The following is a 144179-nucleotide window of genomic DNA, read 5'->3' on the forward strand; positions in this document are numbered from 1 at the left end:
CGTGGACCCATTCATTTGAATGGGGTCCGCGATCCGCCCGTTCCACAAAAAGATAGAGCAAGTTCTATCTTTTTGCGGTGCGGAGGCACGGAACAGAACCCCACGGAAGCACTCCGTAATGCTTCCGTGGGGTTCCATTCCGTGCTTCTGTTCCACACCGCAACTCCAGATTTGCGGACCCATTCAAGTGAATGGGTCCGCATCCGTGATGTGGAATGCACACGGCCGTGTTAATGAGCCCTAAATGTCAATTTATTTGTTCGGGAAAGTAGAAGTGTTAGAAGTAGAGATGAGCGAATTTCATATTTTGAAGTTCGTTCACACTTCGTTTGGTGGTAAAAGGTGAATTGCGTTATGTATTCCGTTACCAAAGACCATAACGCAATTCTATGATGGAATGTATAAATGAATGCCTTTAGAGGCACTCCGTTATCCATTCCGTCATAATAGAAGTCTATGGGCTGCAAAACGTTTTGTTTCCATTATGCATGGTTACCATGGCAACCGTGTGCCTTAAAAATGCGTACATGGTAACCACTGAGCCGCTGCCATTGCAGTGCAGCAGCCCAATGGGGAGAGAAGGAGCCCCCTATTAACCACATGGATGTCTTGGCTGCCTACTGGGGTAAAAGCGGTCAAAAAAACTGTAATTCAGGCAACTTGATTTTTTTCAGTTTCCTATGCATGTTTAGCGTTGATCACGAATATTCAAATTGCTAATTTTTATCACGAATATAGGTACTTCTAAAATTTGCGAATATTTAGAATATAGTGATATATATTCGTAATTTCGAATATTCGAGATTTTTTTATTGCAAATTTTTCAATTGCCGAGTAAAAACATGATTCCTTCTTGCTTGTGGGCCAATGACTCATTGGCCCACAAGCCAGAAGCAGGGAGGAATCATGACTTTAAATGGGAAAAATGATGAATATTCTAAAAAACAAATACAGTATATATAGCAGTATATCGAATATATTTGTTTTTTTTGAATATTCGTAATATTCTAAAACAAAAATATATATATAGCAATATAGCGAATATTAAAAAAAATGGATATAGAGCAATTTAGCTAATATATTGCTATAATCTTCTTTGTCTAATAGTTGTAATTTTTTTCTCATCTGAAGTTCAGATTGAAAAAAAATGTCAACTATTGAAAAAAAAAGATTACAGCACTATATTAACTAAATTGCTCTATATTCTTTTTTTCAAATATTCGCTATATTGCCGTATATTCTTGTTTTAGAATATGACGAATATTTGAAAAAACAAATATATTCGATATAGTGCTATGACTCATTGGCCCACAAGGAAGAAGCAGGGAGGAATCATGTTTTTGCTCGGCAATTACGAAAATTTGCATATTACACGATCATTACCTTGTCGATTTTTTTTTTTTGAGTAAAAAAAATCGTAGAATATACTGAATATACAAATTCGCGACTATTCGCCAAATATTCTACAAAATATTAGCGAAATATCGAGAATTCGAATATGACCCCTGCCGCTCATCACTATGCATTTTTATATATTTTTAATTTTCTCAATTTTTTGTACAATGCAAGGGAAAATATACTGGGATGCAGCCCAATTAGTAACAAAAGAATAGAATAACAGGTCTGTGGTTCACAAGGGAATTTTTTGCGAATATGAACAAAAACATATGTCCTGGTACAAGACGTATCACAGTCAAGGGAAGTAAGTATTATCTGAGCGAAGTAGAAAAGCAAAATTTCGCCTTGTAATTCAATATTGAGGACGGAACCATCAATAATATAGTAATTAAAGGGAGGGTGAAGCGGATCCGTAGAGATCAGGAGGAGGGGCGAAGGGAAGAAGGGAGGGGAAAGAGAGGAGGACACAGAAAGGAAAGAGGGTGAAAGAGGAAGGGAAAGTCATTAACTAGGCTTTCTGGTGTATTCTCTACCTCATGTAGTAAGCAAGAGCCTGAATTCCCGGGTTTCTTGAAATGCCATTCAACTTTTCCAGGTATTGAGAAACTTGTTCTCATTGTTTCTTAATGAAGCGGTTAGATCCTCCATCCTCATAATCTCCCGAATTTTGTCGATCCACATTGAGATTGTGGGAGCAGAAGTTTGTCTCCACATACAGGGGATGCATGCTCTTGCAGCGTTATCCAGATGTTTCACCACAGATTTTCTGTAATTCGAAATAGACATCTCGCACTGGTGGAGCAGGAAGAACGCCGGCGTTTTCGGCAGGACAATGGTGGTGAATTTAGATGTAATACGCCACACCACCTCCCAAAACTCAGTGAGAGCCGGGCACTCCCAGAAAATATGTAACATGGTGCCCCTACCGTCTCCACACTGCCAACAAAGCGGAGGGACTGTAGGAGAGATGGCGTGTAGTTTTGTGGGTACATAGTACCATCTGGAAAGCGTTTTAAATCCTGCTTTTTCTATGTTACTAGCAATTGAGGATTTGTGCGTGCAAACATACAGTCTATCTCTCTGTTCTGTCGAGAAGTCAAACCCAGATCCTGTTCCCAGTTGAGTATGTAGTTTGGGGGTGGTTGATCAGAAGGTGAGATCAATAGATTATATGTTCTGGAAAGAGTGTGTCTGATTATGTCTCTTTGTTCGGAATACAGTTCAAAGTCGGTTTTGGCTCTTGTATATGTGGCCGCCGAGGGTAGCGTGCCCAAAAAGTGTTGTAATTATTGGGATTGCACAGGGTGTCAGAATAGGTAGGTTTTCCCCATCCGTGTTGGAGCATGGGAGTGCCCAAGAACCTGATGTTACGAAATGGTGTGCCTTGAGTATGTTTCTTGCTATTAAGGACCTGAAGTTCCCTTGGTCGAGCCCAGGGGGGAATTGGGGATTACCCAGAATCGGGTACATTGGCGAGGGTGATGAAGAAATGTCTAGATTGGTCATAATGGAGGCAAAGGATTTCAGGGTAGGACCAATGGTTGGGTGAAGACGCGCCTTTAATGGAATGTGTGCACCCAGCCATGTAGTTGTGGACAATGGAGTAGGTATGAAAGTTTATTCAATCCGTATCCATTGTTTGTGTCTGATGTCGGCACCAGTCAATAATCCTCAAGAGGTGTGACGCCCTGTGATGTTTATATTTTATTGTTTATTTTTAAATTGGGAAATGGGGCTGACAAATTTTTTACTTTTATGTTTTGTCCCCCTAGGTAATTTGATTGCTTATGCCATAGGCTACAATACTATACTATTTACTTGATATCTTCTCATTAAGCAGCAATGATCAATAGGAAGGTTACAATGGCAGGCCCAGGACTTACATAAAAACCAATTGGCACCCTGAGAGGGTGGGGGTGGGCAATCATGGGTCACAGGATGCCCATCCCTCTGACTCTCTCATATTTTGCTGTGGATATTCACTGTGTTGGCATCTGAGAGGCTAAGTGTCTGTGATTGAAGTTATCTCCAATCATCCACACTGCCTGAAGGTATCAGCTGTGTAACTGGCTATGAGCACTATAAATCACTTAGCTAAAAGGGTTGTCATTCTGCTAGGACCACCAGCGATCAGCCATATACTGTGAGGGAACTCAGCATAAATTGTTCAATCTTGTAGCACCACAACATGATAAATTAAACAATACACACTGAACTCAATGTTGTGTAATGCACAATAAAGTCCTCTTGGGTGAGACCTCCATGGCCGGAGTTTTTTTTTTTGCGTTTTCGTTTTGCGCTCCCTCACTTCCCAGAGCCATAACTTTTTTATTTGTCTGCTCACATTGCTACATGAGGGCTTGTTTTTTGCGGGACAAGTTGTACTTTCCAACGCCTCCACTTAATATTGAATATGATGTAGTGAGAAGCAGTAAAAAAAATTCCAAATGGAGTGAAGTTGCAAAAAAAAAGCCATTCCACCACAGTTTTACAGTTTTTTTTATTTATCTGTGAGGCAAGGCAGATTCCTATTTAAATACCGAAAGTGAAATCGCGGGGCTCCAATCAATTACCATGGCAGCCTGGACACTTCTGAAGCTTTCCAGGCCTGACATTATAAGCTGCACTATGCATGAGGCACAGCTCAGCAGGGATCGTGGTATAATGCTATAGATCTCTATTAGGGTTAATGGGACAAGGGATCAAAATATCCCAGGTTCTAGCCTCCTAAGGGGGATTAAACATTATTGTTAAAAAAGTAAAAAAATTATAATTTAAAGTTTAAATCACACCTCTTTCTCAATTTTACATATAAAAATATATAAAATATAAAAAGATAAACATATCGGGTATTGCAACTTCTGAAAAAGTCTGAACTATTAAAATATTAAAAAATATGTCCTGTGCTGTGAGCGCCGTAATGGAAACAAAAGTGAAAAACACAATGAGTAACAGTGATCAAAAGGTTGTGTGTAACACAAAAATGATACTAATAAAAGCTACAGTTTGTCCCACAAAAAACAAGCCCTCATACAGCTCTGTAAACCAAAATATAAAAAAGTTATGGCTATCAGAAAATGGTGATGCAGTACCAGTGAGAGTAGTGGCCCCAGGGGTATACATGGAAATCACTAGGCCCAATAGCAAGAATCTAAATTGGGACCCCATGCCCCATTCATAGAGCACCCCACCCAACCCCACCTCCACTACCCGTTCCTGGCCAGTATATACAGCAGTGTATTTATATGTGAGGTATGGGGTATTAACTACAGCTCGTACCTCACATATCAGTACACTGCTGTATACCATATACTATATATCTGTACTAGATGTAGTAAAGAAAACTAAAACAAGGAATTACCAAATTAAAAACAAAAGAAGGAAGGTATATGGAAGAAGATAAAGAACTAGCTGATTGCCTCAATGAATACTTCTGTTCAGTTTTTACAAAGGAAAATGAAGGAAAAGGACCTCTGTTAGGAAAGAAGACTAATTAATCTTTTGATGCATGTGTCTTTACAGAGGACGAGGTTCTATGTCATCTGTCTAAAATTAATACAAATAAGTCACAGGGGCCTGATGGGATACACCCAAAGCTATTAAAAGAGCTCAGAGGCGAACTAGCAAAACCATTAACAGATTTATTTAACCAATCACTGGCAACAGGAGTCGTCCCAGAAGATTGGAAATTGGCAAATGTTGTGCCCATTCACAAGAAAGGTAGTAGGGAGGAATCGGGCAACTATAGGCCAGTAAGCCTGACATCAATAGTGGGGAAATTAATGGAAACCATACTTAAGGAGAGGATTGTGGAACATCTAAAATCCCATGCATTGAAAGATGAAAAACAGCATGGGTTTACATCAGGGAGATTATGTCAAACTAATCTTATAGATTTTTTTGATTGGGTGACTAAAATAATAGATGGATGCAGTAGACATCGCTTATCTGGTCCTTAGTAAGGCTTTTGATACTGTCCCACATAGAGGGCTTATCAATAAATTGCAGTCTTTGTGCATGGACTCCCATATTGTTGAATGGATTTAGGCATTGGCTGAGGGACAGACAACAGAGGGTTGTAGTCAATGGAGTATATTCAGACAATGGTCTTGTTACCAGTGGGGTACTTCAGGGATCTGTTCTGGGACCCATATTGTTTAATATCTTTATCAGCGAAATTGCAGAAGGCTTCGATGGTAAGGTGTGTCTTTTTGCTGATGACACAAAGATTTGTAACAGGGTTGATGTTCCTGGAGGGATACACCAAATGGAAAAGGATTTAGGAATACTAGAGAAATGGTCAAAAATCTGGCAACTAAAATTTAATGTTCATAAGTGCAAGATAATGCACCTGGGGCGTAAAAACCCAAGAGCAGAATATTAAATCAGTGATACAGGCCCAACCTCAGTATCTGAGGAAAGGGGTTTAGGGGTCATTATTTCAGAAGACTAAAAGGTAGGCAGACAATGTCATAGAGCAGCAGGAAATGCTAGCAGAATGCTTGGGTGTATAGGGAGAGGCATTACCAGTAGAAAGAGGGAGGTGCTCATGCCGCTTTACAGAGCACTAGTGAGACCTCATTTGGAGTATTGTGCTCAGTACTGGAGACCATATCTCCAGAAGGATATTGATACTTTGGAGAGAGTTCAGAGAAGAGCTACTAAACTAGTACATGGATTGCAGGATAAAACTTACCAGGAAAGATTAAAGGACCTTAACATGTATAGTTTGGAAGAAAGACGAGACAGAGGGGATAGGATAGAAACTTTTAAATACATAAAGGGAATCAACAAGGTAAAAGAGGAGAGAATATTTAAAAGAAGAAACTGCTACAAGAGGACATAGTTTTAAATTAGAGGGGCAAAGGTTTAAAAGTAATATCAGGAAGCATTACTTTACTGAGAGAGTAGTGGATGCCTGGAATAGCCTTGCTGCAGAAGTGGTAGCTGCAAATACAGTGAAGGAGTTTAAGCATGCATGGGATAGGCATACGGCCATCCTTCATATAAGATAGGGCCAAGGGCTATTCATAGTATTCAGTATATTGGGCAGACTAGATGGGCCAAATGGTTCTTATCTTCCGACACATTCTATGTTTCTATGTTTCTATGTACAGGACCTGTAATCATTAGTGTTGAGCGCGAATATTCGAATATCGATTTTTTTTTTAGCGAATATCGGCACTTCGCTAATTCGCGAATATTTCGAACATAGTGCTATAAATTCGATATTTCGAATATTCGTGTTTTTTTTTTATTTTATTGTTATATTTTTTTCTTTCCCACTTCTCAAAAATAGTTCTTACCTGTCCTTAGGATTCCTGGCTGCTCCAGTCAGTGCCCGTTGCCGCTTCTGACGACTTCCGTGCTCATGGAGCGTCCCCATCATCATGGGAACGCCTTTATACTAGAATGTACTGTCGGATTTGAGAATTACGTTGAAATCGCAATTCGATTTCAACTTAGCACTGCCATATTCCATATTCGTTAATTGTAGCCTAATATGAAATATAGCAGTGCTAAGTTGAAATCGAAATTCGATTATTATAACTTGAATTAATCGCATTGCTATTTCAACTTGGACCTGGTTTACTATGGTTGGCTTGGTAGAATTAGCGAATATGAAGAATGTATTCGTCATATTCCTCAAAACGAAGATAACGAAGTATTCTCCATCTTCGTTTTAGCTCCATATTCGTCAACTTCGCTAATTCTAGCAATCAAATAGGAAAGTTGACTATAGAGACAGCTAAGTTTAATTCGCTATGCGATTTATATTACTTTGCTTTTTTTTTTTTTATAAATAGAATCATTATAATAATCAAGTATTTAACTATTCAATAAAAAAAAAAAGCAAAAGCAAAGTAATATAATCGCATAGCGAATTAAACGTAGCTGTCTCTATAGTCAACTTTCCTATTTGATTGCTAGAATTAGCGAAGTTGACGAATAGGTAGCTAAAACGAAGATGTAGAATACTTAGTTATCTTCGTTTTGAGGAATATGACGAATACATTCGTCATATTCGTCATTTTCGCTAATTCTAGATATCAAACCAATAGGAAAGTAGCCTTAAGTTAAAATCGCAATACGCGATTATTTAAATCGCAAAATAATCGCGATAACTAGAATAATGACGAATATTCGATTTCGACGAGTATTCGCGCATTTCGACGAAATCGAATATGGCACCTGCCGCTCATCACTAGTAATGATGATAATGTCATCACAGATCCTGGCAGATTCTCCTATCTAACCTGGGAACGACACCATTCTTTCTGCAGTTCCTTTACTAGATGTACAGGACCTGTGATAACATTATCACAGGTCCTTTAGCTTTCTCCACTGATGATAGGGATACTTTACCGGAACAGGACAGTAATGAGTGTAATTAGGGGGCAGGACTTTTAGTTAACTGCAGGCCTCTTTTTCTCAACCCATAGCAGTGGCGTGTTTTTCCTCTATTGAAGGTATGCCACTGAGTGGCCCCATGACAGAGTAGGGACGGTGGCAGCATCAGCAGCGCTGGCATACATCAGAATATAGTGGAAGATCACAGTAGTACTAGAACCCAACAACAGCAATGTGATAGCAAGGGGACCTCCATCTCTACTGCATACTGCCACGGTCTGTCGGGGTCATCTGCATAGTCTTCGTAATTGTCCTCCAGCTCCTCTCCTGGAGCAGATAAACCACCTAAATGTGTATAAAATTCCTGGGCGTTTAGGTTCTCCTCCTCGTCTTCATCCCCCTCAGGGCTCAGGTGGCCATGAGATGTAAGTGCCATATCTTCTGTCCCCTCACCAATCATGTTTATCAGCATCCCCTCCAGGATGTGAAGGAATGGAATGACATAAATTATTCTGTAGTTCTGCTGACTGACAAATAAAGTGGTCTCCTCAAAGGGTCTGAGCAAACGTCATGTGTCACGCATGAGCTGCCACTGGCTAACATGGAAGTTATACTGGGGAGTAAAACTGTCTGTCTACATACATCATTAAGAAATCGTTGACCACCTTCCTCTGCTTGTACAGGCGGTCTAATGTATTGACGGTGGAGGTCCAACAGGTGGAAATGTCGCGTATCAGACGATGTTGGGGAAGAGAATTTTGCCTTTGCAGCTCAAGGAGGGCGTGTTTTGCACGGTAAGAGTGGTTGAAGTGCATGCACAGTTTCCTGGACACTTTTAACAGCTCTTGTAGTTCAGTGGAAGACTTGAGGAACCAGGTGACAAGATCGAAAATGTGCGCCATGCAGGGCACATGGATTACCCCTCCCAGATGCAGTTTAAACAAAATGTTCTTCCTGTTATCAGTAACCATGGTTGGCGAGGAGACAGCCAGTGTTCGATTTCTTCATCGATGACCCAGAGCAGTTCCTTCCCACTGTTGCTCCCTTTAGCCAGGCTGATGAGGTGCAGAACCGTGAGACAACACCTAGCATGCATAGATGATATGCTGGAGGACCACTGTGAACTGTGCCTAGAGGGGAAGGTGAGGACAAAGTGGAGGATGAGGAGGCAGAGGAGGACAATGGCACAGAAATCCAAGCATTACAAGACGGAGGTGGCATTGCCATCACCTGGCAAAGTTGCTGGTGTTCCTGGGCCAGAATGACATTTACCCAGTGGGCTGTGAATGACATACATTGTCCTTGACCATAGTTACAACTCTATACGTCAGCACTGGCATGAACTCTACCAGACACTAAGAGGCCCAAGGACTGGCCCACCTTCTGCTCAACGTACATGTCAGCTTGGGACTCTCCAACTTGGGTGAGCACAAGCCATCAGTTCTCAGCAATGTGCAAAATGAACTACATAGAAAGGGAGGGACTGTTGAACCAGAAACTTGGCCGGGTGCACATTAAGCTTCTGCGCTGTTGGATGAGTGCACGCATACTGTTGTCCTTTTGCAATCACCTCTGTGATCGATTGCTGTCGAAACAATTGACGAGGAGGAGCATCAGGAGCAATAGACAACATTGAATTTGATGAGAAGGAACAACAGCTCCCGTCTGCTGACATTATCGAGCCCTGACTGCTGGAGAGGGGGTGTGGGCTGCTGGGAGAAGCAAAGGTTGCTGCATCAGGCTGTAAGGCTAAATGAGTGGCATGGTTTTACACGCCACTTTATGGTGACACTACATGTGTTGATAGGTCATCAATATCAGATCGGCAGGGGGACAACTCCCAGACCTACCACCGATCAGCTGTTTGAAGAGAAAGCAGCGCTTGTACTCTTCATTGTTTACCAGCTTACTGTTGCAATCGCAGGTGTAATTACAACTGAGCCACACCATTCTCTTCAATGGGACGGCTCCTTTCCATTCAAGGGAATACTATGGAGCCATACCATTGAAGTGACTGGGTAAGTAATTAAGTAATTACATCTGATCACCATTGCGGTTGCGATGGCAAGCAGGTAATGAAGAGAAGGCAAGAATTGGATTGATTGTTGTGACTTAGTCATAGTGAAGGACAGCCCTTCCACACTTTGATTCAAGTGATTAAAGAAGTTCATTAAGTCATCTTCTTCTCCTTTCCTTTTCATATTGTCGATGTAGCGCCACCAACACAGGATGCGCTCACCAAAACTGGACCCGTACACGTACAGATCCTCGAACCGCCCCATAAAGATATTGGCATAAGATAGGGCCATGTTCGATCCCATCGCCGTGCCCCTCCTCTGCCAATAGAGGTCGTCCCCAAAGAGGAAATACCTTTCGAGGACGACCTCGACCAGTCCAAGGATCAGCTGTGCACAAGGTGGAGCACATCCCGAGTCGGCCTGTCAGGTGGATCACTAAGATCCTTATGTATTTTCGGGAGTAAATACAATACTGGTGTAATTGGTTTCCTCTACAATGAGGAATTTACTCAAATCACCATCTATAATCCCCCTATCATAGGCATCATTAACCTTTTTTTCTATTATACTTTGAATCTCAAATTTGGGGTCCATATTTAGTTTTGCATATACTTCACTATCACCCAATTGTCTCCAAATATCTTCTTTATATTTTGCTGCATCCATCACCACAACTGTACTCCCTTTGTCCGCTTGTTTGACTATTTGTTTATTTTCCATCAATTGTTTCAATGCATCTCTCTCCAACCTTGAGAGATTATATCCCAGACTCCCCATAGATGATCTGGCAGTCCTCAATTCAGCCACCCTGCGAGTCACCAACTCAATGTATGACTCTACAAAGTGATTGTCTTGAGGAGGGGCAAAGCCACTCTTAAGTCTTAGGCCACAATCCCTCAGGCAGATCATATTCACATCACAAGAGATACTAATAGTATTATTTGGTTTGTCAGAGAAAAAAAACACGCAATCTCAAATTTCTGAAAAAATGCTGTAAAATCAACATCTAATTGAAACCAATCAACTTTTTCTACAGGGCAAAATGAAAGTCCCTTATTTAACACTTTAATCTCCATTTCTGTTAACTCAACTGAGGATATATTTACCATCAAGCTCAATTCTGGGGAATATTACTGGTTGTCGGACGTGTCCTCTCCATCTCTGCCAATTATAGACCTTACCGGTCTTGTAGTCCTCCAAGTCACAATGCCATTTATCTCTCTTCACCTTTTCCATTTCCATTCTATGTCTTTGAATCCGCTGAGTCATCTTTTCTTTGTAGGCTGTAAAATCGGTTGTTGTCATCAAGCCTTTGATATCCTCTTCCAATGTTAGGATGGCAGCTTGTGTAGTTATTAATTCCTTTTGGAGAAATTCAACATTTAGAATAATTACTTCAAAAGCATATTCATTATTTACCAGTTAACATTTTTTACAAAACTCCTCATTATCAGGAAATAGGTTTGGTCTTAAGTTTGACATCATACCACGTGGTATGCGCTGGGTTTTGTAATATTCCAGGAGCGTATTCAGATGCAATTCAACAGTCACTGCTTTTTTACTCTCCTGTTCTAATTTTCTTTTCAACAAATCTATTGAGGGCGCACTTAAAAAAGCCACATTACCCTTAGCTGCCCTCAAAAAACCTTGTATGTCCTCCTCAGTATACGAATATGTGTTGGTTGGTATTGTACTTGCCACTTTTGTTGTTGGGCCCAGGGAAATATTCTCCTCCATTCTGAGGTTCCCTCTATGCACGTCCTTTAAGTCCAAGATCAGAAAAATATGTTTCAAGGACCGCACCAGTGTCCCACGTCTTTGGAAGCGTCACGATCACCAGCAGTCAGACTGCTGGTGACAGTGACACTTCCAAAGACGTGGAGGAGGGCTTTCTCTTACCATTCCATTCTGGTCTTAGTGGAGAGCTCATCCTACAGTTCTTCTCCATGCTGTTGGGGGTTGAAGGACTTGTGATGATCCGCTGTGCAGTTCCTTTACTAGATGTACAGGACCTGTGAGGATGATGATGTCATCACAGATCTTGGCAGATTCTCCTATCTAACCTGGTAACTACCACATATAATGTGAAAACAGGGATTGTTATGCCGCTGTCCCTGTCAATAAAGTTGCGTGAAAACAGACAAGAAGGGACGTGACATGCGCAGTAGGAGATATTGAGACGTGAGACGCATTTAGCAGAGACATGCGCAGTCGATCATCAGAGACGCTGAGGAGACAGGCGGTGGCGGCCATACTACAGCTCACTTATTTATTGTTGTTGGTGAGAGGAAGATGTAAGAAACGTTTTATTATATGGGGATAATATTATATCACGACATATGAATATACAGTCGTGGCCAAAAGTTTTGAGAATTACATAAATATTGGAAATTGGAAAAGTTGCTGCTTAAGTTTTTATAATAGCAATTTGCATATACTCCAGAATGTTATGAAGAGTGATCAGATGAATTGCATAGTCCTTCTTTGCCATGAAAATTAACTTAATCCCAAAAAAACCTTTCCACTGCATTTCATTGCCATCATTAAAGGACCTGCTGAGATCATTTCAGTAATCATCTTGTTAACTCAGGTGAGAATGCTGACGAGCACAAGGCTGGAGATCATTATGTCAGGCTGATTGGGTTAAAATGGCAGACTTGACATGTTAAAAGGAGGGTGATGCTTGAAATCATTGTTCTTCCATTGTTAGACATGGTGACCTGCAAAGAAACGCGTGCAGTCATCATTGCGTTGCATAAAAATGGCTTCACAGGCAAGGATATTGTGGCTACTAAGATTGCACCTCAATCAACAATTTATAGGATCATCAAGAACTTCAAGGAAAGAGGTTCAATTCTTGTTAAGAAGGCTTCAGGGCATCCAAGAAAGTCCAGCAAGCGCCAGGATCGTCTCCTAAAGAGGATTTAGCCACCAATGCAGAGCTTGCTCAGGAATGGCAGCAGGCAGGTGTGAGCGCATCTGCACGCACAGTGAGGCAAAGACTTTTGGAGGATGGCCTGGTGTCAAGAAGGCCAGCAAAGAAGCCACTTCTCTCCAAAAAAAACATCAGGGACAGATTGATCTTCTGCAGAAAGTATGGTGAATGGACTGCTGAGGACTGGGGCAAAGTCATATTCTCAGATGAAGCCTCTTTCCGATTGTTTCGGGCATCTGGAAAAAGGCTTGTCCGGAGAAGAAAAGGTGAGCGCTACCATCAGTCCTGTGTCATGCCAACAGTAAAGCATCCTGAGACCATTCATGTGTGGGGTTGCTTCTCATCCAAGGGAGTGGGCTCACTCACAATTTTGCCCAAAAACACAGCCATGAATAAAGAATGGTACCAAAGCACCCTCCAACAGCAACTTCTTCCAACAATCCAACAACAGTTTGGTGAAGAACAATGCATTTTCCAGCACGATGGAGCACCATGCCATAAGGCAAAAGTGATAACTAAGTGCCTTTTGGGTCCATAACCTGGAAACTCCCCAGATCTTAATCCCATTGAGAACTTGTGGTCAATCCTCAAGAGGCGGGTGGACAAACAAAAACCCACTAATTCTGACAAACTCCAAGAAGTGATTATGAAAGAATGGGTTGCTATCAGTCAGGAATTGGCCCAGAAGTTGATTGAGAGCATGCCCAGTCGAATTGCAGAGGTCCTGAAAAAGAAGGGCCAACACTGCAAATACTGACTCTTTGCATAAATGTCATGTAATTGTCGATAAAAGCCTTTGAAATGTATGAAGTGCATGTAATTATATTTCACTACATCACAGAAACAACTGAAACAAAGATCTAAAAGCAGTTTAGCAACAAACTTTGTGAAAACTGATATGTTTGTCATTCTCAAAACTTTTGGCCACGACTGTATATTAAGTACTTATTGAAGGAGAGTTTGGCACAGCCCCTTTATGGGAGGTATATATGTTCATATCATGTGAATTGCATTATGGCTTGAGAAAGGCTTATGTGAAGCATAAACGTTGCCTGTTTGCTGTGTTGGTTGAAAATAAATCTTGCACAAGGGAAGACGCTGGTCACGTTTCATTTTTATTTTTATGTCTACCATTTACAGCGGGAAAGAGTGACTGCTGGTGACCGTGACGCTTCCAAAGATGTGGGACACTGGTGCTGTCCTTGAAACATATTTTTCCTATCCTGAAGATAGGTCATCAATATAAAAAAGTGGACAACCCCTTTAAATAAGGATGGTATATAACCATATTCCAAAACATAGATTTACATCCCTGCTAATTTCTCTCCACCATAGAAGAAATAATTGGGTCTAAATTTATCTGTGCTCACAACAATCTTCATCACGCTATCAGGCTGTGAATAACATGTCACTGCACAACTGTCATATGCAATTGCGGCTTTTATTCGTAAGTAACCAGTCACTTAAACCCTTCTTGACATTTTTAATTTTTTTTCCATTTTTATTTTACTTCTTGCCTTTCAAGAGACATAACTTTTTTTTTTTTTTCCTATGGATAGGACATCAGTATTCTGAAATGGGAAAATCCTTTCAAACTGTCTGGAGTAAATACATTCACAATCTAGATCACTCTACTGTGATTTAAATATTGACTGACAATATTGCTGTCCCCAATGCATGGGCACCATCTGTGCGGTTGCCGCAGACTGATCCAGACACATTCAACTTGAATGGGTCTGTGATCCGTCCGCACCGCAGCGGTGCAACCTACACCGTGGGAGCCTGGTGAAGAGGTGGCATCATCATCACGGGGCAAAAGTGGCAGCATGCCCATGAGCCAGCAGGGTAAAAGCAGTGGGAGACCTGGAGCCAACGCGTACGCCGACTGCTACTCGAGAGAATAACTGTGAGGAACACACTAGCAGTGCACAGGGTTATAAAAGCAGCGGCAGACAGGCATCACGCAGTGGTGGAGGGAAAATGCTATACTCAGCAGTGTGATTGAAAGTCAGTTCCATTAATCTGAATGAGGTTGTTTCTGCAGCATGCATGTGGATATCTACAGACCATACTCAGTTACATGAAACAATCAGACGTTCTGCAACAAAGCTGCCTTTGTGATATGTAACATATCATTTTTACAGTTTATCTCTTCTTATGTTTCCGTTTTCTAGATGCGGAATTCTCAGGCTCTGCTGTGTGTTGCTTTTCTTCTTTGCGGCCTGGCAGCTGTATGCATTGGCTACCCTATAATGGTAAGAAACAAAAATTACATTCATCGTGATTCACCAAGGTTTATTATAGACTGGCACAAGAAAAAAAGGTCTTATCTCAACAGATTCCCCCTTGGGGAAGAATGATCAAAAATAATTATTTCAATGTGTTTTCCAATTGGTGGAAGATTTTGAGACCAGTGATTGTTGCCACTATCAATAATTTTAAATAACCATTTCTGCTGTCCCCCAATTCCACAAACATGCTCTTTAGTACTTCCTGTACATGTTATTCCTATGTAGGAGTCACATAATTGACCACAGCACACTGAGGCATTGCTTATCTTAGACTGAAACAGTACGATTGGATAGGAGGAAATTCAGTTTATCAAAGCTTTTTCCCTGATGGTAGACATTAGGTGAAGGTTTGACAGTGTCTGTACACTTCAAGGGATTTCCCAGGGAAATACCGGTACATTTTTTTAAATGGACCAGAAATGGTCTGGTGCACACTGAGCTTCACTCCCTGGTCCTAACTCGACATGCTGGAAATGTCACCAAGCTTTTCTGTTGAGCCAGTACCAAGGATTGAAAAGCAGCAAGTGCCAGCAGCAGTGAACACAATGGAGCAGCAATACACATTTTCATAAACATTAATGTCATTTACATTTAAGAATACAGTTGCAAGAAAAAGTATGTGAACCCCTTTGGAAAGATATGGATTTCTGCACAAATTGGTCATAAAATGTGATCTGATCTTTATCTAAGTCACAACAATAGACCATCACATTCTGCTTAAACTAATAACACACAAAGAATTAAATGTTACCATGTTTTTATTGAACACACCATGTAAACATTCACATTGCAGGTGGAAAAAGTATGTGAACCCTTGGATTTAATAACTGGTTGAACCTCCTTCTGCAGCAATAACTTCAACCAAATGTTTCCTGTAGTTGCAGATCAGACGTGCACGACGGTCAGGAGTAATTCTTGACCATTCCTCTTTACAGAACTGTTTCAGTTCAGCAATATTCTTGGGATGTCTGGTGTGAATCGCTTTCTTGAGGTCATGCCACAGCATCTCAATCGGGTTGAGGTCAGGACTCTGACTGGGCCACTCCAGAAGGCGTATTTTCTTCTGTTTAAGCCATTCTGTTGTTAATTTACTTCTATGCTTTGGGTTGTTGTCCTGTTGCAACACCCATCTTCTGTTGAGCTTCAGCTGGTGGACAGATGGCCTTAAGTTCTCCTACAAAATGTCTTGATAGACATGGGAATTCATTTTTCCTTTGATTATAGCAATCCGTCCAGGCCCTGATGCAGCAAAGCAGCCCCAAACCATGATGCCCCCACCACCATACTTCACAGTTGGGATGAGGTTTTGATGTTGGTGTGCTGTGCCTCTTTTTCTCCACACATAGTGTTGTGTGTTTCTTCCAAACAACTCAACTTTGGTTTCATCTGTCCACAGAATATTTTGCCAGTACTGCTGTGGAACATCCAGGTGCTCTTGTGCAAACTGTAAACGTGCAGCAATGTTTTTTTTTTTTTACAGCAGTGGCTTCCTCTGTGGTATCCTCCTATGAAATCCATTTTTGCTTAGTGTTTTACGTATCGTAGATTCGCTAACAGGGATGTTAGCATATGCCAGAGACTTTTGTAAGTCTTTAGCTGACACTCTAGGATTCTTCTTCACCTCATTGAGCAGTCTGCGCTGTGCTCTTGCATTCATCTTTACAGGACGGCCACTTCTAGGGAGAGTAGCAACAGTGCTGAACTTTCTCGATTTATAGACAATTTGTGGACTGATGAACAGCAAGGCTTTTGGAGATACTTTTATAACCCTTTCCAGCTTTATGCAAGTCAACAATTCTTAATCGTAGGTCTTCTGAGAGCTCTTTTGTGCAAGGCATCATCCACATCATGCAATGCTTCTTGTGAAAAGAAAACCCAGAACTGGTGTGTGTTTTTTTATAGGGCAGGGCAGCTGTAACCAACACCTCCAATCTCATCTCATTGATTGGACTCCAGTTGGCTGACACCTCACTCCAATTAGCTCTTGGAGATGTCATTAGTCTAGGGGTTCACATACTTTTTCCACCTGCACTGTGAATGTTTACATGGTGTGTTCAATAAAAACATGGTAACATTTAATTCTTTGTGTGTTATTAGTTTAAGCAGACTGTGATTGTCTATTGTTGTGACTTAGATGAAGATCAGATCACATTTTATGACCAATTTGTGCAGAAATCCATATCATTCCAAAGGGTTCACATACTTTTTCTTGCAACTGTATATCTAAGCCCTTTTTTAAACTGCCCACTTTTCCTGCTGTGACCACGTCCTGAGGTAGACTATTCCACAAATTTACAGTCTTACAGTAAAGAAGCCTTGACGCCTTTGGGACTGAACTTTTACTTTTCCAGTTTGAAGCAGTGCCCCCTTATCATTTGCCAGCAGCAGATCGTGCTGTGTAAACAGATGCTGTTTACACAGAAAACACTCCTTCCCATACTGTGACATTAGCGATCTTTCCTCCCTATACTGTGCAGGAGTTTGCTGCATGTAAATGCAGCGGACTCCTCCACTAGCGAGCAGGCGATTGTTGGGAAGGAACGTTTTCTACCTGATCTTCTTCTGCTGCTTCATCTCATGTAAAGGGATCTTAAGTCTATAGACTTTATTTTATCTATTGATCGTCTATCAGAGACAGTATCAAACACCTTGGACCATATCTACTATTAGCCAATTGAGTACATTACTGCATGTACTAAACACCGATATCAGCTCCGTTCTCTTCTTTTGTATATACAGAGCTGAAAAACACATTTAGTAAATCTGCCATTTCCTTATTTTCAGTGACCACCCCTCCTTTACCATTATTTAGGGGACCTACCTGCTCTAACCTTAGTTTTTTAGCTTTTTCATATTTAAATAATTTTTTTAGATTTTGTTTGCTCTCTTTGGCCACCTGCCGTTCATTTTGTATTTCTGCAGATTTAATCTATTTTTTTACAGAGTTTAGTAAGCCGTTTGTAAATTTCAAAGGATACAGTTGACCCCTCATTTTTATTTTTTAAAACCCTTTTTTTTCATTTATTGCCCTTTTTATAGTAGCTGTAAGCCATGTGAGGTTTAATTTTAGTCATTTATACCTGTTACCTACAGGAGTAAATTTTGCAGTGTAATTACCCAATGTGGATATAAAGCTCTCCCTTTTATCCTCTGTACTGTTATGTGACAATAGATACTCCCAGTCTGAGCCCTGAAATGCTGCCCTCAAACTGGGGAAATTGGCCTTTTTAAAATTATGGGGCACATTTATTACGACCAGCGTTTCAGACGCCGGCCCTAATAAACCCCTAAGCTCGCGGTGGATCCGCTGGAGTTATGAAGAGGCTCCAACTTGGATCCTCCACCAGTACTAAATGTAAGACAGCTTCCAAGCTGTCTTCCATTTAGACCTTTTACTACTCCTAAAATAGCGAGGAGAAGTCACAGATTGCGGCTCAACTAACTGTTGCAATATGCGCCTGAAATACGCAGGCTACTTTCACACCTGCGTTTAGGTCAGATCCGTCTGGTATGTGCCCAGACGGATCCGCACCTATAATGCAAACGCTTAGATCCGTTCAGAACGGATCCGTTTGCATTACCATGAACAAAAAAAAAAAGAAAATAATAATTATTTTTTTTTTGTTCATGATAATGCAAACGGATCCGTTTTGACTTTACATTGAAAGTCAATGGGAGACGGATCCGTTTGAAAATTGAGCCATACTGTGTCAAATTCAAACGGATCCGTCCCCATTGACTTACATTGTAAGTCTGGACGGATCCGTTTGCCTCCGCACGGCCAGGCGGACACCCGAACGCTGCAAGCTGCGTTCAGGTGTCCGCCTGCTGAGCGGAGCGGAGGACAAATGGAGCCAGACTGATGCATTCTGAGCGGATCCGCATCCATTCAGAATGCATTAGGGCTGGACGGATCCGTTCGGGGCCGCTTGTGAGCCCCTTCAAACGGAACTCACAAGCGGAGCCCCGAACGCTAGTGTGAAAGTAGCCTAATTTATGACCCCCTTAGTGTTTTGCTCTCCCAGTCAGAGTTTGCTTTTATTAATTCAGAGTGGAATATAATTATATCTTTTCATGGGACAACACTGATGATATGACATATGACACTTTGATACAATGTAAAGTATTCATTAGTCAAAATATTTAAAAAAATGTGAGCGGTGTACTCACTTTTATGAGATACTGTATATATAATTGTGTTGGACAAACCCCTAGCATGTACAGTGAATATAAAAAGTCTACATACCCCTGTTAAAATGTCAGGTTTCTGTACTGTAAAAAAAAATGACAAAGATAAATCATTTCAGAACTTTTTCCACTTTTATTGTGACCTATAAACTGTACAACTCAATTGAAAAACAAACTAAAATCTTTTAGGTAGAGAGAAGAAAAAATATAAAAATAAAATAATATGGTTGCATAAGTGTGCACACCCTTAAACTAATACTTTGTTGAAGCACCTTTTGATTTTATTACAGCACTCAGTCTTTTTGGGTATGAGTCTATCAGCATGACACATTTTGACTTGGCAAGATTTACTCACTCTTCTTTGCAAAAACACTCCAAATCTGTCAGATTGCGAGGGCATCTCCTGTGCACAGCCCTCTTCAGATCACCCCACATATTTTCAATCGGATTCAGGTCTGGGCTCTGGCTGGGCCATTCCAAAACTTTAATCTTCTTCTGGTGAAGCCATTCCTTTGTTGATTTGGATGTATGCTTTGGGTCGTTGTCATGCTGAAAGATGAAGTTCCTCTTCATGTTCAGCTTTCTAGCAGAAGCCTGAAGGTTTTGTGCCAATATTGACTGGTATTTGGAACTGTTCATAATTCCCTCTAGCTTAACTAAGGCCCCAGTTCCAGCTGAAGAAAAACAGCCCCAAAGCATGATGGTGCCACCACCATGCTTCACTGTGGGTATGGTGTTCTTTTGGTGATGTGCAGTGTTGTTTTTGGTGCCAAACATATCTTTTGGAATTATGGCCAAAAAGTTCAACCTTGGTTTCATCAGACCATAACACCTTTTCCCATATGCTTTATGGAGACTTAAGATGTGTTTTTGCAAAATGTAGCCTGGCTTGGATGTTTTTCTTCATAAGAAAAGGCTTTCGTCTTGCTACTCTACCCTATGGTCCAGACATAAGAAGAATGCGGGAGATTGTTGTCACATGTACCACACAGCCAGTACTTGCCAGATATTCCTGCAGCTCCTTTAATGTTGCTGTAGGCCTCTTGGTCGCCTCCCAGACCAGTTTTCTTCTCGTCTTTTCATCGATTTTGGAGGGACGTCCAGTTCTTGGTAATGTCACTGTTGTGCCATATTTTTTCCACTTTATGATGACTGTCTTCACTGTGTTCCATGGTATGGCCTCATGCACACGACAGTTGTTTTTTGCGTCTGCAAATGCGACATCCGTTTTTTTTGGTGGATCCTTTTTTTCCCCACAGATCCCTTGTAATAAATGCCTATCCTTGTCCGCAAATGTGAAAAAAGTAGGACATGCACTATTTTTTTTTGCTGAAGGGAAACACGAACAACGGACGCGGAACACAAATGGATGAACTATCATCATTTTTTTGCTGACCCATTGAAATGAATGGGTCCCCATCCTATCTGCAAAAAAAACGGAACGGAGGCCGAGAAAAACAACTGTCGTGTGCATGAGGCCTTTATCTTTGTCTCATTTTTTTACAGCACAGAAACCTGACATTTTAACAGGGATGTGTAGACTTTTTATATCCACTGTATATGGCATTTGCTTATAAGCATCTAGGCTAAAGATGATCTCTGCTCATATTGTCAGACTCTATAAGAAGGCACCCTGTTAACAAGGAAAATGGGACACAGACAATTTTTTTACACTTTCATGGGGAATAACAGAGGGACAGCTCAATGCTGTGTTTTAAGCAAGGATGCTCCAGAATTGTTACTTCATAAAGAAGCATATTACAATAGCATATATCAGGAGAGCAGAGATGTCGTCTTTAAATATATATATTTTTTTTACATTAATGTAATAAAGCCATAATTATACATTATATATTGTTTATTATATTCTTTTTTTTAACTGTTCCTCTTATTTATTCAATCATTATGTTTTAGCCAAAAGATAAGAGAGGATGGACTCTGAACAGTGCTGGTTACCTACTTGGACCTCGTAAGTATTATTCTGCCATGTATTGTAATATTTTTAGCTTGGCTAGATAACATGTCAATTATAATCTGAAAAACAGGAGCTGAAACCAAACATAACTTAAAGGACATCTGTCAGCATATTTCTACCAATGAAACTCGCTGACCTGTTGCATGTGCATTTGGCAGCTGAAGGTATCTGTGTTGGTCCCATGTTCATATATTCCCGCATTGCTAAGAAAAATGAAGTTTTAATTCTTGCAAATGAGCCTCTAGGAGCAATGGGCAGTGATGGTCAGTTCGCAGTGTTCGCCATCGAACACATGCGGGCTGCCATCTTTAGTAAGGTTAGACTCACCCATCCGGCGATGCACAGGTAAGCCCTTACCTGTGCCTGTGCCGGGAGCCGGTCTGAAATCAAATGCGGTCACCGGGAGCAGGCAGTTCCGAGAACAGCCCGATTAAGGCCCCCAGCAGCTGTTCTCAGAGGCTCAGCTCTCTCTGCAACTTCTGCGACTTCTCCACTTTGATTGACAGGGCCAGGTAGTGTAAACGTCATCACATCATGCCTAGCTTCCTCACACCTGGCCCAATCAAAAATGCAGAGGGCTCAGCAGTTGCAGAGAGAGTAGAGCCTCTAGGATTAACATCAACACCACAGTTGCTCCTAAAGGCTCATTTGCATATATTAAAAATTCATTTTTATCAGCAATGCGGGCACATGTGAACATGGGACCAACACACATGCCTTCAGCTGCCAAGTGCACATGTAACATGTCAGCCAGTTTCATAGGTACAAATCTGCTGACAGATGCCATTTAAAGGTGTTCTCCACAATCTGATTGGCAGGGGAGTGAATGAGAGCAGCTCTGTAGTAACCAGCTCTATCCAGAGCACAACTGTATGTGTACTTCCAAAGCTGAGTGCAGAATGCAGCACGCCAGACCTGCAGGGTATTACGAAGTGAGGTCACGGTTATGGGCAATCGAGGGTTACTCACTGTTCATAGGAGAACCCTGGGCAGGCATGTGACAGTGAAGGAGAGGCTGACACAAAGTTCCTCTGGGGCACACTCTGTATGTAGGGACCAGGCCTGATGGTGGATGAGGTGCCCTGGATGTTGCAGGTGTTTTGAGTGCCTGGGGCAAGGTCCCTTTTCGTGGCGCCAGTGCCTGTAACAGTGGCACACCGGTTTTCAATAGCAATAAGTGAGGTACACAGGTGGTATAGTGAACCAAACGTTGCTTTACTTATAACAGTCCACCTTTGTACAACAAGATGGTAATGCAGTCCCTTATATCAAGTGCTTCACAAGCAGGCTTATTTCAAATACTGGCAGGTATAATTCTGTGCAAGATACTCAGAGGGTAATCAACAACACACTCAGAATCAGGTTGTACCTTCTCCTCAGAAATAGTGTACACTGTTCTTTGGAACTCCTGTCTGGTTTCTATCCCAAGGCCCGGATGCCTAAATGCTGGCTTTTATCCTTGGCAAATAATCTTCCTGCCGTATTTATCCTTGCATTAAGTTAATGACTCCTCTGCCCTTCAGCTTACTTGTCTTAGCTGGATACACTGGCTCTGCTTGGCTTGTGGGAACTGCAGGTTTCTCCCAGGAGGTAACTCTTCTCATGGGGTAAATCTTCTGAGCTATCTGAGGCTCATTATCCACAGGTAGGCTATAATCCTTCACTAGCCTCCTGGTAGCAACTAGAAGCCTGGACTATCTAGCTGCATGTCAGGAGGAGGCCCTCAGCATATCTCTGGCTGGTGCACTCTCACTTCTGTCTCCACAGACTCCTGACTACAGACTAACTCCTCCCTGTCTGGGCCTGAACATTTATACTAGGGGCTCCCTATCTCCCTCTAGTGTCTAGGATGCTACACTACACCCCAATAGTGCTATGCATGTCACAGGGGAACAATACACACAAAAGCACATAGAAAATACATTAAAATGCATGGTTACTTATAATATTACTGTCCCTTAGGAGTAGGAGTAACACGTGACCCAATTGACCCTTGTGTAGTGCCCACCCCTACCTAGTGGGACACTACATACCCCCATGCTACGATGTTGCCCGTCCTCGGCGCAACATAAAGGGGCCCTGCCCAGCTGGAGACTGCACCTGGAAGACAAAAATAATGCAAAGCAGGAATACACATCTACATTTGCAAATACACATATATATCAGGCAGCTCCGCTGACTAAGGAACAAGTCCAGTGAAAAGGGGCGTTGTTCTCTTCTCTCAGGATAATATAAGGGAACAGGGGGCGCTGACCTGGTGCAGCGTATCAGGGATACCAGGATAGTCCATAATAAGATTGAAGTACAATTGTCCATAATAAAATATAATAGTCCCATAAAAAAATGCAAAATAGAATAAGTCCTTGGAGGCTCAACGAACAAACTGAGTCTGTACCCTGGTCTTGTAAATGGTTAAAGCAAGTGATATATATCTTAAGAGCCATAAATATAGAGCAGAAGAACAGAATCTCAGAGGCTCACATACATTAGAGTCCATCTCTGGGTACATTTCCTTGAGGTATAAGCTGCAGAATAAAAGTCACAGCACAATAAAAGTCCACATTATTAAAAATGGCGTATAAAATAAGTGCTGTAATATCCCTTAATCAACCTGAAAAGGGGGTTAAAAGGGTTAAGGTGCAAACAAAAATAGGCACAACTTGGCTTGCAGAATAATTGAAGCAGGCAGGAGGTCCTGTAAACTGGATGGCCTTGTAGCAATTTGTAATTTCAGTGGCCTACCACTACCACTGAGCCGTGGGTAACTGGCAGCAGCTATATAGGGCCAAAACAAAGGACTCCTGTCCTGGAAGGGTTAAATCATCTTTAGTAAGGTCCCTTAGCAAAAGAAAATCAGCATCATGGCCTTGCAGGTCTACTCACAGGTGTGAATCAGTTCCACTTGGTACATCAGTGCCACATCCTGGTTCTGCTGGCAAACTGGGCCGGACACAAGGGTCCACATAAGGATGGGTCCACAAAATGGTATTGGGCGGCAGCTGCAGCATGAAGGGACCCCTTACTGCTATAGGCCCCATAGGCCTAGAGGTAAATACTGTCGGTGGCTCCATGGGCCTAGACATAATCACTGCAGGAGGCTCCACTGGTCTGGCTGTCGCTGGCTGTAAGCGGCGGACCCGACATCTAGAATAAGAGAGTCTCTCTGGTGCCGCGACAGCGGCCGCGGTCACAATGGTCGGCCGACTGGCAGGGACAGGCACCCTTACCTCTGGCTCAGAGTCGTCTGAGTCATTGGTGGTATCTGTCTTCTCCGGCGACGAGGGCGAGGGAGTCTAAGTTCGAGTCGAACAATCTGGTCTTCCAAGTTTTCGGACGCTGCGTCGCTGCAGGGATCCTTCGCAATTGCAGTAGGTGCAGGTAAGGGATCCGGACGGTCTGCCACGGACACCGCTGGCTCCGGGGACATGTCCGCAGGTAATGCCATTCCGGCAGGAGAATCTCCACTTGGCGACATGTCCGATCCCTCTCTGGAAAGCGACAGGGCGGCACCAATTATTTCAGTCAAGACCTCCCATTGCTCCGGGAGGCCGCCCCCCGGGTACTCCAACATGGGGAGGCGGAGTCCGGCATAGCAGACATGCAGATTTGTAGACAGGGCGGTGGCGCGGACATACAGTCTTTCCCGCACTTCTTAGCAGAAGGGGCCAATTTTTCCCGCCAACAACAGTTAGAGATGGCGCAGCAATTAATTTCAGTCAGTTTAAGCGGCCATCTTTAAGCAAAAACGCTGTCCATTCACTGACAGCAATCGGTGACTTTAATAAACGGTAAACAGTCCATGCAATACAGTTTCACACCGCAAATTTTACAATTCTTTGCCCAGCAATTTTTCAACAAACAAGTGGGGCTTAGTCACTTTATGGGTATATAACGGCACACAGTTTATCTTCTGCAATGGCGCAGGAATGATCGTATCCTGTTCATGACGCCAATTTATGCAGCACGCCAGACCTGCAGGGTATTGCGAAGTAAGGTCACGGTTATGGATGAGGTGCCCTGGATGTTGCAGGTGTTTTGAGTGCCTGGGGCAAGGTCCCTTTAAGGATCGTGACGCCAGTGCCTGTAACGGTGGCACACTGGTTTTCAATAGCAATAAGAGGGTAATCAACAACACACTCAGAATCAGGTTGTACCTTCTCCTCAGAAATAGTGTACACTGTTCTTTGGAACTCCTGTCTGGTTTCTATCTCAAGGCCCGGATGCCTAAATGCTGGCTTTTATCCTTGGCAAATAATCTTCCTGCCGTATTTATCCTTGCATTAAGTTAATGACTCCTCTGCCCTTCAGCTTACTTGTCTTAGCTGGACACACTGGCTCTGCTTGGCTTGTGGGAACTGCAGGTTTCTCCCAGGAGGTAACTTCTCATGGGGTAAATCTTCTGAGCTAACTGAGGCTCATTATCCACAGGTAGGCTATAATCCTTCACTAGCCTCCTGGTAGCAACTAGAAGCCTGGACTATCTAGCTGCATGTCAGGAGGAGGCCCTCAGCATATCTCTGGCTGGTGCCCTCTCACTTCTGTCTCCACAGACTCCTGACTACAGACTAACTCCTCCCTGTCTGGGCCTGAACATTTATACTAGGGGCTCCCTATCTCCCTCTAGTGTCTAGGATGCTACACTACACCCCAATAGGCCTGCTATGCATGTCACAGGGGAACAATACACACAAAAGCACATAGAAAATACATTAAAATGCATAGTTGCTTATAATATTACTGTCCCTTAGGAGTAGGAGTAACACGTGACCCAATTGACCCTTGTGTAGTGCCCACCCCTATCTAGTGGGACACTACAAGAACAGCTGATCAGTGGGTGTGCAGGGAGCCAGACCCCTGCCGATGAGATAGTTATGACCTATCTTGAGGATAGGATATCACTTGTAAATTGTTGGACAACCCCTTTAGTATGCGGTAACTAAAAAGATATTTAAGAAGAACATAGGTGTCCTGATTTTTCATTTAACCCTTAGGATACAGGAGTTTTTTTCTTATTTCGTTTTCATTTTTCTTCCTTATCTTGCTTGATCCATAACTTTTTTATTTTTCAGTTCACATAAGCTGTTTGAGGTCTTTTTTTTGTACATTCTAATGCCACCATTTAATATGCCATACAATGTAGTGGAAAGCGAGGGAAAAAATCCAAATGGGGTGGAATTGAAAAAAAAACGCAATTCCTCCACAGTTTTAAGTTTTTTTTTTTTCCACGGCAATCCTTTTGCAGCAAAACCATGCCCTTCATTCTCTGGGTCAGTACGATTACAAAGATACCACATATGTATAGGTTTTTTATGTATAAATAGTGTAAAAATAAATGTAAACTTAAAAAAAAAAAAAATTCACATCACCATATTCTGACCCTAATAACTTTTTTATAGTTATATCTACTGAGCTGTGTGGGGGCTCATTGTTTGCGGGACAATCTGTCGTTTGTATTGATACCATTTTGGAGTGTGTGTGAATTTTTGATCACATTTTATTAAATTTTTTAGGTAAGAGACACAATGAAAATGGCAAATTGGCCATTTTGACCCTTTTTTCCGTTACGCCATTCGCTGTATTGGAAAAATATTTGTATATTTTAATAGTAAGGATGCGGTGATGTCCATGATGTTTATATTTTTTGTTATTTATGTATTTATTTTTTATCCTACGGAAGGGATGATTTAAATTTTTTTATGTTTTTTTTTTACTTTTATATTATGATTTTGAAGCTCCTATTTGAGCCTAAAAAATATTTTTTTTTATATTCTGAAACCTCATGGATCTTTTAGACTCATGATTTGTACAGAATTGCTCATTTCTTATGTTGGTCTGCCACCTGCTGGCCAAAATTGCAGCTGCAATACCCTGGGTCTTTTCAGCGTATTAAATTCAAGCTTCCGGTCTTGACTAGTGTTGATAGCGAATATTCGAATCGCAAATTTTTATTGCGAATATTGGCACTTTGAGAATTTGCGAATATCTAGAATTTAGTGCTATATCTTCGTAATCGCGAATATTCTAGATTTTTTTCATCAGTATAAGGGAAGAAAAGGTTTAATAGGAGCCCCGAACTGGTCAAGACACTAAATAGACAGTGAACCATATATCTCTTTCAATAGTCCGTGTTTAATAGGAGGGGCGGTTATCTCACCTCACTTTGCGTGTTCTCTTTTTCATCCAGTGTCTGCAGGCAGGCTTTATTCCTCTGCTGATGGTGGAGTCTTCTTACTTCTCCCGTTTACATGCGCTGCTCTGGCCGGTAGCTGTCGTGCGTGCGGGGAAGAAAGTGAAAGTTAGTACAGGAACACTTTGGTGTGACGTCACACCAAAGTGCTCCTGTACTAACTTTCACTATCTTCCCCACACGCACACGCCAGCTACCGGCCGGAGCGGCGCATGTACAGAAGACTCCACCATCAGCAGAGGATTAAAACCTGCCTGCAGACACCGGATGAAAAAGAGAACATGCGAAGTGAGATGAGATAACCTCCCCTCCTACTAAACACAAACTATTGATAGAGATATATGGTTCACTGGCTATTTAGTGTCTTGACCAGTGCGGGGCTCCTATTAACCCTTTTCTTCCCTTATTAAGATAGTTTTTGTGAGCCCAGGCAGGGAGCTCACACGGAGCACCAGCAGCGCCCCCCTGAGTATTATCAGAGTCATAAAGACATAAGGATTAGCCTTTAGTAGCGGCAGCGCAGGGGTGACTGTGAATTGTTTGTATAATCATACATGTATTTTTTCATCAGTACCCATGATCCCTCACTGCTTTTTGCTTGTGGGCCAATGAGAAGGCTGCAATATCTTTGACTTTAGGAGTAGTGTTGATCGCGAATTTTCGTCTCGTGAATGTTCCGATTGGAGATTTGCGCAATCAAGAAAATAGTGACTGGAGATCATGAATTCTCGAATTCACAAATATATGACGAATATTCGCCCAAATATTTGCTTAACCACCTCAGCCCCCAGTGCTTAAACACCCTGAAAGACCAGGCCACTTTTTACACTTCTGACCTACACTACTTTCACCGTTTATTGCTCGGTCATGCAACTTACCACCCAAATGAATTTTACCTCCTTTTCTTCTCACTAATAGAGCTTTCATTTGGTGGTATTTCATTGCTGCTGACATTTTTACTTTTTTTGTTATTAATCGAAATTTAACTATTTTTTTGCAAAAAAATGACATTTTTCACTTTCAGTTGTAAAATTTTGCAAAAAAAAACGACATCCATATATAAATTTTGCTCTAAATTTATTGTTCTACATGTCTTTGATAAAAAAAAAAATGTTTGGGTAAAAAAAAAAATGGTTTGGGTAAAAGTTATAGCGTTTACAAACTATGGTACAAAAATGTGAATTTCCGCTTTTTGAAGCAGCTCTGACTTTCTGAGCACCTGTCATGTTTCCTGAGGTTCTACAATGCCCAGACAGTACAAACACCCCAGAAATGACCCCATTTCGGAAAGTACACACCCTAAGGTATTCGCTGATGGGCATAGTGAGTTCATAGAACTTTTTATTTTTTGTCACAAGTTAGCGGAAAATTATGATTTTTTTTTTTTTTTTTTTCTTACAAAGTCTCATATTCCACTAACTGGGGGTCACTTGTGGGGTAGTTATACTGCCCTGGCATTCTAGGGGCCCAAATGTGTGGTAAGGAGTTTGAAATCAAATTCTGTAAAAAATGACCTGTGAAATCCGAAAGGTGCTCTTTGGAATATGGGCCCCTTTGCCCACCTAGGCTGCAAAAAAGTGTCACACATCTGGTATCTCTGTATTCAGGAGAAGTTGAGGAATGTGTTTTGGGGTGTCTTTTTACATATACCCATGCTGAGGGAGATAAATATCTTGGTCAAATGCCAACTTTGTATAAAAAAATGGGAAAAGTTGTCTTTTGCCAAGATATTTCTCTCACCCAGCATGGGTATATGTAAAATGACACCCCAAAACACATTCCCCAACTTCTTCTGAGTACGGAGATACCAGATGTGTGACATTTTTTTGCAGCCTAGGTGGGCACAGGGGCCCATATTCCAAAGAGCACCTTTCGGATTTCACAGGTCATTTTTTACAGAATTTGATTTCAAACTCCTTACCACACATTTGGGCCCCTAGAATGCCAGGGCAGTATAACTACCCCACGAGTGACCCCATTTTGGAAAGAAGAGACCCCAAGGTATTCGCTGATGGGCATAGTGAGTTCATGGAAGTTTTTATTTTTTGTCACAAGTTAGTGGAATATGAGACTTTGTATGAAAAAAAAAAAAAAAAAAAAAATCATCATTTTCCACTAACTTGTGACAAAAAATAAAAAATTCTAGGAACTCGCCATGCCCCTCACAGAATACCTTGGGGTGTCTTCCTTCCAAAATGGGGTCACTTGTGGGGTAGTCATACTGTTCTGGCATTTTCCAGGGGCCCTAATGTGTGGTAAGTAGGTAAATGACCTGTGAAATCCTAAAGGTGCTCTTTGGAATGTGGGCCCCTTTGCCCACCTAGGCTGCAAAAAAGTGTCACACATCTGGTATCTACGTATTCAGGAGACGTTGGGGAATGTGTTTTGGGGTGTCTTTTTACATATACCCATGCTGGGTGAAAGAAATATCTCGGCAAAAGACAACTTTTCCCATTTTTTTATACAAAGTTGGCATTTGACCAAGATATTTCTCTCACCCAGCATGGGTATATGTAAAATGACACCCCAAAACACATTCCCCAACTTCTCCTGAGTACGGCGATACCACATGTGTGACACTTTTTTGCAGCCTAGATGCGCAAAGGGGCCCACATTCATTTTATGAGGGCATTTTTAGACATTTGGATCCCAGACTTCTTCTCACGCTTTAGGACCCCTAGAATGCCAGGGCAGTATAACTACCCCACATGTGACCCCATTTTGGAAAGAAGACACCCCAAGGTATTCAATGAGGGGCATGGCGAGTTCATATAAATTTTTTTTTTTTGGCACAAGTTAGCAGAAATTGATATATTTTTTTTTTTCTCACAAAGTCTCCCTTTCCGCTAACTTGGGACAAAAATTTCAATCTTTCATGGACTCAATATGCCCCTCACGGAATACCTGGGGGTGTCTTCTTTCCGAAATGGGGTCACATGTGGGGTATTTATACTGCCCTGACATTCTAGGGGCCCTAAAGCGTGAGAAGAAGTCTGGAATATAAATGTCTAAAAAATTTTACGCATTTGGATTCCGTGAGGGGTAGGGTGACTTCATGTGAGATTTTATTTTTTGACACAAGTTAGTGGAATATGAGACTTTGTAAGAAAAAAAAATAAAAATTCCGCTAACTTGGGCCAAAAAAATGTCTGAATGGAGCCTTACAGGGGGTGATCAATGACAGGGGGGTGATCAATGACAGGGGGGGTGATCAATGACAGGGGTGGTGATCAATGACAGGGGGGTGATCAGAGAGTCTATATGGGGTGATCACCCCCCTGTAATTGATCACCCCCCTGTAAGGCTCCATTCAGATGTCCGAATGTGTTTTGCGGATCCGATCCATGTATCCGTGGATCCGTAAAAATCATACGGACATCTGAATGCAGCATGACAGGGGGGGGGGTGATCAGGGAGTCTATATGGGGTGATCACCCCCCCTGGAAGGCTCCAGGGAGACGCCTGTATGTGTTTTGCGGATCCGATCCATCTATCAGTGGATCCGTAAAAATCATGCGGACATCTGAATGGAGCTTTACAGGGGGTTGATCAATGACAGGGGTGTAATCAATGACAGGGGGGTGATCAGGGAGTCTATATGGGGTGATAACCACAGTCATTGATCACGCCCCTGTAAGGCTTCATTCAGACGTCCGTATGCGTTTTGCGGATCCGATCCATCTATCAGTGGATCCGTAAAAATCATGCGGACATCTGAATGGAGCTTTACAGGGGGTTGATCAATGACAGGGGTGTAATCAATGACAGGGGGGTGATCAGGGAGTCTATATGGGGTGATCACCACAGTCGTTGATCACGCCCCTGTAAGGCTTCATTCAGACGTCCGTATGCGTTTTGCGGATCCGATCCATCTATCAGTGGATCCGTAAAAATCATGCGGACATCTGAATGGAGCTTTACAGGGGGTTGATCAATGACAGGGGGGTAATCAATGACAGGGGGGTGATCAGGGAGTCTATATGGGGTGATAACCACAGTAATTGATCACGCCCCTGTAAGGCTTCATTCAGACGTCCGTATGCGTTTTGCGGATCCGATCCATCTATCAGTGGATCCGTAAAAATCATGCGGACATCTGAATGGAGCTTTACAGGGGGTTGATCAATGACAGGGGTGTAATCAATGACAGGGGGGTGATCAGGGAGTCTATATGGGGTGATAACCACAGTCATTGATCACGCCCCTGTAAGGCTTCATTCAGACGTCCGTATGCGTTTTGCGGATCCGATCCATCTATCAGTGGATCCGTAAAAATCATGCGGACATCTGAATGGAGCTTTACAGGGGGTTGATCAATGACAGCAGTGTAATCAATGACAGGGGGGTGATCAGGGAGTCTATATGGGGTGATCAGGGGTGAATAAGGGGTTAATAAGTGACAGGGGGGGGTGTAGTGTAGTGGTGTTTGGTGCAACATATTTACTGAGCTACCTGTGTCCTCTGGTGGTCGATCCAAACAAAAGGGACCACCAGAGGACCAGGTAGCAGGTATATTAGACGCTGTTATCAAAACAGCGTCTAATATACCTGTTAGGGATTAAAAAAAACACATCTCCAGCCTGCCAGCGAACGATCGCCGCTGGCAGGCTGGAGCTCCACTCTCTTACCTTCCGTTCCTGTGAACGCGCACGCCTGTGTGCGCGCGTTCACAGGATATCTCGCGTCTCGCGTGAGGACGTGCCGGCGCGTCCACCCAGAAGAGCAGGGCCGCCGCAAAGACGCAATCCTGCGTACGGCGGTCCTGAGGAGGTTAATATAGCAAATTCGAATATTGTCCCTGCTGCTCATCACTATTTACTGACATCCTCTGCGGCCAATGAGGATGCCGGTAAGAATCCACTACTGAGTTTTTCATCCTTCAGATGCCATGATCAAGGCTTTAATGACCATGATCGGCATTATTGCTGGTTGCGTTCATTAGCCGAATGTCACGGATGATATAGCAGATAGCTGGAAGTTATGGATAAACATCCGACTGGCTTGATCCCAAACTAAGGAGCATAAAGGTGACCCCTGAAAAAACCCTAAGAGCTCACCCTGACTGCTAAGCACATTCAAAAGGTCTCAGAGGTAGACGATTGCATGCCCTCGTACCTAGACTGTGTGACACCTGAAAACCCTATAATAGTGAGGGGACACGACCACCGGCTTCCTGCACTTAATACGGAGGGAGTCAGGGTCACCTAGAATCAAGCCAGAAAAGAAACACAATACAAGAAAGGACTTATCTGAACAAGCAGTAACAGAAGTCTCCAGCAGTGATCACTTCAATCCAGGAAGTAGTATAAACCGCAAAGTGAGGCAGTATGGGAGGGAATATAAAGGGAGGCAATTAGTGTGAATAGGTGACAGTTGGGAGAAGGAAAGGAGATGACAAAGTGAAACCAAAACAAAGAACATCATGCAAGAGGTACAGAAGAACGTCTGCCAGACCTTCTCAGAGAGCTGGCGGTGACAGTACCCCTCCCTCTACAAGTGGACTCCGGACACTCAGAGCCCACCTTCTCAGGATGGGACCTATGGAAAGGCCTGATGAGACGAGTGACCTTAATGTCCGCCACTGGGACCCACATCCTCTCCTCAGGACCATAACCCAATGAACGAGGTACTGGAGAGAACCGCGGATAATGCGAGAATCCACAATCCTAGAGACCTGAAATTCAAGATTACCATCAACAACAATCGGAGGAGGAGGCAAAGAGGAGGGTACAGTGGGTTGGATATAAGGTTTTAATAGGGACCTGTGAAAAACATTATGGATCTTCCAAGTCTGAGAAAGATCAAGATGGAAGGCAACGGGATTGATGACGGACAAGATCTTGTAAGGCCCAATAAACTTAGGACCCAACTTCCAGGAGGGAACCTTCCGTTTGATATTCTTTGTAGAGAACCACACCAGATCACCCACATTCAGGTCCGGACCAGGCACAAGTCTCTTATCCGCCACACGCTTATATCTCTCACTCATCCTCTTCAGATTACTCTGAATCTTTTGCCAAATAAATGACAAAGACGAGGAAAATCTCTCCTCATCAGGTAAACCAGAAGACCCCTCTCCAGAGAATGTCCTAAACTGCGGATGAAACCCATATGCACCAAAAAATAGTGACTTTTTTAGAGGACTCCTGGCGACGTTTATTTAAAGCAAACTCAGCAAGGGACAAAAAAACACCAATCCTCCTGATTCTCTGCCACAAAACTGCGCAGATATGTCTCCAGATTCTGATTGACGTGTTCGGTCTGACCATTCGACTGCGGATGAAAAGCAGAAGAGAACGACAACCGAACCCCCAAGCGAGAACAGAAGGCCTTCCAGAATCTGGAAACAAATTGCGTGCCCCTATCAGAAACGATGTCTGAAGGAATGGCATGCAATTTGACAATGTGATCAACAAATGCTTGCGCCAGCGTCTTAGCATTGGGTAACCCAGGAAAGGGAATGAAATGCGCCAGTTTGCTAAAACGGTCCACTACTACCAGAATCACAGTCTTCCCCGAGGAACGAGGCAGGTCCGTAATGAAGTCCATGGACAGATGCGTCTAAGGACGGGAAGGAATGGGTAACGGGAGGAGAGAACGCGATGGCCGTGAATGAGGGACCATGGCACGAGCGCAGGTCTCGCAGGCTGCCACAAAACCCTCAACCGTCTTGCGAAGAGCCGGCCACCAGAATCTCCGAGCAATGAGATCCACTGTGGCTCTACTCCCCGGGTGCCCAGCAAGGACAGTATCGTGGTGCTCCTTAAAAACCTTGTGTCGTAAAGCGAGAAGCACAAACAACCTCCATCTGCCTGGGCTGCCTGAACCTCTGCCTCCAAATCAGGATAAAGAGCAGAGACGACCACCCCTTCAGCCAAAATGGGACCCGGGTCTTCAAAGTTCCCCCCTTTCGGAAAACAACGTGACAGGGCATCAACCTTCACATTTTTAACCCCAGGGAGGAACGTGGCAACAAAATTAAATCTAGAAAAGAATAAAGACCATCTGGCCTGTCTCGGCTTCAGACGCTTGGCTGATTCTAAGTAGGCCAGATTCTTATGGTCGGTAAACACAGTAATAGGGTGTCTGGCTCCCTCTAGCCAATGGCGCCATTCCTCAAAAGCTAATTTGATGGCCAACAACTCCCTATCTCCCACATCATAATTTCTCTCTGCGGAGAAGAGTTTCCTTGAGAAAAAGGTACACGGTTGCCATTTGGCAGGAGAGGGACCCTGAGATAACACCTCACCCACACCCACCTCAGAAGCGTCCACCTCAACAATAAAAGGTAGAGAGACATCAGGTTGTACCAATATGGGAGCGGAAGCAAAACTCTCCTTGATACTAGAAAAGGCCTTAAGCGCATCTACCGACCAGGAGGAAAAATCTACCCCCTTTTTAGTCATATCAGTGAGTGGTTTAACTACAGAGGAATAATTCAAAATGAACTTTCTGTAATAATTGGCAAAACCCAAAAACCGCATCAGCGCCTTCTGATTCTCAGGGAGCTCCCAATCAAGCACAGCGCGGACCTTCTCAGGGTCCATGCGAAAACCAGAAGCGAAGAGAAGAAAACCAAGAAATTGAATCTCCAGAACCGCAAACACACATTTTTCCAGTTTAGCGTACAATTTATTCTCCCACAGAATGAGCAAGACCTGACGTAGGTGGTCCCTATGAGTTTTGAAATCAGGAGAAAAAATCTAAATGTCATTTAGATACACCAGTACAAATTTCCCCATTACATGATAAAAAATGCTGTTCACAAAATGTTGGAAGACGGCCGGAGCATTCATCAAACCAAAGGGCATAACCAAATTCTCGAAATGACTCTCAGGGGTATTGAAGGCCATCTTCCATTCGTCCCCTTCCCTGACACTGACTAGATTGTATGCCCCTCTTAATTCCAACTTAGAAAAAACTTTAGCCCCAACAAACTGGTTAAACAGGTCCGGGATCAGAGGAAGGGGATATGGGTCACGAATTGTGATACAGTTCAGATCCCTGAAATCCAGACAAGGTCTTAAAGAACCATCTTTTTTTTCTTAACAAAAAAAAAAAACAGCGGCAACAGGTGACTTCGAGGGTCGGATATGTCCCTTTCTCAGGCTCTCAGAGATATAAGTATGCATAGCGACTCTTTCAGGTTAGGAGATATTGTATAAACAAGATTTTGGCAGCTTGGCGCCTGGGATTAGATTAATAGAGCAATCATACTCCCGGTGAGGGGTCAGCTCGTGGACACCACTCTCGGAAAACACATCTGAAAATTCAGAGAGAAAAGATAGTACAGTCTTGGTAGAAACCTCTGAAAGAGACGCCGTGAGGCAATTCTCTCTGCAAAAGTCACTCCAACCATTTATTTGCCTTGCTTGCCAATCAATGGTGGGGTTATGTTTAGTGAGCCAGGGTAGCCCCAACACTAGAGGAGTAGGTAATCCGCTTAGGACGAAACATGACATATCCTCAACATGAGCATCACCCACAGATATTGTGAACTATGCCCTTTAACGATTTTTGAGAAAGTGCAGCGGAATCGATAGCAAAAACAGGTATATCCTTTTCCAAAGTGCATACCTGGAAACCATGTGTTATAGCAAATTGATTATCAATGAGATTGACAGCTGCTCCACTATCTACAAAAATCTCACAAACAATGTTCTTGCTATCTAGCGCCACCCTGGCAGGTAGGACAAAACGGGTACTACAAGCAAACGGCAAACCTTCAATTTCTGCATCAACCTTGCCAATAGTAGCAAATGGAAAGTTTTTAGAGGGTTTCTTTATTTTTGTTTCTTTATTACCCTCAGAAAACTCCCTGATTCTCCTAGAGGGGCAAACATTAGCCAAATGATTTATTCCCCCACAAGAGAAACAAACCCTCCTCTGAGAGCTGAATCCTCTACTATCAGAGGCAAGCAAACCCAGCTGCATGGCCTCCTGCTCAGAGGGGATTGAGAGAGACTGAGGCCCCTGCGCACTGAATGAGACGCCCCACTGTCCTTGGACTGAATATGACATGAAGGAGTGGTCTCTCCTCTCTCTCTAAGACGCCTGTCAATACGGAGAGCTAGAGACATGGCAGAATCCAACGAGGCAGGTCTCTCATGAAACGCAAATGCATCTTTCAATCCCTCCGAAAGACCATGGCAAAATTGACTTCGGAGTGCAGCATCGTTCCAACCAGTATCAGCTGCCCATCTCTGAAATTCAGAACAATATATCTCTGCGGACTGTTTACCCTGGCATAAAAGACGCAGTTTAGATTCAGCCAGAGCAATACGATCCGGGTCATCATATATCTGCCCCAGGGCTACAAAAATTTCATCCACAGATCGGAGAGGCCGTGACCCCACCGGCAGCGAAAAGGCCCAAGACTGAGTGTTATCCCTGAGCAGCGAGATGATGATCCCCACCCTCTGCTCCTCATCACCAGAGGAATGGGGAAGTAGGCAAAAATGGAGTTTGCAAGCCTCTCTAAAGCGAACAAAATTCTCACTACCCCCGGAAAACGTATCCGGAAGCGAGATCTTAGGCTCTGAACAAACTCCATGAACGCAAGCAGAACCGGTCACCTGAAACTGAGACACAGTTTTACGGAGATCTGCTACCTCCAGTGAAAGACCCTGCATGCGGTCAATCAAGGCTGAAACCAGATCCATGCTTAAGACGGTAATGGCGGTTTATAATGTCACAGATGATATAGCAGATAGCTGGAAGTTATGGTTAAACATCCGACTGGCTTGATCCCAAACTAAGGAGCATAAAGGTGACCCCTGTAAAACCCTAAGAGCTCACCCTGACTGCTAAGCACATACAAAGGGTCTCAGAGGTAGACGATTGCATGCCCTCGTACCTAGACTGTGTGACACCTGAAAACCCTATAATAGGGAGGGGACACGACCACCAGCTCCCTGCACTTAATACGGAGGGAGTCAGGGTCACCTAGAATCAAGCCAGCAAAGAAACACAATACAAGAAAGAACTTATCTGAACAAGCAGTAACAGAAGTCTCCAGCAGTGATCACTTCAATCCAGGAAATAGTATAAACCGCAAAGTGAGGCAATATGGGAGGGAATATAAAGGGAGGCAATTAGTGTGAATAGGTGACAGCTGGGAGAAGGAAAGGAGATGTCAAAGTGAAACCAAAACAAAGAACATCATGCAAGAGGTACAGAAGAACGTCTGCCAGACCTTCTCAGAGAGCTGGCGGTGACACCGCAGGTCTCTGCTGTTTGAAACAGCGGAGACCCGCTGGCCATGACGCTCGCTGCACGAGTGATCAGGTGCCATGTTTGCACTTTGCTCCAGCGCCGTACATGTACAGAACTGGTAGCAAACGGGTTAAGTAAATAGGTGTAGGCACAAAAAAGAGTGTCATGGGAAACACCACCCAAAGGCATGAGCCGGATTTTGCCAGGTTGAAGATGTCCATGTAATAATGGCTCTTTAACCTTTGAGAGGTTTCAGCTGATATCTTGACGCTGCTGCCAAACTATGAGGATTATGTACTACACCATTTATTGGGCATAGAAGAGTCAGAAAATGTTGTCCCAAGTGTTGTTTGGCAAACAAAATTAGTGACTTTTGGGCTTTTACAGACTGCTTCTCCACTTTTACAAAAAGTGAGCAAAGACCTGGTGAGAAACAGTGGTGAATAGGTGGAAGCTCTGCGGTCCAAATTATTTAACAGCATGTGAACCTACTCCAGCCGCTGGAACACAGATATGTGATGGGCCTCTCAATAAATTGGTCAGACTTTTGGCCTGTGAGATTTTTACTAAGATCAAAATGTGAAATGTCGGTCTTTGGTAAATGAACCCAATTTTTTCCTGCCCTATTTTGTGCTTGTAAAAAAAATGCTGTGAAATTCTGACATTTCAGCTTTTTTTGTGGCTTTTTTAGTCACTTCTTTCAGATTTTCTTCTTGTCTGTCCTTCTCCCACCTTCTGAACACCCACCCTGCCACCTCTATTACTGTGTCCACTACACTGCAGAAACAGATAATCCCCCTGAAAATACTATTAGCACACAGATAGTTCCCCTTCAATAATCATTGGCACACAGTGCCCTAAAAAATAACTGTGCCCAGCAAATAGTGTCCTTGAAACTTATAGTGGGGTAAACATAGTGTCCTCCAAAAATAATTGTGTTAAGCTGATACTGTGCCAGGGTGCCTCCCAATATAGCAGTCCTCCCAAAAGTCCCACAAATAGTAATATTTCTCTGCCAGAGAGCACAGTGTGATATCAGCGCCCCCAATAGCAATAATGTTCTGATTTTGCCCCCAGAAGTAATAATGCCCCAATAGCACCCCCAGTAGTAATAATTCCCCCTATAATGTATGTCAGTACAAAAAAAAACCCGTTATAATGTGTCCCAGTAAAATAATGCCCCCTTAAAATGTTTGCCAGTAAAATAAGGCAGGAGAGCAACTAGAGTCACAATTCTAGAATAACATTCTGTTCAAAGTAAGCCCACCAGTAGTTGGTATAGAGTCAGAGAAAAGTGTCTATCCCTGCTCCAGATTTATCATCCAGTCTGAGTCCCTGTGATAAATCTGAGGAACATCTAGAAGAGCCTGACTAAGCATATGCCATCTTTAGGATTAGTGAATCTTGGCATAGAGGCCTTGATTTAACAAGGCGTGTGCTATGTTGGCCTTGACAGGGGTGGACATACCATATGTGCAGCCGGTGCGGCTGCACAGGGGCCCAGAGCAGGAGGGGGCCCCTTCTTACCGGCAGCAGGGGGAGATGAGCGCTTCCTTTGTGGAAGCGCACATCTCTATTCATCTGTATCGCTGTCCTTAGGACGGCGATATGGATGGATGATGCGGCGGGGCAGGGGAGAGGCGTCTCCCTTCCCCAGTCCTCTCATAGGCTACAGGCACTAGGCCTGCAACCTATCAGAGGGTGGCGCAGGCGGCGCGATGACATCATCACGCCGCCTGAGCCGTACAGCGCGGGACACAGACCGGAAGAGGCCTGCATCGCATCGCTGAAAGCGGCAAGGAGGTAAGTATGTGAGTTTTTTAATTTTTTTATTTACACTTTACTAGGGGCTCTATCTGGAACTCATGGGGGCATCTACTGGGGGCCCTATCTTATGTACTGACACACATGGGGGCACTATGGAGGGGGAGGAGCACTATGGGGGCCCTATTTTAAATACTGACACATGGGGGCACTATGGAGGGGGGAGTACTATTGGGGCCCTATTTTATATACTGGCACACATGGGGGACACTATGGAGGGGGAGGAGCACTATGGGGGGCCCTATTTTAAATACTGACACACATGGGGGCACTATGGAGGGGGGAGTACTATTGGGGCCCCATTTTATATACTGGCACACATGGGGGCACTATGGAGGGGGAGGAGCACTGTGGGGGGCCGTATCTTAGTTACTGGCACACATGGGGGTACTATGGAGAAGGGGGGAGAGGAGCACTATGGGGGCATCTTCTGGGGCTCTATCTTATATATTGGCAGACATGGGGGACACTATGGAGGGGGGGTGGCACTATGGGGGCCCTATCTTATATGCTAGCACACATGGGCACTATGGAGAAGGGGAAGCACTATAGGGGCATCTACTGGTGACCCTACCTATCTTATATACTGGCACACATTATGGGGGCATTTTATATTGGCACATTGTCAGGCACCATGGGGAGGCGCACGATATAGGAGTATTTTATACTGACACAAATTATAGGGCACTATGTTGACCTTGGCTTAACTGGGGGCACTATGAGGAACTTGAATACTAGTATGAGCACTATGGGAGCATTATTACTTCTGGGACACAGTGGGGTCATTATTACTGTAGCGGCACTATTACTACTTCGTGTTGTCTGGTAGATAATTATTTATATTGGTGGGATTTTGGGGAGCACTGTTACTTTGGTGGGCACCCTGGCACGGTATCAGCTTAGCACACTTATTTTTGGGGAACATTATGTTTACACTATTAGTGTCAGGGACACTGTTTTCAGTTATTTTTTAGAACACTGTGTGCCAGTAATTATTTAAGGGGAACTATCTGTGTGTAACTTCTAGAGAGAGCACAGCAGGCACAGTATTAGAGGGGTGTTGATTAGGTGGGAGGATGATGGAAAACTAGGAAACTAAGATGTCTGTCAAACCCTGCAGAGAGAAGAGATGGCTGAAAGAAATCATCATGGCGGTGTGGTCTGAAACGAGAAGATGAGGACAGAGAACATCTACATCAACAAAGACATCCCTGGATGTAAGAGGTATGTGGACCTGTATTAGGCTACCTTCACATCTGAGTTAGTGATTCCGGCAGGCTCTTCCAGCAGAGAACAGCCTGCCGGAATGCTCCAGTACTGCTGAATGCAGACAGAATGTCCGCCGGCCACATTAACTATAATAGGGTACGGCAGAGATCAGCCACAATCTGGCAAAAATGCAGAGAATCAGCGGGACACAAACCGTTTGTGTCCGGCCAATTCCATGCATTCTATGCCGGATCAGGTGGCCGGAGCGTAGTGCTGCAGGTGTGAAAGTTTTACCTGTATGTTTTGTATTGCTATAAGTAATAGCACATTCTTTGCACAGGGGCCCTCTGCTGTCTGTGTCCACCTCTGCCTAAGGACTGAGCTGCTGGAAGAGGTATGTAATTTATGACAAGGTGCCGACCTCGTTATAAATTACCTCTGCCTCCTCTGGCTCTCCGTGTGCTGGAATGAAATCCACGGAAGCTCATAGCTGCTGGAGATTTCATGCATTATTCACACGAGTTCCTGGTGTAAATAATGATGAATTAGCTGGGTCTGATGCTGATTGTGACTACAAATGTCGCAAATACATTGAAAAGTCGCAAACACAGTGGATTTGCGACTTTTCTTCGCCAAAAAGAAAGGCTTAAGGTATCAGTTTCCCCCATAGTTTTTTATCGCTAATGTTTTCTTCATGGCGTTTTTCCCTATAGAGAAAGTGATGTGAAAACGGCTGAAAAAATGCCAAGAACTCCAACATGCTGCGTTTATGATAAGAAGCCAAAGATAGAAAATGCCACCTAATTACCAAAAATGTCAAGAGCAAAAAAAAAAAAACTTGAGCACCCTGCGTTTTTTATTTCACATTGAACTTTAGCTAACACCTATAGCAAAAAGTATAGGAGCAAACAAAAAAAACAACAACTATGTGTTAAAGTATCCTTAAAGTGGTATTCCGGTTGTTTTAAGTTATCCCCTATCCTGATTATTGTTAGATCGATGGGGGCCTACTGCTGAGACCTCCACAAATCACTAGAATGGGAAACCCGTACCTCCTGCTGCCCTCTGAAATGAATAAATCGTCTGGTCACACATGCGCACGGCCGCGCCATTTATTTCAATGGGACTTCCAGAAATAGCCAAACGATGTACTTACCTATCTCCGGAATTCCCACAGAAATTAATGGAGCGGCTGCGCCCATCAGCGACTAGCAGGTCCGTTTATTTCAGAGGGACTGCAGGGGGTATGAGGCCCCCATTCTAGTGATCGGTGGGGGTCCCAGCGGTAGGAACCCCACTGATCTAGTTTTTATCCCCTATCCTGTGGATAGGGGGTAGCTTCTAACAATTGGAATACCCCTTTAAGTATATAGAAGATCTCAAGGAGTTACGTTACTTCTCTGTGTAGTCCCCCAATTACAACTTCCAGGAAGAAGAATTTTATACATTTTTACAGACAAGGAAGTGTCTGAGAGGCCAGTCATTTATTTCGCTATCATTGCCAGCACATATTGGGGGGAGATATACTAAAACTGGCGTTACAATCTATATAGGCACAGAACATGCAAAATTTTTCAAGACCTCTTGATAAATTTGGCGCATTTCCTGCCAGTTCATGTGCTAGACCAGGGATGGCCAGCCTGCAGCTCTCCAGCTGTTGCAAAACTACAACTCCCAGCATGTCCAGACAGCCTACAGCTATCAGCCTACAGCAGGGCATGGTAGGAATTGTAGTCTTACAACAGCTGGAGAGCCGCAGGTTGGCCAGCCCTGTGCTAGACTTTCAAATCTTGGCCAGGTATTTGCTGGAGTAGATCTGAACTATTACTCTAGTTTCTGGTGTAAATAGTAGAAAATCCAGCAGGCAGTGGCAGGCCATGCCCCCTCTCGCACACACTTTTCTTGCCATTTTTAAAAAGTGATGAGACAAAAGAAGACTCACAAAGTATTGTGCAACTTTAGCATGCACCATATTTTCAATAGTGGTGTAAACTACTAAATGTCCCTCAATGTCAACAACAAAACCAAATTTTAAAGTCATTAGCCTTTTTTACTCCACACTAATGTTGAGCGAGCATGCTCGGCCAAATACCTGTTCGGCTCGAGCATCACTATGCTCTGCACATGGCAGTACTCTGCCGAGTACCGCATGTGCTCGAGCGCCATGTTCGAGTCTCCTCCCCGCACGTTTTGCGGCTGCTAAGCAGCCAATAAATGTGCAGGTAAGTACTGCCATCACTGTAAATGCAAATAGCCATGTTGGCTACTGGCATTACAGTGATTAGCCGGCCGGAACGCGTCATCGAGTGCTATATAGCACCCGATGACGCGGGTTTGGCTCATTGAAAGTCAGAAAGAGCTGTGCTTAGGAATGGACAGATAGTGCTGGGAGTTTGTGATCACCATTTATTACATTTTAAAATGTTTCAAGACCCAAAAGTCCTTTTAAGGACTATTGTGTGTGGTGGCAGCAATTTAATCTTGAAAAGTAGTCTTTGATTTTTTTTCCCAATACTTTACTATTCTTTTTCTATATAGGATGTCTGCAGTGCAGGGACTTTTGACATCTGTTCAGCAATACCTTCTGTGTGTCAGGGGAAGAGATAGGAAGAATATTATTGAAAACAATTATATTTTTTCCATAATTTATCGACATTTTTCCTATAAACGGTCCGGTGAATTGTCACATCTGTGCTGCAATAGCGTGTGTGTGTCAGGCTCAGATATTGGGAAAAATATTAGTGACAACAAATATATTTTTTGCATAATTTTCCTATAAACGGTTCCTGCAGTGAATTGTCACATCTGTGCTGCGATAGCGTGTGTGTGTCAGGCCCAGATATTGGGATAAATCTTAGCGAAAACAATTACATTTTTTCCATAATTTATCCACATTTTTCCTATAAACGGTCCGGTGAATTGTCACATCTGTGCTGCAATAGCGTGTGTGTGTCAGGCTCAGATATTGGGAAAAATATTAGTGACAACAAATATATTTTTTGCATAATTTATCCATAATTTTCCTATAAACGGTTCCTGCAGTGAATTGTCACATCTGTGCTGCGATAGCGTGTGTGTGTCAGGCCCAGATATTGGGATAAATCTTAGCGAAAACAATTACATTTTTTCCATAATTTATCCACATTTTTCCTATAAATGGTCCCTTCAGTGAATTGTCACAGCTGTGCTGCAATAGCCTCTGTGTGTCAGGCCCAGATATTGGGAAAAATATTAGCTAAAACAAATATATTTTTTCCATAATTTATCCATAATTTTCCTATAAACAGTCCCTGCAGTGAATTGTCACATCTGCGCTGCAATAGCGTCTGTGTGTCAGGCCCAGATATTGGGAAAAATATTAGTGACAACAATTATATTTTTTCATAATTTATCGATAATTTTTCTATAAATGGTCCCTTCAGTGAATTGTCACATCTGTGCTGCAATAGCCTCTGTGTGTCAGGCCTAGATATTGAAAAAAATATTAGTGACAACAAATATATTTTTTCCATAATTTTTCTATAAACGGTCCTGCCAGTGAATTGTCACATCTGTGTTGCAATAGCGCGTGTGTGTGTCAGGCCCAGATATTGGGGAAATATTAGCAAAAACAATTATTTTTTTTATAATTTAGGCCTCTTTCACACTTGCGTTGTCCGGATCCGGCGTGTACTCCACTTGCCGGAATTACACGCCGGATCCGGAAAAACGCAAGTGTACTGAAAGCATTTAAAGACGGAGCCGTCTTCAAAATGCGTTCAGTGTTGCTATGGCACCCAGGACGCTATTAAAGTCCTGGTTGCCATAGTAGGAGCGGGGAGCGGGGGAGCGGTATACTTACAGTCCGTGCGGCTCCCGGGGCGCTCCAGAATGACGTCAGAGCGCCCCATGCGCATGGATGACGTGATCCATGTGATCACGTGATCCATGCGCTTGGGGCGCCCTGACGTCACTCTGGAGCGCCCCGGGAGCCGCACGGACGGTAAGTATACTGCTCCCCCGCTCCCCGCTACACTTTACCATGGCTGCCAGGACTTTAGCGTCCCGACAGCCATGGTAACCATTCAGAAAAAGCTAAACGTCGGATCCGGCAATGCGCCGAAACAACGTTTAGCTTAAGGCCGGATCCGGATCAATGTCTTTCAATGGGCATTAATTCCGGATCCGGCCTTGCGGCAAGTCTTCAGGATTTTTGGCCGGAGCAAAAAGCGCAGCATGCTGCGGTATTTTCTCCGGCCAAAAAACGTTCCGTTCCGGAACTGAAGACATCCTGATGCATCCTGAACGGATTTCTCTCCATTCAGAATGCATTAGGATAAAACTGATCAGGATTCTTCCGGCATAGAGCCCCGACGACGGAACTCTATGCCGGAAGAAAAGAACGCAGGTGTGAAAGAGCCCTAGGACTGCTGCAATGCCACTGCTGCAATGCCACTGCCACAGAGGACCCCCAGAAATGGCAGATGGGTTACTGTAGGTTCTGGAAGACTTAGAGTGGTGGATAGAAGACATGTCCCACAGTCGGTGGTTCTCCATAATTCATTTGCAGCACTCTCAGAATGTAAGGACAACATGGATATGGACTCAAGCACAGAGGGTGAGAAACCATCGACTCCTATGTCTAATGTATGCAACAAAAAAGATAAAGTGAAGTCTCAAAGGAAGCAGCTGTTGCTGGGCGATTCAATCATAAGAAGTGTGGAGCTTAAAGAAAATGGTTTTGTGAGATGTCTCCCTGGGGCTACTGCTAGAAGGGATAGAAGACGTATTATTAATATTGTTAAGCAAGCAAAGCAGGAAGGGGACGTGGATGTTCTTGTCCATCTAGGGACAAATGACCTGGCTTGCAATGAAGTGTCAGAGGTGAAAAAATCTTTTATCACACTTGGTAATGACGTACAGGATTTTGCATCCACCATTTCATTTTCTGAAGTTCTGCCTGTGCATAATGTTCAGAATGATAGGCAGAGGCGCATAAAGGAGTTCAACATATGGCTTGGTAAATGGTGTCAAGAGCAAGGATTTGGCTTTGTTTCTCATGATAGCTCTACTTGGAATAGAAAGGAACTGTACAAAAAAGATGGTTTGCATCTTTCTCTCAAGGGAACAAATGTACTTAGTGAACAACTCCAAGAATTTGCGAAAGAGTATTTAAACTAGTAAGGGGGGGCAAAAGAGTGAAAATAAAAGAGTCCAATTGCCCCCCGAAACAATGCCAGAACAGGTCAGAAGCACAGAGGTTAAGAAATGATAAGCTCAGAGTCCTGTCTACAAATGCTCGCAGTTTAGGTAAAAAAATCAATGAACTTGGGTCAATAATGGCATCTGAGAATGTAGATTTAGTGGCTGTTACGGAGACATGGTTTAATGAAAGAAATGACTGGGACATAACCATACCAGGGTACTCTTTATACAGAAAAGACAGAGAAGGCAAGAAAGGAAGAGGAGTGGCCCTGTATGTGAAAGATAGCATTAAATCTAACCTAATACAAGGTGGTGAGGCCAACATAGAGTCAGTTTGGGTTACGTTGCAGTTTGCTAACCATGCAGTAACTCGTGTAGGTGTGATATATAGACCACCTGGTCAAGTTAATGAACTAGATGATCTACTAGTTGAAGTAATAGCTAAAATGACAATGAAAGGAGAAGTTATCATTATGGGAGATTTCAATCTTCCAGATATAAACTGGAAAACCAAAATAGCAAGTTCTACCAGGAGTACAGATATTCTAAATTCCCTACTGGGGTTATCTCTACAACAAGTGGTTGAGGAGCCAACCCGGAGGGAGGCCATTTTGGATTTGGTATTCACAAACGGGGATTCGGTATATGATGTCATTGTAGGCGAAACCTTGGGATCTAGTGATCACCAGTCAGTGTGGTTTAATATAAGAACTGTGAAAGAGTACCACACAAAAACAAAAGTTTTAGATTTTAGAAAAACAGACTTTTCAAAAATGAAATTAGTCATAAATGAGTCCTTATCAGACTGGAACGGATTACATGGAGTCCAGGAGAAATGGGACTACTTAAAAGGTGCATTATTGAAGGCAACAGAAAATTGCATTAGACTTGTCAGTAAAAGCAAAAAAAGGAGGAGACCACTGTGGTACTCAGCAGAAGTGGCCCAAATCATTAAAAATAAAAAGCTAGCATTTTGTAATTATTAAAAAAACCAGAGCAATGAAGATAAGGAAATCTACAAGATTAGGCAGAGAGAGGCCAAGCAAGTTATAAGAACTTCTAAAGCGCAGGCAGAAGAAAAACTAGCTCAGTCTATGAAAAAAGGGGATAAGACATTCTTCAGATATATAAATGAAAAAAGGAAATTAAAACAAGGAATAACTAAATTAAAAACAAAGGACGGAAGGTATGTAGAAGAGAATAAAGGGCTAGCCGACTGCCTTAATGAATACTTCTGTTCAGTTTTTACAAAAGAAAAAGGAGAAGGACCTCCACTAGAAAGAATGACTAATAAATCGTTTGATGCATGTATCTTTACAGAGGAAGATGTTCTAAGTTTGCTGTCTAAGGTGAAGACAAATAAGTCACAGGGGCCTGATGAGATACACCCAAAATTATTAAAAGAGCTTAGTGGTGAGCTGGCAAAACCGTTAACAGATTTATTTAACCAATCATTAGTAACAGGAGTCGTCCCGGAAGATTGGAAATTGGCAAATGTCGTGCCCATTCACAAGAAAGGTAGTAGAGAGGAATCGAGCAACTATAGACCAGTGAGTCTGACATCAATAGTAGGCAAATTAATGGAAACCCTATTAAAGGATAGGATTGTGGAACATCTAAAATCCCATGGATTGCAAGATGAAAAACAACATGGGTTTACTTCAGGGAGATCATGTCAAACAAATCTTAAAGATTTTTTTGACTGGGTGAATAAAATAATAGACGGTGGAGGTGCAGTAGACATCGCATATCTAGATTTTAGTAAGACTTTTGACACTGTCCCACATAGAAGACTTATCAATAAACTGCAGTCATTGAGCATGGACTCCCATATTGTTGAGTGGATTAGGCAGTGGCTGAGTGACAGACAACAGAGGGTTGTAGTCAATGGAGAACATTCAAAACAAGGTCATGTTACCAGTGGGGTTCCACAGGGATCTGTACTGGGACCGATTTTGTTTAATATCTTCATAAGTGATATTGCAAAAGGCCTCGCTGGTAAGGTTTGTCTTTTTGCTGATGACACAAAGATATGTAACAGGGTTGATGTTCCTGGAGGGAAACGCCAAATGGAAAAGGATTTAGGAAAACTAGAAGAATGGTCAGAACTCTGGAAACTGAAATTTAATGTGGATAAGTACAAGATAATGCACCTGGGGCGTAAAAACCCAAGGGCAGAATATAGAATATTTGACACAGTCCTGACCTCAGTATCTGAGGAAAGGGATTTAGGAGTAATTATTTCAGAAGACTTAAAGGTGGGAAGACAATGTAATAGAGCAGCACGAAATGCCAGCAGAATGCTTGGATGTATAGGGAGAGGTATAAGCAGTAGAAAGAGTGAAGTGCTTATGCCGCTGTACAGAACACTGGTGAGACCTCACTTGGAGTATTGTGCGCAGTACTGGAGGCCATATCTCCAGAAGGATATTGATACTCTAGAGAGAGTTCAGAGAAGAGCTACTAAACTAGTACATGGATTGCAGGATAAAACTTACCAGGAAAGGTTAAAGGACCTTAATATGTATAGCTTGGAAGAAAGAAGAGACAGAGGGGATATGATAGAAACTTTTAAATACATAAAGGGAATCAACTCGGTAAAGGAAGAGAGCATATTTAAAAGAAGAAAAACTACCACAAGAGGACACAGTTTTAAATTAGAGGGGCAAAGGTTTAAAAGTAATATAAGGAAGTATTACTTTACTGAGAGAGTAGTGGATGCATGGAATAGCCTTCCTGCAGAAGTGGTAGCTGCAAATACAGTGAAGGGGTTTAAGCATGCATGGGATAGGCATAAGGCCATCCTTCATATAAGATAGGGCCGGGGGCTATCCATAGTATTCAGTATATTGGGCAGACTAGATGGGCCAAATGGTTCTTATCTGCCGACACATTCTATGTTTCTATGTTTCTATGTTTCTATGTTTCTATCCATAATTTTCCTATAAAAGGTCCCTGCAGTGAATTGTCACATTTGCGCTGCAATAGCGTCTGTGTGTCAGGCCCAGATATTGTAAAAAATATTAGTCACAACAAATATATTTTTTTATAATTTATCCATAATTTTCCTATAAAAGGTCCCTGCAGTGAATTGTCACATCTGTGCTGCAATAGCCTCTGTGTATCAGGCCCAGATATTGGGAAGAATATTACCGAAAACAATTATATTTTTTCCATAATTTATCAACATTTTTCCTATAAACGGTCCCTGCAGTGAGTTGTCACATCTGTGCTGCAATAGCGTGTGTGTGACAGGGGCAGATATTAGGAAAAATATTAGTGAAAACAATTATATTTTTTCCATAATTTATCCACATTTTTCCTATAAATGGTCCCTGCAGTGAATTGTCACATCTGTGCTGCAATAGCGTCTGTGTGTCAGGCCCAGATATTGGGAAAAATATTAGTGACAACAAATATATTTTTTCCATAATGTACCCATAATTTTCCTATAAACCGTGTCTGCAGTGAATTGTCACATCTGTGCTGCAATAGCGTGTGTCAGGAAAAGAGATAGTAAAAATATAAGTGAAATCTATTTTCCTTTTTCCATACTTTTATGTACTTTTTCCATATACTGTGCTTGCTGCGAACTGTGACATCCATGCCACATCTTGTGTGTCAAACGTGCATATAACATCTAATATGAAGAAGGCGAGCTTTAAGGGACAGGGAAGTGGCCGTGATGCTGATGGTACACGCAGGCCGTGGCCCTGGGCGCGTTGAAACTGTGCCTGCTGCTAGAGCACAAGAAAAACAATCATCCAAGATACCTAGCTTCATGTGCCTAGTTTGTAGGGCGGTGCAGGACACCACTCTTAAAGTCAGCCCAGTGCGAGCAGGTGGTCGGTTGGATTGCAGCAGATAGTGCTTCCAGTCGGTTAACCACCACCCTGTCTTCCACCTAGTCCAGTCTCAGTAGCCAGGAGTCTGTTCCACACAATCCTCAACCTGATCCTCATTCCTCCCACCATTTACAGTCTAGCCAAACAAGTGATCCCAGACATGGATATTCCGAGGACCTCTTTTCAGCGCCAGTAATTGATTTGGCTCTCTCGCCAAGCACGCTTGAAGAGGGACATGATGAGATCTTGTGCCTCGATTTCCAACCAGAGTCACAAGAACATGACGCTGGGGAACGGCAATTAGTGTTTAATGAGGTGGATGATGATGAGACACAGTTGCCAATGACTCAACCACAATTACTGTCTCAAGAGGTTGAGGAATAGGATGACACACAGTTGTCAATCACTGAGGTTGTGGTTAGGTCAACAAATCAGGAGGATGATCAGAGTGAGGAAGTGGAAGAGGAGGTGCTGGACGACGAGGTCACTGGCCCAACCTGGGAAGGTGGCAACAAGCCGAGCGAGGAGAGCAGTACAGAGGGGGAGGGATCTGCAGCTCTGCAACAGGCTGGAATAGGAAGTGGGGTGGCAAAAGGTAGAAGGTGGGCACCACCGAACAGACCCGCAACTGTTCCATGGAGCACCCCCTTGCATAAATCTCTTTTGCCAAGGGGTAGGTGTTCGGCAGTATGGCGCTTTTTTGAGTGGTGACGACAAAAGAATAGTTGCCATTTGGGCTTCTGGACATTGAGGCCTTCCGCAGCCTGATGTCGGTGGCCGTCCCTCGTTACACAGTCCCCAGCCACCACTATTTTTCAAGATTTGCCGTGCTACAGTTCCCTGACGGCACACTGGGTGAATGTGGTGGAGGCCGGGAGTGACTCATACTCTGGGATGGCACAGGAGCTACCAACGCCAAGGATTGCGGGCACCAATTCCATCAGGGTTTCCGCCACCACCTACTTTAGTGGCTCCAACCCCCACTTCTCCTCCGCCTCCTCCTCCACTTATAGCTCTGAATAATCCGCGTGCAGCACCAGTCAGTCATCAGTCGGTAGCTGGAAGCAGTGTAGCACTGCAGTGGGGAAGCGGCAACAGGCCACGCTGAAGCTGATCTACCTAGGTGACAAACAGCACACCACCGCAGAGCTGTGGCAGGGGATAAGAGACCAGACTGCGCTGTGGCTCTCGCCATTCAACCTAGAACCAGGCATGGTTGTGTATGATAGTGTCACGGCAGAGAGTGGGGGAAACCCCACGCCGTGCAATGTTAAAGGGATAATGGGAAGCTGCTAGGCGAGGACAACACAATCAGGGAGCAGGTCACCTCCTAAAGCATCCCTAACTCTCACCCTGACTCCTAACCGTATGAGCCAACCCAGATGGTAGGAGGGCTCATACTCAGGAACCTCGGGTCCCTACTAGCCCTCAGGAAATCCCTGGACTAGGAGCAGGGTAAGACGACCTGTTCCTCCTAGACACGGACGAACAGGAGTCTAAACTGGCCAAGCTGCAAGGAAAGGGAAACATATACAACATATGGATATGGCAGGTGAGTGAAACCACTTCCACACCTACCTGCCACAGACACACAGACTGGAACCCGTGCTCAAATGCTGAAGTCCACACCAAACACAAAGGGAGACAGCACACAAACATAAAACACACAGGAACCAGATCCATATCTGCAATAAGGTAAAACACCACACAAACATAAGCTTAACATCAGTACATGTTTTATGACCACAGGGGGGCCCTCACTGGACAGATGGTATAAGACGAGGAGGATGACTCCAGCATAAGGCATGGCTGGAGTACCCCTCAGTTACAGGGATGCAGCAGAGGCTAAATAGCCCAAGTAGCCACACCCACACACACAAACTAGGAAAGGAGTTAACCCTTCCAACACCAGAGAAGGTAAGTGTCACTTAAAGGGGAAATGCACACACACACCAGTCAAACATAGAAAGTGAACACATACATACATATGTTGCCAGATGCAACCGCATGCCTTGACAGCGAGCCGCCTAGCAACCAGCTCAGGCTGCCACACTGCCAAACCTAATTATGTTGCCGGCGGCAACCACACATGAGACAAACATACAAACTGTCCTCACCTGCGATAGACAACAAACAGACCGCTGGCAACTGCATGCGACACAAAGAGTCACGACCATAGGCCGTGACAGATAGAGGCCGTAACTTGGTGGAGGCTTTGGAGCTGGGCAACCTTAGACACATCCTATGCTTTGCCAACGTATTCAACCTTGTGGTTCAGCGGTTTCTAAAGACATACCCCAATTTGCCTGAGCTACTGGTGAAGGTGTGTGCACATTTCCGTAAGTCACCGACAACTTCAGCCAGTCTATCAACACTGCAGAAGTGCTTGAAATTGCCAGCTCACCGGCTGTTGTGCGACGTGAGCACGCACTGGAACTCCACATTCCACATGTTGGCCAGGCTTTGTGAGCAGCAGAGAGCAGTTGTGGAATACCCGTTGCAACATAGTCGTCGCCTTTTCAGTCAGCTTCCGCTATTCACAAACGAGGAGTGGGCATGGATGTCTGACCTTTGTGAGATTTTACATAACAAGAGGGTAGTACCCATAGAAATTTAATTCCATCTGTTCTGCGTGGGTGGGCAGAAGAGGAGGAAGAGGATGAGGAGATTGGGAGTGATCCTACTGATGATGACAGCGAAGTCTCGCCTGTTGGTACTCTGGTACACATGGCTGACTTCATGTTAGGCTGCCTTTCCCGCGCCCCGCACGTTATACGCTTTTTAAACAACACGTATTACTGGTTGTTCACCCTTCTTGACCCCCGGAACAAAGAGAACTTCTCATTCCTCTGGTGGAGAGGACAAGCAAAATGGTGCAATACCAGAAGATCCTTGTTGAAAAATTGCTCCAAAATTTTCCATCTGACAACGCTGGCGGCAGAGTCTGTACTTCCTTGGCCAACCGAGGAGGGGAGACAAGGGGAACACACAGCAGTTCCAACAGAGGCAGGGCGGCACTCTCCAAAGCCTGGGACAGTTTCATGACACCCCGCCAGCACCCTCACCCTGATGTGCGGCATACTGCCACAAGGAGAGAAAAATTTTGGAAGATCGTGAAGGAGTACATAGCAGACCATGTCAGCATCATCAATGATCCCTCAGTGCCTTACAACCACTGGGTGTCCAAGCTAGACATGTGGCACGAATTGGCGCTCTTGCTTTGGAGGTGCTGGCCTGCCCTGCAACCAGCGTTTTGTCTGAGCGTGCATTTAGTGCTGCTGGGGGCATTATAACAGATAACAGATAAATGCTGACAGGTTGACTCATATAAAAATGAACAAGGCCTGGATTGACCATGACTTCTCGACTCCACCAGAGGAATGCTGATAAATATAAAGGCACTTTACATGTGTTGTTTTTAATGTAGTTAATAGACTGTATTCCCATGCATCCCTTGGCCCTCACATATAGTCTTTTAGAAGGTCCTCTCACCTGCCGGCCCGCAACTCAAATCTTGTACAGGGTCAGCTCACCTACAGGCCCAAACCTAAAATATTTTACAGGGTCAGCTCACCTGCAGGCCCGCAACTCAAATATTTTACAGGGTCAGCTCACCTGCAGGCACAAACCTAAAATCTTTTAAAGCGTCAGCTCACCTGCAGGCCCACAACCTTAAATCTTTTACAGGGTCAGCTCACCTGCAGGCCCGCAAATCAAATCTTTTACAGGGTCAGCTCACCTGTAGGCCCGCAACTCAAATCTTTTACAGGGTCAGCTCACCTGCAGGCCCGCAACTCAAATCTTTTACAGGGTCAGCTCACCTGCAGGCCCAAACCTAAAATCTTTTACAGGGTCAGCTCACCTGCAGGCCCGCAACTCAAATCTTTTACAGGGTCAGCTCACCTGCAGACCCACAAATCAAATCTTTTACAGGGTCAGCTCACCTGCAGGCCCGCAAGCTCACCTGCAGGCCCGCAACCTTAAATCTTTTACAGGGTCAGCTCACCTGCAGGCCCGCAAATCAAATCTTTTACAGGGTCAGCTCACCTGTAGGCCCGCAACTCAAATCTTTTACAGGGTCAGCTCACCTGCAGGCCCGCAACTCAAATCTTTTACAGGGTCAGCTCACCTGCAGGCCCACAAATCAAATCTTTTACAGGGTCAGCTCATCTGCTGGCCCACAACTGAATGTGAATGAGGCCCTCCCTTATGTGATATACAGGTTGTATCAGAGTGCCTCTTCCTTGTAATTTTTGGCAGCACTTGCACTTTATATACAAGTAAATATACAGGAAAGAATGTTTTCAATCAATTTTTCCTATAAAATCTATTTTTTATTTTGGTTTTGTGCATAAAACTTTAATTAGATTGTGGGCCTGGTGATCAGTTTATAGCCTTTTAAGCAGCATCAGCAGCAGCATGGTGATAAAAATAAGTGGCAAGGTGACATACTGTGTAGATGGCAGCATGAGAAGGCCACATAGTGGCACAATGACTGAGTCTGGATAAAAGACTAAGGCCACAGATTGTTTAGAAAGATGCAGATGGACACAAATCTGTGGAGCTGTATGATGGTCACCTGCAGATTAATGCAGACCAGGGGCATAGCTATAGGGGAAGCAGGGGAAGCTGCAGCTTTGGGGCCCTGACCCATAAGGGGCCCATCCAGGAGGAGGAGGACTAAAGGATTTGGTCACAATGAAATTATATACAGTGACAGTATAGACAGTGTATAAAACGGATGGAACAGCTGCCAGCCCTGGTCTGAGAGAGCGATCTTTACTAGCCACAGGAATGGGGGCGGCATGAAAGGAAGGGGTCGCTAAAAAATTACTGTGGGATGGAGCCCCATTAAAAAATTTGCTGTGGGGCCCAGTCATTTCTAGCTACGCCACTGATGCAGCCCACAAAAGCAAGTTGGGTTCATCAATTCCAAAACTTTAATTAAATTGTGGGCCTGGTGATCAGTTAAGGCCTTTTAAGCAGCATCATCAGCATCATGGTGATAAAAATTAGTGGCAAGGTGACATGGTGTGGAGATCGCAGCATGAGGAGGCCACAAAGTGGCACAATGTCAGAATCTGGATAAAAGACTCAGGCCACAGATTGTTGATAAATATGCAGATGGAAACAAATCTGTAGAGCTGTATGATGGTCACCTGCAGATTAATGCAGCAATCAAAATCAAGTTGAGTTTGTCGGTTCCACCTCAGCTCACCAGCAGGCCCGCAACTCAAATCTTTTAAAGGGTCAGCTCACCTGCAGGCCCTCAGCTAATTATACCTAATAGGTAATTTGTGCGCATGCTGCCTTGCTTGGATGTGGTAGCCATAGCCGTTTCTCAGGCTCCCTCTTCGGAATCAAACACTGATTCCCCGTTACCCGTAGTTACAATGGTTTTGAGCTGACTGTTACATCGAAAGTTGATAGGGAAGATATCCAAATAGATCGTGGACGTCACGGGGATGTGCAATCAGACAGAAGTTATGTAGAGTCACCAAAGCGGCAGCAGGGTCTCTCCTGTATAACGTTTCCTCATCTAAAATACCGCAGTGACATTCCCTGTAATTTTTTATTACTCATTCCAATAACAGGGCATCTTAAGAGTCCTGTATTGTTATTTATCGTCACTACCTCCACAAGTCGGGAGTGTGTGTTTTGCGCGCCACCCGCTTGCCTTCCTTGGATGTGGTAGTCGTTTCTCAGGCTCCCTCTCCGGAATCAAACACTGATTCCCCATTACCCAATAGTTTACAATGGTTTTGAGCTGACAATTACATCGAAAGTTGATAGGCCAGACATCCGAATGGATCGTCGCCATCACAGGGACGTGCCATCGGCCCCAGGTTAACTATAGTCAGCAAAGCGGCAGCACGCCACCGCCCATAATGTTTTAGATGGTCAGATCAGCAGGCTCTTGCTCCTAATGTTTTTGAGGGTCACCAGCAGGCCATCAATCGTAATTTTTAAAGGGTGTGTATGATGCCCTCCTTTATGTGTAACTAAGGGTGTATAGGAGTCCCTTTTCCTTGTAATTTTTGGCAGCACTTGCACTTTATGTACAAGTAAATATTCAGGAAAGAATGTTTTCTATCAATTTTTCCTCTAAAATGCATATTATTGTCATTATCTAAAAGTGCCGTACTATTCAGACAACATAGTTCCCAGCAGCGACCAGCGAGTCCAAGATGCATCCATACATCCTCCCCATGCTGTTACAGAACTTTCTGACTTTTTTTTATGAACCAGGCACCCTCCCCTCTTCAGAGCAGGGGGTACCTGGTTTAATACTCGGGTTCTCCCATTGACTTCCATTATACTCGGGTGCTCGGTCGAGCACCCGAATATCACGATGTGTTCGGCCTGAGCACCACGGTGCTCAATCAACACTACTTAACACTATCAACACTACTTAACACTCACCTGTAGGCCCGCAACTCAAATCTTTTACAGGGTCAGCTCACCTGCAGGCCCGCAAATCAAATCTTTTACAGGGTCAGCTCACCTGTAGGCCCGCAACTCAAATCTTTTACAGGGTCAGCTCACCTGCAGGCCCGCAACTCAAATCTTTTACAGGGTCAGCTCACCTGCAGGCCCAAACCTAAAATCTTTTACAGGGTCAGCTCACCTGCAGGCCCGCAACTCAAATCTTTTACAGGGTCAGCTCACCTGCAGACCCACAAATCAAATCTTTTACAGGGTCAGCTCACCTGCAGGCCCGCAAGCTCACCTGCAGGCCCGCAACCTTAAATCTTTTACAGGGTCAGCTCACCTGCAGGCCCGCAAATCAAATCTTTTACAGGGTCAGCTCACCTGTAGGCCCGCAACTCAAATCTTTTACAGGGTCAGCTCACCTGCAGGCCCGCAACTCAAATCTTTTACAGGGTCAGCTCACCTGCAGGCCCACAAATCAAATCTTTTACAGGGTCAGCTCATCTGCTGGCCCACAACTGAATGTGAATGAGGCCCTCCCTTATGTGATATACAGGTTGTATCAGAGTGCCTCTTCCTTGTAATTTTTGGCAGCACTTGCACTTTATATACAAGTAAATATACAGGAAAGAATGTTTTCAATCAATTTTTCCTATAAAATCTATTTTTTATTTTGGTTTTGTGCATAAAACTTTAATTAGATTGTGGGCCTGGTGATCAGTTTATAGCCTTTTAAGCAGCATCAGCAGCAGCATGGTGATAAAAATAAGTGGCAAGGTGACATACTGTGTAGATGGCAGCATGAGAAGGCCACATAGTGGCACAATGACTGAGTCTGGATAAAAGACTAAGGCCACAGATTGTTTAGAAAGATGCAGATGGAAACAAATCTGTGGAGCTGTATGATGGTCACCTGCAGATTAATGCAGACCAGGGGCATAGCTATAGGGGAAGCAGGGGAAGCTGCAGCTTTGGGGCCCTGACCCATAAGGGGCCCATCCAGGAGGAGGAGGACTAAAGGATTTGGTCACAATGAAATTATATACAGTGACAGTATAGACAGTGTATAAAACGGATGGAACAGCTGCCAGCCCTGGTCTGAGAGAGCGATCTTTACTAGCCACAGGAATGGGGGCGGCATGAAAGGAAGGGGTCGCTAAAAAATTACTGTGGGATGGAGCCCCATTAAAAAATTTGCTGTGGGGCCCAGTCATTTCTAGCTACGCCACTGATGCAGCCCACAAAAGCAAGTTGGGTTCATCAATTCCAAAACTTTAATTAAATTGTGGGCCTGGTGATCAGTTAAGGCCTTTTAAGCAGCATCATCAGCATCATGGTGATAAAAATTAGTGGCAAGGTGACATGGTGTGGAGATCGCAGCATGAGGAGGCCACAAAGTGGCACAATGTCAGAATCTGGATAAAAGACTCAGGCCACAGATTGTTGATAAATATGCAGATGGAAACAAATCTGTAGAGCTGTATGATGGTCACCTGCAGATTAATGCAGCAATCAAAATCAAGTTGAGTTTGTCGGTTCCACCTCAGCTCACCAGCAGGCCCGCAACTCAAATCTTTTAAAGGGTCAGCTCACCTGCAGGCCCTCAGCTAATTATACCTAATAGGTAATTTGTGCGCATGCTGCCTTGCTTGGATGTGGTAGCCATAGCCGTTTCTCAGGCTCCCTCTTCGGAATCAAACACTGATTCCCCGTTACCCGTAGTTACAATGGTTTTGAGCTGACTGTTACATCGAAAGTTGATAGGGAAGATATCCAAATAGATCGTGGACGTCACGGGGATGTGCAATCAGACAGAAGTTATGTAGAGTCACCAAAGCGGCAGCAGGGTCTCTCCTGTATAACGTTTCCTCATCTAAAATACCGCAGTGACATTCCCTGTAATTTTTTATTACTCATTCCAATAACAGGGCATCTTAAGAGTCCTGTATTGTTATTTATCGTCACTACCTCCACAAGTCGGGAGTGTGTGTTTTGCGCGCCACCCGCTTGCCTTCCTTGGATGTGGTAGTCGTTTCTCAGGCTCCCTCTCCGGAATCAAACACTGATTCCCCATTACCCAATAGTTTACAATGGTTTTGAGCTGACAATTACATCGAAAGTTGATAGGCCAGACATCCGAATGGATCGTCGCCATCACAGGAACGTGCCATCGGCCCCAGGTTAACTATAGTCAGCAAAGCGGCAGCACGCCACCGCCCATAATGTTTTAGATGGTCAGATCAGCAGGCTCTTGCTCCTAATGTTTTTGAGGGTCACCAGCAGGCCATCAATCGTAATTTTTAAAGGGTGTGTATGATGCCCTCCTTTATGTGTAACTAAGGGTGTATAGGAGTCCCTTTTCCTTGTAATTTTTGGCAGCACTTGCACTTTATGTACAAGTAAATATTCAGGAAAGAATGTTTTCTATCAATTTTTCCTCTAAAATGCATATTATTGTCATTATCTAAAAGTGCCGTACTATTCAGACAACATAGTTCCCAGCAGCGACCAGCGAGTCCAAGATGCATCCATACATCCTCCCCATGCTGTTACAGAACTTTCTGACTTTTTTTTATGAACCAGGCACCCTCCCCTCTTCAGAGCAGGGGGTACCTGGTTTAATACTCGGGTTCTCCCATTGACTTCCATTATACTCGGGTGCTCGGTCGAGCACCCGAATATCACGATGTGTTCGGCCTGAGCACCACGGTGCTCAATCAACACTACTTAACACTATCAACACTACTTAACACTCACCTGTAGGCCCGCAACTCAAATCTTTTACAGGGTCAGCTCACCTGCAGGCCCGCAACTCAAATCTTTTACAGGGTCAGCTCACCTGCAGGCCCACAAATCAAATCTTTTACAGGGTCAGCTCATCTGCTGGCCCACAACTGAATGTGAATGAGGCCCTCCCTTATGTGATATACAGGTTGTATCAGAGTGCCTCTTCCTTGTAATTTTTGGCAGCACTTGCACTTTATATACAAGTAAATATACAGGAAAGAATGTTTTCAATCAATTTTTCCTATAAAATCTATTTTTTATTTTGGTTTTGTGCATAAAACTTTAATTAGATTGTGGGCCTGGTGATCAGTTTATAGCCTTTTAAGCAGCATCAGCAGCAGCATGGTGATAAAAATAAGTGGCAAGGTGACATACTGTGTAGATGGCAGCATGAGAAGGCCACATAGTGGCACAATGACTGAGTCTGGATAAAAGACTAAGGCCACAGATTGTTTAGAAAGATGCAGATGGAAACAAATCTGTGGAGCTGTATGATGGTCACCTGCAGATTAATGCAGACCAGGGGCATAGCTATAGGGGAAGCAGGGGAAGCTGCAGCTTTGGGGCCCTGACCCATAAGGGGCCCATCCAGGAGGAGGAGGACTAAAGGATTTGGTCACAATGAAATTATATACAGTGACAGTATAGACAGTGTATAAAACGGATGGAACAGCTGCCAGCCCTGGTCTGAGAGAGCGATCTTTACTAGCCACAGGAATGGGGGCGGCATGAAAGGAAGGGGTCGCTAAAAAATTACTGTGGGATGGAGCCCCATTAAAAAATTTGCTGTGGGGCCCAGTCATTTCTAGCTACGCCACTGATGCAGCCCACAAAAGCAAGTTGGGTTCATCAATTCCAAAACTTTAATTAAATTGTGGGCCTGGTGATCAGTTAAGGCCTTTTAAGCAGCATCATCAGCATCATGGTGATAAAAATTAGTGGCAAGGTGACATGGTGTGGAGATCGCAGCATGAGGAGGCCACAAAGTGGCACAATGTCAGAATCTGGATAAAAGACTCAGGCCACAGATTGTTGATAAATATGCAGATGGAAACAAATCTGTAGAGCTGTATGATGGTCACCTGCAGATTAATGCAGCAATCAAAATCAAGTTGAGTTTGTCGGTTCCACCTCAGCTCACCAGCAGGCCCGCAACTCAAATCTTTTAAAGGGTCAGCTCACCTGCAGGCCCTCAGCTAATTATACCTAATAGGTAATTTGTGCGCATGCTGCCTTGCTTGGATGTGGTAGCCATAGCCGTTTCTCAGGCTCCCTCTTCGGAATCAAACACTGATTCCCCGTTACCCGTAGTTACAATGGTTTTGAGCTGACTGTTACATCGAAAGTTGATAGGGAAGATATCCAAATAGATCGTGGACGTCACGGGGATGTGCAATCAGACAGAAGTTATGTAGAGTCACCAAAGCGGCAGCAGGGTCTCTCCTGTATAACGTTTCCTCATCTAAAATACCGCAGTGACATTCCCTGTAATTTTTTATTACTCATTCCAATAACAGGGCATCTTAAGAGTCCTGTATTGTTATTTATCGTCACTACCTCCACAAGTCGGGAGTGTGTGTTTTGCGCGCCACCCGCTTGCCTTCCTTGGATGTGGTAGTCGTTTCTCAGGCTCCCTCTCCGGAATCAAACACTGATTCCCCATTACCCAATAGTTTACAATGGTTTTGAGCTGACAATTACATCGAAAGTTGATAGGCCAGACATCCGAATGGATCGTCGCCATCACAGGGACGTGCCATCGGCCCCAGGTTAACTATAGTCAGCAAAGCGGCAGCACGCCACCGCCCATAATGTTTTAGATGGTCAGATCAGCAGGCTCTTGCTCCTAATGTTTTTGAGGGTCACCAGCAGGCCATCAATCGTAATTTTTAAAGGGTGTGTATGATGCCCTCCTTTATGTGTAACTAAGGGTGTATAGGAGTCCCTTTTCCTTGTAATTTTTGGCAGCACTTGCACTTTATGTACAAGTAAATATTCAGGAAAGAATGTTTTCTATCAATTTTTCCTCTAAAATGCATATTATTGTCATTATCTAAAAGTGCCGTACTATTCAGACAACATAGTTCCCAGCAGCGACCAGCGAGTCCAAGATGCATCCATACATCCTCCCCATGCTGTTACAGAACTTTCTGACTTTTTTTTATGAACCAGGCACCCTCCCCTCTTCAGAGCAGGGGGTACCTGGTTTAATACTCGGGTTCTCCCATTGACTTCCATTATACTCGGGTGCTCGGTCGAGCACCCGAATATCACGATGTGTTCGGCCTGAGCACCACGGTGCTCAATCAACACTACTTAACACTATCAACACTACTTAACACTCACCTGTAGGCCCGCAACTCAAATCTTTTACAGGGTCAGCTCACCTGCAGGCCCGCAACTCAAATCTTTTACAGGGTCAGCTCACCTGCAGGCCCACAAATCAAATCTTTTACAGGGTCAGCTCATCTGCTGGCCCACAACTGAATGTGAATGAGGCCCTCCCTTATGTGATATACAGGTTGTATCAGAGTGCCTCTTCCTTGTAATTTTTGGCAGCACTTGCACTTTATATACAAGTAAATATACAGGAAAGAATGTTTTCAATCAATTTTTCCTATAAAATCTATTTTTTATTTTGGTTTTGTGCATAAAACTTTAATTAGATTGTGGGCCTGGTGATCAGTTTATAGCCTTTTAAGCAGCATCAGCAGCAGCATGGTGATAAAAATAAGTGGCAAGGTGACATACTGTGTAGATGGCAGCATGAGAAGGCCACATAGTGGCACAATGACTGAGTCTGGATAAAAGACTAAGGCCACAGATTGTTTAGAAAGATGCAGATGGAAACAAATCTGTGGAGCTGTATGATGGTCACCTGCAGATTAATGCAGACCAGGGGCATAGCTATAGGGGAAGCAGGGGAAGCTGCAGCTTTGGGGCCCTGACCCATAAGGGGCCCATCCAGGAGGAGGAGGACTAAAGGATTTGGTCACAATGAAATTATATACAGTGACAGTATAGACAGTGTATAAAACGGATGGAACAGCTGCCAGCCCTGGTCTGAGAGAGCGATCTTTACTAGCCACAGGAATGGGGGCGGCATGAAAGGAAGGGGTCGCTAAAAAATTACTGTGGGATGGAGCCCCATTAAAAAATTTGCTGTGGGGCCCAGTCATTTCTAGCTACGCCACTGATGCAGCCCACAAAAGCAAGTTGGGTTCATCAATTCCAAAACTTTAATTAAATTGTGGGCCTGGTGATCAGTTAAGGCCTTTTAAGCAGCATCATCAGCATCATGGTGATAAAAATTAGTGGCAAGGTGACATGGTGTGGAGATCGCAGCATGAGGAGGCCACAAAGTGGCACAATGTCAGAATCTGGATAAAAGACTCAGGCCACAGATTGTTGATAAATATGCAGATGGAAACAAATCTGTAGAGCTGTATGATGGTCACCTGCAGATTAATGCAGCAATCAAAATCAAGTTGAGTTTGTCGGTTCCACCTCAGCTCACCAGCAGGCCCGCAACTCAAATCTTTTAAAGGGTCAGCTCACCTGCAGGCCCTCAGCTAATTATACCTAATAGGTAATTTGTGCGCATGCTGCCTTGCTTGGATGTGGTAGCCATAGCCGTTTCTCAGGCTCCCTCTTCGGAATCAAACACTGATTCCCCGTTACCCGTAGTTACAATGGTTTTGAGCTGACTGTTACATCGAAAGTTGATAGGGAAGATATCCAAATAGATCGTGGACGTCACGGGGATGTGCAATCAGACAGAAGTTATGTAGAGTCACCAAAGCGGCAGCAGGGTCTCTCCTGTATAACGTTTCCTCATCTAAAATACCGCAGTGACATTCCCTGTAATTTTTTATTACTCATTCCAATAACAGGGCATCTTAAGAGTCCTGTATTGTTATTTATCGTCACTACCTCCACAAGTCGGGAGTGTGTGTTTTGCGCGCCACCCGCTTGCCTTCCTTGGATGTGGTAGTCGTTTCTCAGGCTCCCTCTCCGGAATCAAACACTGATTCCCCATTACCCAATAGTTTACAATGGTTTTGAGCTGACAATTACATCGAAAGTTGATAGGCCAGACATCCGAATGGATCGTCGCCATCACAGGGACGTGCCATCGGCCCCAGGTTAACTATAGTCAGCAAAGCGGCAGCACGCCACCGCCCATAATGTTTTAGATGGTCAGATCAGCAGGCTCTTGCTCCTAATGTTTTTGAGGGTCACCAGCAGGCCATCAATCGTAATTTTTAAAGGGTGTGTATGATGCCCTCCTTTATGTGTAACTAAGGGTGTATAGGAGTCCCTTTTCCTTGTAATTTTTGGCAGCACTTGCACTTTATGTACAAGTAAATATTCAGGAAAGAATGTTTTCTATCAATTTTTCCTCTAAAATGCATATTATTGTCATTATCTAAAAGTGCCGTACTATTCAGACAACATAGTTCCCAGCAGCGACCAGCGAGTCCAAGATGCATCCATACATCCTCCCCATGCTGTTACAGAACTTTCTGACTTTTTTTAATGAACCAGGCACCCTCCCCTCTTCAGAGCAGGGGGTACCTGGTTTAATACTCGGGTTCTCCCATTGACTTCCATTATACTCGGGTGCTCGGTCGAGCACCCGAATATCACGATGTGTTCGGCCTGAGCACCACGGTGCTCAATCAACACTACTTAACACTATCCTATACAAAGATGGATAAACCCTGCATACCTGTAACTATATGGGAAAGATATTTGTCGTTCAATCACTTTTATTAAAGAAGTAATCACAAATAGATAAGACAACATGTCCATTTACATTGCAGAATACACATCAAAGTATTGTTCGTTTAGGCTACTGAATGTGATTTGTAAGACATGTACAGAATAACATTCCGCAATCCCAAGAATAATTGACCACAGTACACATACATATATGACAAGACAACGACATCACAAGACACACAAGGGTAGATAGACAAACATGGAAGGTATCCTAACATGAAACTCAATTAATCATTCCAGAGCATCTGAGGAATTATTGGCCCGAGCTAACCAATCATGGAAAGCTTAAGACCCTTTAAAGAGAAGCCATGGCGTCCATAATTTCATGTACTTCTGGTCCTAACCTTCATCCTCTGCTATTAACTCCTCCATCCTACGTATATTTTCGAACGTCTTCAACCATTCCCCAACCTGTGGGGCATCCCGAGACTTCCAGTGCCTCGGCACCACCAAACGGGCCGCTTGAACAAAAAATCTCAGGAGGCCCCGCTTAACTAAATGAATAGGACCTGGAACCATTGAAAGCAAAGCCCCCTCTAGTGTCCATCGGGTCGTGGAACCTGATACCTTATTATATAGATCATTCAGTGCAGTCCAAAAAGGAACAATTTTTGGGCACTGCCACCAAATATGGGACATCGTACCAACAGCCCCCTCACACCTCCAACATATATTTGAGCATGTCAGATAAAAGGAGTCCTATACCATCTGGAGAGGATCTTAAAATTTTTCTCCTGCAGCCCGCAACAGATGGAGGACTTGTGAGACAGCGTAAATGCCGTAACCCATTGTTCTGCAGAGAATTCCCTGCCTAATTCTTTCTCCCACGCCCGTACATAGGGCAAGGAGGAGGGAGGTCCACCAACCAAATGAGAAGGTGGGGATTTTTGCGTACAAAGCGCCTCAAAGGATGTTAGGTCCCTAGATAAAGAAGCGATCGAGCCCAGGGATAAAATGAAATTCTTGACCCCGTTATAATGTATCCACGCCCCCCTTTCATTTCGTCCCGGGAAAGAATCCAAAGGATGAACGTATGTCTTTGTTATCAGTTGATACACTCTAACATTATCCTCCTTACGTAAACCTAATATCTCTTCCCACTCCACACCCATCGGGAATCTAGGGTTATTGAATATTGGCGTCATAGGACCCGGGAAGGACGTACACCCTGAGGATACTGCACATCTGTCCCACACCTGAAGAACACCCACCGTAAGGAACGGGAGCCTGTTACTACGTGAAGATTTGGACAACCACAGAAGATTCTGAGGTGGTTCCCCCACATCGCTCCTCTCAAAACTAACCCATCTTTTAGAGGCCCCACCATGAAACCAATCCAATATATAAGCAAGGATCGTCGCTCTATAGTATAAATGTATATCAGGGACACCCGCCCCTCCCCTCACCTTCGGTCTCATTAGAAACTTTATCCCCAATCTAGGAGATGAACCCGTCCAGATAAAATCCAGAAACATACTACGCATGGTTTTGAAGAACACACGCGGCATTGGGATGGGAATGGTCCTAAGTAGGTACAGAATCCTGGGTAGTACATTCATTTTCAGCGCGTGTATCCTCCCAAACCACGACAATGGTAGCTGCTTCCAAAGCAGACAGATCTCTCCTAATCTCTGAAAGCAAAGGGACAAAGTTCAACTGGTATAGGTCCTTAAGTCGGGAAGGGATAGTCACCCCCAGATAAGATATGCTGTCCGTTTTCCATTGAAACAGAAAGGCCTGTCTCAAGGATTGTACGGTAGTGTGCGGGACCGTGACATTCAAGATCTCTGACTTGGGGAAGTTCACCTTAAAGTTACTTAAATCCCCAAATGAAGAGAACTCTTTTACAATGTTCGGTAAGCCGACAATCGGGTTGGAGCAATAGATTAATAGGTCATCTGCATAAATAGCAATTTTAGATTCTAGGGAACCAAAACAGAGTCCCCGTATGGACGCATTAGCCCTAAGCGCCCTTGCCAGAAACTCCATGACCAGAATATACAACAGAGGGGACAGAGGACATCCCTGCCGAGTCCCATTATGGATCTCAAATGGGGATGATATAGCTATGGGAAAGATATTTGAACTTGTCCTTTTCCCGACAGAAGGCTGCCTGTTTAATGAAGGAGACCGTGTATTTACATGCAGCGATCTTCTTCACTGTATGAGGGAAAGATATTTGAACATGTCCTTTTCCTGACAGAAGGCTGCCTGTTTAATGAAGGAGACCGTGTATTTACATGCAGCGATCTTCTTCACTGTGTGAGGTTTAGACCACACGATCTGCTGCTCAGAAGCCATGATTGGTGGTGCCTGCATGATTGACAGGATCACCCGATTAATAAGCGCTTTGTGATCGGCGGCACATTTAGATTGCCAGATGATCGGGAACGACCCTGGGCAATTATTGGTGCGTCTAAGTGCTCCTTTAGTCTAGAGTTTAACCCCTTCATTACCAGCATCATACATGTACAATGCTAGAGCAATGAGCAAATATGGCGCCCGCTCACTCATGCAGTGTGTGCCATGGCCGGCGTGGGTCTGCTGTTTCAAACATCAGTGACCTGCGGCTAATGACCGCGACTGGCAATAATGCAGATCGTGGTTATTAAAGCCTTTAGATGCTTTGATCAAGTGTGATCACGGCAACTAAAGGGTGAAAAACTGTCTCTGCAGCCAATTGATTTCAATATGCAGTATCTCTCTGGGGAGACCCAGGGTATTGAAGCTGCAAAGTGCAGGTGGCAGGCCAACATAAGAAATGAGCAATTTTGTACCAATATGGATATATAATAAAAATATTGGTACAGAATAAAAAAAATACTGCGTTTTGTAGCCTCAAACATGAGCTAAAAAACCATTAAAAAGTAAAAAAAACTGTTAAAAATATATAAAAAAATAAAAAATATATAAAAGTTTAAATCACTCCCCTTTCTGTAGAATAAAAAAATAAATACATAAATAACAAAAAATATAAACATCATGGGCATCACCGCGTTCAAAAACCCCCCTACTATTCAAATATAAAAATATTTTTCCAATACAGAGAATGACGTAACGGAAAAAAGGGTCAAAATGGCCGGTTTGCCATTTTTTCATCACTTCTCTTACCCCAAAAAATGTAATAAAATGTGATCAACATGGTATCAATAAAAACAGCTGATCATCCTGAAAAAAATGAGCCCCCACACAGCTCCGTAGATATAACTGTAAAAAAGTTATGGGGGTCAGAATATGGTGAAGTAAAAAAAAAAAATGTTTTTTTCAAAGTTAAAATTTATTTTTACCCTATTTAGACATAACAAACCTATACATATGTGGTATCGTTGTAATTGTACTGACCCAGAAAATGAAGGGCACAGGTTAGTTTTACTGCAAAGGGAACAAAACCCATAAAACGGTGGAGGAATTCCTTTTTCTTTCAATTCCACCCCATTTGAAATGCTTCCCACTACATTGTATGCCATATTAAATGGTTGCATTAGAAAGTACAACTTTTCCTGCAAAAAATAAGCCCACAAACAGCTTTGTGAACGGAAAAATAAAAAAGCTATGGCTCAAGGAAGATATGGAAGAAAAGTGAAAACGCAAAAACGAAAAACCCTCCGGGATCCTAAGGGACTGAAATTAAAAGTGGATAAAATACTGGATACTAAAAGGGTGGTATCCCAATTTTGGATATATTTCTGAAATTCCACCACTAAATAATATTATTGCTAAAGTTAATACTACAATAATTACACATATGAATATATTTCTATCCACAACCAACATTTATGTGATAATTTTGTTTCAAACTGGTATTACTGGGTGGCCTCTGCAATCCTATTAACCTTGTTGTCACGGTAGGAAGGGAAGAGTGCAGCCCTGGACTCCACCCAGACCTCTGTATCTACCTACTTGCATGACCCGTCCTATCTGCCGGCAGTGGCAGATCCAGAGCCTGGTCTCGGGAGGGACACTTCCATATTGTTTTGTGGCGGCGGACAGAAAATAATGTGGTGCTTAGAGAACAGACTATTTTATTTAACCTGTGTGAGCATAATAAATGCTCTGTCTATAACTAAGGAATATCAGGGTATATTATACAGGGGGTAATATAACTGAGGAGGGGTATCAGGGGACATTATACAGGGGGTAATATAATGGAGGGGTAACAGGGGACATTATACAGTGGTAATATAACTGATGGGGTATCAGGGTAAATTATACAGGGGTAATTTAACTGAGGAGGGCTATCAGGGGACATTATACTGGGGTAATATAACTGATGGGGTATCAGGGTAAATTATACAAGGGGTAATATAACTGAGGAGGGCTATCAGGGGACATTATCAGGGGTAATATATAACTCTCACCCTCACCTCACTTAGCAGGCGCGCGGGCCGGCATGCAGTAGCTTCAGGCAGGCTCTTCTTCCCTCCTCTGCCGCCCAGACGGGACAACTCCCTCTCCTGTCCTGGCTGCTTGCGCCTGCACACACGTCGCACGGCTCTGCCTCGGCTCCAGCTCCGCCCCCCTATGTACACTGAATTTAGCACATGCGGCACAGGTATTGTAATTTACAGTGCGGGATGGGCGCGGCCAGCGTTAGGGCAAGGGTATCAGCAAAAATATATTCTCGGATTCTCGGGGGGGGGGGGGAAATTGCCCCTTTTTCCCCCCCTGGATCTGCCAATGTCTGACGGCGTACAACTTGCCGGCAGTCCCTAGTTTAAATACGCGCAGGGGCCTAAAAGCAAAGGAAAACCGTGAACAGAGTCAGGGAAGCAAAAGTCAAAAACTAGGAGGTCATGCAGTACACAGGGAAAAACACAATAGCAAGGTCACAAACAAAGCCAAGGTTGGAAGCCAAGAGGTCACGTCAAATACAAATGGAGGTAGCAAGGACGAGGTCACAAACAAAGCTGAAGTCAAAACAAGCAAGGTCTGAATATATAAAGAAAGATGGTGAGGGAAACTAGACCAATCACAGGCAACCTGTAACCAGCAGGCTGACTGTTTAAATAGCCATGACTGGTGAGTCACATGACGGGGCCAGCGTCACATGACTCACATTACATAGCCCAACACAGCCGAGTGCCGATTCATCATTATCGGCACTTCGCTCTCCTGCTGCTCGTAGTCTAGGGGAACGCCTGCCGCGCTGAGGAGGCGTGCACGGCCGGGTCCTCCCCGCCCCCTGTTCCCCATGGAGACGAGGACGCCGGTCGCTTCCTCGCTCCTGCACACAGACGTGATGCCAGCGGTGCTGCAAGATGGAAGCACGTCACCTGCTCCCCGTTACAATTGTAGCCCAAGATTTCCTCTAATGTCTTTGAACCCTTTTCATTGTAGAAGCATGTAGGAAAATCGGTAGATCCATGGTCTGTAAGTTCCAATCTGATTATTTATTTATTATTCCAACCCTGCTCTGGAGTTATAAATGCAGTTGTGATAATGCAGAATAGGATATACATCATATAGCATAGTCATTACTTTTTGTCATTTGTTTGGTCAGATGCTCATCGAACACTGAATGATAAAGGCGGAATAGCAGGAAAAAGGGAGGTGATGGATGAACTATTCAAGTCCGGAAGAGATATATATGGTAAGAGTCATGTGACGACGAGGTGACATGCAGTGCAGTATTTGTTTTATGTTCCTAATTCATTCCCAGTAACACTTCTGCATAAGTGTGAAGCTATTAACGTCCATGATCCAGTTTTTGGAGCCAAGAATAAAATGAATCCAAAACGAGGAAAATCTGTAAATGACAGACAGATTTTTCTCCTGCTAGTTTGTGTTTTATAGTTGACTATTTGACCAATCTTTTCATCTTGAATTACAGTAACACAGTATATGTATAATTTTCTATAGGCACTCAGCAGAATTCTTTGGATGATAGCACAGTTCAGACTGTTCTTGAGTTTCTTGCATATTTACGTCTCAAAGGTAACAACCCTTTTATCACCGAAAGACAGTCAGATGCTGCATCTGTGTTTGTTTTCCTTGTAGTACAACCTGCTGTTATTCAGTATTATGCTGTTTTCTTTTGATTTTAGAAATTGGAGCTCTAGACCATTTGGCTTTGCTCATCTCAGAGGATTCTACACAGTCTACTTAATGTCATATGACATTCCTGGACTCTTAATGTTCATACAGAACACGTGATTGGTACAATATTTTGACTGCAATACAAATTTCTGAAAAAAATGAAAATAAAGAAAAAAATTAAATGATCCTAGAGTTTGTAAAGTTTATTATATTTCTATTCGATCTAAATCTATCTATCTATCTATCTATCTATCTATCTATCTATCTATCTATCTATCTATCTTCTAAGTTCCAATCTATCTAATCTCATACCTGTTTATCTATCTTATGCCTGTCTATCTATCTATTTGGGCAACCCTGGTCACTGTTACTGTGAACAGTTAAGCAAGTTGAAGATGAAATGATCTCCAAAAGGCATAAAGTTGTAAATGAAACATACTTTTTAACATTCAAGCAATATCAGTGTATTATTTTGGTTTTGTTCAATTTCAGAGTGAAAAAAGGAAAGGAGTACCTTGCAAAAGTATGGGAACCCAAGGAGATATGAGCACTGTCACTGAGTTCTCAGACCTTAAATAGCCTGTTAGAGTTAATGCTTGTTGAAAATCAATTTTTAGGAAAGGCCAGGTGATTCAAATTTCAAAGCATTATAAATATCCAGATTCCTCTAAACTTATCCAAAAAAACAGCAGCTAAGCAGCTACCTAACACTGAAAATGAAAATGTTGAGGCCAACAAAGTAGGAGAACGCTATAAGAAGATAGCAAAGTGTTTTCAGGTTGTAATTTTCTTAGTTTAAAATGTAATTAAGAAATGGCAGTTAACAGTAACAGTGGAGGTCAAGAGAATGTCTAGAAGACAAAAAAAATGTGAGCTGCTTGTAGGATTACTAGAAAGACAAATCAGAACCCCTGCTTGACTGCAAAAAACCTTCAGGAAGATTTAGCAGACTCTTGCGTTGTGGTAAATTGTTCTACTATTCAGCAACAACTGCACAAATATGGCCTTCAAGGAAGAGTGATCATAAGAAAATCTCTCCTGCATTCCCACCAAAAAATTTAGCATTAGGAGTTTGCAAAAAACATCTAAAGAAGCCTGATGCATTTTGGAAACAAGTCATGTGGACCAATTAGGTTAAAAGGAGAAAAAAGGGCACATCATTTCATGAAAAGAACACCTCTCCAACCATTAACTATAGGGGGTGGATCAATCACACTTTGGGGTTGTGTTGCAGCCAATGACAATGGGAACAATTCATGGTAGAGAAAAGAATGGATTCAATGAAATTCCAGCAAATTCTGGAAGCAAACATAACACCAAATGTAAAAAAAACTGAAGTTGAAAAAAGGATATACAAATGGATAATGAACTTAAACGCTGCTCAAAATCCACAATATACTATCGCAAAAGTCGCAAGCTGAAGGTTTTACCCATAGTCCTCACTGTCCCCTGATCTGAATATCATTGAAAATCTGTTGCAATGGGCGGCCTCACCCTAGGGCACTATATATGGCGCGTCCCAGGTGTAGGAAATGCCGAGTGGTATAGTGCGGCCTAAAATGTCTCTTTATGTGTGTCACGGTGCTCCTACCTGGATACCTCTGGAACCCAAGCTTTGGCTCCGAAGCAATAAATAGGGGGAATAATTGAGGGATTTGAAAGAACGATTGAGTCCAGACCTTTTAGGTAGTTGAACAGCAGCTTTACTTTGCATAAACATTCTCCAAAATGGTTTACAGGCTTTGTATTGGTCCCAGCAGGCTTGAGCATTAAACTGGCAAGCAAACTCCACTCTGCTATATATTTCTCCCACTCTGCTATACTGATAGGCTTGCTGTATAACTCAGCTTCTTCTGTATGCTGCACTCTCTCTCTCTCTCTCTGTAATCTGGCTCTAGGTTATACCAGGGAATTTTCCTCCTGGCTCCTGAGGCTTCAAGCTTTGGCCTCCATGGCCAGCAGAGCTTAGGGTGCTCTGGCTGGCGTAGGCACGTCCAGCAGAGACGTGCCCCTGCACACCTTTCCCATAGCTGGGAGTAAGCTAGAGTAATTGGAACTTCTGCCCCACCCTTCCTGCAGGAAGTAGGACTCTTCCACTTCTCTCCAGAGGCGGGTTAGAATGGAATGGTAAATTCCATTTTATCTACATACAGCTCTGCCACCTGCTGGTGATCCAGGCTGTTACGCTGAGCGCTCCGGGTCCCCTGCTGGCCTCGGAGCGCTCACAGCGTATGCCCCCAGGCAGCACTCCAGCGTCTCGGCGTGTGCGTCCTCGCTCTCTAGGGCGCGCGCGCGCCGGGACTCTTAGATTCAAAGGACCAGTGCACCAGTGATTGGTGCCTGGTCCAAAGGGGTTATTAAGGGTTTAGGTTGTGGAAGGCAGTGCTGACTTAATTAGGCTGCACCTGTGCACTCCTCCCACAGCCTTCTGCCGGATCTTTGTGCCTTGTGCCTCAGAGAAAGCGTTCCCTACGATGTTAGTTTGCCTTACCTGTTGCCGTACCCGTTGCTACCGTCCACTCGCCTTTGAACCTTTGCCGCCTGCCCTGACCGCTGCTACGTCCGACTACGCTCTTACCTTCTCCCTGTGTACCACGCCTTATCAGCTGCCAGAGAGGTCGAGTTGTTACTAGGGGACACGACCTGGTAGTTACCGCCGCGGCAAATCCATCTCGCCTTGCAGCGGGCTCTGGTGAAGACCAGTAACTGCTTAGAACCGGTCCTCTAGTACAACCCGCGCCATCGCCTCTCTGGTCCAGAGGATTCACTACCTGTCCTGCCGGTTCGTGACAGTAACATCCGGCCATGAATCCCGCTGATGTTCCCCTGCCAAGCCTGGAGGACCTCACCACCATTGTGGCCCAGCAGGGTCAACAGCTGGCCCAGTTGACCGCTATGTTGCAGCAGCTCCTGCCTTCTCTGTAACAGCCAGCTCCTCCGTCTGCTCCTGCTGCATCACCTCCGCCTGCCGTTACCACCGGTTCCAGAATCCGTTTGTCCTTACCAGACAAATATGACGGAGATCCTAAGCAGTGCCGTGGGTTGTTGTCGCAGTGCTCTCTCCACCTCGAGCTTCTGTCCGACCAGTTTCCTTCTGAGCGAGCCAAGGTAGCCTTTATTCTCAGTTTACTGTCCGGGAAGGCCCTGGCCTGGGCTACACCACTATGGGACCGCGCAGATCCTGCCACCGCTTCCGTCCAGAGCTTCTGCCTAGAGTTCCGGAATGTTTTTGAGGAGCCTGCCCGGGTTACCTCCGCAGAGACTGCCTTACTAAATTTGACCCAAGGAGGTTCTTCCATGGGTGACTATGCCATTCAGTTCCGCACCCTGGCCTCTGAGCTGAACTGGAACAATGAAGCCCTTTGCGCCACCTTCAAGAAAGGACTTAACAGTGAAGTAAAGGACGTTCTGGCTGCACGTGAGCTTCCTTCCACTCTTAGTGACCTCATCTTGCTGGCCACTAGGATAGACAAACGTTTCGCCGAAAGACAAGAGGAACTCCTCCTTGAAAAGGAAAAAGCTCGTCCTAGACGCTTTCTTCGTCTGGCTCCCGTTTTTCCGCATCCCCCTCAACCCGCTAATGGGTTTTCCGCCGTGGAAGCCATGCAGGTGGATCGGTCACGCTTGACTCCGCAAGAACGAAGCCGCCGCAGAAACGAGAACCTGTGTCTGTACTGTGCCAGTACCGAGCACTTCCTTAGAGATTGTCCTCTCCGTCCACCGCGTTCGGGAAACGCTCGCACCTAGTAAGCGTGGGAGAGGCGTTGCTAGGTGTGGATTCTTCCTCTCCACGTCTCATCATACCCGTGCAGTTGATCATCTCTTCCAAGTCCTCTTTCTCCGCAGCCGCCTTCTTGGATTCCGGTTCAGCTGGCAACTTCATTCACGCCTCCTTGATTGACAAGTACCGTATTCCAGTAATCCATCTACCCAAGCCGTTTTTCATTTCTACTGTTAACGGTGAGAGACTCTCAGCCACCGTGCAGTTCCGTACCCAGCCTCTGCAGAAGGACATCGGAATATTTCATACCGAGACTTTAGAATTCTTTGTCCTTCCCTTCTGTTCCTCCGAACTCCTCCTGGGTCTGCCGTGGCTTCAACGTCATAGCCCTGTCCTGAATTGGTCCACCGGTGAGATCCTGCGTTGAGGCTCCTCCTGTTCGGACCGCTGTCTCAAGCCTGCTCTGGTCAAACAGAACCCGCAAGTTTCTCCGCCTTCTGGGCTGCCCAAGCCATACCATTCCTTCACGGATGTCTTCTGCAAGAAACAAGCTGAGGTTCTTCCTCCTCACCGATCCTATGATTGCCCGATCGATCTGATACTCGGTTATACTCAACCTCGGGGCAGAATTTATCCTCTCTCACCTCCTGAGACTCTTTCCATGTCCGACTATATACGTGAGAACCTACAGAGAGGATTCTTAGAAAATCTTCTTCTCCTGCTGGAGCCGGTTTTTTCTTCGTGACTAAAAAAGACGGCTCCCTCCGCCCCTGCATTGACTACAGAGGTCTTAATAAAATTACCATCAAGAACCGTTACCCTCTGCCTCTAATCTCTGAGCTATTTGATCGTCTCCGAGGGGCTAAGATCTTCACTAAATTGGACCTTTGAGGGGCCTATAATCTGATCCGTATCTGTGAGGGAGACGAATGGAAGACCGCCTTTAACACAAGGGACGGCCATTTCGAGTATTTGGTGATGCCCTTCAGCCTCTGCAACGCACCTGCTGTCTTCCAGGAATTCGTCAATGATATTTTCAGGGACTTACTTTACACCTGCGTGGTCGTATACCTGGATGATATCCTCATCTTTTCCTCCAATTTGGATCTACACCGGGTCCATGTGCAACAAGTTCTTACTCGTCTTAGGAGAAATCGCCTGTACGCTAAACTTGAAAAATGTCTTTTTGAACGGACCTCCCTGCCTTTCCTGGGTTACATTATCTCAGCCCAAGGACTTCAAATGAACCCAGCCAAACTCTTGGCGGTTCTGGATTGGCCACGTCCCTCTGGTCTCCGAGCCATACAAAGATTTCTGGGCTTTGCGAATTACTACAGGCAATTCATCCCTCACTATTCCACTCTGGTAGCTCCTATCGTGGCCCTCACTAGAAAAGGAGCTAACCCCAAATCCTGGCCTTCCCAAGCCGAGGAAGCCTTCCAGTCCCTGAAATCCGCCTTTGCCTCTGCACCCGTTCTCTCTAGACCAGATTCCACCAAGCCCTTCTCTCTTGAAGTAGATGCCTCCTCGGTGGGAGCCGGAGCTGTCCTCACCCAGAAGTCTTCCCGGGGCAAGACTTCAACTTGTGGCTTCTTTTCTAAAACATTCTCTTCCGCAGAGAGAAATTACTCCATTGGGGACAGGGAACTGCTGGCTATTAAATTGGCACTGGAGGAATGGAGACATTTACTCGAGGGCGCCACACATCCTGTGTACATCTTCACGGACCACAAGAACCTGGCTTATCTCCAGTCTGCTCAGAGATTAAATCCCCGTCAGGCTCGTTGGTCTCTGTTCTTCGCCCGCTTTAACTTTGAGATCCATTTCCGTCCGGCTTGTAAGAACATTACGGCAGATGCTCTGTCTCGCTCCTCTGATGTGGTGGGCGACGAGTTAACACCTCGATATATTATCCCTCCAGAACGCCTTATTACAGTCGCTCCCGTGGACCTGCGCCTTCTTCCTCCTGGCAAATCCTACGTACCTCCACGTCAGCAGCTTTGAATTCTCAAGTGGGGCCACGCCTCCCCTTTTGCCGGTCATCCAGGGGTGCTAAAGTCTCTCCAACTAATCTCCCAAAGGTACTGGTGGCCTTCTCTGGAGAAAGATGTCTCGGACTTCGTCCAGGCCTGTACGATTTGCGCCCGGGATAAATCGCCTCGCCAGAAACCAGCGGGTCTTCTCTTGCCTCTACCTGTTCCTGAAGTTCCCTGGTCTCACATCGCCATGGACTTTATTACAGATCTTCCCTCCTCCCATGGCAAGTCCGTTATTTGGGTCGTGGTGGATCGCTTCTCCAAGATGGCTCACTTTGTACCCCTGCCCGGTCTACCCTCTGCACCCATGTTGGCCAAACAATTTTTCCAACACATCTTCCGTCTCCATGGCCTTCCCAAACATATTGTCTCGGATCGTGGGGTACAATTCGTCTCCAAATTCTGGAGGGCTCTATGTGCTCAGCTCGGGATCAAATTGGACTTTTCTTCTTCGTACCATCCTCAGTCTAACGGCCAAGTAGAACGGGTGGACCAGATTTTGGGTGACTATCTGCGTCACTTTGTATCCTCACGCCATGACGACTGGGCTGATCTACTTCCCTGGGCGGAGTTCTCCTACAACTACAAACAATCCTCTGCCTCTAACAAGTCTCCTTTCCTTGTAGTTTTTGGCCGTCATCCTCTTCCACCTCTGCCGCAGTCTCCCACTCCTTCTTCTGTACCTGCCGTTGACAGTCTTGTACAGGATTTTTCCTCCATCTGGCGAGAAACCCACGCTGCTCTCCTCAGGGCTTCCGCCCGTATGAAGGTTCAAGCTGACAAGAGACGCAGATCTCCACCGGAATTTCGTCCGGGTGACAAGGTGTGGCTCTCCTCTAGGTACATCCGATTTAGGGTCCCAAGTTACAAGTTGGGCCCTCGTTTCTTGGGACCCTATAAAATCAAGAGTCGTATCAATCAAGTTTCTTATCAGCTCCATCTTCCTCCCTCCCTCCGAATCCATAGCTCCTTCCATGTCTCCCTTCTTAAACCTGCTGTCTTTAACCGTTTTTCTCCCAAGCTTGTTTCTCCCACCCCTGTCGCCAGTACCTCCGATATATTCTCTGTCAAGGAGATCTTGGCGACCAAGATCTCCCGGGGGAAAAGATTTTTTTTGGTCGACTGGGAGGGCTGCGGTCCTGAGGAGAGGTCATGGGAGCCGGAGGAGAACATCCTGGACCGCAGTCTCATCCGCAAGTTCTTCGGTACCAAAAAGGGAGGGAGACCAAAGGGGGGGGGGGGTACTGTTACGCTGAGCGCTCTGGGTCCCCTGCTGGCCTCGGAGCGCTCACAGCGTATGCCCCCAGGCAGCACTCCAGCGTCTCGGCGTGTGCGTCCTCGCTCTCTAGGGCGCGCGCGCGCCGGGACTCTTAGATTCAAAGGACCAGTGCACCAGTGATTGGTGCCTGGTCCAAAGGGGTTATTAAGGGTTAAGGTTGTGAGAGGCAGTGCTGACTTAATTAGGCTGCACCTGTGCACTGCCCATTTATACCTTCTCCTCCCACAGCCTTCTGCCGGATCTTTGTGCCTTGTGCCTCAGAGAAAGCGTTCCCTACGATGTTAGTTTGCCTTACCTGTTGCCGTACCCGTTGCTACCGTCCACTCGCCTTTGAACCTTTGCCGCCTGCCCTGACCGCTGCTACGTCCGACTACGCTCTTACCTTCTCCCTGTGTACCACGCCTTATCAGCTGCCAGAGAGGTTGAGTTGTTACTAGGGGACACGACCTGGTAGTTACCGTTGCGGCAAATCCATCCCGCCTTGCGGCGGGCTCTGGTGAAGACCAGTAACTGCTTAGAACCGGTCCTCTAGTACAACCCGCGCCATCGCCTCTCTGGTCCAGAGGATTCACTACCTGTCCTGCCGGTTCATGACACAGGCACATTACATGTGAACATAACAGTTACATAACATAATAGGAATGCACATTCTGGGGGATCTGGAATAAATACATAAGATGACATGCGATTAGACCAATAAAGACAGTAGGAAGGTGCAGAAGTGGTAACACCACTCTTTGGGATGTTACATTCCCCCTTACCTAAAACCAAGTCATCCTCGGCTTGTGCTTAGGATGTTCTCTAAGGGTACCCAAGGAAGATTAGAGTGCTGCTTTAGACCAGTGGTACCCAACCATTTTTCGTCTGAGAGCCTCACTAGACATGATATAAATTTTGCGGGCCAGAACCAGGTAGCTTTGCCAGAAAGAAATGCAAACACTGGGAGCATTACTATTGTAAAGGGGCACATATGAGCATTACTATTGTAAAGGGGCAAATATCTGGGCATTTTATCTGTGAAGGGTGCACATCTGGGCATTACCTCTGTAAAGGGGGCACATCTGGGAATTACCACTGTAAAGGGGGGACATCTGGGCATTACCACTGTAAAGGGGGCACATCTGGGCATTACCACTGTAAAGGGGTCACATCTGGGCATTACCACTGTGAAAGAGGGCACATCTGGGCATTACCACTGTGAAAGGGGCACATCTGGGCATTACCACTGTGAAAGGGGCACATCTGGGCATTACCACTGTGAAAAGGAGCACATCTGGGCATTACCTCTGTGAAAGGGGGCACATCTGGGCATTACCACTGTGAAAGGGGGCACATCTGGGCATTACCACTGTGAAGGGGTCACATCTGGGCATTACCACTGTAAAGGGGGCACATCTGGGCATTACCACTGTAAAGGGGTCACATCTGGGCATTACCACTGTGAAAGAGGGCACATCTGGGCATTACCACTGTGAAAGGGGCACATCTGGGCATTACCACTGTGAAAGGGGCACATCTGGGCATTACCACTGTGAAAAGGAGCACATCTGGGCATTACCTTTGTGAAAGGGGGCACATCTGGGCATTACCACTGTGAAAGGGGGCACATCTGGGCATTACCACTGTGAAGGGGTCACATCTGGGCATTACCACTGTGAAAGGGGGCACATCTGGGCATTACCACTGTGAAAGGGGGCACATCTGGGCATAACCACTGTGAAGGGGGCACATATGGGCATTACCACTGTAAAGGGGCCACATCTGGGCATTACCACTGTGAAAGGGGGCACATCTGGGCATTACCACTGTGAAGGGAGCACATCTGGGCATTACCACTGTGAAAGGGGTCACATCTTGGCATTACCACTGTGAAAGGGGGCACATCTGGCACATCTGGGTATTACCACTGTGAAGGGGGCACATCTGGGCATTTTGTAGTAGTAATGCCCTCTGTGCCCCCTTCACAGTAGTAATGTCCTCTATGCCCCCTTCACAGTAGTAATGTCCTCTGTGCCCCCTTCACAGTAGTAATGTCTTCTGTGCCCCCTTCACAGTAATAATGCCCATTATGCCCCCTCCATACTAATAATGCACATTGTGCCCCCTTAATAGTAATAATGCCCTCTGTGCCCCCTTCACAGTAATATGCCCTGACACACACACCACAGTGGCTGCTTTTTTTTTTTTTTTTACTGAAGCAGCAGCAGGCTCAGCTCGGCTGCAGTGTACACTACAAGGCACACAGCAGTTTTCAGGAGGACTAGAGAGGAGCTGGATCGAGCGAGTGGCTGCAAAGATGGAACGTTTTTTCCTACCTGGAGGAGGGTGAGCTGCAGCTGGCGGCAAGCCGGCAAGCACAGAAGTGAGTGAGATAGGTGCGTGCACACTTCCTGACTCAGAGCACGCACGCTACTTCATAGGCTGATCCCCCTGCTGCGGCCCTGCCCACCTGACCTCCCCTCCTCTGTCTGTCACTGCTGGCTGCGCTCATCCTGCCTGAGCCATTCAGTTAATGATTCACTGAATGGCAATGGCCGGCCGAGATGAGCGCTCACACAGTTCGCTGCCTGATGCCGACGGCACTGCACGGGCCGCATGACACAGCTTCGCGGGCCGGATTTGGCCCGCGGGCCGTAGGTTGGGCATCACTGCTTTAGACTATAGACTATCATGACATGCATATACTAACATAGAGACGGCTACCACTAGGTTACTGCCCGTATGAGTAGCGTGTCTATTCACAGTTTGCCCTTTCGGTATAACCAGTGAACCCAAAAAAATACTGCACTAAGCGCTCAAATACTCGACACAGTACTGGGCCAGAGTTGTATATGGAGTGTGGGGCTGTCATGTACTGTAATCCCTCCACAATACTATGAGACACCCGCAAATACAAACCGGATTCCAAAAAAGTTGGGACACTATACAAATCGTGAATAAAAACTGAATGCAATGATGTGGAGGTGCCAACTTCTAATATTTTATTCAGAATAGAACATAAATCACGGAACAAAAGTTTAAACTGAGAAAATGTACCATTTTAAGGGAAAAATATGTTGAATCAGAATTTCATGGTGTCAACAAATCCCCAAAAAGTTGGGACAAGGCCATTTTCACCACTGTGTGGCATCTCCCCTTCTTCTTACAACACTCAACAGACGTCTGGGGACCGAGGAGACCAGTTTCTCAAGTTTAGAAATAGGAATGCTCTTCCATTCTTGTCTAATACAGGCCTCTAACTGTTCAATCGTCTTGGGCCCTCTTTGTTGCACCTTCCTCTTTATGATGCGCCAAATGTTCTCTATAGGTGAAAGATCTGGACTGCAGACTACGCAGCCATGATGTTGTGATTGATGCAGAATGTGGTCTGGCATTATCTTGTTGAAAAATGCAGGGTCTTCCCTGAAAGAGATGACGTCTGGATGGGAGCATATGTTGTTCTAGAATCTAAATATATTTTTCTGCATTGATGGTGCCTTTCCAGACATGCAAGCTGCCCATGCCACACGCACTCGTGCAACCCCATACCATCAGAGATGCAGGCTTCTGAACTGAGCGTTGATAACAACTTGGGTTGTCCTTGTCCTCTTTGGTCCGGATGACATGGCGTCCCAGATTTCCAAAAAGAACTTCGAATCGTGACTCGTCTGATCACAGAACAGTCTTCCATTTTGCCACACTCTATTTTAAATGATCCCTGGCCCAGTGAAAACGCCTGAGCTTGTGGATCTTGCTTAGAAATGGCTTCTTCTTTGCACTGTAGAGTTTCAGCTGGCAACGGCGGATGGCACGGTGGATTGTGTTCACTGACAATGGTTTCTGGAAGTATTCCTGAGCCCATTCTGTGATTTCCTTTACAGTAGCATTCCTGTTTGTGGTGCAGTGTCGTTTAAGGGCCCGGAGATCACGGGCATCCAGTATGGTTTTACGGCCTTGACCCTTACGCACAGAGATTGTTCCAGATTCTCTGAATCTTCGGATGATGTTATGCACAGTTGATGATGATAGATGCAAAGTCTTTGCAATTTTTCGCTGGGTAACACCTTTCTGATATTGCTCCACTATCTTTCTGCGCAACATTGTGGGAATTGGTGATCCTCTACCCATCTTGGCTTCTGAGAGACACTGCCACTCTGAGAAGCTCTTTTTATACCCAATCATGTTGCCAATTGACCTAATTAGTGTTAATTGGCCTTCCAGCTCTTCGTTATGCTAAAATTTACTTTTTCCAGCCTCTTATTGCTACTTGTCCCAACTTTTTGGGGATTTGTTGACACCGTGAAATTTTGAATCAACGTATTTTTCCTTTAAAATAATACATTTACTCGGATTAAACGTTTGATCTGTCATCTACGTTCTATTACAAATAAAATATTGACATTTGCCATCTCCACATCATTGCATTCAGTTTTTATTAACAATTTGTTTAGTGTCCCAACTTTTTTGGAATCCGGTTTGTAGAAGGGTGGCTTTATCCTGTAATCTCTTTCTAGCACCAAGGCCTTATAATGCTTTACGCTTCATCACCTGGATGACTGAACAGGTAGCTAAACATACATATCCGCAAGGCTGCACACTAAGCCTTAGGACACACCAAAGTAGGAGGAGGAGCCGGTTCTCTCCCAGAACTCCCATGAGGTTTAATTCCTTTAAACACACATTTTTTGCAGCGGGGTTACCATTGACGGTGTTAGATCTGCTTGTGACGTATATTAACATCCTCAGAAGCAATCCATATGAGTTATAAAGTAAGGTGCTAGCAATCTGGCTAACTACATAAAGTCCAAAGTCCATTTTTAGTACATAAGATCACATTGCAGTACCTGTAAGAGAGTACATACAATGGGCTAAATTCTTGTACGTTGCTAAAACTTTAAAAGGGTTAGTGCAAAAACACAGTGCAAATATATGATGCAATAGAATAGTGCAATTAAATTCACATGAGATGTTCTGTCTTTATACACGTTCACACATTGTGTAGTCTGACATTCAGCATAAAACATTTTTGTCTTCCAAATAAGAGGATTGATCTTTGTAGTCTAACTTGTTTATTGGCAAAACAGGAGTATTTGATCGATTGATCGATTGGTAAAATTATAAGAATACAAATAACATGAATAAGTATATAACATTGCATGTACTGCAACATTTGCATAACACTGATAAAATTGCTGCCTAACATAGGACTTCATGTCTAACAACTTCCCTGAGTAACATAACATGATAACTAGCTGAACAGCTCTGCATATTATAATGTCCCTGAAACAAAGGTAGATCTCTCACTAGATATGCTTTTACCAGGATGGTGGAGTTTAAGAAGGAGATATGCAGGAGGACAGCTCTGTACTGTGTACTGGAGACTTCTCTTTCCCAGGATGCTTTGCACTCCCACAATGCTTTGCACCACCCATAATGCAGCAGTCTGTAACAGGAAAAACAAAGTTCAATACAATTTAACACCGCTAGATGGTGCTATATCCACATTAATCACTACAGAAATAGCAACACTGAGGAAAACGTGATCTGTAATGATTTTCCCTAACCCTGCTGGGCAGAACATTAGAGTCTTTTCCTTTAGTGCTGGAGGATGAGAACCCTTTGAGCAAAAGGGGCTCTCTCTTAACCTGAGAAGGGGGGGGGGGGGGGGGGGAATTGGGCGCAGATGTGCGCAACTTGGAGGTATTTTCTGAAGATGGGGGGAGTCCTTACAAACATGTTCATCTGGATGAGGGCCAAACCATGGTCAACAAACAAACAAAATAGCCAACACATCCTCACCCTTCAGGAGTAGTCCAAGATGTGGCTCCCATTTAGTCCATGCATTTTCTGGCTTGATCTTTGTAGGTAATGAGCTCCTTAGAGGAGGTTTCTAAAGTCCTCCTCGCTGCTGCTGTTGTTAAAGGACATTAAAGACGCTCCTGCCTCTTATATGTCAGACTCGCTGCCAGGGTGGTGCTCTGCTGACCTCCGGTGGAAGACTTAGGGAATGACCAAGTGGTCACACTGGCTATATCGGCAGCCACATTTTCTTTTGAAGTGCCGGAACCTCCTGCCTGGGCAGGGGCCTCAGAATCTCCGGCTGTAGGGGCTGTGGCCAAGGGATCTCTAGTGGTGGTGATGGAGCCCTGGAACCTCTTGCTGCTGCGGACGCTATCTTCCATGGGAGCTGGTAGTTGACCACCGTTGGGTTATAGAAAAACACAATAGTGGACAGGCATCACAGCTGTACAGTTGGCAGCGGGGGAAAACCTGGGATCAGAAGCTCCAACTGAGGCTTCTCTTGGGAGTGGAGGACTCCCTCCTTGGTCTCTTGGAGGCAGCGCACGCGGCCTCCAGTGGCTGGATCCTCCTGCCAGCATTCAGCTACTTGCAACAGGACAAGAGGTTTAGATAGGAGGGTCAACCCGGTGGTGAACAGTCCCTTGAGGGAGCCCATGGGGGTGTACTTCACATGGTCCCCCGCATATAAATTGTGACGGGCCTGGGGCAGGTAGGGGTGTTTCACAGACCTGCGTCTGACAAATAGTTCTAATCCAATAGTCGTGAGACCAATAATTCCTGTTTATGGTCAATTTTAAAACATAACTTTTATTATTTATTATTTATTCCCATATATAACACATGATACAAAACAAGAAAACTCTGTTGAGAGTCTTTAAAAATATATATGAAAAGGGGTAGTGTTCACGGGGTAATTGTGACTGATTGTCACTAACTATATCACAGTTGTACCCTTTTGAGAATGATGTTTATTTATTGTCATGTAATACAACCAAAAGTTTGCCACTTGGCAGTTCCTCACTTTTGGTTATGTACTGGTGTTATCTCCCACCAGGTAAACTATCATTCAAACGATATGTTGGCTGTGCTGTCTAGAGATTATATTAATAGTTGTTGAAGGGATTATTCCTACTGTTTTATTGTAACATCGCATCTACTGTCAGCACAGTCACCTATATCTACACAACCCTCGTGATTGAGATCCAAGGCGCACTGCGTCTGCAGTTGACAGTGCTATGGATCCACTATCCCTCACATATTCCTAAAAAGTATTACGACGCAGCTCCCCCGACATGTTTCACCGCACTCGGCGGCTTCTTCAGGGGAATGGAGCTACAGGCAACACGAGCGTTTGTTATACCTAATGTTTTATAGTCCTAAGGCGGGTCATCAGAAAGTAATAGCCAATCAGGACCTACATGCTCGTGTTATCTGCGTCAATGAGGCCAGTCACCGCTTCGTCCCTTCCTTATGATGTCATCCAATAGAGGTCAGGACCCAGAACACCCTATGCGCATGCGTCTATACTTTGAAATCGGCTCGTTCGGTTCCCGACTTCACTGAGCATGCGTCAGGACTTAGAATATCAAAGCCGGTCTTGGGCAGGCGTCGGGTCTTAGGTTTTCCGAACTGAAGCACCATTGCAGGTATAACTAGGTGGTTGAATACAGGGGTGTCCATTCGGAACTGTTATATGACCGTCTAGACCATCAAGCATAGAAATTCTCCATATTCCTTTGGATCGATATTTAAGGAGAACTTTGAAAATTATGTATATATTTCAATGTATACCATGCTTTGGATTTTAATTTTCTGTCCAACTAGACTAAATGGAGTCTTTATAAGATCCTTAGCCTATATACTCCTGAATGGCCCACATCACCTAGATTGTCTGCAATGATACTTGTCATTATTCTTATATCATCCCTGTATATATTCTCATATCATCACTGTATAGATTTACAGACCCAATTGAGATGATCCATCCTATACTTCTGTAGTTGCGGATTATAATGCCCCCATTAGCCTCAACTGTTCTTATTTTCAATATGTTTATTATCTGTACTTATTCAAATCCTTATTGTTTGTAACTTACAAGAGAGCTAAATCTTTATTGGATTTTAAATACATTCATGTATTATTACCGCTATCAGTTTTTATGGCATCTGGGGAGAATACATAATACCCACGTTCAAATAAATGCTGTGAAGGAGAAGCCCTCATTTAGGCCATTAGGGCTCATTGTGTTCAATCTGTCTATCCATCGTGCTTCACACTGCAGGAGCTTTCTATCTAAGTTGCCACCTCTGGGGCCTAGATTTAATTTTTCTATACCCCAAAACCGCAGTACTGATGTTTTATTCTCATGTACATATTTAATGTGTCTTGCGATTGGGGTATCTTTACCAGTCTCAATAGAACTCAATTGGCCCGAGATACGGCGTCTCAGCTCCTGCGTGGTCTTGCCAACATATAGCAAGGGGCATGGGCACGATGCTATATATATAACCCCCGTAGTCTTACATGTAATTAACTCCCTGATGTTATATTCTTTCCTGTCTCCAGGATTAGTGAATTTTTTTATACGAGGAATATATTTACAAAGGAGCAATCTCCACATGGGGTTGAGCCTCTATATATGACAAATAGTTCCTCGCCACTCTCGTGAATGACGCCACTCTCGTCATTCACCAGGAAACCAAGCCACGTTCCACTGAGAACCACAGAACTGTCCCTCTGCGCCGCTCCAGCTTTGGGTCCCCCGGCCGTGGGTGGTCTAGGACGTGGGTCACCCAGTCCTCGATGCTGGTCTTGCAGTCCCACATGGTCTGAGGGTGTGCTGTAACCTCCGACTGAACCATCGGGTTCAGCTGGGTGAACGACCCCCTCTTCCTGGGCGGTGGAGTGTACACTCCAGCCGCCTCCACCGCACCAGCCAGCGCGGCGGATGCCTAGGACCTTCTCTCCAGGTCCCGCTGTACTTGTGACAGTCGTATTTCTTGCAGGGTAGCCTGCACCTTGGGCTTGTAGCCCCACACCATTTCACCCCAGTTGGGCCGCAGAGGTCTTCTGTCTCTCTGGCACACACTGGTAAGAGAGGAGGAGTTTTTGGAGTGAAGTCTTCACTCTCTGCAATTGCACTGGACAGTTCCCGGTGGGTTGGGCTTTTCCCTGTTTTACTGCTCTTGAGGTACAAGAAGAACATAATCCATCAATGGCAAAGATGGCGGATTAACCCCTTGGTAGCCGGCGCGCACTTTCCTGCGCCTGTCGCTCCGCAGTAAAGTCATTTTTAGGGGGTTTTCTGTCAAATCTGTAGGCCTGTAGCATAAAGGCACGCAAGTAAATCCTGTATGTGAAGCCAATTGGAACGGGCGGCCTCCCCCTAGGGCCCTATATATGGCGCGTCCCAGGTGTAGGAAATGCAGAGTGGTATATTGCGGCCTAAAATGTCTCTTTATGCGTGTCACGTTGCTCCTACCTGGATACGGAAGGACTCCAGGCTTTGGCTCCGAAGCAATAAATAGGGGGAATTATTGAGGAATCTTAAATAATGATTGAGTCCAGACCTTGTAGGTAGTTGAACAGCAGCTTTACTTTGCATAAACGTAATCTAAAACGGTTTACAGGCTTTGTCTTGGTCCCAGCAGGCTTGAGCAATAAACTAGCAGGCAAACTCCACTCTGCTATATCTTTCTCCCACTCTGCTGTACTGACAGGCTTGCTGTATAACTCAGCTTCTTCTGTATGCTGCACTCTCTCTCTGTAGTCTGGCTCTAGGTTATACCAGGGAATTTTCCTTCTGGCTCTTGAGGCTTCAAGCTTTGGCCTCCATGGCCAGCAGAGCTTAGGGTGTTCTGGCTGGCATGGGCACGTCCAGCAGAGACGTGCCCTGCACACCTTTCGCCTAGCTGGGGGTAAGCTAGAGTAGCTGGAACTTCTGCCCCACCCTTCCTGCAGGAAGTAGGGCTCGCCCACTTCTCTCCAGAGGAAGGTTGGAACGGTAAGTTCCATTGTATCTACATACAGCTCTGCCGTGTTTGCTGCCACCTGCTGGTGACCCAGGCACATTATATGTAAACATAACAGTTACATAACAAAATAGGAATGTACATTGTGGAGGACCTGGAATAAATACAGGGAGTGCAGAATTATTAGGCAAGTTGTATTTTTGAGGATTAATTTTATTATTGAACAACAACCATGTTCTCAATGAACCCAAAAAACTCATTAATATCAAAGCTGAATATTTTTGGAAGTAGTTTTTAGTTTGTTTTTAGTTTTAGCTATTTTAGGGGGATATCTGTGTGTGCAGGTGACTATTACTGTGCATAATTATTAGGCAACTTAACAAAAAACAAATATATACCCATTTCAATTATTTATTTTTACCAGTGAAACCAATATAACATCTCAACATTCACAAATATACATTTCTGACATTCAAAAACAAAACAAAAACAAATCAGTGACCAATATAGCCACCTTTCTTTGCAAGGACACTCAAAAGCCTGCCATCCATGGATTCTGTCAGTGTTTTGATCTGTTCACCATCAACATTGCGTGCAGCAGCAACCACAGCCTCCCAGACACTGTTCAGAGAGGTGTACTGTTTTCCCTCCTTGTAAATCTCACATTTGATGATGGACCACAGGTTCTCAATGGGGTTCAGATCAGGTGAACAAGGAGGCCATGTCATTAGATTTTCTTCTTTTATACCCTTTCTTGCCAGCCACGCTGTGGAGTACTTGGACGCGTGTGATGGAGCATTGTCCTGCATGAAAATAATGTTTTTCTTGAAGGATGCAGACTTCTTCCTGTACCATTGCTTGAAGAAGGTGTCTTCCAGAAACTGGCAGTAGGACTGGGAGTTGAGCTTGACTCCATCCTCAACCCGAAAAGGCCCCACAAGCTCATCTTTGATGATACCAGCCCAAACCAGTACTCCACCTCCACCTTGCTGGCGTCTGAGTCGGACTGGAGCTCTCTGCCCTTTACTAATCCAGCCACGGGCCCATCCATCTGGCCCATCAAGACTCACTCTCATTTTATCAGTCCATAAAACCTTAGAAAAATCAGTCTTGAGATATTTCTTGGCCCAGTCTTGACATTTCAGCTTGTGTGTCTTGTTCAGTGGTGGTCGTCTTTCAGCCTTTCTTACCTTGGCCATGTCTCTGAGTATTGCACACCTTGTGCTTTTGGGCACTCCAGTGATGTTGCAGCTCTGAAATATGGCCAAACTGGTGGCAAGTGGCATCTTGGCAGCTGCACGCTTGACTTTTCTCAGTTCATGGGCAGTTATTTTGCGCCTTGGTTTTTCCACACGCTTCTTGCGTCCCTGTTGACTATTTTGAATGAAACGCTTGATTAAAAAGATGATCACACTTCAGAAGCTTTGCAATTTTAAGAGTGCTGCATCCCTCTGCAAGATATCTCACTATTTTTGACTTTTCTGAGCCTGTCAAGTCCTTCTTTTGACCCATTTTGCCAAAGGAAAGGAAGTTGCCTAATAATTATGCACACCTAATATAGGGTGTTGATGTCATTAGACCACACCCCTTCTCATTACAGAGATGCACATCACCTAATATGTTTAATTGGTAGTAGGCTTTCGAGCCTATACAGCTTGGAGTAAGACAACATGCATAAAGAGGATGATGTGGTCAAAATACTCATTTGCCTAATAATTCTGCACGCAGTGTACATACGATGACATGAGGTTAGACCAATAACGACAATAGCAAGGTGCAGAAGTGGTAACACCACTCTGGGGTGTTACACTGTGAATAGACCTCAAATGAGCAGTTCATGCAAGACTGTTCAAGAATCTCACAGAACTGGAAGACTTTTACAAGGAAGAATGTATGAAAACAAGAATTGAAAGACTCTTGGAAGGCTATAAAAAGCATTAACGAGCTGTGACACTTTTCCAAGGGAGTGCTACTAGACGCTAATAATGTTGGGTGCCCAAAGTTTTGCTTCAGGCCCTTTTCCTATTTTGCTTAAAAACAAATTTTGACCAGGGGTTCCCAAACATTTGCATGTCACTGTACACTCACCTAAAGAATTATTAGGAACACCATACTAATACGGTGTTGGACCCCCTTTTGCCTTCAGAACTGCCTTAATTCTACGTGGCATTGATTCAACAAGGTGCTGATAGCATTCTTAAGAAATGTTGGCCCATATTGATAGGATAGCATCTTGCAGTTGATGGAGATTTGAGGGATGCACATCCAGGGCACGAAGCTCCCGTTCCACCACATCCCAAAGATGCTCTATTGGGTTGAGATCTGGTGACTGTGGGGGCCATTTTAGTACAGTGAACTCATTGTCATGTTCAAGAAACCAATTTGAAATGATTCGAGCTTTGTGACATGGTGCATTATCCTGCTGGAAGTAGCCATCAGAGGATGGATACATGTTCTCATTCTGTTTACGCCAAATTCGGACTCTACCATTTGAATGTCTCAACAGAAATCGAGACTCATCAGACCAGGCAACATTTTTCCAGTCTTCAACAGTCCAATTTTGGTGAGCTCGTGCAAATTGTAGCCTCTTTTTCCTATTTGTAGTGGAGATGAGTGGTACCCGGTGGGGTCTTCTGCTGTTGTAGCCCATCCGCCTCAAGGTTGTGCGTGTTGTGGCTTCACAAATGCTTTGCTGCATACCTCGGTTGTAACGAGTGGTTATTTCAGTCAACGTTGCTTTTCTATCAGCTTGAATCAGTTGGCCCATTCTCCTCTGACCTCTAGCATCCACAAGGCATTTTTGCCCACAGGACTGCCGCATACTGGATGTTTTTCCCTTTTCACACCATTCTTTGTAAACCCTAGAAATGGTTGTGCATGAAAATACCAAGTAACTGAGCAGATTGTGAAATACTCAGACCGGCCCGTCTGGCACCAACAACCATGCCACGCTCAAAATTGCTTAAATCACCTTTCTTTCCTATTCTGACATTCAGTTTGGAGTTCAGGAGATTGTCTTGACCAGGACCACACCCCTAAATGCATTGAAGCAACTGCCATGTGATTGGTTGACTAGATAATTGCATTAATGAGAAATAGAACAGGTGTTCCTAATAATTCTTTAGGTGAGTGTCTATGTCTGTCTATCTAGTCTGTTATATCTATCTATCTATCTATCTATCTATCTATCTATCTTCCTCTTTCAGTTTTCTAACACCCTCGTTTTGTTGTGGTGTCTCAGTTCTCTCTAATTGCAGATGTTGGGGGAAAGAAGGGTCAAGCATGCTTGATTTCAGCATGCCCAATCCTTTTGTTCTAAGTCTTATTCCCCTCTTCTTATTGAGAACATATGCATGCTGCCTGCACATGTTTGGCTGCCAGAGTCTTATAGGTCACAGGCGTAAAGTGGCCTTCAGTATGCAAGAGTCTGTTATTTAAGCGAATCTAAAGGACATGGATACAGATGATTGGGGCAGGGCTCAAGGGGGAAGTTTTAACCAAGTACCTTTCCCCCTGCACACCCTTGAGTAGTACAATTCAACTAACCATTGGACAATCTGCATGTAATTTTATCAAAGAACAATTATTTGCAGAGAAGAAGTGCAAAATAGATATTGTGTCTGATTTATCTTGTGTAGTTTTGAAATCTGACAGAATTCACATGATATAAGGCAACAAATCAGTCCAACTCATCAGGGTTGACAAGCATCCCGAAATTCTTGGAGACAGTGTGAAAATAGGGGACTTTTTCCAGGGTCCATGGAAAAAAATAGATGTATCCGTGATTTTTTTTTTAATGCTGGTAGTACTTGAACAGATCACTCTGATTATAATTATAGCTCACAGCAAATGCTACTAATGAATTCATATTAGTTTATTGATAAATAAACATGTATTACTTATTATTTTTATCATATATTATGGCTTTCCATTTTGTTGGTAAAAATGTTGGTTCTTCATGATTTTTGGGAAAGTTGTCCAAAATAAAGATAAATTCTGATTGACAACTCTACAGTGGATTTTTATGTGGCTTCAAGGGGTTTTCCGAAAATAATTAAATTTTAACTAATGCCTGCAGCTTGCACCCTGAAACAGAAGATTCATAGTTATCTGCACCCACCAGGGGCATAGCTAAAGGCTCACATGGGCCCTGGTGCAAGAGTTCAGCTTGGGTCCCCCTTCCCTCAGTGCTTTGTTGCCAGGGGTAGGGAAGCACATAACCTTTGTGCTGCCTGAGATAAAAATTGAAATGCCACCCCCCCCCCCCCCCATGCAAAATTCTTGACCTAACCCCATCCCTCCAGCCAGAGGTGTAACTTGACCATCAAGCACTTTCTATAATACTGGTGTCTTTATACGTGGCACAATGGTCTTTGGGCCCCCTCAGGCTCTTAGGCCTGGTAGCGACTGCTACCTCTGCACCAACTATAGCTATGCCCCTGCTCCCCACCTCTTTGATCTTCTGCTCTTGCCTCTGCTGCCTCCATCTTCTGCTCCCCACACTGTTTACATATGGCCCCTGACCACATGCTCCTCTGTGTAACGTGCTGCTTGTGGCCACATCACTGCTGAAGCAAGTTTTTGGGTGTAGCGGAGCATGTCCCCATTATGTAAACGGTGGCCACTTTCTTTTTACTGTTGACCAATGTGTTTGTAAGATGATTATACAACACTTACTGATATAGCCTTTGTTGAAATTCTGAACAATTTTCTATATTTCATAAGGTATGCCTCCTTTTTAGCCAAATGCTTTCCACACAGAGGTTCTGTCCATAAAATGACTGGTGATAGGGAGTCACGTGACAAGGCAAATCACCTCTATGTGATGCCTCATCCATTCAAATACACTGCACCTGCCATCGGAACTTGAGTTTAGTGCAAGTATAGTGTGTTTGAATGGAGGAGGATGAGTGATCATGACCCTACATCACATGACCCTTCATTAGCAGGACATCCTTGTGGACAGCAGAAAAGGCTTGGCAAACAACGGGGCATACTTTACGAAATATAGAAAATGGCACAGAATTTTAACAAAGGCTAAATTAGTGAATGGCATAAAGTCATCTTAAAAAGATTGGTCAGCAATAGCCAGAACGTGGCCAACCCTTTTAAGGAATGCATGAAAATGTAGGTCAACACCAAATGTAAACAAGGCAGGAACTATTCAGACCTCATTTAGATTTCTGTACTTCATGAATTGGTGTTGTCTTTTAATTGTGGGGATTCGCTCTGGTAGTTAGGATAAGCGGGCGCAGTACAGAGGCAAAATACAAGTTCGTAATTCAAACTTCAGTGTTTATTCACACATGATGCCAAAAACAAAACGTCACTTTTACAGTCTTGGTGTTAATTCACACCCAATGGCAAGTTAATATAACAAAAGTCACCTTGGTGGCATTTCTGCCTCAGAAAGTTCAAATACAGGCTTTTGACGGCCTGTTCCCCTGACACACGGGTCATCGCTCTCCAGCCCAGCACAGGCGTCAGATCCCAGCACACAGACCTCCTGAGCTCCACTGTCAGATGGAGGTAATCCTCTCCACCTGGCAGTGCTGGCTGGGTTTATGCCTGGCAAAACCCGGCCTGGAACGTGGAGAGTAGTCACCCACCCAGCACTTTGACTACTCCCAGTAAGAGCCATCCTGGATCAGCTATTACAGCCATGCTAAGTACCAAGGTGTCAAACAGCAACTGCTGCTGACACATAAAAACCGGCTCTTACTCCACCGAGGCCAGGAACTTATCATCCACGATGATTCCTTGTAACTTCTTATATACCTCCCCCCTTTGTTAAACCCTGAGGAGGTGAACACATGCCATACAGTATACTCGGGACAGGGCATCCGCATTTCCCTGCAACCGGCCTGCCCTGTGTTCTATGGAGAACTTAAAGTTTTGTAAGGACAGGAACCACCTAGTGACTCAGGCATTTCTCTCTTTGGCCTGGCTCATCCACTTGAGGGGGAAGTGGTCAGTCACCAGGCGGAATGTTCTCCCCAACAAATAATAGCGGAGAGACTCTTGATAGCCAGGCACTCTCTCTCCACTATACTATGCTTCTCCCCGTTGACTTCCTGATACAGTACAGCACCGAGGCCTACTTTGGAGGCATTGGTCTGTACTATAAACTCCCTTTTGAAGTCGGGCGTCACCATAACACGGAGACCCACACAGGGCCGACTTCAAAGCGGAGAAAGCCTCTTCCGCCTGACCATCCCAGCAAACCATCACTGACTTGTGTCCCTTCAAGAGTCCTGTCAATGGCGCGGCCACTGTAGCAAAGTGGGGATCAAGCCTCATGTAATAGCCTACCATTCCCAGGAACAACTTTACTTGCCTAGTGGTGACAGGTCGGGGCCAATTCCGAATCGCCTCTATTTTGTTCACTTGAGGTTTGATAACTCCGCACCCAATGACATACGCCAGGTACTTAGTCTCCTCTAACCCTAACGCATATTTTTTTGGGTTAGCGGTTAGTCCCGCCTTCCGAAGGGAGTCCACTACAGCCTGCACTTTGGGTAGGTGACTTTCCCAGTCGTTACTGTGGATGACAATATCGCCCAGGTAAGCTGAAGCGTACCGACGATGTGGACGCAGCACAATGTCCATAAGTTGCTGAAAAGTGGCGGGGGCACCATGCAGACCAAAGGGTAACACCTTGTACTGATACAGCCCTTCAGGTGTGATGAAGGCAGTTTTCTCTTTGGCAGCCTCCATTAACTGCACCTGCCAGTACCCTTTCGTGAGGTCCAAAACAGAAAAATACTGGGCTTGTCCTAACCTCTCGATAAGCTCATCCACCCAGGGCATGGGATACGCATCAAATTTGGAAATCTTGTTCAGTTTACGAAAATCCTTACAGAACCGTAACGTCCCGTCTGGTTTGAGTATTAAGATTATAGGACTGGCCCACTCACTTTTAGACTCCTCAATGACATCTAGTTGTAGCATTAACTGCACTTCCTCTGAAATGGCTTGTCACTGAGCCTTGGGAACCCGGTATGGTTTTAACCAGACTTTGGCCTGAGGTTCCGTGACAATGTCATGCTGGATTGTGGAAGTGCGTCCAGGTAGGTCCAAGAACACATCTGTGTTCCGACTAAAGAACTCCCTGGCCTCCTAAGCCTGTTTAGAGGAGGGGCTGTCAGCAACTTTTACGGTGGCAACCGCTTCCCTTGCATCAGACAAAGGGGCCGGAACTAGAACTGAGTGAACACCTGGATGTTCGGGTTCGAGAAGTTCGGCCGAACTTCCCGGAAATGTTCGGGTTCGGGATCCGAACCCGACCCGAATTTCGTCCCGAACCTAAACCCCATTGAAGTCAATGGGGACCCGAACCTTTCGGCACTAAAAAGGCTGTAAAACAGCCCAGGAAAGGGCTAGAGGGCTGCAAAAGGCAGCAAAATGTAGTTAAATCCCCTGCAAACAAATGTGGATAGGGAAATGAATAAAAATAAAAATAAAATAAATAAAAATTAACCAATATCAATTGGAGAGCGGTCCCATAGCATAGAATCAGGCTTCATGTCAGCAGAGAATCAGTCTTCATGTCATAGCAGAGAATCAGGCTTCACGTCAGCCAAAACTGGAACAGTCCATTGTCATGTATTTAGGCCCCGGCACCCAGACAGAGGAGAGAGGTCCCATAACAGAGATTCAGGCTTCATGTCAGCAGAGAATCAGTCTTCATGTCATAGCAGAGAATCAGGCTTCACGTCAGCCAAAACTGGAACAGTCCATTGTCATATATTTAGGCCCCGGCACCCAGACAGAGGAGAGAGGTCCCAAAACAGAGAATCAGGCTTCATGTCAGCAGAGAATCAGTCTTCATGTCATAGCAGAGAATCAGGCTTCACGTCAGCCAAAACTGGAACAGTCCATTGTCATATATTTAGGCCCCGGAACCCAGACAGAGGAGAGAGGTCCCATAACAGAGAATCAGGCTTCATGTCAGCAGAGAATCAGTCTTCATGTCATAGCAGAGATCAGGCTTCACGTCAGCCAAAACTGGAACAGTCCATTGTCATATATTTAGGCCCCGGAACCCAGACAGAGGAGAGAGGTCCCATAACAGAAATTCTGGCTTCATGTCAGCAGTGAATCAGTCTTCATGTCATAGCAGAGAATCAGGCTTCACGTCAGCCAAAACTGGAACAGTCCATTGTCATATATTTAGGCCCCGCACCCAGACAGAGGAGAGAGGTCCCATAACAGAGATTAAGGCTTCATGTCAGCAGAGAATCAGTCTTCATGTCATAGCAGAGAATCAGGCTTCACGTCAGCCAAAACTGGAACAGTCCATTGTCATATATTTAGGCCCCGGCACCCAGACAGAGAAGAGAGGTCCCATAACAGAGATTCAGGCTTCATGTCAGCAGAGAATCAGTCTTCATGTCATAGCAGAGAATCAGGCTTCACGTCAGCCAAAACTGGAACAGTCCATTGTCATATATTTAGGCCTCGGCACCCAGACAGAGGAGAGAGGTCCCATAACAGAGATTAAGGCTTCATGTCAGCAGAGAATCAGTCTTCATGTCATAGCAGAGAATCAGGCTTCACGTCAGCCAAAACTGGAACAGTCCATTGTCATATATTTAGGCCCCGGCACCCAGACAGAGAAGAGAGGTCCCATAACAGAGATTCAGGCTTCATGTCAGCAGAGAATCAGTCTTCATGTCATAGCAGAGAATCAGGCTTCACGTCAGCCAAAACTGGAACAGTCCATTGTCATATATTTAGGCCCCGGCACCCAGACAGAGGAGAGAGGTCCCATAACAGAGAATCAGGCTTCATGTCAGCAGAGAATCAGTCTTCATGTCATAGCAGAGAATCAGGCTTCACGTTAGCCAAAACTGGAACAGTCTATTGTCAGATATTTTGGCCCCGGCACCCAGACAGAGGAGAGAAGTCCCATAGCAGAGATTAAGGCTTCATGTCATAGCAGAGAACCATGCTTCACGTCACCCAACACTGGAACAGGCCACTGTCAGATATTTTTAGGCCCCGGCACCCAGACAGAGGAGAGGTTCATTCAACTTTGGGTTGCCCCGCAATATAATGGTAAAATGAAAATAAAAATAGGATTGAATGAGGAAGTGCCCTGGAGTACAATAATATATGGTTAAGGGGAGGTAGTTTATGTCTAATCTGCACAAGGGATGGACAGGTCCTGTGGGATCCATGCCTGGTTCATTTTTATGAACGTCAGCTTGTCCACATTGGCTGTAGACAGGCGGCTGCGTTTGTCTGTAATGACGCCCCCCTGCCGTGCTGAATACACGTTTAGACAAAACGCTGGCCGCCGGGCAGGCCAGCACCTCCAAGGCATAAAAGGCTAGCTCTGGCCACGTGGACAATTTGGAGATCCAGATGTTGAATGGGGCCGAACCATCAGTCAGTACCTGGAGGCGTGTGCACACGTACTGTTCCACCATGTTAGTGAAATGTTGCCTACTGCTAACACGTTCCGTATCAGGTGGTGGTGCACTTAGCTGTGGCGTGGTGACAAAACTTTTCCACATCTCTGCCATGCTAACCCTGCCCTCAGAGGAGCTGGCCGTGACACACCTGCGTTGGCGACCTCTTGCTCCTCCTCTGCCTTCGCCTTGGGCTTCCACTTGTTTCCCTGTGACATTTGGGAATGCTCTCAGTAGCGCGTCTACCAACGTGCGCTTGTACTCGCGCATCTTCCTATCACGCTCCAGTGCAGGAAGTAAGGTGGGCACATTGTCTTTGTACCGGGGATCCAGCAGGGTGGCAACCCAGTAGTCCGCACACGTTAAAATGTGGGCAACTCTGCTGTCGTTGCGCAGGCACTGCAGCATGTAGTCGCTCATGTGTGCCAGGCTGCCCAGAGGTAAGGACAAGCGGTCCTCTGTGGGAGGCGTATCGTCATCGTCCTGCGTTTTCCCCCAGCCACGCACAAGTGATGGGCCCGAGCTGCGTTGGGTGCCACCCCGCTGTGAACATGCTTCATCCTCATCCTCCTCATCCTCGTCCTCCTCGTCCTCCAGTAGTGGGCCCTGTCTGGCCACATTTGTACCTGGCCTCTGCTGTTGCAAAAAACCTCCCTCTGAGTCACTTCTAAGAGACTGGCCTGAAAGGGTCTAAAAATGACCCCTCTTCCTCCTCCTCCTCCTCCTGGGCCACCTCCTCTTCCATTATCGCCCTAAGTGTTTTCTCAAGGAGACATAGAAGTGGTATTGTAACACTGATAACGGCGTCATCGCCACTGGCCATGTTGGTGGAGTACTCGAAACAGCGCAACAGGGCACACAGGTCTCGCATGGAGGCCCAGTCATTGGTGGTGAAGTGGTGCTGTTCCGCAGTGCGACTGACCCGTGCGTGCTGCAGCTGAAACTCCACTATGGCCTGCTGCTGCTCGCACAGTCTGTCCAGCATGTGCAAGGTGGAGTTCCACCTGGTGGGCACGTCGCATATGAGGCGGTGAGCGGAAAGCCCGAAGTTACGCTGTAGCGCAGACAGGCGAGCAGCGGCAGGATGTGAATGCCGGAAGCGCGCACAGACGGCCCACACTTTATGCAGCAGCTCTGACATGTCGGGGTAGTTGTGAATGAACTTCTGCACCACCAAATTCAGCACATGCGCCAGGCAAGGGATGTGCGTCAAACCGGCTAGTCCCAGAGCTGCAACGAGATTTCGCCCATTATCGCACACCACCAGGCCGGGCTTGAGGCTCACCGGCAGCAACCACTCGTCGGTCTGTTGTTCTATACTCCGCCACAACTCCTGTGCGGTGTGGGGCCTGTCCCCCAAACATATGAGTTTCAGAATGGCCTGCTGACGTTTACCCCGGGCTGTGCTGAAGTTGGTGGTGAAGGTGTGTGGCTGACTGGATGAGCAGGTGGAAGAAGAGGAGGAGGAAGCCGAGTAGGAGAAGGAGGCAACAGGAGGCAAAGAATGTTGCCCTGCGATCCTTGGCGGCGGAAGGACGTGCGCCAAACAGCTCTTCGCCTGGGGCCCAGCCGCCACTACATTTACCCAGTGTGCAGTTAGGGAGATATAGCGTCCCTGGCCGTGCTTACTGGTCCACGTATCTGTGGTTAGGTGGACCTTGCCACAGATGGCGTTGCGCAGTGCACACTTGATTTTATCGGATACTTGGTTGTGCAAGGAAGGCACGGCTCTCTTGGAGAAGTAGTGGGGGCTGGGAACAACATACTGTGGGACAGCAAGCGACATGAGCTGTTTGAAACTGTCTGTGTCCACCAGCCTGAATGACAGCATTTCATAGGCCAGTAGTTTAGAAATGCTGGCATTCAGGGCCAGGGATCGAGGGTGGCTAGGTGGGAATTTACGCTTTCTCTCAAATGTTTGTGAGATGGAGAGCTGAACGCTGCCGTGTGACATGGTTGAGATGCTTGGTGACGGAGGTGGTGGTGTTGGTGGTACATCCTCTGTTTGCTGGGCGGCAGGTGCCAACGTTCCTCCAGAGGTGGAGGAAGAGGCCGAGGCGGCGGCAGCAGCAGAAGAGGTAGCAGGGGGAGCCTGAGTGAGTTCCTTGTTTTTAAGGTGTTTACTTCACTGCAGTTCATGCTTTGCATGCAGGTGCCTGGTCATGCAGGTTGTGCTAAGGTTCAGAACGTTAATGCCTCGCTTCAGGCTCTGATGGCACAGCGTGCAAACCACTCAGGTCTTGTCGTCAGCACATTGTTTGAAGAACTGCCACGCCAGAGAACTCCTTGAAGCTGCCTTTGGGGTGCTCGGTCCCAGATGGCGGTGGCCAGTAGCAGACGGACTCTCTTGGCGGCGGGTGTTCTGCTTTTGCCCACTGCTCCCTCTTTTGCTACGCTGTTGGCTCGGTCTCACCACTGCCTCTTCCTCCGAATTCTGAAAGTCAGTGGCACGACCTTCATTCCATGTGGGGTCTAGGACCTCATCGTCCCCTGCACCGTCTTCCACCCAGTCTTCCTCCCTGACCTCCTGTTCAGTCTGCACACTGCAGAAAGACGCAGCAGTTGGCACCTGTGTTTCGTCATCATCAGAGACGTGCTGAGGTGGTATTCCCATGTCCTCATCAGGAAACATAAGTGGTTGTGCGTTAGTGCATTCTATCTCTTCCACCCCTGGGGAAGGGCTAGGTGGATGCCCTTGGGAAAACCTGCCAGCAGAGTCTTCAAACAGCATAAGAGACTGCTGCATAACTTGAGGCTCAGACAGTTTCCCTGATATGCATGGGGGTAATGTCACAGACTGATGGGCTTGGTTTTCAGGCGCCATCTGTGCGCTTTCTGCAGAAGACTGGGTGGGAGATAATGTGAACGTGCTGGATCCACTGTCGGCCACCCATTTGACTAATGCCTGTACCTGCTCAGGCCTTAACATCCTTAGAACGGCATTGGGCCCCACCAAATATCGCTGTAAATTCTGGCTGCTACTGGGACCTGAGGTAGTTGGTTCACTAGGACGTGTGGCTGTGGCAGAATGGCCACGTCCTCTCCCAGCACCAGAGGGTCCACTAACACCACCACGACCATGTCCGCGTCCGCATCCCTTACTAGATGTTTTCCTCATTGTTACCGTTCACCACAATAAGAAAAAAATTATTCAGGCCTTTTTTTACAGGCATCTAACACTATCTGGCTATCTATTTAGGTACCGTATTACACTAATACAGGCACAGCAGTAACGACAGATTTAGCTGAATATAAATTGTAGGCCTAGTATTTAGGCCCTGGATGACAGGTATCCCTTTTACGGACAGAATTAGACTTGGAAATGCACGGTAGCGTGTGAAGTTATTGAGAATGACCCTATCCGCACCTTCAATCTAATATACCCTTTTATGGATAGATTTAGAGTTGGCCTGATACAGCAGAAACCACTGATTTAGGGAATTGCTAAGTTGGGAATTGTATTTCAACCCAGAACAAAAACTGTGCTTTGGCGGACACTAAATGAATTGACCAGCCTCAGCAATAAACACAGATTTAGCTAAATATAAATTTTAGGCCTATTATTTAGGCGCTGGGTGACAGGTATACGTTTACGGACAGAATTAAACTTGGAAATGCACGGTAGCGTGTGAAGTTGTTGAGGATGACACTATCCGCACTTTAAATCTAATATACCCTTTTATGGATCGATTTAAACTTGGCCTGATACAGCAGAAAAAAATTATTTAGGGAATTGCTAAGTTGGGAATTGTATTCAACCCAGAACAAAAACTGTGCTTTGGCGGACACTAAATGAATTGACCAGTCTCAGCAATAAACACAGATTTAGCTGAATATAAATTTTAGGCCTATTATTTAGGCGCTGGGTGACAGGTATACGTTTACGGACAGAATTAGACTTGGAAATGCACGGTAGCGTGTGAAGTTATTGAGGATGACCCTATCCGCACCTTAAATCTAATATACCCTTTTATGGATCGATTTAAACTTGGCCTGATACAGCAGAAAAAAATTATTTAGGGAATTGCTAAGTTGGGAATTGTGTTCAACCCAAAACAAAAACTGTGCTTTGGCGGACACTAAATGAATTGACCAGCCTCAGCAATAAACACAGATTTAGCTGAATATAAATTTTAGGCCTATTATTTAGGCGCTGGGTGACAGGTATACGTTTTCGGACAGAATTAAACTTGGAAATGCACGGTAGCGTGTGAAGTTGTTGAGGATGACACTATCCGCACTTTAAATCTAATATACCCTTTTATGGATCGATTTAAACTTGGCCTGATACAGCAGAAAAAAATTATTTAGGGAATTGCTAAGTTGGGAATTGTATTCAACCCAGAACAAAAACTGTGCTTTGGCGGACACTAAATGAATTGACCAGTCTCAGCAATAAACACAGATTTAGCTGAATATAAATTTTAGGCCTATTATTTAGGCGCTGGGTGACAGGTATACGTTTACGGACAGAATTAGACTTGGAAATGCACGGTAGCGTGTGAAGTTATTGAGGATGACCCTATCCGCACCTTAAATCTAATATACCCTTTTATGGATCGATTTAAACTTGGCCTGATACAGCAGAAAAAAATTATTTAGGGAATTGCTAAGTTGGGAATTGTGTTCAACCCAAAACAAAAACTGTGCTTTGGCGGACACTAAATGAATTGACCAGCCTCAGCAATAAACACAGATTTAGCTGAATATAAATTTTAGGCCTATTATTTAGGCGCTGGGTGACAGGTATACGTTTTCGGACAGAATTAAACTTGGAAATGCACGGTAGCGTGTGAAGTTATTGAGGATGACACTATCCGCACCTTAAATCTAATATACCCTTTTATGGATCGATTTAAACTTGGCCTGATACAGCAGAAAAAAATTATTTAGGGAATTGCTAAGTTGGGAATTGTATTCAACCCAGAACTAAAACTGTGCTTTGGCCGACACTAAATGAATTGACCAGCCTCAGCAATAAACAAAGATTTAGCTGAATATAAATTTTAGGCCTATTATTTAGGCGCTGGGTGACAGGTATACGTTTTCGGACAGAATTAAACTTGGAAATGCACGGTAGCGTGTGAAGTTATTGAGGATGACACTATCCGCACCTTAAATCTAATATACCCTTTTATGGATCAATTTAAACTTGGCCTGATACAGCAGAAAAAAATTATTTAGGGAATTGCTAAGTTGGGAATTGTATTCAACCCAGAACTAAAACTGTGCTTTGGCCGACACTAAATGAATTGACCAGCCTCAGCAATAAACACAGATTTAGCTGAATATAAATTTTAGGCCTATTATTTAGGCGCTGGGTGACAGGTATACGTTTACGGACAGAATTAAACTTGGAAATGCACGGTAGCGTGTGAAGGTATTGAGGATGACACTATCCGCACCTTAAATCTAATATACCCTTTTATGGATCGATTTAAACTTGGCCTGATACAGCAGAAAAAAATTATTTTGGGAATTGCTAAGTTGGGAATTGTATTCAACCCAGAACAAAAACTGTGCTTCGGCAGACAGCAGACAGTATTACAATTGGCTAGCCACAGCTGAAACACCAGATTTAGGGTACTGCTATTTTGGCAATTGTATTTTACCCCTCAATAAAATAGCAAGCACAGCCAAGCCCCTGATGTAGGATATAGCAAAAAAATAACCACACTATTGATGGTTAAATGGACTTGGTGGCAGCTTGTGCTAGCCCACCACAAGACACAAAATGGCCGCCGATCACCCAAGAAAAAAGTGACATAAAAACGCTCTGGGCAGCCTAAAAACAGTGAGCAATTAAATAGCAGCAGTTCAATGATCCACAGCTGTAGATCGATCACTGAATTAAGTGTTTTTGCTGAGTTAATCCCTGCCTAATCTCGCCCTAACAGCAGCTGCAACCTCTCCCTACACTGATCAGAGCAGAGTTACATGCGGCGCTACGTGACTCCAGCTTAAATAGAGGCTGGGTCACATGCTGCACTGGCCAATCACAGCCATGCCAATAGTAGGCATGGCTGTGATGGCCTCTTGGGGCAAGTAGTATGACGCTTGTTGATTGGCTGCTTTGCAGCCTTTCAAAAAGCGCCAAGAAAGCGCCGAACACCGAACCCGAACCCGGACTTTTACGAAAATGTTCGGGTTCGGGTCCGTGTCACGGACACCCCAAAATTCGGTACGAACCCGAACTATACAGTTCGGGTTCGCTCATCCCTAGCCGGAACCTCTTCCCCTAGAAAACCCGGACACAGGCTGTCTTCCATAGAGATCTCCCTATCCTTACACGGCTTAAGTAAATTAACATGGTAGATCTGTTCTGGCTTTTACCGCCCTGGCTGGTGTACTTTGTAGTTTACATCTACAACTTTCTCAAGTACCCCGTATCTCTAAGGTAGGAAGGGGTCGTAGGCACATATTTCTGTAAAAATATGTCAATATATTCTGAGACCCTACTAGTTAAGGAATCCGCTAGGGAGGCCCATAATCTCAGGGTTGGATTCCTTAACTAGTAGGGTCTCAGAATATATTGACATAGTTTTACAGAAATATGTGCCTACGACCCCTTCCTACCTTAGAGATACGGGACAGATCCTGGAAATCCTTAAGGGGTTTAGTGCACTTCCAGATAATATGTACAGTACAGACCAAAAGTTTGGACACACCTTCTCATTCAAAGAGTTTTTTTTATTTTCATGACTATGAAAATTGTAGATTCACACTGAAGGCATCAAAACTATGAATTAACACATGTGGAATTATATACATAACAAACAAGTGTGAAACAACTTAGAATAGAACATATTCTAGGTTCTTCAAAGTAGCCACCTTTTGCTTTGATTACTGCTTTGCAAACTCTTGGCATTCTTTTGATGAGCTTGAAGAGGTAGTCCCCTGAAATGTTTTTCACTTCACAGGTGTGCCCTGTCAGGTTTAATAAGTGGGATTTCTTGCCTTATAAATGGGGTTGGGACCATCAGTGGCGTTGAGGAGAAGTCAGGTGGATACACAGCTGATAGTCCTACTGAATAGACTGTTAGAATTTGTATTATGGCAAGAAAAAAGCAGCTAAGTAAAGAAAAACGAGTGGCCATCATTACTTTAAGAAATGAAGGTCAGTCAGTCAGCCGAAAAAATTGGGAAAACTTTGAAAGTAAGGGCTATTTTACCATGAAGGAGAGTGATGGGGTGCTGCGCCAGATGACCTGGCCTCCACAGTCACTGGACCTGAACCCAATCGAGATGGTTTGGGGTGAGCTGAACCGCAGAGTGAAGGCAAAAGGGCCAACAAGTGCTAAGCATCTCTGGGAACTCCTTCATGACTGTTGGAAGACCATTTCAGGGGACTACCTCTTGAAGCTCATCAAGAGAATGTCAAGAGTGTGCAAAGCAGTAATCAAAGCAAAAGGTGGCTACTTTAAAGAACCTAGAATATGACATATTTTCAGTTGTTTCACACTTGTTTGTTATGTATATAATTCCACATGTGTTAATTCATAGTTTTGATGCCTTGATAGTCATGAAAATAAAGAAAACTCTTTGAATGAGAAGGTGTGTCCAAACTTTTGGTCTGTACTGTATATGGTGACACTTGATGTTACTTCCTTATACACCATAATACCCAATGAAATAGGACTAAAGGGTGTGCGTTTTTTTTTTATATGGACCAGGATGAGAAGATGAGTGAGGAGCATAAAACATTTATTGTGGATTGCATTAAGTACTGCCTCACTCATAATTATTTTTGGTATGAGGATAATTTTTATTTGCAAGTATCGGGTGTTGCGATGGGTGCGAAATTCGCACCCAGTTTTGCGAATATTTTTATGTCATACTGGGAACAGTTTTATATTGACCCACTGGTGTGTGTGGAGTATGAAGCAGGTTGTCTGCAATTATGGAAGAGGTATATCGACGACTGCATCTGCATTTCGCGTGGCACAGAAACCGCACTTAAAGAGTTCATTGTATATATCAATGATAACCCCTGGAATATTGTATTCACTGAGAATATTAGCAAAAGGATGATCCATTTCTTGGATCTGGAAATTGCGGTCGAACAAGGGAGGATAAAAAAACAAAACTATTTTAAACCTACAGATCGCAATGGTTACATTGACAGGAGCAGTTGCCATTATAGACCATGGATCCAAAATGTGCCTAAAGGGCAATTACAGCGCATTAAACGCAACTGCACTGAGGCTGATGATTTTGAATCACAAAGTGACATAATCCTAGAAAGGTTTAGGGAGAAAGGATATGCGAAGGATCTGTTGTTTAAACAAAGGGAGGAAGTAAGAGATGTCAGTGTAACAAATAAAGATGAAAAAAACTGTGATCATTCTAATAAGAAAGATTATAGTGATCGGTATAGGTTTGCTTTTTTCACCACTTACTCTGTCCACTGCCCCCGTATTAGGGATATTATTAATAAAAATTGGAACGTCCTTAAGAACGATGGTGTAATAGGGGATCTGATTCTACACAAACCCCCCTCATATTCAGATTCAGAAGGGCTCTAACTGTTAGGAATAAGATCGTACACGGATGTCCTAATAAAGAAAAGGGATCCCGCATCCATCGGGATGTGTTCACATGGTGCAGCTTTTGCATAGGATGTAAAAATAGGGCCAAGGAAGACAAGAAAAATATCAATATAAGTATGGTGACGTCAACATCAAAACATAAGGAGTGTAAAATAAAAGGGAATCTGTCATGTGAAACAGCGGGGGTAATCTACTTGTTAGAGTGCCCCTGCAAGACACAGTATATAGGTCGCACTCTAAGAAAATTAAAAACTCGCATTACTGAACACGTTCAAAACATTAAGAAGGGTCTGGAGACCCACAGTGTTTCGGCACATTACAAAAAAGTGCACCAGAAAAATCAGAGCGGTTTAAGATTCTGTGCTGTTGAACTGGTGCGGAGACACTGGAGAGGGGGAGACCCTGTTAAACAGATAAACAAAAGAGAAGCAGAGTGGATATATGAGATGGGCGCCCTCCTACCACACGGCCTCAACATAGAATGGGATATTAAGGCAGCTTGCATGTCATAATCGCAGGCTGCACTGTTTGCGCAAACTTTTTGTATTGCCCATGCGAAGCGCATGTGGATAATGTTTGCAATTTGTTGTTTTTTATTTGATATTGTGTATGATTGTTTTTTGTATTATGGATGTTTTTAGTGTTGTTCTATTTAATGCATGTCACCCGCCCTCCGGACAAAAGGGAGGCTGGGTGTTGCCCTAGAGCAATTTAGGAAGGATATTTAACACAAAGTCTGAGGGAATTCAGTTCCTCAACCCCTGACGAAGCCGAAGGCGAAACCCGGGTCGGGTGTGATTTTATGAAATGCCTTTTATCACATGGACTTTGTAAGTACAATAAATTGGATACTTACCCCCCCCCCCCTTTTATTCTATCTCCCTATTATAAGTTCGTAGTGTAAGTTTGTGGCAACTGCCACTTCGTGAGTCCACCTGCCGGCCCCCATGGTTAGAGACACTAGGGCGATGGGATAGTCTTTTAGGTCCCCGACTTTCCGGCCAGCATACTCAGCAGACCGTACCAGGGGAGCCCTTACTAGGGACAACGGACTCCCTGAGTCCAGCAGGGCCTCCGCTGGAGTGTCTCCCACTTCCACCTGGCACAAGTGATTTAGAGTTTCTGGGGTACCCGCTGCACACAGCTTCCTGGCATATGATGACTGAGGGAAGCCATAGTTCGTGTCCATGGGTTCCACCTGATGTGGACAGTCAGCTTGTACATGGCAAGGCTCCTGACACCGCCAGCAGACTATCGGAGTCGGGTCCTTAGGGGGTACATCCCGGGCGGGTTTGGTTGACACAAGTCGCCAGGTCTGGGGTGGATATTTACGGGATTTGACTTCTCCCCTCCCAAACGAACCCCCCTGTAAATTCTGGGTAGCCTCATAGCGTTCCACCAGGTCGACCATCTCAAGGCTATTACCTGGAGAGACCTGGCCGATCCATTGCTGGAGAGGAAGTGGCAAAGCCCTCCAGAACATATCAGCCAATAGTCTATCCAGCATAGCCATGGGACTCAGCACCTCAGGCTGTAGCCACTTTTGCAAAAGGTGGAGTAAGTCATAATACTGGGGTGTCGCAGGCTTAGCCGACTTAAACCCCCACTGATGTACCCGTTGGGCCCGGACCAAAACATTCACCCCCAGTCTTGTCAAAATCTTACCCTTCACTTCACTTCACTGGTAATCGGCCGCTTGATTGTCCGGCAAGTCGAAATACGCCTGCTGGGAATCGGATGCCAGGAACGGAGCGACGACCTCAGCCCACTGGTCTCGGGGTAGCTTCTCCCTTGTGGCCACTTTCTCGTACATCGCCAGGTAGGTGTTGTAGCAGCAACTGGTTGGTCTTTTGCTGCTGCTTGTTAGCCTCCCGTTGTTGCAGGTTTGTCTCTCGCTGCTGCAGATTAGCCTCCATGAGGGCCTTCACAACAGCCTCCATTTTCTCGTGGGACATGGGTTGTAATACCGCTGGTTTGATGTATGACATACAACCGTGCCCAAAAATGCAAACCAAAAAATATTTCGGCGTTCGCGCCAGCCTCACTGCTTATTCCCGCATCCTCCACCAATTGTGGGGATTCGCTCTGTGTCACGACCCTTGGCTAGGTCGTAACTCTGTGTCTGCACGTGCGGTTGCCTTTGGCAACTTGGTTTGCATGTGAGGCACTTTTCCTTGGATGTGGTGTTTCCCCATTTTGGTATGCACGGGGTTAAGGTTTGTCTGCTAGGTGTGGTGGGTGTGACCTCAGGCCTCCTTATATGTTGGTGTTATGGAGCGTGAGGTCACTTTGATTTTGTTGTCAGTCTGTGTAGGAGCTCTGCTCCCTGGCTGAATGTCTTGGTCTGTGTGAGCCACCCTTATTTATTATTTTGTTTACCTGTCTGTGTGTCCCCTCCGGTGTGTTTCTGTCACTCCTCCACCCTACCTGTTGTATGTAGTAATGGTGTGATGCTCCGGAAGGGGCTTGCTTTCCCGGAGGGGTTTAAGCGAAGACAAGAGAGTGGGTTTCCCAGCCTGGAGCCTCCTTTCATCACGGCTGCGGCAGGTAAGTGTGGATAGCATTTGTGGATTGTTATGGTGCTGTGTAACTTACCTGCTGTACTGTTTATCCCATGGTCTTGCATCCTGTCTGCTACTGGGCCTCTGGAGACATCATTCATCCGTGGTGAAGGATGAATGGGTGGTCTCTGCCCTGTCATCAGGCCTAGGGCATAGCAGGGTCCTAGGTTGGTGAGCATTAGCCCCCTTACCTTCTGAGGCGGCTCATGCGCTAGGAGTCTAGGGAGAGCTCAGGGTTACATTAGGAGGTGACCTTCTCCCTGTTCCCTGCTTTCCTGCATTGCAGCGAAAGCCGAGGCACGGTGGGGGGTTCCCCCACTCCCCGCCGTGACACTCTGGTAGTTAGGATAAGCAGTACAGAGGTAAAATACAAGTTCGTAATTCAAACTTCAGTGGTTATTCACACATGATGCCAAATACAAAATGTCACTTTTGCAGTGTTGGTGTTACTTCACACCCAATGGCAAGTTAGGGCTCTTTCACACTTGCGTTGTCCGGATCCGTCGTGCACTCCATTTGCCAGAGGTGCCCGCCGGATCCGGAAAAACGCAAGTGAACTGAAAGCATTTGAAGACGGATCCGTCTTCAAAATGCGTTCAGTGTTACTATGGCAGCCAGGACGCTATTAAAGTCCTGGTTGCCATAGTAGTAGTGGGGAGCGGGGGAGCAGTATACTTACCATCCGTGCGGCTCCCGGGGCGCTCCAGAATGACGTCAGAGCGCCCCATGCGCATGGATGACGTGATCCATGTGATCACGTCACCCATGCGCGTGGGGCGCCCTGACGTCACTCTGGAGCACCCGGGGAGCCGCACGGACGGTAAGTATACTGCTCCCCCGCTCCCCACTACACTTTACCATGGCTGCCAGGACTTTAGCGTCCTTGCAGCCATGGTAACCATTCAGAAAAAGCTAAACGTCAGATCCGGCAATGCGCCGAAACGATGTTTAGCTTAAGGCCGGATCCGGATTAATGCCTTTCAATGGGCATTAATTCCGGATCCGGCCTTGCGGCAAGTGTTCAGGATTTTTGGCCGGAGCAAAAAGCGCAGCATGCTGCGGTATTTTCTCCGGCCAAAAAACGTTCCGGTCCGGAACTGAAGACATCCTGATGCATCCTGAACAGATTTCTCTCCATTCAGAATGCATTAGGATAAAACTGATCAGGATTCTTCCGGCATAGAGCCCCGACGACGGAACTCTATGCCGGAAGAAAAGAACGCAAGTGTGAAAGAGCCCTAAATATAACAAAAGTCACCTTGGTGGCATTTCTGCCTCAGAAAGTTCAAATACAGGATTTTGATGGCCTGTTCCCCTCACGCACGGGTCTCCGCTCTCCAGCCCAGCACAGGCCTCAGATCCCAGCACACAGACCTCCTGAGCTCCACTGTTAGACGGAGGTAATCCTCTCCACCTGGCAGTGCTGGCTGGTTTTATGCCTGGCAAAACCCAGCCTGGAACATGGAGCGTAGTCACCCACCCAGCACTTTGACTACTCCCAGTAAGAGCCATCCCGGATCAGCTATTACAGCCATGCTAAGTACCAAGGTGTCAAACAGCAACTGCTGCTGACACAGAAAAACTGGCTCTTACTCCACTGAGGCCAGGAACCTCAGTGACACGTACCTATCATCCACGATGATTCCTTGTACCTTCTTACACAATTAAAACAAATTTAAACCATATGAATGAATGCCCAAAGAGATCCGCACTTCATGGGTGGGGCTGAGGGGCAATTGCTAACAAATATGATTTAGCTAGGTTAAGCGGTTCAAAGACATCTTTTGGTCTATGGTTTTGAATCCCAAGCATTTTATCCAATGCTTCTAGGGAAGAATACTTTTGTAATACAGAATATGATGGACCATGTTACAATTTTCAAATGGAGCATGCCATCATATTAAAATTGAGCCTATGGATTTTTTATTATCGAGAATAAATGCAGCAGATTGTCTATACAGACCTACATGGTGAAGTGGCCACCACAGTGAATTTTTTAGATTACCCACCATCAGTCGAAGCAGTTCACATTATTAATGGAGTGACATACAAAACCAGTATTGTCAAAATGTAAATTTCTGCATTCACATCTTCAAAGGTGGAATTGAACGGCCATATATGGAATAATAAAAGAAAATGTAAAAAGAAGGAAATCACATTTGTTTTGTATATAAATATCAATTTATTTGCAAGGAATGCTGTCATGCTCAGACTTGAGGAAACCTTATTTCTTCTTGAGATGTAATATTAATGTTGCTAGGCAACATACATTAACAAGTGACATGCATTGAAAGCATGGGACTGTGAAATGTGCTGATGTTAGATAATGATACATAACTGAAACGGTATTCAATGCCAATTACTAGTAAAATGTTCAGATTGCATTCACTGGGCTCTGCTTGTCTTCAGCCTCTAGCGGCATACTTTAGGTAGCACATTAACAGCAATGTGAAGGTGACAGCTTCCAACAAACTTCATCTAAGCTGGTACTAGGTTTAATTTTGATCCCCGTTTGCCAAAGCGTAACCCAAAAGAGTTAATATTGTAACCAACTTGAGCTTGTCGAGACTGCCGACTGTTGTGACAATTACCCAGCAATTCCTCTACAGAATGTTTTAATTTTTGTACTTCTTCTGTCTCATAATATGGACTTTGAAACTCCAGACGTGAAGTACTTTTAACGATTTCCATAAGATCACAGGTACTCAAAGTTGGTCTTGCACCACTCTCAAAAACTGGGGGAAAAAAGGAGAATGCTTTATCATTCATACAATTATCTTAAGAAGAACTGAAGTACAAAATCTCTAGTACACTAAAACAACTTGACTTTGACTATATGGCTATACAATCTGGCAATCCCCTATCTGTGTCACAGTGGCGGAACAGTATATAGGAGCTTCTTCTGAGTGGACCTGGCCCATCCATGTATTACATGGTCAATCATTCATTTAAATGGCCATCATGACCATAGTAGTATGGTCAAGCAAAGTGTCCCCCTGCATAACAGCATTCCAGAAGTTCTGTGACGATCAGCTAATTGTCTAGGTGAGAATTTTTGTCTAGATAAGCCAAACTTTTTAATGTACTATAAATATAAAGTTTAATCATAATGCACTCCAAAAAAAAACCTTGTCTTTTTCATGGCACCTATCCTTGTACAGGAGGACCTAGCATTGTTCAATCACCTTCCTTATAGATGCAGGTGGCATGGTCCAAAGGTGAGTTGCCTTCCCCTTTTAGTAACATTGTAACATATGAACCCTGTATAGATTCATACCATCCCCTTTGGATCTTGTTCTCTAAGGCCAAAAACTTTTATACAAAGACAGAATATAAGTAATTATCATATCTTTCGTGTGCTATACCATTTTTTTTCTTAGATCTCATCTCCACATACACAGCTATGCATATAAAAGGAATTGAGAGATCAACAACAATTCCTCCAAGACTCAAAGCTGAACAAGGATTCTGCTCTGCTGGGTATACAGTAACCTAGAATTTTCTTAAGACCAGAAATGAAAAGCTTTTTTTTTTTTTTTTTTGCGGTTTATGAAATATCATATATCTTCCCTATCCACCTTTCCCAGTGACTGGCATCCTGTTCTCCACCGCTACTCTCCTGCTGCATCACACAACTTGGTCCGTGGGTCACATGCATATACTAGTGTGCACTAATAGCCCCTGGCTTCAGCCAATGGCCAAGTGCCCCTGGCTGCTCAAAGATTCTTCCCCGTTCACTTAGTGCTTGAGCCATAAGGTCATATTTGTTTCTGTGTCTGCAAATGTTTGTTCCTGTTCTGTTTGATATTGACCCAGCTTGTGCTCTTTTTTTTTTTTTTTTAAAGTTATCTTTATTTTACTTTTAGAACACCGTACAATCAATACATAAGCCAATCTCTGTCATGATAATATATCCAATGTAACAGTCATATAACATCATTATATCCCCCCCCACCACCCCTTGGCTGTCGTCCCCTCCGTTCAATTAATGTATGATAGTCTCAAAAATTAAATAATGTATAACTACATAGCCCTGCGTGCATCTCTCCGCTTCCTTTCAATATCCTCGTATATTTTAATTTGTTGTAAGAGTAGAGCCCACTCCCTTGACGAGGGCGGGGAGACAGATCCCCAATACTTGACCAATATAGCTTTCGCTACCATCAATCCTCTCATCCAAATACGTCTAACTTGGGGCGGAATCTCCATCTCTGAGCCATAATCTCCAAAGATCACTATCAGGATCCCCGGGTTATAGTTCATTGTAGATTCCTTTTGAAGGGCAGAAAAAACCTCATCCCAATACTTTCTTATTTTATTGCAACCCCAAAGCAAATGAACATAGTTCGCATTTACATATCCACACTTAGGACAGGAACAGTCCCGGTCCTTATTTTGGGGGAATTTCCCTTGGGTTTTGGGCGTATAATACAACCTATGGAGAATCTTAAATTGGATTAGCCTATGGGCACTGGAAACTGTCGCCCTTTTCACATTCCTATAGATAGTAGGCCATTGCAGTGGGGGGCAATTTTAACTCCTGCTCCCACTTACTAGGGCTTTTAAAAGGCGTTACGGTTGCCAGTGCCAATCGGAGCTTAGCATATAAACTAGATAGTTTCACCTTCACGTCCTTCTGAGCTTCACAGTAATCAAAGAATATATTTTCTCGTGGAAAAATAACACCCCTGTCCCTAGATGCTTAAAATATGTGTTTCAATCGTGCATAGTTAAATAAATCTAATGGTGAACTAGCAGAAAAATCAAATTCCAAAAATGACTTAAAACGACCTGCCTGAAACAGATGAGACACCCTATTGATGCCATTTCGTGTCCAATAACCAAAATCTGTAATTTTGAAGAATTCCTCCAACCCCCTGTTCCCCCACAGAGGGGTAAAAGCGAACGGGTCGGAGACTTTAAGGATCTCCTTCAACCTATTCCACACCCTCTGTAGTGAGCAAGGGATCAACAGGGACCTCTCCATTCCCATAGACCCAGTCTCCAAATATGCAAATATGTTCTCTATTGACCTATCAATAACCTTAGATAAATACAGTGAAAGTAAGCACTCTTTCCAATAACAACAGCGCTGTATCTGTGCACACAAAAAATAACCTTGAAAAAAAGGAAGTGACAGCCCGCCATCTGCCTCCGACAACCAAAGATATCTCTGCTTTATACGCACCCTCTTCCTTCCCCAAATTAAATCGTTGATCAAAGTCTCCAATCTATGGAAAAACATATCATCAATCCAAATAGGAGAAGCACTGATCGGGAACAAAACTATAGGCAATATAATCATCTTAATCAATGCGATTCGATCTGTCTGGGCCAGTATCAATTTCCGCCAAGCGGCGACTTTGGCCCCAACTTTATTCAAAACCGGGGCCAAATTTAGCTCATAAAACCTACTCAAAGGAACACCAATCTTAACCCCCAGATAATCCAAAGTATCATTAGGAGCCAAGACATGGACTCGCTGCCCTTCCTCTACAGCTTTCCGGTTCAGCGGAAGGAGCGACGACTTTGACCAATTGATCCTATAACCTGATAATTTACCATATTCTTCTATTACCTCTATCACATACTGTAGGATTTTCCAACCCTGATCCAAGAACAGAATCACATCATCTGCATATAAGCTTATTTTGTCGCTCACTCCCGCCACTCCGAAGCCATCTATACAATTATCTAAACGAATCCGGCAAGCCAACGGTTCAATAAAAAGTGCGAAGAGGAGAGGAGACAGGGGGCAACCCTGCCTCATCCCCCTCCGCATCATAACAGGAGAAGAGCCAGTGCCATTAATATTTATATGTGCAATCGGATGTTCATAAAGCATTTGGGTCATTTTCACAAATAGGTTCCCAAGGCCAAAACCAGCCATCGTAGCCCACAAAAAAGGCCACTCCATCCTGTCAAACGCCTTTGCGGCGTCTAAAGACAGGATGGAGTGGTCCACCCCGCCCCCAACAGATAGATTCAGGTATACTCTATATATGCTCATCTGTATTTGGCGGCCCGGGATAAAGCCCGTCTGGTCCGAATGTACCAAGCAAGCAATAACCCTCTTCAGACGACTGGCAAGGATTTTTGCAAAGATCTTATAGTCCGTATTTAGCAGCGATATAGGTCTATAAGACCCCATATCGCATGGATCCTTCTCCTTTTTCAAAACCAAGATGATCACCGCCTCTCTAAACGATGGGGGTAAAGAGCCAGAAGCACACGCTTCATTAAAGACTTGAAGTAAGATCGGCAAGAGTGATTTGGCATGGTACCTATATATTCCAAATGGCAATCCATCTGGACCAGGAGATGAATTATATTTTAGAAAGGGAAGAGTCGCCTGGAGTTCCTCCAAAAGGATGGGGGAGTCCAACATCTCTCTATCTTGAATAGATAACTGCGGGAGCACCAATTGTTGAAGATATTGCTCCATGTCGGTGCGGCTGCACATAGACTCAGATCTATACAAGGTAGAGTAATATTTCGCAAATTCCTCTCTAATCTCCTCTGCGGATCTCACCCCAATACCCTGTGGATTCCTAATTTCTCTTATACTGGTAACCTCTCTCTGGTTGTCCACCAAACGTGCCAAAAACCTACCAGTTTTACCAGATTCGCAAAAACGAGTCTGGCCCTGGAATAGGAGCTTATGTTGTGCTTTTTTATATAAGAGTGTCTTAAGCTGTGTATTAGCCTCCTTTAACTGATTAATATATTGCTCCGTATGGTGGTCAATTAATTCGGCACGTAAACTCCTTATTAGCCTTGTCTGTTCTTGCTCCCTCCGCCGTGATTCCGTTTTAAACCTATTAATTTTAGAGAAATACATCCCCCTAATATGGGCCTTCAACGCGTCCCACACATAATGAATATGTGTCGAACCTACGTTAAACCCCCAGAATTCCTGGATATCCAGATCTAATCGGGACTGCTCCCCTATCACCTCAAGCCAATGCGGGTTTAATTTAAAAGTTCTTCTTGAAGTAGGAGCGTCCACAAACACAATCAAAACTGGGGAATGATCCGAGATTCCATGCGGTTCATACCTCATTCTCAGTACACGGCCACAAAGGTCCCGACTTGCAAAAGCCAGATCAATGCGGGACATAGACCCATATGACTGGCTGAAACATGAGAAGATTTTTTTATTGCCATATAGGTGGCGCCAGATATCAACCAGCGCCATCTCCTGGCACACAGCAGTGAGAGGGGACCCAGGGCGACCACGACCAGAAAGAGAAGAGAATCGATCCAACTCAGGATCAAGGACTGCGTTAAAATCACCTGCCACTAATAACGCACACTGATTTTTGGTGGATACATAATGGGCTAAATGTGAAAAAATCACTGATTTAAATGGGGGGGGAATATACATAAAGGCCAGTATCACCTCCTGCCCTTTCCAGTAGCCATATAAGAATACGTATCTCCCTTCTTTATCAATGACACTGTCTAGCGGTTGAAACTCCATCGCTCGGTGGATGTATACACTGACACCTCTTGAGTAGGAAGAAAAACAAGCGTGGTACTCAAAAGTGGCCCATTTCCTTTTTAGAGTATAGATCTTATCTGATACTACATGGGTCTCTAGTAGTACCACAATCGCTGGCAGGTGACGAACCACAAGATCAAATACAACCGTCCTTTTCACTCTGTCTCCCAGCCCTCTCACATTCCAACATAAAATATTAGATGGCATATCCTATGAATACAAAAGTTTCCAAATCCCCCCTCTTAACGGAGAGGCACGCATAGCCACGGACCACATCTCCTTGTGTGCTGCTCATCATGACCATTACTGTGTGAATATGATTGCCTTAGTACCGTGACTTAAAGCGAACCTTTCACCAGGATTTCACCTAATAAACTATTACCAGTACCTTATAGATTATGCTCATTGTGTTTAAATGCATTCTTGTCCCGCTTTCCTGGGATGTATATTGATGAAAAAAACGACTTATAAAGTCCTTGTCTCCAGCTCCTGCAGTCACGGTGGAAGTCAAGGGGGTAGCCCTTCCCTCACTCCGGGGTGTACCTCCCCTGCCCTAACCCCTCCTCTAACTAGTGTAACTGACACCCGGCTCAGTCGCCGGGACCGCGCTTGTACTGGCGGCGCATGCGCCGTTGGTCTCAGTAGCAGCGCGATCCCGTCTATCGCGCGGACTGAAGCGCGATCCTGTAAGTGAATTGCGCATGCGCCGTCCGTCCCCGATGCCTCCCTGTCTTCTATTCAGGCGCGCGCCTGAAGAACAGAAGACAGGGAGGCATCGGGGACGGACGGCGCATGCGCAATTCACTTACAGGATCGCGCTTCAGTCCGCGCGATAGACGGGATCGCGCTGCTACTGAGACCAACGGCGCATGCGCCGCCAGTACAAGCGCGGTCCTGGCGACTGAGCCGGGTGTCAGTTACACTAGTTAGAGGAGGGGTTAGGGCAGGGGAGGTACAGCCCGGAGTGAGGGAAGGGCTACCCCCTTGACTTCCACCGTGACTGCAGGAGCTGGAGACAAGGACTTTATAAGTCGTTTTTTTCATCAATATACATCCCAGGAAAGCGGGACAAGAATGCATTTAAACACAATGAGCATAATCTATAAGGTACTGGTAATAGTTTATTAGGTGAAATCCTGGTGAAAGGTTCGCTTTATTGACTTCTGCTATCAACTGTTGCTATTGAAGACTACTCTGGGGTAGCAACCTGGGAATTTCTTGTTCGAAAGTTCATACCCCTTGTGGAGATTACTGCTGAAGAATGCACAATCCCTTATACAGTACTTGGTTGTCTGGTTTATTCCTAGTGAAATCCACTAGTGAATCCACATTTCTTGCTGGCCTCTAGCAGAAGGGTCATATAATTCCCCCATTTTCTTTTTGAAATCATGCTATTTATTTTGACATATGTCCTGCCACTACATTACCATAATGAATTTCAAAATGTTTGTGAACCCAGAATTTATGGATGAATTGCTAACTGGGTGTTACCATTCACCTTGCCTAAGAGGTATGCCACTGCCAACACTGATTTAATAGTGTCAGACTGTGCAGGGACATTCCCCAACTGGGTACAACCAGTTGGAAATGTATCCATAAACTGTCTATAATAATAAAAGAAGAATGACACAACAGAGTAATAAAAATAGATTTTCCAATTGATTTTTTTTTTGTCTGGGGAAATAATTGTCTACTAAAACAGACATGTCAAAAGTAGTGATAGGTCCACTTTAGAGGGAATCTGAACTACAATTCTGGACTGTTCTCTGCAATAATAAATGGAGTACTTCCCACTAACTAGTCCTTAATTTGTCTTAATAATGAGCAAGAAATCACAGAAAAAAATGCACTAAACGGATATGCCACTGACTATACTAGCTAGTCATACAAGCAGATATTAAAAGCTGAGACTTTTGCCAATATATTCCTGTCAGGAACACATCGGAGCCCCTCATGCACCACGTCACGGTCTCTCAGCATGGCAGAGGGTCCTACCACTACGCTAACTATGGTGTGAACACGGTCTAAAGGTGATGTAATCCAGCTCACAGCCAAGCTTCCACACAACCGCATAGCAGGACAACTGGTGCAATGTGAATAAAGCAAGACTGTAAGCCACACCCATATCAGACCGTGTGATGGAGGTTACCAGGTGCAAAAGAATGTTTAAATGCCAGGTAAAGGCACATTCAATACATATAAAACATAATCACAGAAATATAGTGCCAAATATGGGGGAACTGCTCAAACCCCAAACACTGTAGCGTGTTTCTCATTGGGGGAGCAGTCCCACCGCATGTGGACCGCAGCAAACGACCATCCCCAGCAAAAAATACGTACAATGGAGGATGCCGGCGCGGTCCACATGCACTACAAAGGCATCCTACACAAAACGGAGCATTGTGCGGATGAAAATATAATTATATAAATCACAGATGTGTTCCTGACAGGAATATATTTGCAAAAGTCTCAGCTTTTAATATCTACTTGTATGACTAGCTAGTATAGTCAGTGGCATATCTGTTCGGTTAATTTTTTTCTGTGATTTATATAATTATATTTTCATCTGCACAATGCTCCGTTTTGTGTAGGATGCCTTTGTGGTGCATGTGGACCGCGCCGGCATCCCCCATTGTACGCATTTTTTTGCTGGGGATAGTCGGTTGCTGCGGTCCACATGCGGTGGGGCTGCTCCCCCAATGAGAAACACGCTACAGTGTTTGGGGTTTGAGCAGTTCCCCCATATTTGCCACTACATTTCTGTTATTTTGTATGATAATGAGCAAGCACTAAACTTAAAGGCTATGTACACCTTGGGAAGATTTTTTTTATGATTGTATTTTACTCGTTTTGGGCTAAAAGAAACATTTTTTAAATTACTCTTTATTAAAAATGTTCAGCTGTCACACAGAGTTTACGGTTTGTCTAGCTGTGAGAATCGTACCTTTACTTTCCCTTTCCCTTTGTGCCTGTCATCTAATAACCCTTCTCACTAAATTACAAACACTTACAGTATGTAAGCTCCATTGTTATCAGTAATATAAGAATTGAGCTATAATGAGTGTTTATAAGGTCAGAGATCAAAGATAAGGAGCTGTCTGATGGAACAGAGTGAAAATTTAGATCCTGGTACTAAAAAAACTCAAAAATGTACAGAGAAAATAAGTACAATGCACCCCCAAAGGTGTACATAGCCCTTAATACTTGAACTTCCATATATATTTTTCACTTATTTAAAAAAAAAAAAATACTAGTATTGGTGTGTGAGTACCTACCTACAGTCCTCAGGTCCGATGCAGGTAGGATTGGTATGGCTTTTGAAGAACATGTCAACCAGCAGATGGCCATTACTGTCACACTACATAGTAGTCTCATGGTTTCTATGAGCCTGTATATTGCAAGGAAAATGGATGAAAAACATTATTAGCTGAGCGGTCAACAAAAACTATCATAAAGATAACCAATAAAGAAATTAAAATGGTTTTCCGGATAGGGAATGATTCAGCAGCTCCTACCAATGCCCTTCTCCAGCCCTGCCCTTCTTTGTGGCCATAATGTGTGGGAGTTAGCTGAGCTGACGGTATGCATAGCTGTACAGCTACAGTAACACAATCATCCATGATAGAAGAGGAGAACATCTGTGGAGATGTAAGGGGTGAAGATGAATCCCAAAAATGCATTGGAAAATAAACTGAACTAATAGATTTAAAAGCACCAGTAGTTAATGTCCCAACAATAACTGCAGAGTACCCCCTGAAAAGTGCCAGCAGCACCTTTAAAAATAATGCACCCACAGTGCCTCCATAAACAGCACCAGTAGAGTTTCCAGCAGAAACCATAATGCACAAGACATCAGTTTGTCGTTTTCATATTAGGCCGTATCACCTAGCAATTTGTGAGCGATTATACTTGGTGTAGAGAGATGATACCTGTGTTTTGTGTTTTTTACCTGGTGAAAGAATAGGGGATCAGATAGGGATGGAAAGTAGGGACATTTTTGGAGGGAATAGGGGGACCAATCCTTCAGTGATCCTGAGTGGGGTGAGATGATGCCTCAGAAGGAGCAGAGATCATGCTGGCGAGCTACACATTTGGTGTGGGTATGGCAAACTGCATTATTTTAACAGGCAAGGATATCCCAGCATACTGCTGTTATATTACATCATCGTATTAAATATCAGATATTTCTGCTGATATTTTCCTATAATATTCTATGTAGAGGGGGACGACTGTATCATGATGACCTTTTTGAAGTCAATTTTCTTTGAGTTTGTGTTGGGAAAAGGTACACTGAGTTAATAAAAAAACGTGCATTGACAAATTTGGATCATTTGGAGCAGTGTACTGATATGTGAGGCACAAGCTATGATATATACCTCATACCTCACATATCAGTACACTGCTGGCCAGGAACAGGTAGTAGTAGGGGCTATGAATTGGGCATAGGGGGACCAATTTAGATTCTTTCTATGGGGTCCAGTGACTTCTATGTACGTCCCTGGCCCCCCTACATAGTCACTATAGTGCTGTGTGTAGTGACAGTTGTGAATCTATTTGTCTGGCTATGTTTCAAAATCAGGAAAGACCAACTAAAGGGGCATCCAGTGTTGAGGTTGCCATAGATTTATCGTGTGTTCAGGGTGGTCTGTGGATAAGCCCTGACTAGGTGTACCAAAAGGACTATTGTCCAAGGTAGGAGGACCTAGGGGAACCCTGGCCGGCCAGTTGAGTATGTACTTAGAACTTTGGGTGTAAAGTGTTCAAGGATGGATGTCTGGATATTGAATTGGGAACTGGAACTCTTTGTCATAGTAGGTTGTAAAATCGGCTTGACAGTTTTTTTTCTGGCTTGAAAATCTGGCAGTAAAAAGGCCAGTGCTGAGACTCTCTTAAGGAGGGGGGGAGGTGACCTCTCTCGGGCCACCCAAACACTGACTGTACCAGAAGGTTAGGCTATTAAAGTGCCCCATGAACTAGACCTACCTGAGGGAGGAGGAGCTAAAGGGCTCTACGAGAAGGACAGGGTGTTAAAGTGCCAAGTGCCATGTGAGCCAGACCTATCTGAGGCAGGAGGAGCTCAAAAAGGTGCTTGCCAGCAAGGAAACATGCGTTCAAGTTCTTAAGATGGGAAGGTGCCTGAAAGCCAGACCTAGGGACTGTGGGATCACACTGAGCAGATTATGGGGAATCTGCTAGGTGGACTAGGCAGGAACCCGAAAGGGAAAAAAGTGAAGGTAGAGATGCAATTAATGGGATGTGGCAAGTTGTTGAAAAAGGCTGGAATGCCAAAAGATGGAAGTTTGGATGTTGAAGAAAATGGATGACACAATTAAAGGGATACCCCATATTAAGATTGCCCTGAACTAAGAATTTCAGGGCAAGTGCTGCGCTAAAAACTTTGGATTAATGCTGTACGGGGATCCATCTCCATACAACATTAAAGGTGTTATCAAACCCCTATAATGCCCCCCAAAAATGCCAGGGCCCCTCATACTGGTTACACTTATCTTGCTACGCAGCACTCATATCACTAATACGAGGTTTTGAGTGCAGCGACTTTGCATCTATGATCCGAAGCTCGCTTCGCTCATCACTAGTAGTAAGTCATTAAACTAAGACTTGAAAAGTTGGTCATGAATTGTCTTTGTTTTGTTTAATACAGATTATACACAAAAAGAAGTGAAGATGAATTATTTAGTTTATTTTTCAAAGGCAAAAGCTGCATTCTTATCTTTTAGGGATGATGTGCGGCATGTAAAGATAAACAAAAGATAAAACTGTACTTCTACATGTATGCTTAAATAATTAGTAAGTCCACCTTCTCATTGTTGAACCCAACTAATTGGTTCAGAGGTGTGGGTGGCTAGTTGATGGGCATCTTACAAGGACTCATGCAATTTGCTATGCTAACACTGCTCATATATATTTCTTGCAAGCTATACTTTTGTGGAAAATACAAGCTTTGCAAAAGGAGGATGCTGAAAATAAGGTATTTTAAAAAAGACTCCCTTCTGGAAAGATCCAGGATTGTGTATTTGTGATGTAATTTGAAGAATGCTCAGGAGGGAATCAGGTGAAGTGGTTAGATGAGTTCTTGATGTGTGATTAGCACATGTCAATATACCGTTTGATCTGAACAATGCCTGAAATTACTCAAAAAAGGGGGAATTTGTAAAAGAAGTCATTATGACCTCCATCTTGTCTCTCTCTCCATTAGTGGTTTATGACGTCTTTAGCAACATTCCTGTATAAGATCACCCCACGAATATACTTTCTTTGGAATGTTTTATCTCGGCATACAAGGCCTTAGACCAAGGTCAAATATGATGTACTAAAGCCTTAGGCTTGCTGCAAATTGGGATAAAGATAAAGTGCAACTTGCTTGAAGATGTGCTTCTCTACTGAGGTTGTGCTGCCAGCACTCTTTCTGCCCACATGACACCCTTAAAACTTATGCACAGCCCTAAATGTTACGTACACCATTTTTTTTGTTTCAAGGGCTATATAAGCTCCACCTGGACTACAATAAGATTTAGACCACACTATCTGTTGTGTTTGTCTGATTCTCCGAGCTGCTCATACAGTTGCAAGAAGTTGCAAAAAGTATGTAAACCCTTTGGAATGATATGGATTTCTGCACAAATTGGTCATAAAATGTAATCTGATCTTCATCATAGTCACAACAATAGACAATCACAGTCTGCTTAAACTAATACACAAAAAATTAAATGTTACAATGTTTTTATTGAACACACCATGTAAACATTCACAGTGCAGGTGGAAAAAGTATGTGAACCCTTGGATTTAATAACTGGTTGAACCTCCTTTGGCAGCAATAACTTCAACCATACGTTTCCTGTAGTTGCAGATCAGACACGCACAACGGTCAGGAGTAATTCTTGACCATTCCTCTTTGCAGAACACTTTCAGTTCAACAATATTCTTGGGATGTCTGGTGTGAATTGCTTTCTTGAGGTCATGCCACAGCATCTCAATCGTGTTGAGGTCAGGACTCTGACTGGGCCACACCAGAAGGCGTATTTTCTTCTGTTTAAGCCATTCTGTTGTTGATTTACTTCTATGCTTTGGGTCGTTGTCCTGTTGCAACACCCATCATCTGTTGAGCTTCAGCTGGTTGACAGATGGCCTTAAGTTCTCCTCCAAAATGTCTTGATAAACTTGGGAATTCAATTTTCCTTCGATGATAGCAATCCGTCCTGGCCCTGACGCAGCAAAGCAGCCCCAAACCATGATGCCCCCACCACCATACTTCACAGTTGGGATGAGGTTTTGATGTTGGTGTGCTGTGCCTCTTTTTCACCACACATAGTGTTGTGTGTTTCTTCCAAACAACTCAACTTTGGTTTCATCTGTCCACATAAAATTTTGCCAGTACTGCTGTGGAACATCCAGGTGCTCTTGTGCAAACTGTAAACCTGCAGCAATGATTTTCTGGACAGCAGTGGCTTCCTCTGTGGTATCTGAAAAACACAGTGCAACAGCACTCGACAAACCAAAAGTAGAGTACAAAAGTATATTATGGGATGTGCTGACCCCTCCCCCCCTTTTGTGTTTGTACTATTATATATAGGAGTTGTGGCTGACTCCTAAGGTCGTGCACTCCTTTAGCTCCTCTTCTGCCTCACAGGCTGATTTTTAATTAGCATGAGTACAGTATATAGTCTGCTCAGCATGCATGCTGGTATTTGTAGCCCCTGGATTCAATGAAGGCCATTTTGGCTCAACACAGACATAAATCAAAAGGGGCCCAGCATGCATGTGGGACCTGCACTTCCGGGATTTCATGGTCGCTGTTGTGGCACCCAACAGGTGAGCTTTAGTGTTAGGACCCGTCTTATAGAGATCGCCTTGGCGTGCGGCAGACGGGCTCAAAGGATTTTGTACAAAATGTATTTGATAAGCATCTCTAAGTTATTAGCATAGCATTTGCAATGTAATATACTTTTGTACTCTACTTTTGGTTTGTAGAGTGCTGTTGCACTGTGTTTTTCAGATGTATATTTGCAGCCACAAGCAACGTGCACCTGCGCATTGGGATGTGCTGACCCCTCCCCCCCTTTTGTGTTTCCTCTGTGGTATCCTCCCATGAAATCCATTCTTGTTTAGTGTTTTATATATTGTAGATTCATTAACAGAGATGTTAGCATATGCCAGAGACTTTTGTAAGTCTTTAGCTGACACTCTAGGATTATTCTTCACCTGATTGAGCAGTCTGCGCTGTGCTCTTGCAGTCATCTTTACAGGATGGCCACTCCTAGGGAGAGTAGCAGCAGTGCTGAACTTTCTCCATTTATAGACAATTTGTCTTACCGTGGACTGATGAACAGCAAGGCTTTTGGAGATACTTTTATAACCCTTTCCAGCTTTATGCAAGTCAACAATTCTTAATCGTAGGTCTTCTGAGAGCACTTTTGTGTGAGGCATCATTCACATCAGGCAATGCTTCTTGTGAAAAGCAAACCCAGAACTGGTGTGTATTTTTTATAGGGCAAGGCAGCTGTAACCAACACCTCTAATCTCATCTCATTGATTGGACTCCAGTTGGCTGACACCTAACTCCAATTAGCTCTTGGAGATGTCATTAGTCTAGGGGTTCACATACTTTTTCCACCGGCACTGTGAATGTTTACATGGTGTGTTCAATAAAAACATGGTAAAATTTAATTCTTTGTGTGTTATTAGTTTAAGCAGACTGTGATTGTCTATTGTTGTGACTTAGATGAAGATCAGATCACATTTTATGACCAATTTGTGCAGAAATCCATATCATTCCAAAGGGTTTACATACTTTTTCTTGCAACTGTATACACATTATTGCTTAATACGAAATGGGGGTTACATAGAAGAGAAGAGGCTGGATTTTTTTGAGTGGTGTAGTGAGCACTTTAACACAACAGGTGTTTGATTGCATTTAGAGACACGGGTTTGAAAATGAAAAATTAAATTTTTCCAATAAAATGTTGCTTTAGCTCCAAATTTTTTATTTTCTACTAGGTCATCAATATTCTACTCCCAGAAAACTCTTTTAAGTGGGGAGCCTACACACAGCCCTCACTGGCCAATCCTGTATTGTCTGAGCCTCTTAAGCCTTATTTACATGTCAGTGATTCACGGACGTAAGCTGTACATGTTCTCCACGGACAGCACACGTCCCTATTCATTTTAATGTGTGTGTGTGTATTCAGACATCAGTGTTTTAGCACGGTCCGTGGTCCGTGTTTTTAGCACGGATGCATGCTCTATTTTGTCCCTGTTCACGGATCCATCACGCCCATTGTATTCTATGGGTCTGTGAAAACCGCCTCCTAATCCTCTGTGCCGCCTCTCGCTCTCCCTCCCTCCCCCCTCCTCCTGCTGTAAGATATCGCGCGTGCGCACAGGGCTCTGAGAGGCTGGCGCCAGAGTGCAGGTCATACCTGGGTTGAGCGAAGTGCCGGCGCATGCGCACTTCGCTTTAAGAAGACAAATCGAGAAGTCCGCACGGGCGCATCAGCAGAGCCCTGTGCGCACGCGCGAGATCTTACAGCAGGAGGAGGGAGGAGGGGGGATGGAGGGAGAGCGAGAGGCGGCACAGAGGATTAGGAGGCGATGCAGAAGTCTGGAAGGGCGGCGCTGGGCACGAACGGCGGTGGGTGCGGCCGGCACCTTGCATCCCTTGACATCCCCATGGGCACCTTATTTCTTTGAGTGGCAGGTTAGTAAAACCTGTTTTTTAGCAAAATAAGGCTACGGATCACATTTAGAAGCCCACATTAGGAATCCTGATGATGCCCTGAACATCAGCATATGTTTAGCTGACAGGGGTGAAACCTGGTGACAGAATCCCTTTAAAAGAAGAAAAACTGCTACAAGAGGACATAGTTTTAAATTAGAGGGGCAAAGGTTTAAAAGTAATATCAGGAAGTATTACTTTACTGAGAGAGTAGTGGATGCATGGAATAGCCTTCCTGCAGAAGTGGTAGCTGTAAATACAGTGAAGGAGTTTAAGCATGCATGGGATAGGCATAAGGCCATCCTTCATATAAGATAGGCCCAGGGGCTATTCATAGTATTCAGTATATTGGGCAGACTAGATGGGCCAAATGGTTCTTATCTGCCGACACATTCTATGTTTCTATGATCTATCCTCTGGATCTGATCTCACTGTTTACCGCTGCCCCAGTGACGTCACAACTAGTATCAACTAGCGTGGGTGTGGCTAAGTTCCATTCAAGTGAACAGAGCTTAGCCCCGCCCACGCTAGTTGATACTAGTCGTGACTTCACTGGGCCAGCGGCAAACAGCGAGAAGGCCGTGGCGCTGCTGAAGCACCTCTGCCTTCTCAAACAGCTGATCGGCAGGGGTCCTGGGTGTCGGACCCCCGCCGATCAGATGCTGATGATCTATCCAGAGGATAGATCATCAGTTAAAACAAAGTGCAGAACCCCTTTAAGCAAAAAGCATAGATGTGGTAGGCAATAACAAGTGCTCGGCGGCACTAAATCAGGTGCTCGGCGGCACCAAATCAGAAACCATATGTCCTACCACAATCCGGGGGGTTCCAGTGCCCATCCATGAATCCCGGAGCGAAAGCAAAAACCATCTTTCCCTGGGCTAGATGATGATATGGTATTGAAGGACAGGGTGAGCAAAGAACTGTCCCTGATATTGCCCTACAGGGGGGTGCTATCCTGGCCCTGATAGCCTAACCACAGACCAACCGCCCTGATAAGAGCGACCCGTCCGGAACCTTACCCTATATAAAAATGGCCCTAGCAAGCCCCTAGCCCCTAGGCCCCTGACTTCCAGGTAATCACTATATAGATCTATGTGTTTTTGACTCATTATAAAAGTATAAGTATATCACACCCCTTTGTGTATCACACATATAGATAGCACACCTATACTAGTCCTTAAAATGACTTTTGTGGCCCTATTAGCTAGCGTTTGGTGTCCCTAACAGCCTGTCCCTGCTCCACACAGCAACCTCTCCCTACACTGGCAAAACACTGAATGTAAAATGGCGGCCAGATCAGGTTTATTTATAAGGTAGGGGGTATGTCCATGTGCTGAAATGTCTCAATTGGCTGTCCTGTACCACCTGATGGATGTGTCATGGGTCAAAGTTCTTCATAATGTAAAATAATATGGCGGGCGCGAATTTCTCCATATGTTCGCATGTTCGGCGAATCGCGAGCACGCAAAGTTCGCCGCGAAACGACCGCCGGGCGAACCGCAAGGCCATCTCTATTGCTAGGGTCTCAAAAGATTCGGGGCCCAAGCCCCAATGCATATCGCCCAATTCTCTAAGTCGACCAACCGACCCATAAGCCCGCTATAGCTATACAGCTATACAGCAGCACTTACCTCTGACATCCAGTTTCTCCCAGGTGACGTCTCCTCTGATGTAGATCTTCTCTGTCATCATTTTCTCCATTCCGTCCGGACAACTTCTCTCAGCCGCGCCTCGTCTCTACAGAGTGTGACACACAGACATCTTAGCTTCCTCATTTTTCTGTACCCCCAAATACTATCCTAAAGAAAAATGAGTGTCCCTCATAGTAATAGTGCTCCTCATAGTCCCACCAATAGTAATTCTCTTCTAGAATGCCTACATTAGTAATACTGCCCCCTACAGTGCCCCCAAGAGTGTCCCCATTAGTTGAAGAGCCCTCCAGTATTAATAATACCCTTACAGAGCCTCTAGTAGAAATAAGGCCCCCTATTGTTCCCCCAGTGGTAATAAAGCTATCTTCTGACCCCTCAGTAGTAGTAAGACCCACACAGTGCTTTTAGTAGAAATAATGCAGATCTATAAGTCCCTCCTATAGAGCCCCCAGTAGTAATAAGAACGCCTTATGTCTCCTGGATTTAAAATGCCCCCACAGTGCCCCCAGTATTTACAATGCCCCCTACTGTTATAATGCTGACCCTGAAGTGCCCCAGTATTTATATCGCCCCCTACTGTTATAATGCTCACCTGAAGTGCCCCAGTATTTATATTGCCCCTTACTGTTATAATGCTCGCCCTGAAGCCCTCCCAGTATTTATTATGCCCCTGCAATGCCCCTGTAGTTATATTCCTCAGTTTACTGTCCTCAAAAATTATAATTCCTCAGCCCCTCCACCATACAGTCCCATGTAAATAACATTTCCCTTCTCCGCCATAAAGTGCCATGTAAATACCATCACACATCTCTCTAGCCCCCTCCAATATACAGTCTTATGTAAATAACATCCCTTTCTATCTACAGCCCCCTCTAGAATACAGTCCCATGTAAATAACATCACACCATCTCTCCTGCCCCCCCTCAATATATAGTCTCACGTACTAAATAACATTACCCCCTCCCCTGCCGCCTTCAACATACAGTCTCATGTAAAGAACTTAACCCCCTCCCCAGCCGACTTCAACATACAGTCCCATGTAAATAACAGCACTTCCTCCCCCAGTCACTTTCAACATACAGTCCCATGTAAATAAAATCACACCCTCCCCAGCCACCTCCAACATGCAGTCCCATGTAAATCACATTACCCCTCAACATTCAGTCCCATGTAAATAATATCACTCCCTCCCACAGCCGCCTTCAACATATAGTCCCATGCATACAGTGCCAGTTAAATAACTACAACTCCCAACATTGCTCTGCCTCTCACACTGAGTAATCTACCCCTTCACTTACCTCTCCTCATGTAGCAGACCTCACCACAGCTTCTTCCCAGGACTTCTCTTCACTGCTGAGCCGTCCTCTACAGCACTGGTCACATGACGGTGACATCATCGCAGGTCCTTTTCAGCTACTGCATTTATGTCATCACAGGTCCTTCAGCTCTTACAGGGCATTAGATTCAATTGTATTGCCGTCCTAAGGATGGCAATACAGTTGTATCTAGCAGGCAGGCAGTACATTCGGGCCTGGGACAAAACATCAGGGGCCCAGGCCCCGAATGTTTTAACCTAGGAAAGCCCATGGTTTGATCCCTGTTTCAATGTAGTACAATACATGTAACAGCTGGGCCCATGCACTGATTGAGTGTGCACAGCTTCTGTGCCTGCCTGCACTATTACAGTAGTTTATTGCACTATTACAGTAGTTTGTCGGGAAGTGGTTAATATCAAGAAAAATGCTTTATGAAGGGAAAAAAAGTACACATAAGGGCTCAAGCACTTGGCCGTTCCCGTTTTTCCCGTATTCACAAAACATGGATGCCCGTTATATAATAGTCCTATCCTTGTCCATAATGCGGACAAGAATAAGACATGCAACAGACATATGGATGCGGACGGCACACAATGTGCTGTCCGCATCTTTGTCGGCCCCATTGAAGTGAATGGGTCTGCATCTGACCCGCAAAAAATATGGATTGTATGCGCACAAAAAATACGTTCATGAGCCCTTATATGTATGTCCACAACAGCAATGACCATTACTACAAAACTTATTGTGCAAAAGCAGCGAAATGTAAAAAAAAAAAAGATATACATTTGCTTTCACTGGCCTGCTACAGAAATACAAGCTCCCATATGGCTGCTTCGATGGTGATTTCTCATGAAAGAATTTTACATATTGACAAGATATATCATATAGGTCAGACTACCAGAATTCTGGCTTCAAAAAGTCACAAAATGGGGCATTTTGCTGTTTTATACCACTCACTCCAGTTGTGAAATATGGGTGGGAATTTGGGTGTGGTTACCTATGTTAATGAGTTTCACTCCAAAATTATCACTGACACTACAGGAGGAGGGTGGAGTAGGAAAACTGGAGCAGATTTTCTAGACAAAAGTGTTATGTTTAAGAGCTCATGCACACGAACGTATGCCCTCCGAGACATACGGTCTGTGAGCGGACCATATGTCCCTGAGCGGCATGCATTGTGCGCACAGCATCATACATTACAATGATGCTGTGCACGTCAGGCTGCCTGTGGGACTATTGTCCCACACTCATAAGATGTTATGAGTGCAGGATAATGTCCCCGCGGGCGGCCCGACGTGCACAGCATCATTGTAATGTATGTCTCGGAGGGCATACGGTCGTGTGCATGAGCCCTAGGGATGAGACAAATTTATCAAAAAACATGCAAAACATGATAAATGGGGCATAAACTGCGCCAACACCGACTCAAGCAAAACTGACTTCAAATATTCCGCTTATGATCAATTCCTCCACAGGTGTTTGCTTTGTAGTAAAATAAATGGAAAATTAGGAAGCACTTGACTGTTTCCATATCTCCCATCTATTTACTATATTGTGCATGGACAAGGTAAAGAAATGCACATCTATAGAAGCACCAATGTAATGTTACTGTTCTTAAAGTTATAATTCTATCGTATTTATCCTTATTCTCAGTGAATAAAGTAAAAAACATAAAAGCTAAATATATTACGTGGATTTGTGTTCAAGAATAGACTCTCAAGGTATTTAGAATGAGAATCTTTTCAGAACTCTTAGGCCTCTTTCACACGAGCGTGTCCGGATAAGGTCCGGATGCGTTGCGGCAAACCTGCGCGAGTAGGTACGCAATTGCAGTTAGTTTTTACTGCGATTGTGTTCCGTTGTTCAGTTTTTATCGCGCGGGTGCAATGCGTTTTGCACGCGCGTGATAAAAAACTGAATGTGGTACCCAGACCCGAACTTCTTCACAGAAGTTCAGGTTTGGGTTCAAGGTTGTGTACAGTCGTGGCCAAAAGTTTTGAGAATTACATAAATATTGGAAATTGGAAAAGTTGCTGCTTAAGTTTTTATAATATCAATTTGCATATACTCCAGAATGTTATGAAGAGTGATCAGATGAATTGCATAGTCCTTCTTTGCCATGAAAATTAATTTAATCCGAAAAAAAACTTTCCACTGCATTTCATTGCTGTCAATAAAGGACCTGCTGAGATCATTTCAGTAATCGTCTTGTTAACTCAGGTGAGAATGTTGACGAGCACAAGGCTGGAGATCATTATGTCAGGCTGATTGGGTTAAAATGGCAGACTTGACATGTTAAAAGGAGGGTGATGCTAGAAATCATTGTTCTTCCATTGTTAACCATGGTGACCTGCAAAGAAACGCGTGCAGCCATCATTGCGTTGCTTAAAAATGTCTTCACAGGCAAGGATATTGTGGCTACTAAGATTGCACCTCAATCAACAATTTATAGGATCATCAAGAACTTCAAGGAAAGAGGTTCAATTCTTGTTAAGAAGGCTTCAGGGTATCCAAGAAAGTCCAGCAAGCGCCAGGATCGTCGCCTAACGAGGATTCAGCTGCGGGATCGGAGTGCCACCAGTGCAGAGCTTGCTCAGGAATGGCAGCAGGCAGGTGTGAGCGCATCTGCACGCACAGTGAGGCAAAGACTTTTGGAAGATGGCCTGGTGTCAAGAAGGGCAGCAAAGAAGCCACTTCTCTCCAAAAAAAACATCAGGGACAGATCGATCTTCTGCAGAAAGTATGGTGAATGGACTGCTGAGGACTGGGGGAAAGTCATATTCTCCTATGAAGGCTCTTTCCGATTGTTTGGGGCATCTGGAAAAAGGCTTGTCCGAAGAAGAAAAGGCGAGCGCTACCATCAGTCCTGTGTCATGCCAACAGTAAAGCATCCTGAGACCATTCATGTGTGCGGTTGCTTCTCATCCAAGGGAGTGGGCTCACTCACAATTTTGCCCAAAAACACAGCCATGAATAAAGAATGGTACCAAAACACCCTCCAACAGCAACTTCTTCCAACAATCCAACAACAGTTTGGTGAAGAACAATGCATTTTCCAGCACGATGGAGCACCGTGCCATAAGGTAAAAGTGATAACTAAGTGGTTCGGGGACCAAAACGTTGACATTTTGGGTCCATGGCCTGGAAACTCCCCAGATCTTAATCCCATTGAGAACTTGTGGTCAATCCTCAAGAGGCAGGTGGACAAACAAAAACCCACTAATTCTGACAAACTCCAAGAAGTGATTATGAAAGAATGGGTTGCTATCAGTCAGGAATTGGCCCATAAGTTGATTGATAGCATGCCCAGTTGAATTGCAGAGGTCCTGAAAAAGAAGGACCAACACTGCAAATACTGACTCTTTGCATAAATGTCATGTAATTGTCGATAAAAGCGTTTGAAACGTATGAATTGCGTGTAATTATATTTCACTACATCACAGAAACAACTGAAACAAAGATCTAAAAGCAGTTTAGCAGCAAACTTTGTGAAAACTAATATTTGTATCATTCTCAAAACTTTTGGCCACTACTGTAGATTGTATTATTTTCCCTTATAACATGGTTATAAGGGAAAATAATAGCATTCTGAATACAGAATGCATAGTACAATAGGGCTACAGGGGTTAAAAAAAATAAATAATTTAACTCACCTTAATCCACTTGTTCGCGCAGCCGGCATCTCTTCTGTCTTCCTCTGTGAGGTATAGGACCTTTTATGATGTCACTACGCTCATCACATGGTCCGTCACATGATCCATCACCATGGTAAAAGATCGTGTGATGGACCATGTGATGAGTGCAGTGACGTCATCAAAGGTCCTATTCCTCAAAGAAGAAGACAGAAGAGAAGCCGGGCTGCGCGAACAAGTGGATTAACCACTTACCGTCACACTAACGCTGAAAGGCGTCATCTCTGCGGCGCTCCCAGGTCACACTAACGCCGATTGGCGTCATCTCGCGTGAGCCGAGATTTCCTGTGAACGCGCGCACACAGGCGCGCGCGTTCACAGGATCGGAAGGTAAGCGAGTGGATCTCCAGCCTGCCAGCGGCGATCGTTCGCTGGCAGGCTGGAGATGCGATTTTTTTAACCCCTAACAGGTTTATTAGACGCTGTTTTGATAACAGCGTCTAATATACCTGCTACCTGGTCCTCTGGTGGTCCCTTTTGTTTGGATCGACCACCAGAGGACATAGGCAGCTCAGTAATATGTAGCACCAAGCACCACACTACACTACACCCCCCCCCCGTCACTTATTAACCCCTTATTCACCCTGATCACCCCATATAGACTCCCTGATCACCCCCCTGTCATTGATCACCCCCCTGTCATTGATCACCCCCTTGTAAGGCTTCATTCAGATGTCCGTATGATTTTTACGGATCCACTGATACATGGATCGGATCCGCAAAACACATACGGACGTCTGAATGGAGCCTTACAGGGGGGTGATCAATGACGGGGGTGATCACCCCATATAGACTCCCTGATCACCCCCCTGTCATTGATCACCCCCCTGTCATTGATCACTCCCCTGTAAGGCTGCATTTAGATGTCCGTATGTTTTTTACGGATCCACGGATACATGGATCGGATCCGCAAAACACATACAGATGTCTGAATGGAGCCTTACAGAGGGGTGATCACCCCATATAGACTCCCTGATCACCCCCCTGTCATTGATCACCCCCCTGTAAGGCTGCATTCAGATGTCCGTATGTTTTTTACGGATCCACGGATACATGGATCGGATCCGCAAAACACATACGGACATCTGAATGGAGCCTTATAGGGGGTTGATCAATGACAGGGGGGTGATCACCCCATATAGACTCCCTGATCACCCCCCTGTCATTGATCACCCCCCTGTAATTGATCACCCCCCTGTAAGGCTGCATTCAGATGTCCGTATGTTTTTTACGAATCCACGGACACATGGATCAAATCCGCAAAACACATACGGACATCTGAATGGAGCCTTATAGGGGGGTGATCAATGACAGGGGGGTGATCACCCCATATAGACTCTCTGATCACCCCCTGTCATTGATCACCCCCCTGTCATTGATCACTCCCCTGTCATTGATCACCCCCCTGTAAGGCTCCATTCACACATTTTTTTGGCCCAAGTTAGCGGAAATTTTTTTTTTTTTTCTTACAAAGTCTCATATTCCACTAACTTGTGTCAAAAAATAAAATCTCACATGAACTCACCATACCCCTCACGGAATCCAAATGCGTAAAAATTTTTAGACATTTATATTCCAGACTTCTTCTCACGCTTTAGGGCCCCTAGAATGCCAGGGTAGTATAAATACCCCACATGTGACCCCATTTCTTAAAGAAGACACCCCAAGGTATTCCATGAGGGGCATATTGAGTCCATGAAAGATTGAAATTTTTGTCCCACGTTAGCGGAAAGGGAGACTTTGTGAGAAAAAAAAAAAAAATATCAATTTCCGCTAACTTGTGCCAAAAAAAAAAAAATTCTATGAACTCGCCATGCCCCTCATTGAATACCTTGGGGTGTCTTCTTTCAAAAATGGGGTCACATGTGGGGTATTTATACTGCCCTGGAATTTTAGGGGCCCTAAAGCGTGAGAAGAAGTCTGGGATCCAAATGTCTAAAAATGCCCTCATAAAAGGAATGTGGTCCCCTTTGCGCATCTAGGCTGCAAAAAAGTGTCACACATCTGGTATCGCCGTACTCAGGAGAAGTTGGGCAATGTGTTTTGGGGTGTCATTTTACATATACCCATGCTGGGTGAGATAAATATCTTGGTCAAATGCCAACTTTGTATAAAAAATGGGAAAAGTTGTCTTTTGCCGAGATATTTCTTTCACCCAGCATGAGTATATGTAAAAAGACACCCCAAAACACATTGCCCAACTTCTCCTGAATACGGCGATACCACATGTGTGACACTTTTTTGCAGCCTAGGTGGGCAAAGGGGCCCACATTCCAAAGAGCACCTTTAGGATTTCACAGGTGATTTACCTACTTACTACACATTAGGGCCCCTAGAATGCCAGGGCAGTATAACTACCCCACAAGTGACCCCATTTTGGAAATAAGACACCCCAAGGTATTCTGTGAGGGGCATGGCGAGTTCCTAGAATTTTTTATTTTTTGTCACAAGTTAGCGGAAAATGATGATTTTTTTATTTTTCTTACAAAGTCTCATATTCCACTAACTTGTGACAAAAAATAAAAACTTCCATGAACTCACTATGCTCATCATGAAATACCTTGGGGTGTCTTCTTTCCAAAATGGGGTCACTTGTGGGGTAGTTATACTGCCCTGGCATTTTAGGGGCCCGAATGCGTGAGTGGTTTGAAATCAAAATCTGTAAAAAATGGCCGGTGAAATCCGAAAGGTGCTCTTTGGAATGTGGGCCCCTTTGCCCACCTAGGCTGCAAAAAAGTGTCACATATCTGGTATCACCGTACTCAGGAGAAGTTGGGCAATGTGTTTTGGGGTGTCTTTTTACATATACCCATGCTGGGTGAGAGAAATATCTTGGCAAAAGACAACTTTTCCCATTTTTTTATACAAAGTTGGCATTTGACTGAGATATTTATCTCACCCAGCATGGGTATATGTAAAATGACACCCCAAAACACATTGCCCAACTTCTCCTGAGTACGGCAATACCAGATGTGTGACACTTTTTTGCAGCCTAGGTGGGCAAAGGGGCCCACATTCCAAAGAGCACCTTTCGGATTTCACCGGCCATTTTTTACAGATTTTGATTTCAAACTACTTCTCACGCATTCGGGCCCCTAAAATGCCAGGGCAGTATAACTACCCCACAAGTGACCCCATTTTGGAAAGAAGACCCCCCCAGGTATTTTGTGATGGGCATAGTGAGTTCATGGAAGTTTTTATTTTTTGTCACAAGTTAGTGGAATATGAGACTTTGTAAGAAAGAAAAAAATAAATCATCATTTTCCGCTAACTTGTGACAAAAAATAAAAAATTCTAGGAACTCGCCATGCCCCTCACGGAATACCTTGAGGTGTCTTCTTTCCAAAATGGGGTCACTTGTGGGGTAATTATACTGCCCTGGCATTCTAGGGGCCCTAATGTGTGGTAAGTAGTTTGAAATCAGAATCTGTAAAAATTGGCCGGTGAAATCCTAAAGGTGCTCTTTGGAATTTGGGCCCCTTTGCCCACCTAGGCTGCAAAAAAAGTGTCACACATGTGGTATCGCCGTACTCAGGAGAAGTTGGGCAATGTGTTTTGGGGTGTCATTTTACATATACCCATGCTGGGTGAGATAAATATCTTGGTCAAATGCCAACTTTGTATAAAAAAATGGGAAAAGTTGTCTTTTGCCAAGATAATTCTCTCACCCAGCATGGGTATATGTAAAATGACACCCCAAAACACATTGCCCAACTTCTCCTGAGTACGGCAATACCACATGTGTGACACTTTTTTGCAGCCTAGGTGGGCAAAGGTGCCCACATTCCAAAAAGCAGCTTTCGGATTTCACCGGCCATTTTTTACAGATTTTGATTTCAAACTACTTCGCACGCATTTGGGCCCCTAAAATGCCAGGGCAGTATAAGTTCCCCACAAGTGACCCCATTTTGGAAAGAAGACACCCCAAGGTATTTCGTGATGGGCATAGTGAGTTCATGGAAGTTTTTATTTTTTGTCACAAGTTAGTGGAATATGAGACTTTGTAAGAAAAAAAAATAATTAAAAAAAATCATCCTTTTCCGCTAACTTGTGACAAAAAATAAAAAGTTCTATGAACTCACTATGCCCATCAGCGAATACCTTAGGGTGTCTACTTTCCGAAATGGGGTCATTTGTGGGGTGTTTGTACTGTCTGGGCAGGCATTGTAGAACCTCAGGAAACATCACAGGTGCTCAGAAAGTCAGAGCTGCTTCAAAAAGTGGAAATTCACATTTTTGTATCATAGTTTGTAAATGCTATAACTTTTACCCAAACCATTTTTTTTTTTTACCCAAACATTTTTTTTTTATCAAAGACATGCAGAACAATAAATTTAGAGAAAATTTTATATATGGATGTCGTTTTTTTTGCAAAATTTTACAACTGAAAGTGAAAAATGTCATTTTTTTGCAAAAAAATCGTTCAATTTCGATTAATAACAAAAAAAGTTAAAATGTCAGCAGCAATGAAATACCACCAAATGAAAGCTCTATTAGTGAGAAGAAAAGGAGGTAAAATTCATTTGGGTGGTAAGTTGCATGACCGAGCAATATACCGCTAAAGTTGTGGAGTGCCGATTTGGAAAAAAGGGCCTGGTCACTAGGGGGGTATAAACCTGTGGTCCTTAAGTGGTTAAGGTGAGTTTAATTATTATTATTATTATTTTTAACCCCTCCAGCCCTGTTGTACTATGCATTCTGTATTCAGAATGCTATTATTTTCCCTTATAACCATGTTATAAGGGAAAATAATAAAGATCGGGTCCCCATCCCGATCATCTCCTAGCAACCGTGCGTGAAAATCGCACCGCATCCGCACTTGCTTGTGGATTCTTGCGATTTTCACGCAGCCCCATTCACTTCTATAGGGCCTGTGTTGCGTAAAAAACGCACAAAATAGAGCTTGCTGCGATTTTCCCGCAACGCACAAGTGATGCGTGAAAATCACCGCTTATGTGCACAGCCCCATAGAAAGGAATGGGTCCGGATTCAGTGCAGGTGCAATGCGTTCAACTCACGCATTGCACCCGCACGGAAAACTCGCCCATATGAAAGGGGCCTTATAACATCTTTGAGCTGTTCTGCACTGCAGAAGGATTATTATTGGGGGAGGAAAAGAAACACTTTGTGTTTCATTAAATCTTACATTAGCCCCTTCACTACCAGCACCGTACATGTTTGGCGCTGGAGTGAAGTGTAAACATGGCGCCCGCTCGTGAGTGCATTGGGCGTCATGGTTTCAAACAGCAGAGACCTGCGGCTAATGACCACGACCGACAATAATGCTGATCGCGGTCATTAAATCTTTTAGATACCGTGATCAAGTGAGATAACGACATCTAAAGAATGAAAAACCCGGAAGCTCGCGCTCTGCGGCCAATGAGGATGCTGGTAATTGATTTCAATCCACTGGGTCTCTCTGAAGAGACCCAGGATATTGAGGATGCAATTCTTATTTTGACCAGCAGGTGGCAGGCCAACAGAAGAAATTAGGAATTCTTTGCAAATAATGTATCTAAAAGACCCATGATTGTTCAGAATAAAAAAATAAAATAAATTACTTTTATAGGTTCAAATAGGAGCTTCAAAATCATGAAAAAGTAAAAAAAAAAATGTAAAAAAATATATAATAAAAAATAATATAAATGTTTAAAGCACGCCCCTTTCTGTAGAATAAAAGAATAAAGACACAAATAAAAATAATATAGACATCCCGGGCATCACTGCATCTAAAAACGCCAATACTATTAAAATATTTTAAAAAAATTACAATAAGGAGAATGGCATAACGGAAAAAGGGTCAAAATGGCCAATTTGCTATTTTTTCATCGCTTCTCTTACGTATTAAATGTGATCAAACAGTCACACACACTCTAAAATGGGATCAATAAAAACTACAGATTGTCATGCAAAAATGAGCCCCCACACAGCTTAGTAGATATAAATATAAAAAGTTATGGGGGTCAGAATATGGTGATGTAAAAAAATAATTTTCCCCCCCAAAGTTTTGATTTATTTTTACACTATTTAGACAAAAAAAACTATACATATGTGTTTTCCACTACATTGTATGCCATATTAAATGGTGACATTAGAAAGCATAACTTCTCCCCCCCAAAAAATAAGCCCTCACACAGCTATGTGAACAGAAAAATAGAAAAGTTATTTATCTCATATCTATCTATCTCATCTATTCTATTCTATCTATCTATCTCATATCTATCTAATATCTATCTATCTATCTATCTCATATCTATTCTATTCTATCTATCTATCTCATATCTATCTCATATCTATCTATCTATCTATCTATCTATCTATCTATCTATCTATCTATCTATCTGTCTTACATATTCTACATTTATCTATCTAATATCTTTCTTTCTTTCTATTATCTATCTCATATCTATCTATCTCATATCTATCTATCTATCTATCTATCTATCTATCTATCTATCTATCTATCTATCTTATATCTATCTATCTTACATCTATTTAATTGTATTTACTGTATTGCCCTTGACTGATTATATGCTCACATTTATTTTAATTTGTATTTCTATTATTTTAATTGTGCTTATTATTATATCATTTAAATATTATATATGTACCGTATATATTAGAAGATTGATAGAATTTAAAAGAAAAATGTTACATTATGGAAACCCACGTATAACTGTAATAACTACAAAAATCTGGATCCATAACAAATTTATGTAACTTGTAGATGCATTTACTCACATTTAAATGCCAGAACTTCTGTCTCTGCTGATAGTTAGGCTTGAAATACACAGAGAGGAGCTCAGGTGTTCCTTTACTGGGGAAAGATAATGTCAGAGAGGTAGGCTGGAGCCTGGGAGACTTGTTTATCACTGTGCTTTTATAAGCACAATGACAGACTCAAGAGAGCTATAGAACAATGCAATGGCACCAAGTATGTATCTGCTCAATGTTAAGAGGCTATGATCAAGTTTCTGACGCAAAAGGTCCTTACAGTAGATTTGTAAGAGGTTACACCAATTGTGTGCTCTCTGCAGAAATACTGACATGTTAATAAATGTCTACTTATGTCTTAGTTTCCTACAAATATGTCTACGGATTTACACACTAAGAGCATGTGTGTTTGTATCTGTGTTTGTATGAATTTTTGTGTATATATATATATATATAGTACTGTATATCACAAAAGTGAGTACACCCCTTTTTGTAAATATAATTATTATATCTTTTCATGGGAAAACACTGAAGAGATGACACTTTGATACAATGTAAAGTAGTCAGTGCACAGCTTGTATAACAGTATAAATTTGGTGTGCCCTCAAAATAACTCAACTGACTTAAAGGGATGGAAGAACTATTACGGGCTAACCGTCCCTAAACCTGTCCCCTATCCCAATACCCACAAACGACACGGAGACCTTCTGTGGTAAAACGGGCCGTAGCATAACTTTATTAACCCAACATGTTCACATGTTTCTTTTAATCAAACAATTATGCATTTCCATAATAACATATATATAACATATATATATATACCCAACATAACATGACCACGGCCAACCAACCCGACACTGCAACCCCTTGCATTGTAGAAGGACCCCGGAAGGCAACCAATCAAGCTGTACTCTTACTCATCACTTTCACTTGTATCGCCACCTTACCCCTGGCCGCACTCACCGACCCAAGGGCACCAATATTTCTTAATACCAGTAAATACCCCTGTAGGCCCAGTCTCCCAAACAGGGGCACCCAGCGTACAGCTTCAAAAACACATGAGTTGCACATTTTCACATGCAGTGCACCATTTTCACCCTTGAATTACCTTCCAGGATCCTTCCCCCTGCCTGCCCTACGTACAAACTACGAACACCTTAACAAAAAATGGGAGGGTGGGCGGGAACTTCCCTCAGGCTACAAACTGGTCAGATGGACCTCCCCCTAAAACCCTGCACTTTATACTGCCCGGGAAAATGTACATCAACACCACACCCCCCTGTCCTGCACCTGACCTCTCCAGACTTACTAAATACATTAACCCTTTTAATGCCCTCTGTCTTCCCCCCAAGTCAAGCCGCACTTCACTACGGCTACGCCCCGCTCCGTTGCTCTTCATATAGCCATGAATTTCTGTCATGGCTTCTGTCAATATGTGGTCAACTCCACTGCAGAGCATTTGGGGTCATTTATCAAACTGGTGTAAAGTAGAACTGGCTTAGTTTCCCATAGCAACCAGATTCCACCTTTAATTTTTGACAGTTCTTTTGGAAAATGAAAGGTGGAATCTGATTGGTTGCTATGGGCAACAAAGCCAGTTCTACTTTACGCCAGTTTGATAAATGACCCAAATAGTCAACAGCTAAAAAAAACAACTTACTGAATGTGGGACATCAATGCTTTTAATGCGTAAAAAAGTCGCACATTATGGCGCACAGTATCTGTCCACCATAATTTACAACTTTTTGAGCTTCTCTGCACTTTTCTGAAATGCCGAGAAAAAAAAGGACACAGCTTAGCAGAAGGGGCGTGGCTTCGCACTGCCGCCGCATTTACAATAACTTTCACCAGAAAGTGGCAGAAGTTATAGCCGAAGTCTATGCCAGCCTGTAGCTGGCGTAGACTTTCCTTTCTGGCGCATAGCAGGGCAGAGATGCGCCTGATTTGTTAAGAGGCTTCTGTCAGCCAGCGCAGGGAGATCAAGACTAGCGGATGGATCTGCCAGTCTTGATATGTCTCCCCCTATGTGTATTATTATCTTTTGTGGTTGTTATGGAAGAGAATGAATCAAGTACCTGGTGTCCAGTGGTTGCAATGCTCACTTCCTTAGGCTCCAGAGCTGTCTACTTCTCCAACTGGGAGCTGAATACAGGGATCCTGACGTACAGACAACCAGGAATAGGTGTGGGGTCCCTAAAATTCAGAGGGAGAGTCTGGGACGGCTTATACTGGTAACTGGTACACACATACACAGCATATACACACAAACACCACCAGACAATCATTATTTTTCACTAGGAAGATTCTGATACATAGAATGTATTAGGTGATACACAGAAATGTTTTATATATTCCATCCATTTACGTATTTCCTCCCAACCTCACTAACTTATGAACAAGTAGTACATATGACTACTTTATCACACCTCAAGTGAATATAGACTCCAGAACAGACCCAAAAGTGTGTTCAGATGCAAAGCTCAGAGTAAATGCAGATCTCAGACCCCAAAGTCACTACAATATATACAGACTCCCAGACCAGAACCCCAGTCCATGGTTGACAACCTATTTTTTTTACTAATTGTTTTTTTCCCAACAATAGAAACAAAAAACATGAACACTCTGACCCTTTTTAAAAACCATGGCACCAAGTGACACCGTCAATATAATGCTCATTTATCACAAAGATTCCAAAATTGAAAAGGCTGTTCAGTATTAAACAAAACTGGCAGCACAATGTGAAATAAACTCGTGGACAGGCCCTTCAGTTCAAACACCTTCCTCAGAGCCATGAGCAGTGTCTGTATATACAGAATAAAAGGAGATATTGAGAATTTCTCCCAGTGTACAGGCAAGAGAAGTGATACTGTGAAGTGTCCATATATACAGAAAAAGAGCAGTTACTGAGGATTACACCCAGTATACAGGACAGTAGAAGTGGAATTGTGCAATGTCCATATGTACATAATAGGAGCAGATACTGAGAATTACACCCAGAATACAGGACAGGAGAAGTGGTACTGTGCAGTGTCCATATATACAGAATAAGAGCAGATATTGAGAATTACATCCAGTATACAGGACAAGAGAAGTAGTACTGTGCAGTGTCCATATATATATATATATATATACACTCACCTAAAGAATTATTAGGAACAACATACTAATACGGTGTTGGACCCCCTTTTGCCTTCAGAACTGCCTTAATTCTACGTGGCATTGATTCAACAAGGTGCTGATAGCATTCTTTAGAAATGTTGGCCCATATTGATAGGATAGCATCTTACAGCTGATAGAGAATTGAGGGATGCACATACAGGGCACGAAGCTCCCGTTCCACCACATCCCAAAGATGCTCTATTGGGTTGAGATCTGGTGACTGTGGGGGCCATTTTAGTACAGTGAACTCATTGTCATGTTCAAGAAACCAATTTGAAATGATTCGAGCTTTGTGACATGGTGCATTATCCTGCTGGAAGTAGCCATCAGAGGATGGATACATGTTCTCATTCTGTTTACGCCAAATTCGGACTCTACCATTTGAATGTCTCAACAGAAATCGAGACTCATCAGACCAGGCAACATTTTTCCAGTCTTCAACAGTCCAATTTTGGTGAGCTCGTGCAAATTGTAGCCTCTTTTTCCTATTTGTAGTGGAGATGAGTGGTACCCGGTGGGGTCTTCTGCTGTTGTAGCCCATCCGCCTCAAGGTTGTGCGTGTTGTGGCTTCACAAATGCTTTGCTGCATACCTCGGTTGTAACGAGTGGTTATTTCAGTCAACGTTGCTCTTCTATCAGCTTGAATCAGTCGGCCCATTCTCCTCTGACCTCTAGCATCCACAAGGCATTTTTGCCCATAGGACTGCCGCATACTGGATGTTTTTCCCTTTTCACACCATTCTTTGTAAACCCTAGAAATGGTTGTGCGTGAAAATCCCAGTAACTGAGTAGATTGTGAAATACTCAGACTGGCCCGTCTGGCACCAACAACCATGCCACGCTCAAAATTGCTTAAATCACCTTTCTTTCCCATTCTGACATTCAGTTTGGAGTTCAGGAGATTGTCTTGACCAGGAGCACACCCCTAAATGCATTTAAGCAACTGCCATGTGATTGGTTGACTAGATAATTGCATTAATGAGAAATAGAACAGGTGTTCCTAATAATTCTTTAGGTGAGTGTATATATACAGAATAAGAGCAGATACTGAGATTTGCATCCAGTATACAGGACAAGAGAAGTGGTACTGTGCAATGTCCATGTATAGAGAATAAGAACAGATACTACAAATTTAACGCAGCATGCAGGACAGAAAAACTGGCGCAGTGCAGCGCCCATACAGTATATAAAGTGTATAGGATAAAAGTGGTACTGTGCAATGTTCATATATGCAGAATAAGTACAAATACTGAGAATCACACCCAATCTAAAGGACAAGAGAAGTGGTACTGTGCAGTGTCCATATATACTGAATAAGAACAGATACTGAGAATTACACCCAGTACACAGGACAAGAGAAGTGGTACTGTGGAGAGTTGAGCGGACACCTGGATATTCGGGTCCGACGGGTTTGGCCGAACTTCACAAAAAAGTTTGAGTTCGGGACCCGAACTTGACCCCGAACCCCATTGAAGTCAATGGGGACCCGAACTTTGGAGCACTAAAATGGCTCTATAAAAGTCATGGAAAGGGCTAGAGGGCTGCAAATGGCATCAAAATGTGGTTAAAAGCATGGCAAGTGCTCTGCAAACAAATGTGGATATGGAAATGACTTAAAATAACATAAAATACGTAAAAATAAAAAATAATCTTGATCTTGGAGGACAAGGTCCATATGGAGTAGGAGGTTGAGGAGGCAGTGGATGTGGCGGTGTAGGTGGAAGCGGCGGTGGAGGAGGAGGTAGCCAACACTGGTTTTTGGTTTTAATTTATTTATTTTTTGTTTAAATTAGGGTACACCCCAAAACATTGGGAAATATAACCTGTGAAAACCTCCTCCAGCCGTGCTAAACAAACGTTCAGACAATACACTGGCTGCAGGGCAGGCCAGCACATCCAAGGAGTAAAGGGCAAGCTCAGGCCATGTGCCCAATTTGGAGACCCAGAAGATGAAAGGGGCAGACCCATCAGTCAGTACGTGTAGGCATGTGCACACATACTGCTCCACCATGTCGCACGTCCCCATGATGTCCACAATCCAATTGGATATCTGATCTATCAACTTTCAATGTTATTTTCTGTGCCTACCATGTTGATCACAGTTAGCAGCGAATCAGGATTCCACCCTGGAGAGGGAGCGTGAGAAAGAGAGACCACATCCAAGGGAGATCAATGTATGAAATTAAATGTGATCGAGCGGAAATGTGGGACAAATTATTGAAGCCGAAGCTTCCAAATAAAGGAGGGGGCGTGCAGCATGTACCCACTCCCGACTCGGGGAGGTAGTGACGATAAATAACAATACAGTACTCTTAAGATGCCCTGTTATTGGAATGATTAATAAAAAATTATAGGGAATGTCACTGGGGTATTTAGTTAGACAGGAGAGGCCCTGCCGCTTTGTTGACTCTAGATAACTTCTGCCTAATCGCACGTCCCCGTGACATCCACGATCCATTTGGATATCTTCTCTATCAACTTTCGATGTTCTTTTCTGCACCTACCATGTTGATCATGGTTAGCGGCGAATCAGGGTTCCACGCCGGAGAGGGAGCGTGAGAAAGATATACCACATCCAAGGGAGGTCAATGGCTCCAATGTGATCGAGTGGAAATGTGGGACAAGTTGTTAAAGTTGAAGCATCAAATGAAAGGAGGTGGCACACGTCAAAATTTTGGTCCCTGTCACCAGGGCCGCTGATAGGCCAGTACAGCTGGCCCAGTTGTACCGGGCCCGGCTGGCAGGGGGGCCCGGGCTGCCGACTCCCGAGCCATTTAAATTTTTTTGCTGTCAGTGGGCTGGCTCCAGTAACAGCAGGCAGTGTGGGGGCGGCGCTCACTCACTGACGTCACATGCCTGCTCCTCCCACTAGGCGGCGCAGGCGCGTGACGTCAGTGAGTGAGCGCTGCCGCCCGTACTTGTTACTGGAGGCTGGAGGGTGGAGGGAGGAGGCAGGAGCTGAATGTAAGGTAGTATTTTAGTAAAGAGATGAGCGCTGTGCCTGTGCTAAAATTAAAGTTACTGTCTGCAGCCTGCACGGCTGCACCGATTTATTAATGTATACTACTGTGAGTGGCGGGGGGGGGATCTATATGGATGACGTCATGACGGCACTGTTATAGGGAGGGCGGGGGATCCGTGGATGGCACTGTTATGGGGGGGGGGGTGTCTGTCATGTGGATGACACTTATAGGGGGGGCCGGGGGGTCTGTGGATGACACTTATGGGGGGGATCTGTGGATGGCACCATTATGGAGGGGGATCTGTGGATGACACTGTTATGGGGGGGATCTGTGGATGACACTGTTATGGGGGGATCTGTGGATGACTGTTATGGGGGGGATCTGTGGATGGCACTGTTATGGAGGGTATCTGTGAATGGCACTGTTATGGAGGGGTATCTGTGGATGACACATAGCATAAGATGCTATA

At 44.3% G+C, this 144179-nt stretch overlaps 1 protein-coding gene across 1 annotated transcript; it reads left to right on the forward strand.

Moving 5' to 3' along the window:
* The first annotated feature begins 14876 nt into the window (after positions 1-14876).
* On the forward strand, positions 14877-69730 carry LOC120998472 (galanin peptides-like). The gene is made up of 5 exons (XM_040429148.1): positions 14877-14957; positions 21096-21150; positions 69125-69214; positions 69484-69558; positions 69669-69730. Exons 1-5 carry the CDS (start codon positions 14877-14879, stop codon positions 69728-69730), a joined length of 363 nt encoding a protein of 120 aa, XP_040285082.1.
* The last annotated feature ends 74449 nt before the right edge of the window (positions 69731-144179 follow it).

This window comes from Bufo bufo, chromosome 1 (genome assembly GCF_905171765.1).
Source record: "Bufo bufo chromosome 1, aBufBuf1.1, whole genome shotgun sequence".
Lineage (NCBI taxonomy): Eukaryota > Metazoa > Chordata > Amphibia > Anura > Bufonidae > Bufo > Bufo bufo.

Excerpts from the sequence above, each read along its gene's own strand:
- LOC120998472 (XM_040429148.1), top strand. The coding sequence starts at position 14,877 with ATGCGGAATTCTCAGGCTCTGCTGTGTGTTGCTTTTCTTCTTTGCGGC. Across the intron at positions 14,958-21,095 it reads GCATTGGCTACCCTATAATG|CCAAAAGATAAGAGAGGATG; the intron begins GTAAGAAACAAA and ends ATTATGTTTTAG. Across the intron at positions 69,215-69,483 it reads GTCCGGAAGAGATATATATG|GCACTCAGCAGAATTCTTTG; the intron begins GTAAGAGTCATG and ends AATTTTCTATAG.